We start from the raw sequence: 144,179 nt of genomic DNA, 5'->3' as shown, positions 1-144,179 counted from the left end.
TCCTCTATAGAGCAGCACTTTTTGATATTGATGTCCATCTATAATGTATTGAATTTGATCTAATCCCACCCAAAATTTTCATCCTATATAGAGCGTTCCCTTTCCTCCAGTGAGTTAATATTCTTCTCATAAGTACTACAAAATGTGAGTGAAATTTTACACAGAAAAAGAAAAAACACTTGAGTAAAGAGTAAAAATGAACTTAAACCTGCAGTTTCTTCTATAGAGCAGCACTATTTGATATTGATGTTTATCGGTAGTATATTTAATTTGACCTAAACTCACCCAAAATGTTAAAAATGATGTTTTTATTTACACATGTGCCTTTTGAAGGTTCATTTTGAAGATTCATAGTTTAATTCAACAAATTTTGACTAGGTTTACCCAAACGTTTGCGTGCTAATATTCCTTTAAGACTAAACACTTGAGTAAAGAGAAAAATGAACTTAAACCTGCAGTTTCTTCTACACAATGTGAGTGCAAAGGGAAAGAACTGTGTAACACACACACACACACACACACAATCTTCTATTCATTAAATCCACCGTTCAAGGCATAACTCATCTACAAGCACGGCCACTTGCTTCCCTGTTGACTCTCTTTAAGTACTGCTCTTTCGCTCCTACTCTGGCCGTATAATACGGGGTTAGATAATAATCCCCTACAGAGGCTTCCTCCGAGAGTCCTCTTCATCCTGATGCTACATGAAAGCGTGCAGATCTGCCTGGCCGAACGGAGAGAACGAGGCAGCGGAGGGGATGGAAATAAGGGCCTAATGAAAGAATCTGCCCGCTCTACAAAGCAGGTTTAGATAAGGAGCCGGAGCACCGGTGCAAAAACCGCAGGAGCGCCGAGAACAGAGAATTCCCATTTAGGCTAAGCCGCCTCTTTTCCCTGCAGTGTAGAGGGAATACACACACACATATATAATCTAATGAACGAGCAAAGGCAAAGTTCTATACGAACGCCCTTGGGGAAGTAGGTACACAAACTTAAACTTTCTCAAAAACGTATTGTTGAAGAGTCTTACTAATCAAACTCTAGCCCAATCTCATGATATGAACCCAAATGTAGCCCAATCGAATGATTTGAACTTGACCATAGGCCAATCAAGTGATCTGAACTTAAACATAGGCCAATCAAGTGAGCTGAACTTAAACATAGGCCAATCAAGTGATCTGAACTCAACTTTAGGCCAATCATATGTTCTGAATTGGACTTAAGCCCAATCAAATGATCTGAACTTGACCATAGGCTGATCAGATGATCTAAACTCGACTGTAGGCCAATCAAATGGTCTGATGTAGACTTTAGCCCAGTCAAATGATCTGAACTTGGCTGTTGTCCAATCAAATGATCTAAACCAGATTTTGGCCCAATAAAATAATCTTGTAATCGACTGTATTCCAATCAAATTATCTGAAATCTAATGTAGCAAATTCAAATGGTTTGAACCAAAGTATAGCCCAATTAGATGTTCTAAACTGGGCTTTAGTACAATCAAATGATCTGAACTCGAATGTAGCCCAATCCAATTATTTGAACTTGAACATAGGCCAATCAAGTGATCTGAAATCCACTTTAGGCCAATCAAACGATCTGAACCCGAATGTAAACTTGACCATAGGCTGATCAGATGATCTGAACTCCACTGTAGGCTAATCATCTAGACTATAGCCCAGTCAAATGATCTGAACTTGGCTGTTGTCCAATCAAATGATCTAAACTAGACTTTAGGCCAATCAAATGATCTGATCTAGACTTTAGACTTCCCGATTAAATGAACTGAAATCTAATGTAGCAAAATCAAATGGTTTGAACCAAAGTATAGCCCAATCAGATGTTCTAAACTGGGCTTTAGTCCAATCAAATGATCTGAACTCAAATGTAGCTTTTTCAAATGATCTGAACTCGACTGTAGCCCAATCCAATTACTTGAACTCAACTTTAGAAATCAGCTGTATCCTGATCAAACGATCTGAATTCGACTTCAGTTCCGATCAAATGATGTGAACTCGACCATAGGCTGATCAGATGATATGAACTAGACTTTAGCCCAATGTTTTTGCCGTCCTTCTGTCCCCGCCCTCCTCCGGCTCGTGGAGGTAGGCGGCCCGTCACGAACCCTGGAGATATCAGCCAATAGCGTTCGCTGGGGAGGTGACCCTGGCCCCGCCCCCAAACTTTCAATACCACCCCTTTCAAAACTCGAGCGCAAAACACTCAGTTGAGCAAAAACTGCTGCTGCAGGATGACTGTTAAAGTGGAAATGAACTAAGTGTTATTTTTTTATTAAAGCAGCAGTAAGACTGTAACTAAGTGTGTTGTAAAGCGCAGTGCTTCCGTGTTCACGTCCGTGTGTTTGTGCATCAGTCTCGGCCGGGCGCCTGATAGAGAGAAAACCCCGCACTGCACAAGCGCTGATATTAAACTATTGATCTGCCCTGCTACACACAGCTGTAAATAATGTGTGTGTGTGTGTGTGTGTGTGTGAGAGAGAGAGATTCTGTCGCTGTGGCCGTGAAAACAGCCATTAGCTTGTCCCTGTGTGTGTGTGTGTGTGTGTGTGTTTGGAATTAATGCGTGGTGTTGGTGGCTGAGGCAAAAATGGGAGTGATATTGATCGAAGGAAAGAAAGATAAAGAGTGGGGAAGACGAGAGAGAGAGAAATAGAGAGAGAGAAAGGGAGGCAGGGAGAGAGAGAAATGGAGAGAGAGAGCGAGAGAGAGAGAAAGAGAGAGAGAGACGGAGGGAGAGAAATAGAAATGGCAAATAAAAAGAGACAAAGATGAGAAATAGAGGAAAAGAGAGAGAGGAAGAGGGAGACAGAGAGATGAAGACAAGTAGAGAGCAAGAGAGAGAGAGAGAGAGAAATAAATTATTAAAGAGAGGGCAAGAAAGAGAAATAGAGAGACAGAGAGAAGGATAGAAAGAGAGGGAGAGAGAGGGAGAGAGAAAAGTAGAGAGAGAGATAGAGACGGAGGTAGAGAAAGAGAAAGGGTGAAAGACAAATAGGGCAAAAAGGAGAAATAGAGAGAAAGAGAGAGAGGGAGAGTGAGACAAGTGTGAGACAAGAGTGATGAAGACAAGTAGAGAGAGAGAGAGAGAGAAATACATTATTAGAGAGAGGGCAAGAAAGAGAAATAGAGAGACAGAGAGAAGGATAGAAAGAGAGGGAGAGAGAGAGAGAAAAAGAAAGGATTATAGACAAATAAAAAAGACAAAGAGGGCAAAAATGAGACATAGAGAGAAAGAGGGAGAAGGAGAGTGAGACAGAGACATGAAAATAAGTAGAGAGAGAGAGAAATAAATGATTAAAGAGAGGGCCAGAAAGTGATATAGAGAGAAAGAGAGAAGGATAGAAAGAGAGGGAGAGAGATAAGTAGAGAGCGAGAGAGAAAAAGAGAGAAAAACAGAGAGAGAGGTAGAGAAAGAGAAAGGGTGAAAGACAAATAAAAAGAGACAAAGAGGGCAAAAATGAGAAATAGACAAAAAGAGAGAGAGAGGGAGAGAGAGCGAGAGAGAGAGAAATAAATGATTAGAAAGAGGGCAAGAAGGAGAAATAGAGAGACAGAGAGAAGGATAGAAAGAGAGGGAGAGAGAAAAAAACTGTAATGAACTTAAAAATAGGATTCAATGAATAAAATAATGATACATTAATTAATAAATTGATACATTTATTTTACAAACGTAAAATTTGTAATTTGTCTCTTTATTGAGACAAATAACACTGTTATTTTGATTTCGTGTAAAGCAACTCATTGTTTTTTATTCTACACACATTGTAATATATATTAATATATATTTTCACAAATTACTGCTATTTCTAATCAGTAAAAAACTCATAACATGATGGGAAAAGATGTAGTGGGCGGGGCTAATCTGCTGTTTGATTGGCTAATAAATATCTATTCGATCTGAAATCTAAACCTTATAAACAACCCAAAATGTCCTAAATCTTAACTTTAATCTGAAACCTCAAGCTAATGCTAATTTTAATTTTAATTCAAAACCTAAAACTAATCCTAAATCTAGACCTTAACTTCAATCTGGAACCTAAACCTTATATTCAACCCAAAATCTTGACCTACTCCTAAATGTTAACTTTAACCTGAAACCTAAAGCTAATGCTAATTTTAATTTTAATCCAAAACCTAAACCTAATCCTAAAAATAGACCTTAACTTCAATCTGAAACCTAAACTTTATCCTAAACCTTATGTTTAACCCAAATTCTTGACCTACTCCTAAATGTTAACTTTAACCTGAAACCTAAAGCTAATGCTAATATTAATTTTAATCCAAAACCTAAATCTAATCGTAAATCTAGACCTTAACTTCAATCTGGAACCTAAACCTTAACCTAAACCTTAGATTCAACCCAAAATCTTGACCTACTCCTAAATGTTAACTTTAACCTGAAACCTAAAGCTAATGCTAATTTTAATTTTAATCCAAAACCTAAACCTAATCCTAAAAATAGACCTCAGCTTTAATATGAAATCTAAACCTTATTTTAACCCTTATATTCAACCCAAAATGTCCTAAATATTAACTTTAATCTGAAACCTCAAGCTAATGCTAATTTAATTGTAACCCAAAACCTAAACCTAATCCTAAAAATAGACCTTAACTTAAATCTAAAACCTAAACCTTATTTTAAACCTTATAATCAACCAAACATCTTGACCTACTCCTAAATCTTAACTTTAACCCGAAACCTCAAGCTAATGCTAATATTAATTTTAATCCAAAACCTAAACCTAATCCTAAAAATAGACTTTAACTTCATTCTGAAACCTAAACCTTATCCTAAACCTTATTTTTAACCCAAAATCTTGACCTACTCCTAAATCTTAACTTTTAACCCAATGCTATACTGTATTTACTTCTAAATAAAACTTAACCCTTTGATGTGTTACATGGGTCAAAAGTGACCCGGCTGAGTTTTAATTTTCGATATCTTTGCAATAAATTTATTTAATCATTTAATCAGTATTCAAGGCATTCCTCAATTAACTTGTTTTTGTACATCCTTATATTATTTTATCCTTTTTAACTTTTTTTAATAAAAGCCCTTTTTGTATCACTACCCCTCCTAATGCGCAACATGTGTCAAAAATGTCAAAAATTATTTTTCTATGTTAATTTATATATAACTGAGGGGTTCTATTATATTTCTTAGCAATAAATGAATTAAGTCATTCAGTATCCAGGGTATTCCTTAATCAACTTATTTTTAATCATAGTACATCCTTGTTTTATTTTTTCCTTTCTCACTTTTTGAAATAAAGCTCTTTTTGTATCACTAACCACTCAAAAACGACTCACATTCATTTTCTATATTTTTCTAAAGTTATGTTCAAACTATTGAAAGCAATTGGGTCTTGTTTGACCTGTCTGAGTAAAACTGATGTAGAAATACAAAAGCTTCTTGATAAATTAATAAAGGAAATTAAAAATGAAGATTTCTGCTAAAAAAAAAAAAAACTCAGTTATACATGAATTAGCAGGTAATTTTTGACCCATGTTGCGCATTACAGGGGTAGTGATACAAAAAGGGCTTTTATTCAAAAAGTAGGCAAGGTAAAAATTAAATAAGGATGTATGATGATCAAAAATATGTTAATTGAAGAATAGTTTAAATTCAGAATGACTGAATTAATTTATTGGCAAGATACATCATGGAAACCCTCAGCCATACATGAAGTTACATAGAAAATGAATGTTAACTTTTAGCGGTTTCTGAGGATGGTTACTCTGATGAACTTGTCCTGTGCAACAAAGGCAACAGAGGTCCTGATGAGTGCCAGTTTCACCATTGACAACTTCACAACTGATGCTCTTAAACACATTAAAACACATTTTTGTTTACTTAAAAATGTTTTTTCTTCATAGTTTGAATGACGTTAGTGTTAATCTACAATGCAGAACATTTTAAAATAATTTTAAAAAAGAGTATGATAAAGAATAGAGAGACGTAAAGAGAGAGAGAGAGAGAGACAGCAGGTTCTGCAGCTCAGATCAGAAGAGCTTTGCTTCTTGACCTTCCCGGCTGGATTTCCTGCGTTTTGACAGATTATTGGCAGCGTCATCATTTGCCGAAATGATGGGGTTGATGTATGAAATCGGGTGAGATGAAACAGAAAAGGTCAAGCACTGGATGACCTACTGAACGAAACTCTGTATCAGATCTGTATCAGAGGAAATTGATCAGATACGCCCTGATATCAGACGTCCTTATGACTCAAAGGTGACCCTGTTTAGTGTAATTGGATTGTAATTAATAGACGCTGCTCGTTAAAGTCATTATACTCGTTTGCTTGGCATGATAACATGATTGCTAGACAAGGCAGGAAGCCATGAGAGGCTGTGCATTATTGTGATTGTAGCATGCCGAAGGGTTGCAGAGAGGGGACGACCGGGCGGTCCTGATGAGTGCCGTTTTCATCATAACGTTTTTTATTTAACGTCTACAAAACCGCCGCCTTTTTTTGAACCTCTGTTGATGCAGCATTGCAGCGACTCGGTTCCTATACATCAGCTCACAGACGCAGCCTTGTGCTGATCGACATCACCCTTTGGAGTGAAACTTCAACCTAATGCTAATATTAATTTTAAACCAAATCCTAAATCCAGACCCTAACGTCAATCTGAAATCTAAACCTTATCCTAAACCTTATATTAAACTCACAATCTTCTAATTTGAACTTTAACCCAAAACCTAAGGCTAATGCTAATTTTAATTTTAATGCAAAAACATAACCTAATCCTAAATCTAGACCTTAACTTTGATCTGAAATCTAAATGCTAATTTTAATTTTAATTCAAAATTAAAGCGCAGCGACTCGGTTCTGAAACCTCAACCTAATGTTAATATTAATTTTAATCCAAAGCCAAAACCTATTCCTAAATCTAGACCCTAACTTTAATATGAAACCTAAACATTATCCTAAACCTTACATTCAAACCAAAATGTTTTAAATCTTAAGTTTTACCCGAAACCTCAAGCTAATGCTAATTTTATTTTAATGCAAAACCTAATCCTAAATCTAGACCTTAACTTCAATCTGAAACCTAAACCTTATCCTAAACCTAATATTAAACTAAAAATCTCTTAAATCTTAACTTTAACCCGACACCTAAAGCTAATGCTAATTTTAATTTTAATTCAAAATTAAACTGCAGCGACTCAGTTCCTATACATCAGCTCACAGACGCAGCCTTGTGCTGATCGACATCACCCTTTGGAGTGATGTGGGGAGAGAGAGCGCCATCTACCCACCCATAGGGAGCAAGGCCACTTGTGCTCTCTCAGAGCTCCAGTAGCTGATGGCAAGCTACATGAACAGGATTCAAACCAACAATCTCCTGATCATAGTGGCAATGCCTTAGTCTGCTGGACCACTCTGAGCCCCCTATGCAGAACATTTTATAAACAATGAATGCTAAACTTTTGACTGGTACTGGTAGCAGTGTAACAAATAATGACAAGGAACACCTGGAGAAGTAACAAGGGGGCGGGGTTACAAATGACAGCTAAACGTTCATATAAAGCAATTAAGAGTTCTGTGTGAATTTATTTACGTTCTTCCTAAATGTGTCTTAAGGCATCCAACGGCATGGGGATGCATCGCATCCAACAGCGATGCGATGCTCATTGCTATCTTACACCTCGTCAACAGTCTACAGTTGCAAGAAAAAGTATGTGAACCCTTTGGGATTACTTGGATTTCTGTATAAATTGGTCTTTAAATGTGTTCTGATCTTCATCTAAGTCACAACAATAGACAAACACAGTCTGCTTAAACTAATACCACACAAAAAAAAACATTATATATAGAAAGCCTAGCACTGTTACTACTCTCCCTAGGCGTGGTCGTCCTGTAAAGATGACTGCAAGAGCACAGTGCAGAATGATCAATGAGGCGAGGAAGAATCCTAGAGTGTCAGTTAAAGACTTACAGAAATCTCTGGCACATGCTCACATTTTTGTTGACAAATCTACAGTACGGAAAACATTAAACAAGAATGGAGTTTCTGGGAGGAAACCACAGAGGAAGCCACTGCAGTCAAAGTCAAAATTTTGCAGGAAAACGTGAGACCATCTGTTCACCAACTGAAGCTCAACAGAGGATGGGTGATGCAACAGGACAACGACCCAAAACATAGGTAACTCGAGGTAAATCAACAACCGAATGAATTCAACAGAAGAAAATACGCCTTCTGGAGAGTCCTGACCTCCTGAACCCAATTGAGATGCTGTAGCCTCAAGACCTCAAGAGAGCACATGATTCACACCAGATATCTCAACAATATTACTGAACTGAAACAGTTTAGTCAGGTGGAACGGTCTAAAATTCCTCCTGATTGTTGTGCAGGTCTGATCTGCAACTACAGGAAACGCTTGGTTTGAGGTTTTTGCTGCCAAAAGAGGATCAACCAGTTATTAAATCCAAAGCGTCACATACTTTTCCCCACCTCACTGTGAATGTTAACATGTTGTGTTCAATAAAACCATGCAAACATATCATTTTTGTGTGGTATCAGTTTAAGCAGACTGTGTTTGTCTATTGTTGTGACTTCAGATCAGATCAGAACACATTTCATGACCAGTTTATGCAGAAATCCAAGTAATCCCAAAGGGTTCACCTACTTTTTCTTGCAACTGTATTTTCAAATGAAGAATGTTTATGTACATTTCTGGAGAATTGCTTGGTGTATCTTGGAAATGGAAATCACAGGTGTGCCACCGACTGAATACAACCTAGACAGATGTCAACAGTCAGACATTCATTGCTATCTTGGCAGTGAATTTTCATTGCACAACACAGGTTGTGCGTATACCCTTGTTTGCTATGGAAACATGAACACAGTAGTTCACAAACCCATGGTGTGTCCCTTTTGCCAGCTATGCGAACTTTAAAATCGCCAATAGATCACTGGAACTTGGTCCTGTGTTTGATGGTTCATCATCCCAGATTCCTCTGAGTCCAGTAGAGAAGTGGATTGTTCTTCTGGACATGGAGAACATAAGGCTTCTCTTGTGCAAAGTAAAGTTGTAAGTAGTATTAGTTACAACTTTACTTTGCACTTTGCACATTTCGTAATGTTGTTGTTGCAGGAATGGATGTGTAGACAGTGGTGTGAAAAAGTGTCTTTTTTGCACTTTTGTTACTGTTCAAGGTGTCTGATCATTGAACACATTTTAATATTAATCAAAGACAACACAAGTTAAATGAAGGTTTTTATTAGTCAAGTCATCAAGTCAAGTCAAATCATTATCAACCGCTTTATCCATTAAGGGTCGCGGGGGGGTGCTGGAGCCTATCCCAGCAGGCATCGGGCAGAAGGCAGGATACACCCTGGACAGGCCGCCAATCCATCGCAGGGCAGACAGACACAGACAGACAAACAGACACATGCACTCACACACTCACACCTAGGGGGCAATTTGTATCTGACATCCAATCAGCCTAACATGCCGTCTTTGGACTGGGGGAGGAAACCGGAGCACCCGGAGGAAACCCACGCAGACACGGTGAGAACGTGCAAACTCCACACAGAAAGACCCGGGTCGCCCCAGCCGGGAATCAAACCCAGGCTGTCTTGCTGTGAGGCGGAAGTGCTACCCACTGCGCCACCGTGCCGCCCCAGGGTTTTTTTTTTTTTATTATTAAGGAAAAAATGCCTTAAGACGACTCATCCAAGAGGTCAAAAAAAAGGCCCCACAACAACATCCAAAGAACTGCAGGCCTCACTTGCCTCAGTTAAGGTCAGCGTTCATGACCCCACCATAAAAAGAGACTGATTGAAAATGATCTGTGTGGCAAAATGCCAAAATAAAAACCATTGTTGAGCAAAAACAACATTAAGGCTCGTCTCAATTTGGCTAGAACACATCTTGATGATCCCCAAGACTTCTGGGAAAATACTCTGTGGCCTGCCAAGTCTAAAGTTTAACTATTTGGATGGTGTGTGTCCCATTAATAAACAGAGCAGTAAAACATGGTGGTGGTAGTGTGATGGTCTGGGGCTGTTTTGCTGCTGCAGGACCTTCAGGATGACCTGCTGTGATAAATGGAACCATGAATTCTGCTGTCTAACAAAAAGTCCTGAAGAAGAATGTGTGGCCACCTGTTTGTGACCTCAAGCTGAAACAAACTTGGGTTCTGTAGCAGGACAATGACCCGAAACACACCATCAGGTTCACCTTTGAGTGGCTGAAGAAAACAAAGTGAGGACTTTGGAGAAGGTTCATGCTGGAAAATTCTCCAATGTGGCGGAATTACAACAATCCTGTAAAGAAGTATGGGACGAAATTGCAACTTACTGCAAATGTTTGACTGCAGTTGTTGCTGCTAGGGGTGGCTTTTTAGGGGTTTAGGGGGCAAACAATTTTTCACACAGGGCCAGGTAGTTTTGAATTTCTTTCTCATTTAATAAAAAAATACTTCTTTTTGTCTTTATTTATGTAGTCTGTAATTTCATTAGCTTTTTCCATACAGTCCCTACTTCTTCAGATTTGTGGTTGTACAGCTGTAGTACCTTTTTTTCCTCCCGTTTCATTATTTTAGATAATCTATCAAATTAAATAGTCTTGCCTCATTTATTTCTGTTTTAAAGGTAGCTGAGCCAGTGTTACGAACAGTAGGCCTTGATTTCCTCAGTCGTTATGCAATCGTACCTTCAGCATGCATCATTCTGACTGATTGAGAGCGGCAGTGGAAGGTAGCGTCAATCTACGGAAACTGGATGGGTAATTAATAATAATAACGCTCGCTAATTACGTAATTCCTTCACAGTAGTAGCTACTCTTTTGAATCCCAATGGAAACATTGCATGTTGCCTGTGTATACATGCTAATTGATTAACAAAGGGTTTCTGCTTTGAATAGAAGGTCCTTCATGGCGTATCCCCTTCCTGAGCTTTAGGTAAGGATATCTTTATGTTTCCTGTTTGTTGGTCTCCGTGTTTAAGGATTGTTTTGTCTGCTTTAATAGCCAATTGGATTCCTTTCCTCTCCACAGGCTGGTTATTGATTGGCTGTGCTTTCTGTCCTCCTAGGCAAGTTCTGTAATAGACTACAGAGGCTCGTAAATATTATTACTTACTGTCGGCATTGCCCACCACAAATGCAATCACCGGTTTAGATGACAAATAATAGCACCACCCAGCGAGCCTCGAGGCATCTGAGGTGAGCTTAAGGGTAGGGGATTTATTTGGGCGTAAGTTAGAATTGTTCTTGGCTTTTCCGAATGCCTGATTGCCTTGATTCTAATCAGATTTCTTGGCGGCGTTCAAACCAAAGAAGGAGAGGAATGCTTATAAGGAATCTCTGCAGCCATAAGCCATTGGAAAATGAGAGCGTGAGATTGTCTTTATAATTTTGAGGCCTTTTTTTATATGAAAGTATTTGCCCCCCCTCCAGACTCCTTTTCTTTTCTTTATTCTTTTTTTTGTCATACTTACTTTTTAATTTCAGACAAAGATAACCTGAATAAACTTAATAAAATGTATAAAATAAAATAAAAAGTAGTTTTTAAAGATTTCATTTGTGAAGCGAAAAATAAATCAATCCAAACCAACCAAACACAAGTCCTATATATATATATATATATATATATAAAAAATTGCCTTCTAAACCTAATAAACACCACCATGTTTGACTTGTGTTAGTTTTACGTCAGATGAAAAAAAAAAAAACACACACCTTTCAAAAAGTTTCACTTTTGTCACCCAAAGTCCTGAAGATCATCAAGATACAGTATTTTTTTGGCAAAAAGTGAGACCTTCAGTTCTTTAAATGTTGTTGTGGGTTCTTTTCCTACCTCCTGGATGAGTTGCCCATGCCTTTTTGATATAATTTTGGTTTGCTGGTCACTTTTCACTTATTTGTGAATAAGCCCTCTCACTGGAGTCCCAAAGCCTTAGAAATTACTTTGTAACCTTATCTAAACTGATAGATTAGTCAGTGACTTTGTTTTCTCATCTGTTCTTGAAATTCTTTAAATTGGGACATAATACATTGATTTTGAGATCTTTTTTCTGCTTCATGTTGTCTGACAGATTCTAATTAAGTGATTTCTTGATACAGGTCTGCTGGTAAAATTATACTGGGGCAAATACTGTTTTACACAAGGTCAGGTTGGTTTGAATAGCTCTTTCCCTTTATAAATAAAATCATAATTTAAAAAAAGTGCCGCATGCCCCGCCACCCCTCGGATCCGGTCAAGTGCATTTTAACTGGCGAATCGCAGCTGCATTAATATTTCACTCTGTGCAATAGTTGTAATAATTTTGATATTTTCTGAAAAAAAATGACTTTCTGAGAAAATGACTCATTTAATAAGATTCTTTTTTAGTCTTGGATATAGTCCAGGGCTAAATTTAGTGACCAGTCCAGCCCTGAGGCCCTAGGATGTGCGGTCATGCAAACTAATATGATTTGATTTAAGTGTAGCCTATTGTATGTTGTAGGTCCTCATACTGCAGGTAAGCAGTCAGGTCATTTGTCCTCAAAATGTCACAAAGCAAACAAACACACTCAAGCTGACTAATCTCTGTCAGTTTAAAACCTAACCTAAGCCCGATTTTACACATCCCACGTAATAAATCTACAATATATATAGAGGAAATATATATAAGTCCCAGAAGCTGCATGCCCCGCCACCCCTCGGATCCGGTCAAGTGCATTTTAACTGGCGAATCGCAGCTGCATTAATATTTCACTCTGCGAGGCATGAATATTTCAGTAATAAGTTGTAATATGTCAGGCGTGGCATGTACGTATCAAACATTAATGGCCCCCGGGCTCTCCCAGCCCAGCCGGAGAAGAGAGCCGCAGCCCACCGGCCCCCTCGCCTCGGCCCCCCCCCGTTTGATTGACGCTGGATATTCGGCTAGTGGATGTCAAAAGCCAACCATTCGGAAAACACGGCTCAGCGGAAGTGCATTTCTCTCTCCGTAACCCTCTTTTATTCTTTCTCCATCCCTTTCTTCCCCGCCTCTCGCTTCTTTCTGTGCATCTGTCAGGTTGTGAGAGGGGAGGTCAGCGGCGGAAATGTGCGCTCAGATCCAGTTCTTCGTAAAGTGGGCTAAATTACGACTGTGCTTTAGAGAGAGTGCAGCGAGAGCTAACCTCACACACTTCCACCTTCCACTACTGATGACACTTATAGTGTATATTTACTTTAGCAGTGTAGTTGTTGTTGTTCATTTGAAATTATCTCTTTTTTTATATCTATAGCTTCCTATAGATACCTCTCCCCTACTCGTACATTGAGCATTGGCTCACCACAGGGCTGTGTGCTGAGTCCCCTGCTGTACTGTCTCTACACCCATGACTGCAGACCAGCCCATAACAGCAACCTTATCATAAAATTTGCTGATGACACCACAGTGGTTGGACTTATCTCTAAGGGAGAAGAGGGAGTTTACAGACAGGAGGTCCTGAGGTTGGCAACCTGGTGCTTGGAGAATAACCTGACTCTGAACACCAGGAAAACCAAGGAAATCATTGTTGACTTCAGGAAGCACAGCACCGACCTAGCCCCCCTTTACATCAACGATGAGCATGTGGAGAGGGTCCACACCTTCCGGTTTCTCGGTGTCCTCATCTCTGCTGACCTCAACTGGAAAGAGCTGCACCATGGCTGACAGGGAGAGACTTCAGAGAGTAGTCAAGACAGCACAGAGGATTATTGGCTGCCCTCTTCCCTCCCTGATGGACATCTACACATCGCGCTGCCTCAGCAGAGCAAGGAACACGATTAAGGACAGCACCCATCCGAGCTTTGAGCTTTTTGATTTGTTGCCCTCAGGGAAACGCTACAGGTGCATCAAAGCGAGGACAAAGAGATTTAAAAACAGTTTTTACCCAAAAGCCATCACTTTACTGAACTCACACATGCACTGATTCTTTTTTTTTTTTGCACTCGTCACTTTATGCTTATATTATATGTATGTTTGCACTGGAAAAAAAAGGGAGTGGCTTTTAATCTCATTTTACATGTGTATAATGACAATAAAGGCATTCTATTCTATTCTATTCTAAAACAGATGATGATAACAGGTAAGTAAGGTCATTTAAAAATTGTCCTCAAATTGTCTTCAAATTCCTCAAGCTGAATGAGGTCATGACAGCCCAGCTGGCATTTCAACGTTAAATCAACACTGAATCAATGTTGGATTTACTGTTGATTTTGAAATATGACAACGTTGTTTCAATGTCATACATTCAACTTTTAACCCTTGTGTGGTGTTCATATTTTTGTTAACATTTTTTTGTTACTTTGTTATTTAATTCAGCAAAATTAAGCAATTTTACATTAAAAAATTACATTTACACATGCTTGCTTCACCTAAATTGCAAGCAATATAAACAGCTTACATGGTTAATATTTGCCCTTTACCTTTCTTATGTTACATTTCTTTCAAAAAGTGCTACTCTTTTTTTATTAGTTTTTTTATAAAATGTAAAAGAAAATGAATTAAACTCAAGATATGAGTAGACAATTTGTTTAGTTTCAAATTTACAAATGAAGCAATGTTTATTAGCCCTTGGCCAAACCTACTGTATGTGATATAAATGTGTGTGTGGGGGGTGGGGGGGGGGTGTACAGTGTGTGTTTATCGAAAATGTGTTTTGATATATGTTTTTCACAAAAAATGAGCCAATGCCAATGAGTTTGAGTTAGAAAAAATATATTTTTTGAATCATTTGATGAAAAATGAAAACGGGTCCCACAGACCCGAACACCACACAAGGGTTAATAAACCATATTTATTATTTATTGCATTTGGGATGCTCAAATTTGTATAGAAGAGGGAAAAAACTTATTTGCTATAGTTATAGCATTCAAAATGTACGTTTCAAATAATAATACTGTAAAAAAAAAAAAGCATTTGGTTAGCGCTGGCACTGGTAATACTGATTTTTTTTTTTTCTCAATAAATTATTGACCAAATTTAATATTTCATTGGTCCCCGTTGTTTAACTGTGTTCTCTTTATCTACTTTTAGGACCTGTGTGAACATTTATTCAGAAATACAGAAAATTCTAAAGGTTTCACAAATTGTCAAGGCACAAAAATGTTCCACATATGACTTAAGAGGGCTCAAAAACAATCATATTTAATAGTGAGACAGCTTTGTATTTGTGTTTCAAGGTCTCCTTCCACTAAAATCCAGATTTTCTTGTTCTTTGTGAAATACTGTAGGTCTCTCCGAGTTATTTATGATGCTGCACATGAAACTGTTATTTAGCCTCCATTGTCTGCAGTAGCTAAGAAAAGAAAATATTCCGAAAACGAGTCGATCAGGAAAAGTACACGGATCTACGCCAACTCGTGAATTAGTATTCATGGCCCCACCCACCTTAGCTCGCGACCGCCGCCAGATAGAGCTGAAGCCGGGCTGCAGGAGAGCCGACACTGTCTCTCGTCAGCTAAAGAGCTTAAACAGCTTCTGTTTACAGCAGCTAGTTATCGTTAGCTATCTTGTGTGTAAGTAATTATAGGTTTAAATCGGATCTCCGGTTGATTCTGCGTTTTACCGAGACCATAAATAAACACTAGGAAAGCACGGTTTGACAAGTGGATTGATAGCAAATGTTCTAAGAGACAAAATTTCGATGATGTTTATATTATGAGATATAATTGTCTCTTAAAATAAAGAATAAAAAAAAAGTGGAAAAAGTTTCTGATAAACTTTTGAACTTTTTGGCCTAAATGCAAAATGCTGTGTTTGTTGGAAAACTAACCCTGTACATCACCCTGAACACATATGAACACTACACCACTTTGAAACGTGGTGGCAGGAGCATCATGCTGTGGGGATGCTGTTGTTTTTGTCTTCAGCAGGGACAGAGTTGCAGCTGTAAATGCATAGAAAGGTGGCTCTACTAAGTATTGATGTAAAGAATCTAAATACTTTTTATCTGAATGAAATTTCGAAAACCATCATTTAAAATTACATTTAAGTATGCGGTTTTAAGGTAACAAAATGTGACAAAAAGTTTTTGTTTAACCCTATTGTTTTTGTTTTTGTTAAACCTATTTTTCAGAGATATGCTTAAGTGCAAGAAAATACACAAGAATCAAGAAAACATGTGACGGACATTTCAATGGATGCTGGGGTCTGAAAGGGTTAAATTATTTTTTTATATATATATATATATATTTAATCATTAAAAGAAAAAAGAAAAAACACATTAAATGAGAAGTGGTGTCTCCAAACTTTTGACTGGTACTGTATGGGAGAGATTCATTCATACATACAATAATGAAATAAAACACAAAAGACAAGGGACACACAATCACCCACAAAAATCAACACGCAACACGTCCTCATTGGTCCCCTTCTACATATTCCAGCTGTCAATCACAGAGATACCAGCGGCGCTCCATACGGGAAATAACTGTCATCAAATAATAACAGTCGGGAGGAAAAAAAAAAAAGTCCAATATTGATATTAAGAAGCTCCATTTGTGCACCCCCCCACCCCCACCCCACGGCTCCATTTATATTCATTGACACGGAGCCATTGGGTAATTGTAGCCTGAACACTGCGCCATTCGGGTGAAATGGTGCCCCATTAGAACAAGAAAACCATGCCACCGTCTCCGGCTCGGCCTATTGTGATGCAAATGACGGAATGGAAAAACCATTGGAATGGATTCTAAAGTGAATTTGTAATATTGTCTAATATCCCGCCGGGGTCCAGGCACTATTACCGGAGGATGGAGGGAACGAACGGAAGGAAGGAAGGGGTTTTTTTTAGGGGGAGGTGGGCGAGGGGTGGGGACGGATGGGTGGAGAAATTGAGCGTGACGTCTCCGATGATGCGCCTGGTTTGGAAACGTAACTGCCAATCAATCAGAAAGAAGCACTTAGGCAAATGAGGGCCTCGTGCATAATCATAAATATACCTGAATAAATCACAGTGCCTTTTGACTCTTTAAACAACAGTAGTGAAAGACGGCTTGACAAAGGGAAGGATTCTTTGAAGCGGAGATGTGCAAAAGAGTGCAATTGAAAAAAAAAGGATGACCAGTGAGTTTTTGGCTTTCTCGGTCACGTGACATGTGTTTTTAACATGGATATCCATGGAAACGTGTTATTACAATGTGTGGCAGTGGAGAAATAGCTATATTTTATTAAACGCAAGGAGACAAAACTCAGAGATGTGCGTCCGGACGGGACTAAATTTACCAGAGGACCACGGAGTTCAGCGAAAAACAGAAGATAATTGAGAGGACGTCTGAGAAAAACACATACATGGTCGTTCCGGACAGTAATAAAATCACAGAGGACCCCCATAAAAAAGAAAATTACCCCAGGACCCCCTGAGAAACTAATCGCGTCCGAATAGGGCTAAAGAAGAATCACTTTTGCTTGTTTCCTTTAACAGTTTAAAGAACCTTTGTATGAAGAAAACTTGTACTTGCACAAATGCTTTGTGGGGACCTTCGGAAATTAACAATAATTCTAAAATATTTCAAATTCTGTTTTATGCGAAAGCAAATGGGCATTTTCCCTAAGTCTGACATCCTGTTACTCCAAAATGGCACTGTAAAATCACTTTATACTTATATAATTAATAGTATGGAAAGGGTTCTTTAAGAATTTAATGGTGTCATTTGATAATAGTTTGATTTGCTGGCTTTATAGGACTCCAAAATCAGGTTCATGCAAAACCGAATAGACATTTTTCATGGGTTTAACTTTACATTACTTCAAATTGCTCCAAACTGCATTGTGGGGACCACTGCAAATTAACAATAATTCTAAAGTATGTCAAATTGTGATTTATGCCAAACCAAATGGGCATTTTTCCTAAGTTTGACCTCCTATTACTCCAAAACGCCGCAGTAATATCACTTTATAATTGGACAATGAATAATATGGAAAGGGTTCTTCAAGAATTTAAGATAGTCATTTGATAAAAGACTATTTTGCTGGCTTCATAGGACTTCAAAATCTGGTTCACGCAAAAAAAGAATAGACATTTTGCATAGGATTGACTTCCTGTTACTCAAAAACGCTACAGTAATATCACTTAAAACATATACCTTGAATACATGAAAATGAGATATTTAAGAATTTTGAGGTGTGACATGATAAGCTTAGATATTTATGCTTTATATACAACCAAATAGACACATTTCCTACATTTGCCATCCCATTAATTCAATTTTTACAATATTATTATTGAAACATATATAATGGATACTATTACTGTAGCGTCTAGTACTGTTCAATCAAAAAGGACATTTTTCGTGTTTGAGCAATGTGAGCAATTTTCTGGCAAGTCTGGAGGACTGAGCGCAGATGCATTCTGGAAACTGGAGTCTTTATCAGGAGAAATAGAAGGCAGAAGTTGGCAGGCAGACCGGCAGTGACAGATCTGAAAGTACTCCCCCCTCGAAGAGTCCGAAGCGGGCCTGAGCCGAGGACAACCACAACGACGACCTGTTGAAACAAGTCAAATCAGAACGCCGATGCATCATGTTATCTGGCAAGTCTGGAGGACTGAGCACAGGTGCATTCTGGGAACTGGAGTCTTTCTCAGGAGAACTAGAAGGCAGAACTTGGATGACCACGACAACGACCAACCAATGAACAGCAGAAGTGTGATCAATCTAGTAGCAAGGCGAACTGGAAAGCAGATGTGTCATGTGGTCTGACTGAGCGCAAATGCATTCTGGGAACTGGAGTCTTTCTCAGGAGAAATAGAAGGCAGAAGTTGGCAGGCAGACCGGCAGTGACAGATCTGAAAGTACTCCCCCCTCGAAGAGTCTGAAGTGGGCCTGAGCCGAGGACAACCACAACGACGACCTGTTGAAACAAGTCAAATCAGAACGCCGATGCGTCATGTTATCTGGCAAGTCTGGAGGACTGAGCACAGGTGCATTCTGGGAACTGGAGTCTTTCTCAGGAGAACTAGAAGGCAGAACTTGGATGACCCCGACAACGAACAACCAATGAACAGGAGGAGTGTGATCAATCTAGTAGCAGGGCGAACCGGAAAACAGATGTGTCATGTGGTCTAACTGAGCGCAAATGCATTCTGGGAACTGGAGTCTTTCTTAGGAGAACTGGAAGGCAGAACTTGGCAGGCAGACCAGCAGTGACAGATCTGACAGTACCTCCCCCCTCAAAGAGTCTGAAGTGGACCTGAGACGAGGACGACCCCAAAGATGACCTGTTGAAACAAGTGAAATCAGAACGCCAATGTGTCACGTGATCCGGCAAGTCTGGAGGACTGAGCACAGGTGCATTCTGGGAACTGGAGTCTTTCACAGGGGAACTAGAAGGCAGAACTTGGCAGGCAGACCAGACGTGACAGGTCTGACAGCTCTACTAAGCATTTATATGGGTGGGTGAATGCTTATACACATCACACCTCACAACTATAATTGCTTTTCCATGCTTTTTTAGTTGATATTTCAAATTAGTGCCCATTCAATCAGTATCGTATTATGTTATATTATGAGTGAGGAACCGAAGACTGGATCTGCATAGAGAGAGAGGCTTTAGGGCTTAAAGGGTTAAACTGAACTCGGAGTATCAAAGGAAAAACCGCGGGAGCAAAGAAAAAAAAAAAAAGACAAATCAGAGCAGAAAGATATGAGGTGTCTGAACTAAAGCATTCAAAGTCATATCACTCGCGCCGCCGCTGACGCTCGCGCCGTGTCTCGCTGCGAAAGCACGAGAGAGCCGAGCTGGAGGAGCGTTCCCAGGCTTTCTGACTTTCAGATCATACTGGATCAGAGGAGAGATTCAAACCGCACTCGCGTTCTCGCTGAACCCTGAGCTGCAACACCGTACGGCTGCCCTACTAACAGCCTGCCTCACTACAGCACAAGCAGAAACAAACTTAAAGAAGCTGCTTAAAGGAACTGATTGGTGGAAAATGTCATTTGCACACGTCTCCTCCCCCTTGTAGATGATTGACGGGTGTCGATTTGCTTCTATGGACTGAACGATTTCATTTCACTCCATTAATTAGCAGGTCTAATTCATCACGCACTGTTTGGCTGTTCTCCAGGACTGAGAACTCTCACGCGTCAGTCGTGAGACTCACACAGTAAACTCCAATCTCACGCCTCCGCATCGCACTCGCAATTTTACTTGCAACATTTTTAACGTTTCAGACGTATTTTCCGTCCAAAATCGCACCTTGTGTTCTCAGCTTAATTACTCAGGAATCCCTTCACACATAAACATAATCCATATAAGGTTAAAAAGGGCGGAGCTTACTCTTTCTAAAAATAGCGATGACATCCCAGTGCGGTAAAGCTAAATCTACAAGAAACCCATTGAGAAAAACACCTAAAAAAAGTAGTGAGATCTCCTTCCCCAAACAATATTATTTACCTTTAGTGCTTCAAACATATTTATATATGATATTTCAACCCAAATAATATCAGTAAACGGATGCTGTATCTCCATGTACTTTATCAAAGTAATAAGCCATGTAATTAACTATATATCATCAATATTCTTATGCTTTTAACTCATAAACACTCAAGTCTATACATTCAAAAATAAGTAAAAACAAATCAGGCGCTTGGTAAAATTTTGACCAAAACATGATCAGTTCCAGGAAAATATAACAATTCTGCTTCCTTTTACATTTTAAATGATTATATTTTTGAGCAGCCGTATGGCTTCTGGAGTAAAAGAGCTCACGGCTCATGAGGCTGTCTGATATAATTACTGTGTTATAAGACCTAATAAAAAAGGGGGGAACTGACAGAAACTAAGAGTTCAAAAGGGCTAATTTGTATCACAGTGAACATGTCCACACTGTGCCTTAAATTTACTCTCAGCTCTTTTTTGCTTGGAATGGCGCAGTGGATAACACCACTGCATGCCTTTGAGCTACCACATCATGTGGGAGACTGGGGGTTCAATTCCCAATCTGGGTGACCATACTGCTCTATACCAGTAATCCACCAGAGTCCATGGGCAAGACACATAATAACACTACATTGACACGTCTATGTAATATGAATTACCTTGTACAGGAAAAAAAGAGGCCACTTAAAAATGATGAGTTTCATTGATTTTAACAAATTGAAAACCTCTGGAATATAATCAAGAGGAAGATGGATGATCACAAACAATCAAACCAAGCTGAACTGCTTAAATTTTTGCACCAGGAGTAAAGGCATAAAGTTATTAAAAAGCAGTGTGTAAGACTGGTGGAGGAGAACATGATTTTAACGTGATTAAAAACCAGGGTTATTTCACCAAATATTGATTTTTGAACTCCTCAAACTGTATGAATATGAACTTTCTCATTTTCTGCAAATACATGCTCTAAATGATAATATTTTTTTATTTGGAATTTGGGAGAAATGTTGTCTGTAGTTTATAGAATAAAACAATAATGTTCAATTTGCTCAAACATAAACCTACAAATAGCAAAATCAGAGAAACTGATTCAGAAACAGACCAAAAGTGCAAACAAAACAAAAAGCTGAACAAAAGTGAAGACACCCCTCACATTTCTTTTCATGGGACAACAGAATAGCAATGAAACTTGGATATAACTTACAGTGGACCTTTTTTTTTTTTTTTTTTCGAGTGTATCTTGAGCTCTGTTCTCTGGATACATACTAAGCCAGTCCATCGCCTTTACCATTTTGGAGGTGTGTTTGGGGCTGTTATCAGGTTGGAAAACCTGAAGAGATGGCTCCCCAGTGTTGGCAACACCCATGCAGTCCCAGATCATGACGCTACCATCACCAAGCTTGACTTTAGGAAAAGGATAGTTGTCTTCTAGTGATGGGATTTACAGCTCTTTCTAGGGAGCCGGTTCTTCTGGCTCAGCTCACTAATACCTCTTTTCCACCAAAAAAGTGCTGGTGCCGGAGCCTGAGCCGGTTCCTGCGAACCTTCTAACCTTTTAAGAATCCGCCCGTGTTTCCACTGCTTCGAGGATTCACTCACTACATATGTGAATGTGGGCGTCAACAGAAGTCGATGGCCGATTTGAAAACAACATGGCGGAACCCGAGCTCCTTTTGAAACTTGTGCTGCTCTCCTCGGTGGACCACTGTTTTTTTTTTTTAATATAACAGCTTTAACAGCTTAATAACCAATAATTACACTTTATAACTGAACGAGATGTTTATCCAGAGCTCAGAAAAAAAGAGCACTCCTCTTCCCATTCCACTCTTCCTCAGTGTAGACACACCAATCATGTGCGGCAAAAAAAAGAAAAGAAAAGAAGAATCGGCTTACTCTCAGGAGCCGGCTCCCGTCGTTCATTTCAAAGAGCCGGATCTTAGAGCCGGATCGTTCGCGACCGACCAATCACTATTGTCTTCAGCAAATTATCGCTCAAACAATGAGGCTACAAAAAGTCTGTGGGATGCAAAGTCTGGCAGGCCTATATTTCGGGCAACTATGTCCTCATAACAGTTTCATGTCCTTTCAAAAATTATTCGATTTGATGACAGAGATACAAGATCCGTCCGCTGGCGAAATGATAAACTGACTGCCATCAGGACAATTTGGGAAAGGTGGGTGGAGGAGCTGCAAATGTGAGATGCCTTCATGTTGAGTTTTGTCTTTGGTTTTCAATCTATTATTTATTGCATATTCATTTTGTTATACATTTTCAATGCCTATTTGTACTTCCACTGCAGTTATCTTATGTATAATTCTATAAATACAGCTAAAGAATGTTGAATAAAAAATTTGGTGGTGAAAAGTGGTGTATGTGCTAATTTAAGAGCAGTTGAATTTGACAGGGAACAAAAGGGGCAGGAGGTGAACACGACAGGAGGGTTAAGAAAATCTTACAAAAAGTGAGTTTCAAACAGAGAGTTTCAAATGGACTTCTACTACTTTTTAGCCGCAGACAAGCCGCATATCTGCCCGTTGTCATCTTCAGGACGAAGGCGAGGATGAGGAGGGCAGAATTATGACAGGGCGAATCCCTCTTCGATCTAACATGCTTTAAAAGGATGTCTCGCAGCTGGTGACAAATGAGGACGGGCTCCAGAAGCAAGGCTTAAACGGCGCGGCGACAGAGGTTAGCGACGGAACATCTATCAAACGCTAGCTAAACGTTAGCCCGGTGACAGTGATGGAGAAGAGGAGCTGGGCTTTAGTCATGGGTGAGCGCCACACTCGGAGGAGACGGATAAAAACGCGTGAGGAAAGGGACTCGAGAAGAAAGATGGATGGATGGAGAGAGATGAGCAGCGAGAAAATTGGTATGAATATGAATTGCAATAAAGCACAATGAGACATTTTGAGATTTTCGGGTTTTTTTGAATAAAAAACGAAACTCGAGGACTTAGGAATGCGCCGGGGATAGAATCGGGGGCTGCTATGAGCTCCCGCCTAATGACACAGAAAAAGAAGGATGACAGGTTGAAGAAGAAGAGAGCGAGAGATGGAGAGATGTAGGGCGGGGGGGGGCGACACTCGAAACTCAAAGAGAAAGAGAAATGATTCAAACTGACTGCTGTCGTTCGACTGAACAGCGAATCTGAGACGCATTAACATAAAATTATAGGTTACAGAGCAGCCACTTATTCTTTATTCATTCCTACATCCTCCTGTACAGCGTTTATATAGATATTTATAGATCTATCATATTTAATTCATCCTCACATTCTTCTACACAATTTGATAAAGGCAGCGTCATTTAGTTCAAAAGTACTGGAACAAAAAAATAGGCCATATTCACACTGAGATCCATGCAATTCATGTTTAGTGTGACTTTAAGAGGAAACAGTGTCGCAAGAACAAAAGTTGTTGCTACAGTTTTTTTTTGTTGCCATCTGCATGGAAAGTGGTGCTTTTGTGAAAACAGTACCTTAAATTCAGTGTTTTTTCATTATTTTAAAATGTTCTGCACTGCAGATTAATACTAGACTCGTCCAAACTATGAAGAAAAACATATGGAATTATGTAAGAAACAAAACAAAGTGTTAAACAAACCAGACTATAGAATATGTTGTATATTACAGATTCTTCAAAAAGTAGCACCTCTTGTTTACCTCAGATGGCTTTCAGTTAACAGCTGTGCTGAACTAGTCAAGAGTTAATTAAATTAATGTATTTGAAAGAGCATCATCTAGGAAATGTCTAGGATTGATTATTCTTTTACCAGTCACACTATATTCAAACCCTTCAAATAGTTTTTGAGTTCATTTTGTGCCAAACGTTTCACATTAAAACAGTGATGTTTTTCTCAAATGTTGTGATTTGAGAAAACAGGAAAATCTATATCAAATTATACATTTTTAATTTACTTTGTTACTTAATTATTCTTTACAAGTATTTAAAAAAATATTTGCGCTTGGATTTTTTACCAGTCTGCTTTCGTTTTTGAGTTATTTAGTTAACATTTTCTCTGTTGCCGTTGCAGTGTTCATTCTTACATTACCACAAAAATATACTGCTGTTCTGCAATCAATTAAAAGCATACAAGACTTTAATTTAAATAAATAAATTTTATTTTATTTATTTTATTTAAAGTGAAGTATTAATTATTAGTTTATTATTTAGCTATTCTAAGAAAACAAAGTACGTTTTAGACCTGTGACTAAAGATCATATATACAGCTCTGAAAAAAAAAAAATAATAGAGCACTAAAAATGATAAGTTTCTTTGATTTTACCAAATTAAAAACTTCTGTAATATAATCAAGAGGAAGATGGATGATCACAAGCTGATCATCAAACCAAGCTGAACTGCTTGAATTTTTGCACCAGGAGTAAAGCAGCATAAAGTTATCCAAAAGCAGTGTGTAAGACTGGTGGAGGAGAACATGATGCCAAGATGCATGAAAACTGTGATTATAAACCAGGGTTATTCCACCAAATATTAATTGTTCTAAAATCTTTGCATCATTTTTGTTATTTCTCTAATATTACTAAACTTTTTTTGCATTCTTTTTTTGTGATGCTTTTCTAGACTTTCACTGCAGCTTCTTTCAGCTTCTGTTTTTTTGGGGGGTTTACTCCCTTCAGTCTCCTCTAGGCCAGTTTAAAACCTTCTACTTCTTGCTTCTGATGACCTCCTTGTGCTCTATTTGTGATTCTTGGGTACATAAATTTTAGTTATGTTTACTAGTATTTTAACATAATTTAGTAGAGAGAAAAACTAATATATTTAGGTAAGAAATTAGATTTTTTTTTAGTTGGTCCAATTTTTTTTCTTCTCCATACAAGAAAAATGGGCATCAAATAAGTAAGACTAAGAAAGACATCAGCAATAAAAGTTTCTAGGGCCCTTCTTTTTGGTAAAAAAAAAAAAAACTCAAAAAAGAGGGACAAAGGCTGTGATTGGACGAGTAAGAAGGAGGAGGAGGTGAGCTGGAGCTGGATGGAGGTCAGGAGAGGAGCTGAAGGAGAAGAAGATAGCATCTTTCTCTCTAAGAAAGCGTGGAAGGGTGGATGATTGAGAGACAGATAAAGATCAAACATTCACCCATCCCTGCAGAGATAAACAGGTCGTATTCAGCATTCACCTCTGCTCCCCTGAGTCGCACTCAAGAAAGTGGGCGGGGCCAGGTGAGAAAGATCTCAGAGAAAGGTCTCAGAAGAGACCCAGTACATAAAGTCAAAAAAATCAACGTACATTTAAATATATACATAATCTCATATAGTGTTGTCTTGGCATGTTCTCCTCCACCAGTCTTACACACTGCTTTTGGACAACTTTATGCCTTTACACTCCTGGTGCAAAAATTCAAGCAGTTCAGCTTGGTTTGATGATCAGCTTGTGTTCATCCATCTTCCTCTTGATTATATTCCAGAGGTTTTTAATTTGGTAAAATCAAAGAAACTCATCTTTTTAAGTGCTCTCTTTTTTCTTTTTCTTTTTTACATAACTGTATATTTTAATAGGACAACACTATAGAAAATTCAACACAGATCTGGTAGATGTTTGGTCATCTAGTGATCCTCAACCTTCCAGAAGATGATGCCCAATATATATTTCCAGCCCATTAATAGTTAGTTAGTAATAACTAATAATAATATATAGCCTTCTTTAAGGGATCTATATATATTTCAGCTTGATTTAGGGTGTGTTAGTGTGTCTTTGCTATCGTAACGACGGGAAAAGTACACCTTACAAATTCTTACCATGTTCAGAAGTGGTTTGAAATGTGATTACAATCGAAATTGTACAGATTATTCATCTCACTCTGGATGCACTAATCTTTTTTTTATTACATTAATTTTTGGTCTTCTTTTCTTTTTTTCCTTTGTGTTTTTCTCTTGTGTCTCTTGGTTAATATTGCTTTTATTGTTATGCCTCTAATATGCTCCTGTCAATAAGTTTTAAAATATTCAATTAAAAAACAGTCTGAGAACATCCAGAAAACTTTGCTTAGGTTTAACACTCTAAGGTGCGTCGCGATGTTTGTTGCTATCTTACACCCTGTCAACAGTCTATTTTCACGTTTTGCACACACGTCCTTGAAATAATGTTATTGAAGTTTAGGAATCTGGAAGTAAACTGTGTTCAGGTAAATTTCTGGCATGTTTCTATCTTTGCGGCGGGAAACACTGACTGGTGCGCCACTGACCGATTTAAACCCTGGCAACAGTCAACAGTCAGCCGTGCAATCATGACTGGATCACTGTGTGCACTGCGCACATTTTATTAGTTATATTTATTTTTTTTTTTTTCATTTTTTATTTATTTCTTTTGCTCATTCTTTCCTATTCACACTCTCAAATCCTACAGTTTTGGAAATAAAAAATGAAAAGAGAAAAGAACTGTGACTGAACATAAATGTATTGTATTTTACTTGTTTATTATTAAACTAAAATTTGCTTTAATATTTGTTAGAAGTCTAAATCAAAGCACTCGCAGTGTCTTGCACTGCCCGTCAATTATTCAAAACTTCAAAAAATGTGAAATACAGAGATCTATAAAGCTATAGGTTAGAGTTTGTTTCTTATCACCAGGGCACATTTAATTAAAAATGAAATATATTAATAAATATATTACATATATATAATACACATATAATACACAGGACATGCCCCTAATTAAAATTGTGTAAAGCACTTCTGACTGGTGTGCTATAGATCACTGAAATAGGGCTCTAAGAAAAACTGTAACATTCAGAAAATGTTATAATAAACAAAAATGGATAGCTGGGTTTAATCTCATTTATCAGTGTAGAGAGAGAGCGCAAGAGGCACAAAGAGAGAGTGAGAGAGAGAAAGATAGCATTAGAGGTAGAGAGCGAGAGAGTTTATGAGAGAGAGAGAGAGAGAGAGCGCAAGAGGCACAAAGAGAGAGTGAGAGAGAGAAAGATAGCATGAGAGGTAGAGAGCGAGAGAGTTTATAAGAGAGAGAGAGAGAGACTGCAAGAGAGAGTGAGAGAGAAAGACAGCATGACAAGTAGAGAGCGAGAGAGTTTATAAAAGAGAGAGAGAGAGAGAGAGAGACTGCAAGAGGCACAAAGAGAGAGTGAGAGAGAAAGACAGCATGACAAGTAGAGAGCGAGAGAGTTTATAAAAGAGAGAGAGAGATAGATAGATAGATAGATAGATAGATAGATAGATAGATAGATAGATAGATAGATAGATAGATAGATAGATAGTACCATTGAAACCATAAGTACATAGCCTCAGAAACAAAGATACATGCATAAAAAAACCCAACCCCACCAACCGATACCACCACTTTTATTTTGAAAGTGTGCAGAAATCTGCGCCCCCGCCATGAAAAGCACCCCCTCTCGGGAGTGCATTTCTAATTAAACTTAGCTTAAGCAATTACCTTCGGCATGCAGACTGCTTTAACAAACATTAGTGAAAGAATGGTGAAAGAATGTCCTTGGGAGCACAGTGAACTATTCCAGCGTGGTACCATGATAGGATGCAGCATCTGTGCAACAAGTCCAGTTGTGAAATTTGCTCACTACTAAATATTCCACAGTCAACTGTCAGTAATATTGACACTTGGCAGATATTGACAGGAGCATCAATAGTGCACAGAGGTCTCTAACGAGTGGTCTGTTCACAATCAAAAAATCACTTAAATAGAACCTGCTTGACAAAGCGAAGTAGACCAAAAGATACTCAAAAACTAGACATCATGCCAATTTCTGAAGAAATTCAGAAACGAATGAGAAAGAAAGTAATTGAGATCTATCCGTCTGGAAAAGGTTATAAAGCCATTTCTAAAATTCTAATTTCTAATTACACCAAGAGCACAGCAATGACTCATCTAAGAGGTCACAAAAGTCCCCACAACAACATCCAAAGAACTGCAAGCCTCACTTTCCTCAGTTACTGTCAGCAAAAAGAACATTAAGACTCGTCTCAATTTTGCAGGAAAACATCTTGACGATCCACAAGACTTTTGGGAAAATACTGTGCTCTGTGGACTGACGAGACAAAAGTTTTGTCCCATAATATCTCGCAAAACAACACCACATTTTGTGGTGCAGCTTCAGGACCTTCGGGATGACTTGATATGGAATCAGAAATTCCGCTTTTTACCAAAAAGTCCTGAAGGAGAATGCTTCACGAAAGCGATTTGCGACTTTTTCCTCTCACAGTTCGCAATTTCTACAAGAATCGGGTATCGAACAGCATTTGCGGAACTACAGAAAATCACAAAAAAATTAATAATTTTATAATAATAGTTAAATCCAAACAAAGGGGATTTTACAACCTGAACTTGTTACTCTACATTACATTTATTGTTGTTAGAAAAAAGTATGCATGCAATGTCTGAATTATGTACATATAAGACAAATACTAATCAGTTATCATCGAATATTTGAAAAATATAATAACAGATTTGGTTATTATTATTATTATTATTATTATTATTATTATTATTATTATTATTATTATTATTATTATTATTGGCATGCCAATTTACAATTTCTTCACCATTTTTAAAAAAGCTGAGTAGCCTTGGGTCCTGTATTATTTTTTTATACTGTAAGCACAGAAGTACAGGAAATATATAATAAAAAAAACATATAAATAAAATATATAATAAAATGTGTGTGAGTATAAAATATTACCTTAAAGATGGTATATATTGTCTATGATTTTCTTTTTTGTTTTGTTTTTTTGTTTGTTTGTTTGTTTGTTTGTTTGTTTGTTATGAGTTGTTTTGTGTCACTACATTTTGTAATGAACATATGTATATGTGTGTGTGTATATGTGTAAATATGTATGTATGTGTGTATGTAAATATGTATATTAGCTAGGTAAAAAAGGATAGGCAAAATAATCTAAAGCTTCAGCCTACACCTTTTCGTTTTTTATTGATTGTTTAAATGCAAGATACAGGATGTGATTTTTTTTTTCTCTTTTCTTTATTATCTGTTTTATATGTGTATATATATGTTTTGCTAAAAACGAAATAAACTAAACTAAACACTGTGATTTTAATCAGAACTAAATTTTGCTTTTTCCAACCAAATCATGTTTTGCATTTCGTTTGGTTGTACCCTTATTTCACAGAAATAATTCATAATTTATTCAAATCTGCACTGAAATCATATTATTAAACATATAATATAACTGCAGCGGGAATATATAAGTAGGAAAAAATACCAAGATCAAATGTATGTGACATTTAGTATACAATTGGCTTGTGCCGTGGCAAAGAATATTATACAAATTTTATTCTCTCTAGCATGTAGAGCATTGTAGTGACTTGATTGTTAAAAAGTAATTACAGCTCATATACATTAAATATACATTAAATGTATATGTGTGCTTGCGTTGTTAAATGATCGCAAAGGGGCTGATTGAATCGCATCTGGCAGATCTTGTCTGTGACCTAAAGCTAAAATGAACTTGTGTTTTGCAGCAGGACAATGACCCAAAACACACCAGAAAACCCACCTCTGACAAAGTGAGGACCTCTGACAAAGTGAGGACTTTGGAGTGGCCTAGTCAAAGTTCTGACCTGAATACTATTGAGATGCTATGGTATAATCCTTAAAAAGGAAGTTAATGCTGGAAAACCATCCATTTTTCTTCTTTTACAATAAAAAATAATTCATAAGATGCAATTTTTGTTTACTTGTGTTGTATATGATTACTATATTTGTTTGATTATCTTAAACATTTAAAAGTGACAAACATGCAAAAAATAAGACTTTATGAAGGGCTAAATGGGTATTGTCTGGCTTCACTCAGCAGTTCAGTTCAGAGTAAGATGCATGGATGGACATCAGATGCAAGTGCAACAGTGACCTCTGCTGGTGAGTATGCTGGTGAATATATTTTTTGTAAATTTTAACAGATCACAGCCCCCCTCTTTGTTGTAAACAAAAATATATAGAATAAGACTATAGTTGACTATGGTTTAATAGTGCAAATTAAAGAAATGCAACATATCTTACATTTACTTTCACTACTATTTGATTAAAGATGCTATAAACCCAATATATTTCATCTTATATCTGGTTAAATTAATTTGATTTAATATTAAACATCAATTTCTGCATTTTTAGGAAACATATAAGAAACAAATATTCAGAGCTACTAATAATGTAAGTGTACTTCCACTGACTGGCCACTTTATTGGAAATACCTATGTACTTATCCTGACTGGCCACTTTACTGGAAACACCTACTTAAATTTACTTTGTACTTCAACTCACTGGCCACTTTATTGGAAACACCTACCTACTTACCTTGTACGTTTACTCATTGGCCACGTTACTGGAAACACCACTCACTGGCCACTTTATTGGAAACACCTACCTTTTATCTTGTACTTCCACTCACTGGCCACTTTATTGGAAACATCTACCTACTTACCATGTACTTCAACTCACTGGCCACTTTATTGGAAACACCTACCTATTTATCTTGTACTTCAACTCACTGTCCACTTTATTGGAAACACCTACCTACTTACCTTGAACTTCCACTCACTGGCCACTTTATTGGAAACACCGACTTAAATTTACCTTGTACTTTCATTCACTGGCCACTTTATTGGAAACACCGACTTAAATTTACCTTGTACTTCCACTCACTGGCCACTTTATTGGAAACACCTACTTAAATTTACCTTGTACTTCCACTCACTGGCCACTTTATTGGAAACACCTACTTAAATTTACCTTGTACTTCTACCCATTGGCCACTTTATTGGAAACACCTACCTATTTACATTGTACTTCAACTCACTGTCCACTTTATTGGAAACACCTATCTATTTATCTTGTACTCGCTGGCCACTTTATTGGAAACACCTACCTACTTACCTTGAACTTCCACTCACTGGCCACTTTATTGGAAACACCGACTTAAATTTACCTTGTACTTTCATTCACTGGCCACTTTATTGGAAACACCTACTTAAATTTACCTTGTACTTTCATTCACTGGTCACTTTATTGGAAACACCTACCTATTTACCTTGTACTTCCACTCACTGGCCACTTTATTGGAAACACCTACTTAAATTTACCTTGTACTTCTACCCATTGGCCACTTTATTGGAAACACCTACCTATTTACATTGTACTTCCACTCACTGGCCACTTTATTGGAAACACCTACTTAAATTTACCTTGTACTTCCACTCACTGGCCACTTTATTGGAAACACCTACCTATTTACCTTGTACTTCCACCCACTGGCCACTTTACTGGAAACACCTTTGCATTTACATTGTACTTATCCTCACTGGCCACTTTATTAGAAACACCTATCTATTTATCTACCTTGTACTTCCACTTACTGGCCACTTTATTGGAAACACCTACCTATTTACCTTGTAATTCCACTCAATGGCCACTTTATTGGAAACACCTACCTCATCACTGGCCACTTTACTGGAAACACCTACCTATTTATCTTGTACTTCCACTCACTGGCCACTTTATTGGAAACCCCTACTTATTTAACTTGTACTTCCTTTTACCTACTTACTAACCTTATACTTCCACTCAGTGGCCACTTTATTGGAAACACCTACTTTAATTTACCTTGTACTTCCACTCACTGGCCACTTTATTGGAAACACCTACCTATTTCCTTTATACTTTCACCCACTGGCCACATTATTGGAAACACCTACTTGAATTTACCTTGTACTTCTACCCATTGGCCACTTTATTGGAAACACCTACCTATTTACATTGTACTTCCACTCACTGGCCACTTTATTGGAAGCACCTACTTAAATTTACCTTGTACTTCCACTCACTGGCCACTTTATTGGAAACACCTACCTATTTACCTTGTACTTTTACTCACTGGCCACTTTATTGGAAACACCTACCTCATCACTGGCCATTTTATTGGAAACACCTACCTATTTACCTTGTGCTTCCACTCACTGGCCACTTTATTGGAAACACCTACCTACCTATTTAGCTTGTGCTTCTACTCACTGGCCACTTTATTGGAAACACCTCCCTACCTACATACTTTGTATGTCCACTCACTGGCCACCTACATTTCTCAGTGTTTCCAGCAGGTGGGGTATAGTACCACTGATACCACCGGCTTTCTGTCCATCTGTTCCTTTGTTCTTATCTTCTGTCTTTCCTTTTTCTTCCTCTTTGTTCTGAACTCCTCCCTCCATCCATGTGGGCCGCAATTTACAGCTGTCAGTGAATAATTAAGTGATGAAGAGGAGGGCGGGGGAGGCACAGTGTCGTCTTACTTTAAATCGCTCGGCAAGAACACACACACACACACACACACACTAGTGTCTAGTATGACAGTAGACAACATTAGACCATTGGATCACCTGATACCTGACGGTCCTCAGGTGAATTCCATTCATCTACAGCCCCCCCTTCCACCACTGGCTGCCACCTGCAGAGCCACCAGCCCTGAACACGAGACTTCACTGACCTACAATTACCTGAAGCAATACCCCAGATACCCCCGAGCATGTGTTCCCTCACCCGAGTCCTCATAAAACCAACGTGTAGCCAACCTGTTTCCATTGACTTTCATTACCATATTTATTTCGCACTATTAGGCGCACCATATTAGACATCCCAAATTGCAAAAATATATTTCAGGAAGGTAACCCAGGATCTGGACTTGGACTATTACGAACTGTACAGCGGGCAAGACTTTTTTATTGCTTTTTTACTTTTACCAGACAGGGATATACTTTAGAGTCGTCTGAGCAGAAACGAGTTTTGTTGGGAGCCATGATGCTCCTTCTCTTACTATCTATGGCGTCACATCAACGTCAAAAGTCGGGGGCGCTGAAGAGAAAGAATATCGCTCTCATGCTTCATTTTTCTCTCTTTCTTGTATTTTTTTCCTCTCAAATTCACTGTGCTTCTCGCGCTTTATGTGAATTTCCTCAAGCGACTCTTTTTGCTTGAATAAGGATTTTGCGCTCGAGTGAAGAAAGGTGTGGTTTTTACAGTTTGGGGGCGAGGTCAGGTCACCTCCCTCAGCGAAGGCTATTGGCCGATATCTCCAGGGTTTGTGACTGACGGCTTACTGCCAACAGCCGGAGGAGGGCAAGAAAGAAGGACAGCAGGAAAGCTAGCCAGCTAGCTATGCTAAAATCCAAACAACCGCCGGAGAGCAGCTCGTTTCAGGTGCTAAAGTTTGGATTTTAGCGTAGCTAGCTAACTTTCCTGCTGTCCTTCTTTCTCCGACCTCCTCCAGCTGTTGGTAGTAGGCGGTCCATCACAAACCCTGGAGGTATTGGCCAATAGCATCCTCTGAGGGAGACGACCCTGACCCCGCCCCCAAACTGTCAAAAACACCCCTTTCAACACTATAGCACAAAAACCTCGAGCAAAAAGACATTGATGTGACGCCACAGAAATCACTTTGTAGCCTGTTTCAGCTTCATATAAATCAACCGTTTTTGGTTGTAGATCCTCTAAAAAAGATCTTGTTGGCTCACATATGCGTGTCCTTCATGTGTGGAGCAAATTCAGAAAGCTTTAGTGGTTTTATTCAGTGGTTTTATTAAGTTAGCTCTGGGCCACACCTCCAAACTAGCAAGACTCCAGCTCAAACTAGCTTTTTGAGGTCAATAACCTTAAAAAGGTTCACATACTTTTTCCTTCAGCACTACAATCTTTTTTTTATGGTTGTTATCAATGAAGACATTAACGATTCTAATCTCAGTCTCAATACTCTTGACTTGAATGAAGATCAGACCACATTTTTTGACATTTTATCTTGGAATTCTCCAATGGAGATCATTTTCACCCAGTCTCTTTCTTACTATTGAATCATTAACACTGATCTTAACTGAGGCGAGTGAGACCTGCAGTTCTTTAAATGTTGTTCTGGGTCTTTTGGGACCTCCTGGATGAGTTGTTCATGCCCTTTTGGAGTAATTTTGTTCGGTCGGCCGGTCACTCCTGGGAAGATTCACCAGTGTTTGATGTTTTCTTCATTAGTGAATAATAGTGAATCACTGTGGTCTGTTGGAGTCTCAAAGCTTTAGAAATGACTTTGTAACAATTAATTTCTTTTGCTTGTGGCATAATGTGTTGCCTTGTGCTTAATCACAGTTAATTAATGGAGGGGGGAAGGGGGGCCTCTGCTTTCATCATTATGTAAAGGAGAAACCAACACTGATTAGCTCTCCAGCTAGCATCTTTCCAACAGCCTCATAGCACTCGACACACCTGTTTTGAATGGAGCTTCATAACTGGGTTTTTCCTTCACACAATGGTAAGAGCAGATGTATGGACGCTTTTGATGTTTTGATGTTTTAAATTTAGTTATTTAAACCACAGACGCAGCTCTCCTGCTCTGGAAGGTTGTCGATATACAGTACGTTAGCTAGCTAGCTACCCATATGTTTTAAACAACGTTAAGACAGTTGAACTGTTGGGTTAGCGTAGCAGTAGCTGCTGTATTTTTCGCACTATAAGGAGCACCTAAAATATTTTAATATATGTATAATTATACCGGTCAGGTATTAAGGAGCAGTAAAGCCACTCAACTTAGGTCCTATAGTCTGCTGCTAACCCTGGCTAGCACTGCAGGAGCAGCATTAGCATTAGCTGCTAACCATGTTAGCCATTTGGCCTTTCAGAGGTAAGTATTATCGGCCTGTAGTCTGCTGCTAACCCTGGCTAGCACTGCTAGAGCAGCATTAGCATTAGCCACTAACCGTGCTAGCCATTTGGCCTTTCGGAGGTGAGTATTATTGGTCTGTATTCTGCTTCTAACCCTGGCTAGCACTGCTGGAGCAGCATTAGCATTAGCCGCTAACCATGCTAGCCATTTGGCCGTTCAGAGTTATGCATTATCGGCCTGTAGTCTGCTGCTAACTCTGGCTAGCACAGCTGGAGCAGCATTAGCATTACCTGCTAAGCGTGCTAGCCATTTGGCCATTCAGAGGTAAGCATTATCGGACTGTAGCCTGTGTATTTACTGTGTTAAAACAAGCAACGTGTGAAAAAACGCTAGCTAATATCGCCCTGGTTTACCAGAACACTCAGGGTTTCTCAGTGCAGCGCTGGCAGGTGGCAGTTAGGTGGCATTAGCAATTAGCTGCTAATGCTAATGCTCCAGCTTAATCTATGCATACTGTAAATAAAACAGAAGCACTTTACTCACCCAAATATCTGTGTATATTAACATCCAGTGCTCGTTTTAATTTGTCCGACTCGTCTGAAAATGTATTTTCAATATGCATGACACGCCCAACGTTTACGCTGAGCGTTTTCTACATGTTACTGTGAGCATGTGCTAAATGGCAAAACCTGAACAAGCTAGTTCATGCTTAACAGCGATAGCAGGTACAGATCCCTCCCTCAGAAGAAGTCTACTAGCTAACCCCGCTGTGTAACTCTTTCAACTTAACGTAACATTTATAGGGACAGTGCAGACCCAAGTGGAAATACAAAATTTGTATAATATGTCCCCAAAAATATATTGACCAGACACACACACACATCACGACACATATACACATATACACATATACACATCACGACAAAGCCCTCGTTAAGCAAACAAAATATTTAATGTTTATTTCCGCAATTAGTATGTGGTTTTACATACCGTATTTACAACATTAACACACGACAGACACCTTCAAATATTGAAATCATTACGAAATAAAAAAAAACGAAACGACAATAAAACGTATGTAAGCAGCCGTTAGCTAACTGGATGGAAGTACAGAGTGAGGATAAGGATGGAGGGAAGGGTGGAGGGATAAAAAGGAGGTTAAAATGAGGGTTTTTGCAACATTTTAAACATTTTTTCGGTGTGGAGACGGGGCTGGAAACCGTTCTTCTCGCATACACACACACACAAACGCACACACACAAACGTATACACACAAACGTATACACACACACTTCACATATGCTTGTGTTTTTACGTCAAGCAACCGCCGTTCTTTCTCCTGTTATTAACCATCTATTAATACTGTGATGATTAACAAAAAAATGTAGACGTCCAGAAAAAAAACGTATATATGTTAAATAAAGAGCGTAGAAGAGTGTAGCAGGTCCGGCCGTCTCTCCGGTCATAGCATCGGCTAACGCCGTTCCCGGCCAAAATTTGCAGCCATTTTTTTTTTACATGTGCAGTATTCAAGTATGGACAGAGACGTAGTCGTAGATAATGCTCGGCCGGGAAGCTCGCGGAAAACCCGGCACTGGAACCGGTACTCTGCTGCTGTGTGAGCACTTCTTGCGTTAACTGCAATATATATATCTATGTATATGTGGACTTTGGACCTGTTGGACGTGATTGTGAAGGTTTAGTCAGTGAAATCTTCATCCTCATCTTCATCTTCATCATCGTTTATGAGAGTATATAGTGCAAGTAACGAGTGCACGCTGGACGTAAGGCGCGCTCGATTTTTCCAAAAGCAGAAAAACAGAGGAAAAACATCGTAACTGGCAATGGATATTCCGATTTTTTGCTAAATTTTAACTTAAATTTTAAAAGGGTGGGAGACATAGCAAAATTGTATCCTTATCTTTATGTTAAAATTTTATTTTTACATTTTATTTTTCCTACAGTACAGTAAATAAAAAATACTGAAGTCATCCAGACTGTGCTGTTAATTGCTAACCTGGTTTCTGATTCTAGTAACTCTGACGAAGTTATCCTGTGCAACAGAGGGAACTCTTGGTCTTTCTTTTCCAGGGGAGGTGCTGATAAGAGCCAGTTTCATCGTTTTTTTAAATTGCTTTGAAATTGTTTTAATCGACTGACCTTTGTTTTCGTCTTAACCTCCTAGGACCTGGCGTCCGCATGTGTGGACATCGCATTTTGAGTGGTCTAGACCAGAACACTAAATTTTGCTCTACAAGGGCCTGGTGTCTTCTTATGAGGCCATTATGCCATTAAGAGTTTAACGTAGAGCTTACTACAGTATTCTGTGTTCTGTCGAAACATAATACTAACGTCCACATATGTGGACATCATTTTTATCTTAGAATCTACATCATGTAAAAAGATAATTCTTTGTTTTTACGCCAATCAGGTGCTAATTAGCCCAACAAATAGCGAAGAGAAAAAAAAAAAAAAAAAAAGCATGCCAAGCAAGAATTAGCGGAAGGAGTCTTAGGAGGTTAAAGTATTTTTTTTTCTTAGCAGAGTTGCTCTTTCCATAATATGAATTAGAACATTACTCAAATAGGACTAGTTTGGATGACTTTAGTATTCAACAACAATGCAGAACGTTTTTTAAAAAAATACCCATCATGGTATTACATTTTTTGCCTTATCCCCCATCCCTAGTGTTGTCCTGATTGGCCGGTTGCCATCCTGGCTTTAGCGAATAAGGAATTGCAGGAGATTTGAGATGCTTCCACAACTGTTTTTACAGTTTTAGCAGCACTTCAACCTCAGCAGCCTCAAAAATAGTAGTTCTTGCACAACGAAGTTTGCCTGCATAGCAAAAACCTGAACGACAAAACCAAGTACGGGTTTTGTCGCTATGGATACGTTCAAACGGCAGGTAATAGTGGCGAAAATCTAACATTTTTTCGAATCTAACTTTTATTTCAATGTGACCCATTATCTTAAATTCATATGACCAGTCTAGGCTGTGTAACTGCGCTTCACGTGAAGTTTCGGTTTCATCTTTGTCAGAATCTTAAGAGATCTGAGTTCTATTTCCTCATTATCCCATCAATCAAAACCTTGTTCACAACTGTCGTGCATTTTCCCGTCTCCTCGCAGCCTTTTTTCTTTCTCCATGACATAAAAAAAATATTGCATGATGTCCGATCTTTCCATCTGTGTCACATATGTGACGTAAAAAGATCGCATTTGGACGTAGCTCGACGTAGCTTGGTGTGTGTGGCTGTGAGGAAAGACAGGAAAATGGACAACAGCAGTGAGTGAGGGCTTCACGTCACTGAACGACAAGGTAACAGAGCTCTACAAGAAGAGATTCTAACAAGGATGAAACCGAAACTTCACGTGAAGCGACGCTGTTTCGTGCAGGTGGCCTTAGTTACACAGCAGTGCTAAGTGTTCAGACAAGTGTCAGATATACAGGGGTTGGACAATGAAACTGAAACATCTGTCATTTTAGTGTGGGAGGTTTCATGGCTAAATTGGAGCAGCCTGGTGGCCAATCTTCATTAATTGCACATTATTGCACCAGTAAGAGCAATAAGAGTGTGAAGGTTTAATTAGCAGGGTAAGAGCACAGTTTTACTGCTCAAAACATTGCAATGCACACAACATAACGTGTGACGTACCAGAGTACAAAAGAGGACAAATTGTTGGTGCACGTCTTGCTGGCGCACCTGTGACCAAGACAGCAAGTCTTTGTGATGTATCAAGAGCCACAGTATCCAGGGTAATGTCAGCATACCACCAAGATGGACGAACTACATCCAACAGGATTAACTGTGGATTCAAGAGGATGCTGTCTGAAAGGGATGTTGGGGTGCCAACCCGGATTGTATCCAAAAACCGTAAAACCACGGCTGATCAAATCCCAGCAGAATTCAATGTGCACCTCGACTCTCCTGTTTCCACCAGAACTGTCCGTCACCACAATAAATTATTATGGTCTAAAACAAGGTGTTTCAGTTTCATTGTCCAACCCCTGTAGATCACATTAAACAGATATATTGTATACTGCCTGAAAGAAAGAAAGAAATCTGGTTTGTTGAAAAAATCAGATTTGGGCCACTTTTTTTTTTACGTGCCCTAGCTACCGTTTTCGTCGTTGAGCATCAAATTGACGCATGCTGAGGCTAAATAACCTATTTTTATTTAATCACCTTTATTTTTGAGAGGAATTTAGAGGATCTGAAGTGTCCGGTTCAGAAAGACGAGCGGCGCCCCCTGTGGGGTTAAGCGTTAACTACAGTACTCAAATCCAGTGCCTTCAGGTTTACAGTATAAGGCCTCCTCATGCACAGAACCCACCGATCTGTGGGGAAAATTACACGAATATATATATGTATATATATATATATATATATATACATATATATATATATATATATATATCAGCACTTATTACCTGATTCATTCTACGCAACCGTTCATCACTCACTCAGGACATTTCTTACACATTTACACGATATGTTTTTTTGTTTATTTTGATATTTCGTTTTTTTTTTTTTTTTTTAGCAGATTTAATAATTATTATTATGCCTCGTCAGAACAGGGAGTGTGAGGTAAGGAACTTCCAAAAAATAAAAAAAATAAAAAGAAGCCTAAGCTTAAGATTACGATTAGAAAAGCCATGAATCTCTGTCTGTATCGTCAAAGCAGCATCTGTACAATAAAACATTGTTCAAATAAATTGTTAAATTATTAAAAAAAGGGGTTGTGGATTTTGTGGGGATGCACCGAAGCGAAAACCTTGCACAAAAAAAACTTGAAAACGTGCAGCCGTTTTTGTTCACGACCATTTTTTTTGTTCATTCCATTTATGCGTATTTAGATGACCTACTCGTTTTTTGTCGTCCTTTTCAAAAAAGGATCGATAATATAAATTTTCTATAAAGATTCTAAATAAATGAACGTCACGTCTATAAACACATTGTTAAAAAAAGACACATTGCAGCCATGTTTGCTATGCTTTATGATTTGTAACCATGATGCATTGTAAGAGGTCATTAAAACGTGAAAATGTATGTTTAGATTCAAATATTGGTAAAACTTTCCTATGAATCTTGTACAATTTCTGCAAAAAAATTATATCATCACCTAAAACATCATCAGATTTTCAGTCCAAAAAGTAGATAAAGAGAACCGAAATTAAACAAATAAGACAAAATACTATAATTGGTCATTTTTTTCTTATTCTATTCTTAGGAAACAGATCCAATATTACGTATTTTGGAGTGGAAAAATACGTGAAGCTTTAAAATTTTAGCATTTAGTTTGAAGGTAAAATCAGAGTCAGGTGTTTTTATTAATCAATGGGATGAGCTCAGGCGTGAGTAAGCACCTTGTTTGAGGTGGGTCATGCAGCAGGACAATGACCCTAAGCACACAAGTCGTTCTACTAAAGAGTGTTCTACCAAACGATTTTCCTCATTAAATAATTGACCAGCTCTTTTTTTTATTTTTTGTTTAACTGGGTTCTCTTTATCTACTTTTAGGTCATACAGCTCTGGAAAAAAAATAGAGAGCACTTAAAAATTTAAAACCTCTGGAATATAATCAAGAGGAAAATGGATGATCACAAGCTGATCATCAAACCAAACTGAACTGCTTAATTTTTTTTGCAGCAGGAGTATAAAGCATAAAGTTATCCAAAAGCAGTGTGTAAGACTGGTGGAGGAGAACATGATGCCAAGATGCACGGAAACTGTGATTAAAAACCAACCAGGGTTATTCCACCAAATATTGATTTCTGAACTCTGTAAATAAATGCTCTAAATGACTTAAATACTTTTATTTGGAATTTGGAAGAAATGTTGTCTGTAGTTTATAGAATAAAACAACAAAATGTTCATTTTACTCAAACATAAACCTATAAATAGCAAAATCAGAGAAACTGATTCAGAAACTGAGGTGGTCTCTTCATTTTTTTCTAGAGCTGTATTTATGCAGAAACTTTTAAGCACTTCTGACTTTTTAAAAATAATTTTCTCTCTAGTGGTTTATAATATCTGTTCATAAGAATATGGTACACACTAACTAAATTAAAATTAAAATGCATTTTTTAGCCTATCTTTATGAAGAAAATACTTTTATATTAAACTTTATATATTGTGAAGTATGTCACGATTAGTACTCGAGTAAGTATATGACAGTCATTATAAGGCATTATGTTTATATTTGCCAAATAGTGCATTATTAATACAGGATTCATAGGAAGTGTTACCAAAATATCATAGATTCATTATTAATAACAATTAATAAATTATAATACATTATAAATTACCATATATAATATTACCACTAATAATAATCCAGATACTGTAAGCATAATTCAAATAATTGAGTGTTTAAAGGTAATTATAGCATGAATATATTAATATGTGTCCAAAAAAAAAAGCCAAAACAGCAACTTTACAGTGGAGAGCTAAAACCTCCTTAACTTTCAATAGAAGTCAATGTAAAAATATTTAAATTTAGGCCATTTTGGAGAATTTCTATTGGTCCGTTCATAAGGAAATTTCGACACAGTGTAAGATACAGTTTGATTGTTCAAATTATGTAATAAACTAAAAATGGTCAAAATTAAGATACTTGTTTTTCATTGGACGGTAGCAATATTAATTGGCTACATTTTGACGTGTATAACACGTTATAAACCCTGCTTATGATGCATTAAGATTACTATACTACTATACAGTACTGCATACAAACATGGCTATAATGTGTGTGTTTTTTTAATATGCATTTTTATACATGTGTATAATTTGCATTATGAATGCATTATAATGTGTTATAAAGACGAAGGTGTTTATAGAGTCTTATAGACATGACATTCACAGACATAGAAATTGTTACTGAAAAAGTATGGAGCTTAAAAGCTGATATGAGTATTTGAATCTGCATTATGTTTATTTGAATTTGATTTACTTTCATATATAAATAAAACAAATAAAATGAAATGTTAAATGGTGTAATACATAAATTAATTACAAATTACAAATTACAAATTACGTGAAGCGATGCTGTTTTGCGCATGTGCTTCAGTATTAACGTTACACATAGCCAGGTCATTTCTTTCACTATAGCTACTGTATATCAGCAGCTACGATTAAACAATAACTGAAAAGGATGACACCGAAACTTCACTTGAAGCAATGCTGTTTTGCGTCTGTGCTTCAGTTACATAATTAAACATAGCCAGGCAGTTCTTTCAGTATAGCTACTGTATATCAGTAGCTACGATTAAACAATAACTGAAAAGTATGAAACCGAAACTTCACTTGAAGCGATGCTGTTTTGTGCCTGTGCTTTAATTACACAGTTAAAACATGGCCAGGCAGTTCTTTCAGTATAGCTACTGTATATCGGAAGCTACAATTAAGAAAACTAAACAAGGAATGAAACCGAAACTTCACGTGAAGCGATGCTGTTTTACGCCTGTGCTTCAGTTACACAGTTAAACATAGCCAGGTCGTTCTTTTTAGTATAGCTACTGTATATCAGTAGCTACGATTAAACAATAACTGAAAAGGATGAAACCGAAACTTCACGTGAAGCGATGCTGCTTTGGGCTTGTGCTTCCATTGCACAGTAAAACATGGCCAGGTCATTTCTTTCACTATAGCTTCTGCATATCAGTAGCTACGATTAAACAATAACTGAAAAGGATGAAACCGAAACTTCACGTGAAGCAATGCTGTTTTGCGCCTGTGCTTCAGTTACACAGTTAAACAGTAAAACATAGCCAGGCTGTTCTTTCATAATCACTACTGTATATCAGTAGCTACAATTTAAAAAATGGGCAAGAATGAAACCGAAACTTCACGTGAAGTGACGCTGTTTTGCGCATGTGCTTCAGTATTAACATTACACAGTTACACAGTAAAACATGGCCAGGCTGGCTAGCTTTTTTTTTTTATATCGCTACTGTATTTCCACAATTCCAAAAAACTAGTTTATCTAACAAGCTAAAAAAGAAAAAAATAAAACACTGGGCCAGGGTTAATAATGGGAATGTTTGGGAGGAAGGGGGGGGTGAAGGAAGATGTGGGGGGTGGGGTGAGCTCGAGATCACAATTATTGCATTAGTTTCAGTTATAAACGATAATAAATAGATTCAAACCAAAGATTCATTTGTTTTACTGTTTTTGTACAGACACCTGATGCTCAGCGGCATCGCAACAGCTTCCAGCTTTGAGAACGTTATTGTTATTATTTTTTTTTTATTATTATATGTTTAATCCAATTAAAGCTCCTTGAGAGGATGGAGGTGCGTCAACTCCCACAACTCCGTTCGTGATTGGTCGGAGAAAAGAGACAAAAACATCTTCGCTTTATCTCGAACGGATCCGATCCGAAACCTCTTCGCTATTTTTTTTTCTTTTTTTTTTTCTCCCGCCTGATTTTGGCTTTCAGCTTGCGTCTTCGTGTTGTTGGTTGGTTGGTTCGTTGGTTTGGTTGGTGTATCTGTCTGTCTGTCTGTCTGTCTGTCTGTCTGTCTGCCTGCTGACCTGTGTGTTTGTATTCCCTGTGTAGGCCCCGCTGTGCATGGCATGTAGTTAGTCTCCCCACTCTTTAGCGTAGCATTAGCATCGGCGGATCTCCCGGCTCTTATTTGAGCTTCTTCTCCGTACTCTTTACGTGGCCGTTCCGTTTGTGCTTGCCGTTGGGGATCCCGTTGTGACAGTGTCCGTTAGCCTTCTCCGCCGAGGCCCCGCCCCTCCCCACCCAGGCCCTGAGGAACCTGCCTATCCGGTACAGGACGTAGCCAACCAGCAGCAGGCCCACCGCCATCACAGCAGCCACGTCCAATAAGAAGTACTGGTAGGTGGGGACGCTGTAGACGGCCGAGCGCAGGTGCTCCGCCCCCTGGTGGCGCAGGATGTAGCTTATCCAGTAGACGGCGCGAGTGACGGGGTGCCCGGGCTGATCCTTGTGGATTTCCGACAGCTTCTGCGCTCTCTCTCGGTACCTGGGCGAGAGACAAGATAAAGATATCAAACATGAAACAATATTGAAAATGTGATATTTCATATAAAGAATAGCAATGCTGAGGTAAATGTATGATTAGAATTCCATTACTGAGGTAAATGTGTGATTAGAAAATCCCTCCTGAGGTAAATTTATGATTAGAACAGCACTACTAAGGTAAACTTGTGATTAGAACAGCACTGTTGAGGTAGATGTATGATTAGAAAAGTACCACTAGGGGAAATGTATGATTAGAACAGCAATGCTGAGGTAAATGTATGATTAGAAAACCACAGCTGAGGTAAATGTATGATTAGAAAAGCACTGCTGAAGTAAATGTGTGATTAGAACAGCACTGCTGAGGTAAATTTATGATTAGAACAGCACTTCTGAGGAAATTTATGAATAGAACAGCACTGCTGAGGTAAATGTGTATTTAAAATAACACTGCTAAGGTAAAAGTATAATTAGAACAGCACTGCTGAGGTAAATCCATGAGTAGAACAGCACTGGTGAGGTAAATGTATGACTGGAATAGCACCACTGGGGTAAATATGTTATTAATATTCCGTTACTGAGGTATATGTCTGATTAAAATTTCATTCCGGAGGTAAATGTATGATAAGAACAGCACTGCTGAAGTAAATGTGTGATTAGAATAGTACCGCTGAGGTAAATGTATGATTAGAACAGCACTCCTGAGGTCAGTGTATGATTGGAACAGCACCGTGAAGGTAAATATATGATTAGAACAGCACTTTTGAGGTAAATGTATGATTCGAATAGCACTGCTGAGTAAATATATGATTAGAACAGCACTGCTGAGGTAAATTCACGAAAAGAACAGCACTGCTGAAGTAAATGTGTGATTAGAATAGCACTGCTGAGGTAAATGTATGATTAGAACAGCACTCCTGGGGTAAATGTATGATTTGAACAGCACTGCTGAGGTAAATGTATGATTAGAACAGCACTCCTGGGGTAAATGTATGATTAGAACAGCACTGCTGAGGTAAATGTAAGCTACTTTCAGCTTCCGGCTTGAAGGTACTGTTCCAATTCTTAAAGGGAGGATTTCACCTCTTCCTCTTGTAGTGAACTCTGTTCTAAGGGGAAGATTTACACTCAAAAACAAGGGTTAGTGGTACAAAAGTGAAATGGGATTGGGCCCTATAGTGGGAGCCGTTTATCTGCAAGTGAACATTTCGACCACAAGGTGGGGACACCAAATCACAATCCCACATTTCTGAATGGTTCCAGCATGTATTTAAACCCAGTCTGGAATTCCATTCATATTAGTGTGGTTTATGTTGTGTAATCTGAACATGCACAACAGGTTTTGAATTGACTGAGATTTAACCCGATGCACATGGATAACAAAAAAAAGTGTTAAACAAACCAGAATATGTTTTATATTTTAGATTCTTCAATGTATGCACCTCTTGCCTAGATAGAGATAGCTAGCTTTGAACATCTTTAACAGCTTTACGAGGTAGAGCCACCTGGAATTTAGGCTTTCAGTTAACAGCTGTGCTATTTGAATAATGTTCTAATCCAGATTATGGCAAGAAACGCTCAACTAAGTAAAGAAACGAAATTACTATTTTGAGTTAAGTAAACATTTTTTGAGCACATATATACATTCAAACAGATATCTTTGAGTTGAATCAACTTATAATAACCGACTTTAGTTGGGCACCATTGGCAGCTTCTTTTCCATTGGCTTCTGGGACGATCCATTTGTGTCCAACAGTTTTTGACTAACACTCACCATCAGTGTTTAGTCACCCCCCCCCCCCCCCACAGGTCATGTCATGTATATATATATGCCAATTTTTCTTCGTCTACTTTATTAAAAATATTAAAATTATGCATTTCTTTGATTTTACCAAATTGAAAACCTCTGGAATATAATCAAGAGGAAGATGGATGATCACAAGCTGATCATCAAACCAAACTGAACTGCTTAAATTTTTGCACCAGGACTAAAGCAGCATAAAGTTATCCAAAAGCAGTGTGTAAGACTGGTGGAGGAGAACATGATGCCAAGATACATGAAAACTATGATTAAAAACCAGAGTTATTCCACCAAATATTGATTATTTCTGAACTATTAAAAACTTGAATATGAAGATGAACTTGCTTTATTTGCATTATTTGAGGTTTGAAAGCTCTGCATCTTTTTTTTTTTTGTTATTTCAGCCATTTCTCATTTTCTGTAAATAAATGCTCTAAAGGACTTAAATATTTTTATTTGGAATTTGGGAGAAATGTTGTCTGTAGTTTATAGAATAAAACAACAATGTTCATTTTACTCAAACATAAACCTATAAATAGCAAAATGAGAGAAACTGATTCAGAAACTGTAGTGGTCTGTATATGGCTGTATATTTCATATATTTTGTGTTCTGCTCAAGTTGGGCAGAAATAAATTAGTTATGTAATGCTTACTAAAACCAATTAAGTACTTGAGATAAATAATTTTGTAAATAAATATATAAGTTCTGGAAAACCTAAATTGTTTTATATTTATGTACATATATTTCTTGAATTCATTGTACTTAAAATTTCCATTACTTAATCTTAACATTTCTTAGGTAATCACTTGCAATGAAAGTTTTAAGTTTACTGAACTTTTAACAGTTTAACAGTCAAGAGCTTAAAGACTAAAAGAAAGTATCCTCAAGTGCAGAGGAAGTCGCAAAGACCATCGAAAAATGCTAGATGATTAAACTGGCATTCATCAGGACCGTCTCAGGAAAGGAAGACCGAGAGCCTCAGAAAGCGCTAAAAGTTAACAGCACCCCAGATAAGAACACCTAAATGCTTCTTCCTAGAGCTTAGATGGGGCCCAAAAAATCCAACCCACAAACTGTCATTATGAGCCCAAGCCCGACCCGACCCGTAAACTGTCTGTTTTAGGGCTGTTTGAATGAGCGAAATATGATCAGAATTATTATGGTAATTAACACTGTAACATAGAAGCATAGAACTATTATTTAATTTAAATTATTTTTAAGAACAGCTACACACAGTGCTGCAAGTCAAACGCGGACAAGCGGAGGAGTTCACGTGCGCCCAGAGCTACGTGATTATAACATTTTATTTTTAATTTTTCATTATAGTTTAATTTTATTTAGTTTTAATTTTTTCTCCTACAGTTCAGTTCAAGTTTTAATTGTTTTTTAATTGGAGTGGGCTTTCTGCAGTTTCTCAATGTTTTCTGTCGTATTTTGCGGCTAGCGCGAACGCTTTAAACGAGAACAAACGCCACGGACCACGAGGTGCCGCGCGCTGCCGCTGCTGTGCCGAAACTGAATCCCCGCTGAATCCGACTCCGCTTCGAGAACAGAATCGGCACAACACGGCCCGCTGTACAACTCTGCGAGTGAAAACATCGCTAATAAATAAATTTAACATGAAAATAAGGGGAATTCTATCAGTAATTTCAGTTCGTTTTAGTTCGTTTTATAAACACACAATACAGTTCCAGTTTTTCTTTTAATTATAGTTTTTATTAGATTCAGTTAACACAAATGTTTTTTCACTTTCAGTTTTCGTTATTTCGTTCGTTTTTGTAAACAATAATAATTGGTTACTTAGCAACATTGTGATTATCACACCAGAGCTTTAGTATAGTCAAGAACCACCCACTTCACTGCGCTGTCCGCCGTGGGTGGTAATACACGTTTCGGTGACAACCTAAACAGGTATGGGCACTCCCAAGCCATCCCCCCAGGGTATGACCAGTATACAGCATACTACTGTTCAATGACTTTTGGCACAAGAAATCCCATTTATATAACAGCTTTACTTTATTACTTTATGATTAAAATAGCAATACTGAGGTAAAAAAAATGATTAGAACAGCATTGATTGAGCATATGATTAGAATAGCACTGCTGAGGTAAATATAGGATTAGAATAGCACTGCTAAGGTACATTTATGATAGTATAGTATATTAATAAACTGACACACAGTACTTTTGAACTTTTCTATCAGTATCAGTATCAGTGCATTCTTGTGCAAATATTCCCTCAGTGACGACTTAACCTTCTCTTTAAACTTCGGTTACCTCAATTCCACAAATGTTAAAATGTAACCAGACGCCGTGTGTGTGTGTGTGTGTGTGTGTATTACCTGCTGTCAGTGATGACATTGACCATGGCAGTGTAAAGGTCCTCTTCGCTCATTCGTTTCCACTCCAGCATGATGCCCATGCCTTTGGCCTGGACGCGGGTCATGGTGTCGTAATGGTCCCCGAACAGGGGCACGCCCACCACCGGCACGCCGTGGTACATGGCTTCATAGATACTGTTCAGACCCCCGTGGCTCAGGAAGGCGCGTGTGTTTTTGTGTCCTGTGGCATATTAAAAAAAAAAAAAAAAAAAAAAAAAAAAAACAAGACAGAGGGAGATGTTTAGCTGAGTGGTCGCTCTACAGAGTTTATAAAAATAACGGCGTAATATTGGGTCCCATGACTTTTGGCATTGTCATATGTAAGGTATAAAAAAAGCTGCTTGTTTGCAGCCAGATGCCGCCGGTCACGATCACGACCCACCCACTTCACTGCACTGCACTGTCCACCGTGGGTAGTAATACACGTTTCTGTGACAACCTAAACAGGTATGGGCACTCCCAAACCTTCCCCCAGGGTAACACTTCATGACCAATATACAGTATACTACTGTTCCATGACTTTTGGCACAAGAAATCCCCTTTATATTACAGCTTTACTTTATTATTTTATGATTAAAATATCAATACTGAGGTAAAATAATGATTAGAACAGCACTGCTGAGGTAAATGTATGATTAAAATAGCATTGCTGAGGTAAATGTATGATTAAAATAGCATTGCTGAGGTAAATGTGAGATTAAAATAGCACTGCTAAGGTAAATATATGATTAGAATAGTAAGGTTGAGGTAAATGTATGATTAGAACAGCACTGCTGAGGTAAATGTGTGATTAGAATAGCACTGGTGAGGTGAATACATGTTTAGAATAGTACTGCTGAGGAAAATTTATGAGTAGAATAGTACTGCTGAGATTAATGTATGATTACAATAGCATTGCTGAGGTAAATATATGATTAAAATAGAAATGTTGAGGTAAATGTGTGATAAGAATAGCACTGCTGAGGTAAATGTATGATTAGAATAGCACTGCTAAGGTAAATATATGATTACAATAGCATTGGTGAGGTAAATGTATGATAAGAATAGTAATGTTGAGGTAAATGTGTGATTAGAATAGCACTGCTGAGGTAAATGTATGATTAGAACAGTACTGCTGAGATTAATGTATGATTACAATAGCATTGGTGAGGTAAATGGAAGATTAGAATATCACTGCTGAGGTAAATATATGATTAGAATAGTACTGCTGAGGTAAATATATGATTAGAATAGTATTGGTGAGGTAAATGTATGATTAGAATAGTAATGTTGAGGTAAATGTGTGATAAGAATAGCACTGCTGAGGTAAATATATGATTAGAATAGTACTGCTAAGGTAAATATATGATTACAATAGCATTGGTGAGGTAAATGTATGATTAGAATAGTAACGTTGAGGTAAATGTGTGATAAGAATAGCACTGCTGAGGTAAATGTATGATTAGAATAGCACTGCCATAGTAAATATATGATTAGAATAGTAAGGTTGAGGTAAATATATGATTAGAATAGTAATGTTGAGGTAAATATATGACTAGAATAGTATTGGTGAGTTAAATGTATGATTGGAATAGTAATGTTGAGGTAAATGTATGATTAGAACAGCACTGCTAAGGTAAATGTATGATTAGAATAGCACTGCTGGGGTAAATATATGATTAGAATAGTACTGCTGAGGTACATTTATGATTAGAATAGTACTGCAGAGGTAAATGCATGATTACAATAGCATTGGTGAGGTAAATGTATGATTGGAATAGTAATGTTGAGGTAAATGTATGATTAGAACAGCACTGCTAAGGTAAATGTATGATTAGAATAGCACTGCTGGGGTAAATATATGATTAGAATAGTACTGCTGAGGTACATTTATGATTAGAATAGTACTGCAGAGGTAAATGCATGATTACAATAGCATTGGTGAGGTAAATGTATGATTAGAATAGTAATGTTGAGGTAAATGTAAGATTAGAATAGCATTGCTGAGGTAAATGTGAGATTAAAATAGCACTGCTAAGGTACATTTATGATTAGAATAGCACTGCTAAGGTACATTTATGATTAGAATAGTAATGCTGAGGTAAATGTGTGATTAGAATAGCACTGCTAAGGTACATTTATGATTAGAATAGCAATGCTGAGGTAAATGTATGATTAGAATAGCACTGCTGAGGTAAATGCATCCCACTTGGGAGATGCAAAGTTTCAAGCCAACTGTGTACACAGCCTAAATACAGGTTTTCAGCAGGTACGGCTCAAAGACGGAGTGTAATCTGTGAAACTGGATTTGTTAGATGTTGTTTATTTGATCTTTTCTCAGCATTCGTTTGTCTTGTGTGGGAAAAACAGTCCTGGCCTGGTTCAATAACCTGTGAAAGCATCCTGTGAGGATACCTGGGTGTGTTTATTTGTTTTAGTTGATGATTAACCACTGAATAAAGTCGTGTGATGCAGTGGTGTCACCCTGAGTGCAGTCTGATATCTGCCATAGCTTTCTATTATACCCGTGTTTGAGTTCTCTGAGGTTTGCGACATGTCTCTCCTTTTGTAAGTAGTGGAAACGTGATGATTTCCAGATTTCTAACACATTTTATCTACATATTTCGCATAATTGATGATTACCTACTAGCTAGGTTTAGCCCTGTTACACAGTCCCACCAGCATTAGGAGGGTGAATGGTACTCTTCAGTCCTGAGTAGCATTGCAGAGGTAAATGTATGGTTAGAATAGCAATACTGAGGTAAATTTATGATTAGAATAGCCCTACTGAGGTAAATGTGTGATTAGAATAGAACTGCTGAGGTAAATGTATGATTAGAACAGCACGACTGAGGTAAATTTATGATTAGAAAAGCACCGCTGAGTTAAATGTGTGATTAGAATAGTACTGATAAGGTACATTCATGATAAGAATAGCATAACTGAGGTAAATGTACGATTAGGATAGCACTGCTGAGGTAAATTCATGATTCAAATAGCACTGATGAGGTAAATGTATGATTAGAACACCACTGCTAAGGTAAATGTATGATTAATATAGCACTGCTGAGCTAAAGGTATGATTATAATACCACTGCTGAGGTAGATTTGTGATTAGAATAGCACTACTGAGGTAAATGTAAGATTAGAATGGTATTGCTGAGGTAAATGTAAGATTAGAATAGCACTACTAAGGTATATTTATGGTTAGAAAAGCACTACTGAGGTAAATGTAGGATTAAAATAGCACTGCTGAGGTACATGTATGATTATAGTAGCACTGCTGAGGTACATTCTTGATTAGATTGCACTGCTAAGCTAAATTCATGATTAGAATAACACTTCGGCTTATTTTAAACTATGTTACACTAACGTGCCAGATGTCATGGGACAGCTCTGTGAGTGAGATTGAACACTGGCCAGCATGTTCATAACAAGGATATGGTCAGAGGGATTGCTGTGACAAACATTTAAACCAAACTAGCCACACGCTCTACAATAAAGAGTTACTATATTCACTGTACGGAACAGAAGCCTTATGTTCACCATGTCCAGGAGCTCCACCCACTTTTCTACTGGACTACTCTACTGGACCATCGCACAGTGGAAACACACAGTGTACTGTGGTCAGACCAATCAGTATTCCAGATCATTTTGGTCAGAAATGAACGCTGTGTGCTCCAGACAACAAACAAATAGGACTAAAAGGACCATCCAGACTGTTATCAGTTCAAAAGTGCAAAATTCCTGCTTCCACCTATTACAGCAAGTTGTCCAGACCCTGAAGCAGCAAAGCAGCCTCAGAACATCACACACACACTACCACCACCATGTTTTACTACGTTCAGTATGATGTTCTTTTTCTGAAATTATGTGCTAATAGTTTTACGCCAGATGTAACGGGACACACACCTTCCAAAAAAAAAAGTTCCACTTTTTGTCTCCAAAGTCCAAAAAATATTTACCCAAATTTCTGGAGATCATCAAGATGTTTGTTGGTAAATGTGAGACGGGTCGTTGTGTTTTTTTTTTTTTTTTGTTCAGCAGTGTTTTTATCTTGGAATTCTCCCATGGAGACCATTTTCACCCAGTCTCTTTATTCTTATTATTGAATCATTAACACTGATCTTAACTGAGGCTGTAAGTGAGACCTGCAGTCCTTTAAATGTCCTTCTTTTGTTTGGGACCTCCTGAATGAGTTGTTCATGCCCTTTTGGAGTCATTTTGTTCGGTCGGCCGGTCACTCCTGGGAAGGTTCACCAGTGTTCCATGTTTTTTTCTCCATTAGTGAATAATAGTGAATCACTGTGGTTCTCTGGATTCCCAAAGCTTTAGAAATGACTTTATAACCTTCTTTTCCCTTTTGCATGTCTTTCTGTTGGTTCTTACATTAGGCTAAAATGACCCTAAAGGTCTAACAATAAGATTGAATCTGCTACAGTGCTGGATGTCTAAGTGTGTGTGTGTGTGTGTGAGTGTGTATGGCCGCGAGGGACAGCGTAAAGTATGGTTCGTGTCATAGGTTTCCGCAGGCAGGATGTGACCCAGACTCTAATTAGCCATGAGCTAATTTGTCAGACTGTCCTATAGAACTGAACAATATATGGACTGTTCAGCGTTACTGCAATACTGGTCTTTGTAGTTCCGCCAACAATGTGTTTTACTGTGAGCACTACAATATAAAGTACCAGTCTAACGTTTGGACACACTTTCTCATTTAGTGTATTTCAATATTCCTTAATGCAATCGATTTTCTACGGTGCTGATTAACATTAAAAGACATGAAAACGATTAAGGTATATATATAGTAAGAAATCACGTTGTAAACGGTTAAAAAAAGTGCTCCATTGCATTTCATGCTTAGTGACCGCAACTCTAAAATGTTAGTAAATGCCCTGATTTTTTTTTATGTGTCGTTTGAACAAACTTCCAATTTAACTACTTAGAAACCTACAAAACAGTCAATCATCAGCAGTATAAAGAATAAAATAACATCGCTGTTTCTTAAATGAGCTGCTGGCGTACCTTCACTGCGTGAAAGTTTCGTTAGTATGGTTTAAATCGGATCTCCGGTTGATTTTGTGTTTTACCAAGACCTTAAATAAACACTAGGGAAGCACGGTTTGACAGGGTAGCACAACTGGACAGAACACTAGTCAAAGCGGGCGCCGTTCGCGTCAGATTTTATGATATAGAGCGGAATCTGGGGCTTCGATGTGGTGAATCTGCCCAAGAACCGAATCATCAAGTCTGACAGCAGGTAGGCGTTCTCTGCTGCAGTGCTGTTAGCCAATCAGAGGCGATATGTTTGCATGTACATGAATATTCATGAGCAAGAGTCGAAATCCTGTCTTTCTTCAGAGACCACTAATCCAGTGAACTAAAGCAGGGCTAAATAGAAACACCTGAGCACTTTTTTTTCCCACAAAAAACGTCCCACATGGTATTCATTTATACTAGAGACCACAACTAGACATTTTAAAATGAACAAAAAAAAAAACGATGGAATGAGACCTTTAAAAGTTTTCCATGATTGGTCTCCTTCTGTTGGACTTTAACTTCTTTTAAATGCTACTTTTAAAACATTTATTTAAAACATTTATTATTTATTTATACTTTTATAACATCTATTTGGGTTGGGAAAAGGCGCTATATTATAAGGCGCTATTTTAGCAGCCGTGTATCGTGCAGCTTGATTTAGGGTGTGTCAGAGTGTTTTTGCTGTCGTAACGACAGGAAAAGTATACCTCGTGCGTCTCAGAATACTCAAAAGGCATGTACTAATTCTCTTAATTAATCAGTTAATGAGTGAGTTTTGGGCGTAATCAGTGTGTCACTTGCCTCATATTACCTTTCTTTAAGAGCCAGGTGTGCTCTGACTTTGGCAGATTGCTATTTTAATGGCACAACGCTTCTGCGCTTCTCAGCAGAGGAAACTGACCTGCTCGGGTTTGTGCACTGCTGCTCTGTGTCGACAATTCACTGCCAAGATAGCCATGAACGTCTGACGGTTGACATTTGTCTAGGTTTTAGTAAGTCAGTGGCGCACCTGCATTTTCCTTTGCCAAGTTACACCAAGCGATACATCAGAAATTGACCTGAACACACCTCACTTCGAGACCACCACGCCCACTGGTGTAGATATATATTTAGAAGCACTGTTGCTATTTAAACAATGTGAAAATAGCTGTTTGCAGGTTGTAAGATAGCAATAAACATCGCACTCAAGGTCCAATCAGTGCATACCTGTAATCATTTACATATAGATATAGATGCATGCACAGTTTTGAGTTTTGCAGTTATCTGGGACCTACTTTCTAGTGGTCTCTCTCTCTCTCTCTCTCTCTTTCGCTCTCACACACACACACACACACTCAGCACATTGAGGGCACAGCTTTGTGTGTTGTAATACAACAGAGACATTGTCCAAAAAGAAAAAGAGGTGGAGACTAGAGAGGAAGTGTTGAGATTTGAGCACACACACAAACACACACACACACACACACACACACACACACACTAACACACACACACACACAAACACACACACACACACACACACAGCTGCTAAGTAAGCGATGACAAAGTCTATGTTCAGTAACAACGTCCAACCCTGTGTACAGTGAGAGAATACAGTGGAGGAGGGGACTCTGCCAACAGGGACAGAAGCCAGTGTGTGTGTGTGTGTGTGTGTGTGTGGTTTACCAGCTGCCTATTCCTGCCACTAAAAAAAAGTGATTACTTTCATTCTAAAAGTATTTTAAAATGAGATAATATCTCAAAATAGTGGGAAATCATCTCAAAATGATGCGACAGTTAAAAAAATAAAAATAATAATTTCAATTTTTTCCAGATATCTCGAAATGAAATCATATTTCAGAATACCAATAATGAGACAGTATCTCAATAAGATACAATTATGAGACAATGTCTCATAATAATCTTAGTATCTTAAAAGAATGAGATAAAATCTGAGACATAAAATGAGATAAAATAATGTCATAGTATCTGATGAAGCAACAACAAGCAATAGTGAGATAATGTCTCAAAATAAAGTTAGTATCTTAAAATAAATTAATGATATATTTAAAATAATGACACATTCTAAATTGAAGAGAAAATATCTCAAAATAAATAAAGATATTATCTTAAAATAGTGAGATAATGTCTCAAAATAAAGATAGTATCTTATAATAACGAGTTAATATCTCAAAATAAAGATGGTATCTTAAAATAATAGGATATCTTAAAATAACTTAGTGCCTAATATAATGTGATAATCTCTTACTTAGCACCTAAAATAATATCTTAAAATAATGAGATAATATCTCAAAATAATGACTTAGCACCTAAAATAATGAGATAATATTACAGAATAACCTCAAAATTACCTCAGAATAATGAGACAGTATCTCGAAATGATGAGACAACATGTCAAAATAATGATATTACCTTAAACTATTGAGATAATATCTCAAAATTACCTTAAATAATGCATTAATATCTCAGAATAATGACACAGCATCTCAAAAATTGGCTTGCACCACGGTGGTTGCTATGATGCTGCTAAGTGGTTGCTAGGTGTGGTTGTTAAGGTGTTGCTGTGGTACCTGTGGTGGATGCTATGCTGTTGCTAAGTGGTTGCTAAGGCGTTGCTATGATATCCAGGGTGGTCACTATGGTGTTGCTAAGCAGTTGCTAGGTGGTTGTTAGGGCATTGCTAAGGTATCCATGGTGGTTGCTATGGAGTTGCTAAGCAGTTGTTATGGTGTCTGTGGGGTTGCTAAGATGTCCAAAAGCAGTTGCTAGGAGGTTGCTAAGGTGTTGTTAGGTGGCTGCTGAGGTGTTGCTAAGTGTATAGATGTAAATAATGACTTAACACCTAAAATAATTGAGATAAAAATTCAGAATAATATTACTAAACATCTAAACATCTCAAAATAATGACTTATTATCTTATAATAATAAGATAGCACCACAATATAACGAGCAGGATTTTATATCAACTTTTGAAATATTGTCTCAAACTAATGACTTACCTAATAAGTCATTCTGGGGCATCCAGTCCACTAGTTTAGTGTTGTTTCCGAGGTTACGGGGTGGAACTCCGGAAAACCTGCAGGAAGAGAGACATAGTATTCAAAATCATGTGACCATAAATAAATAAGTATGGACTGATAACTATTAATCACACATATTTCTGTGATTAATCATGAATAATTACATTGCTCCTTCTTAACACAGAATCTTAAAAAGTAGATTTCAGTTCCTGCAGAAACAGCAAGTGTGATTGCAGTGTTGATTTGCAGCTGGTTGCTATGGTGTTGCTAAGCGGTTGCTAGGTGGTTGCTAAGGTGTTGCTAGTGCAGTCTCTGGATGTGCTGGGTGTCAAAATGTTTGACCAATAGCTGATTTATCCAATAGCTCCTCCGTACACTCGCAGTACTGGAGTCAATTTCTAGCCAAACCCAGGCCTGATTACTGCCACACCTGTTCTCAATCAAGAAATCATATAGACCAAATAATCCTTAAAAGCGAGACATTATGCCAAGATCCAACGAAATTCAGGAGAAATGAGAAAGAAAGTATTTGAGATCTTTCCGTCTGGAAAAGGTTATAAGCTTTGGGACTTCAGCGAACCACAGTTAGAGCTGTTATCAACAGATGGAAAAAACATGGAACAGTGGTGAACCTTCCCAGGAGTGACCGGCCGACCGGAATTACTCCAAAAGGGCATGAACAACTCATCCAGAAGGTCCTAAAAGAACCCCGGACAAGGCTTGACTTTCCTCAGTTAAGATCAGTGTTCATGACGCCACCATAAGAAAGAGACTGGGCAACAGTTACCTGCATGGCCAAGATAAAAACCACCTAATTTCAGAAAACGTTAACATCATACCGTCTTTAAAACATGGTGGTGGTAGTGTGTGATGCTCTGGAGCTGTTTTGCTGCTTCAGGACCTTCAGGAAGACTTGCTGTGATAAATAGAACCATGAATTCTGCAAAAGATCCTGAAGGAGAATATCCGACCATCTGTTCGTGACCTCAAGCTGAAATAAACTTGGGTTCTGCAGCAGGACAATGACCCAAAACACACCAGCAAAATCAAGTTCACCTCTGAATGGCTTTGTAGTGGCCTAGTCAAAGTAAAAACTGACCTGAATCCTGTTAAGATGCTGAGGCATGACCTTAAAAAGGCGGTTCATGCTGGAAAACCGTCCAGTGTGGTGGAATTACAATAATTCTGCAAAGAAGAGCGGAAAAAAATCCTTTACAGAGATGTGAAATACTTAATTACAGTTCAGGTTTAAGGAGCAAATACTTTTTTACACAGGGCTATGTAAGTTTGGATTTTTTTTTCTCCCTTAATAATAAAAACCTTGGTCCCACTTTACTATAAGTGTCCCTAAGTACTTTTTAGTGACATGGTAACAATCCATGTAACTACAATGTAACTACTGATGAAGTGTTCTTTGTTACAGATTACTTACAGAGGTACAGGTTATGTATTAAGGTTAATTTTTACTTGCATAAGTACATACGTGTACCAGGGTGTACTTACACATGTAATAGGGCAAGTGTACTTACTCACACGCAAGTACATTATGCAATAGTGTGTGTGATAAGTTGAGTATAAGTTGAGTTTTCCAACAGCTCTTGTCTGGTTTGTAATTAGGGCTGATTGGGGTTTTTTGAATATTAAAAATCATTACTCTGATGGGAATTCTCATGGGAAGACAGGCAAAATAATATGCTAGGTCCACATGAATTAAAAAAATGTATCTCTATATAAAAACACTTATAATGATAAACTATTAACTATTAAGAAGGAAGACAATCATCAGTTATCACACCTGATGAGGAACCCTCTTATTTTTATTACTTCAGCCCAAAAACCTACTAGTTCAGACCTAGCAGAATAGTTGTCTGTCTTTCCATGATAATATTAGATTTTTAGTACTGAAAACACTCAATTAGTTCAAAGAGCTGTTAAAGAAGTTTAGATTTAACTTATCACACACACTGTTACACATGTGTAAGTACACTCAACCTGTTACACATGTGTACTTACACAAGTACTTAGGGACACTTATTATAAAGTAGGGCCAAAACCTTTATTTAAAAATAAAGCGTACTTGTGTATTTTGAGTGTACTTGTGTCGTCTTTGATTAATATTTATCGTTAATATTTTATGTTAATATTTGTTTGACGATTTGAAACATTTAAGAGAGCAACAAACATGCAAAAAAAAAAAAGAAATCATCAAGAGGCAAACCCTTTTTCACACCACTGTACATATGTATGGAAAGACAACGAATCAGAGGGAGAGAGAGAGAGTGAGAGAGAGAGAGAGAGAAAGATTGTATAGTGTGGGCTATCGGTCAGCATGCATACATTTACAATCATATAAACAAAGCTTACATTCAGAGATGCTTCAGTCAAAAGGTTCAATTCAACAATTCAGACGAATGGAAAACCAGCGCTGACTGAAAACGGCGAGATCCTTTTAGTACAGCTGCTGCATGCGCACACACACACACACAGTTGTGTGTTGCTAAGTTGCTAAAATACGCTAAAATAATGTCATAACTTTTCATGATTAGAATAGCAATGCTGAGGTAAATTCATGATAAGAACAGCACTGTTAAGGAAAATGCATGATTATAACAACACTGCTGGGGTACATTTATGATTTAGAATAGCACTGCTTAGGTAAATTCATGATTATAAAAGCACTGCTGATGTAAATTTATGATTTAGAATAGCAAGTTGAGGTAAATGTATGATTTAGGATAGCACTGCTGAGGACAATTCATGATTAGAAAATAATTTCTGAGGTAAATTTATAATTAGAATAGCACTGCTGAGAATAATATTTGATTCAAATGACTAAAACAGCACTACTAAGTAAGTTAACTATTAGAATAGCATTTCTGAGGTAAATCTATGATATGAGTTGCACTACTGAGGTAAATCAATGATTAGAATAGCACTGCTAAGGTAAAATTATGATAAGAATAGCACTGCTGAGATAAATTCATGATTAGAATAGCACTTCTGAGGTAAAAATATGATTAGAATGGCACTAATGAGGTAAATTTATGAGTAGAACAGCATTTTTGAGGTAAATTCATTATTAAAATAGAACTGCTAAGGTAAATCCGTGATTAGGATAAAACTTTTGAGGTAAATTCATGATTAGAATAGCAAGTTGAGGTAAATTTATGATTTATGATTAGAATAGCGCTGCTAAGGAAAATCCATAATAAGAATAGCACTGCTGAGATAAAACCATGATTAGAATAGCACTGCTGAGATAAATCAATGATTAGAATAGCACTTCTAAGCAAAATACAAGATTAGAATAGCATTTCTGAGGTAAATATATGATTAGAATAGCACTGCTAAGGTAAATGCATGATTAGAACAGCACTGCCAAGGTAAATCCATGATTGGAATAGCACTACTGAGGTAAATTAATGATTAGAACAGCACTGCTGAGGTAAATTCATGAAAAGAATAGCACTTCTAAGCAAAATGCAAGATTAAAATAGCATTTCTGAGGTAAATATACGATTAGAATAACAATGCTGAGGTAAATCCATGATTCAACCAGCAATGTTAAGGTAAATTCATGATTAGAATAACAATGCTGAGCTAAATCCATGATTCAACCAGCAATGTTAAGGTAAATTCATGATTAGAATATAATTTCTGAGGTAAATTCATGATTAGAACAGCATTTTTGAGGTAAATTCATTATTAGAATAACAATGTTGAGGTAAACCCATGATGCAAACACCACTGCTGAGGTATGATTAGAATAGCACTGCTCAGGTTACATTTAGACTTGTCTAACCATGATGGTTCCTTACTTAGAACTAAGCTGTTTGTACACGGTTGTGTCTGTAAGTGTAAGAAATTGTGTGTTCCAGCATGAAACGTAGAACACACACAAGTGTGTGTGTGCACTCCGTGTGGCCGGAGCACAACTTAATGACGAACATTCTACAGTTACCAAGAGACCGGTCTTCAGTTACTGGGCGGAGGAGGGTGGGGGGTGGGGGGGAGGGGTGACAGGTAACACGGTCCTTTATATACATTATATTCTCATATTCTATTGATGTTGTCTTAATCTGACAAACATCTGTCAAAAGATCTGATGTTTTCTAAGCTGTGGGAACACTAAAGTCTGTTTAACTTCATAATTTTAAGATTTTCTATACTGTTCTGGAGGATGATTACAAGTCTCCCACACAAGTCCTCAATGTAGATAAAGAGACGCTGAAGCTCATCAGGCTGGAAAATGTTACAAAACCATCTCTTAGTTTACAAATGGAGTACAAATGGAGGAAGTTCTTTATTCTACTTACTGTAGGTAAATTAATTATTAGAATAGCACTGCTGAGGTAAATTCATGATTAAAATAACAATGCTGAGCTAAATCCATGATTCAAACAGCAATGTTGAGGTAAATTCAAGATTCAAACAGCAATGTTGAGGTAAATTCATGATTAGAATATCATTTCTGAGGTAAATTCATGATTAGAACAGCATTTCTGAGGTAAAGTCATTATTAGAATAACAATGTTGAGCTAAATCCATGATTCAAGCAGCAATGTTGAGGTAACATCATGATTAGAATATCATTTCTGAGGTAAATTCATGATAAGAATAGCACTGCTGAGAAAAAAAAATCATGATTAGAATAGCATTTCTTAGGTAAAAATATTATTAGGATAGCACTGCTGAGGTAAGTTCATGATTAGAATAGCAATGTTGAGGTAACTATATGATTAAAATAGGATTTCTGAGGTAAAATCATGATTAGCATAACAATGTTAAGGTAAATTTATGATTAGAACAGCACTGTTAAGGTAAATTCAAGATTAGAACAACACTGATGAGGTAAATTCCTAATTATAATAGAATTTCTGAGGAAAATTCATGATTAGAACAGCACTGCTTAGGTAAATTTATTATTAAAACAGCACTGCTGAGGTAAATCCATGATATGAATACCACTGGTGAGGTAAATTCATAATAAGTATAGCACTGCTAAGCAAATTTAAGATTAGAATAGCTTTTCTGAGGTAAATATATGATTAGAATGGCACTATTGAGGTAAATTCATTATTAGAATAGCATTTCTGAGGTAAATTCATGATTAGAATAACAATGCTGAGCTAAATCCATTATTCAAACAGCAATGTTGAGGTAAATTCATGATTAGAATAGCACTGCTGAGGTAAATTCATGATTAGAACAGCAGTTCCGAGGTAAAGTCATTATAAGAGTAACAATGTTGAGGTAAATCCATGATTCAAACGCCACTGCTGAGGTAAATCAATGATTAGAACAGCACTGCTGAGGTAAATGTATAATTAGAATAGCACTGCTGAGGTTACATTTAGACTTGTCTAACCATGATGGTTCCTTACTTAGAACTAAACTGTTTGTACATCGTTGTGTCTGTAAGTGTCAGAAATTCTGAGAAGTGTGTTCCAGAACACACACATAGAAGAAGTTGAGTTCTTGAAGCTCATCAGGCTGGAAAAGGTTACAAAACCATTTCTTAAGAGTTTGGACTCTTAGGTTGCAGAGTACAAATGGAGGAAATTCTTTATTCTACTTAGGTCAATTAATTATTAGAATAGCACTGCTGAGGTAAATTCATGATTAGAATAACAATGCTCAACTAAATCCATGATTCAAAACAGCAATGTTGAGGTAAATTCATGATTAGAATATCATTTCTGAGGTAAATTTATGATTAGTACAGCATTTCTGAGGTAAAGTCATTATCAGAGTAACAATGTTGAGGTAAATCCATGATTCAAACGCCACTGCTGAGGTAAATCAATGATTAGAACAGCACTTTTGAAAGTGTTGACAGAGAAACAACGTTTTTGACAGAGAAAAAGTTGAGTTGTTGAAGCTCATCAGGCTGGAAAAGGTTGCAAAACCATCTCTTAAGAATTTGGAATCTTAGTTTACAGAGTACAAATGAATTTAAAATGTATTTATTTCCTGATTTTACTTTTTTTTTTCAGTTTTGTACTATTGCTTTTAAACTTATTTTGATTTTATTATTATTACTATTATTATTTTTTATTATTGTTATTTTTTTGTTTCGTTTTTTTTTGTTTGTTTATTTATTTTATTTATTTTTTAACGCTATTATATAAAAGTTTTTTAAAGTATATTTTAACTTTTTTTGTTTTTTGTATTGATCTTATTGTCTTTTGATCTTAATTTCTTAACGATCAATTAAACCAAGATTTATCATATTTTTTCTATTTGTATATCTTTTATTTACTGTTATTTTTATAGTTATTATTTTCTATGTCATGTCAATCCCTATGTCATGTTTTTGTTAAGGCTCGACTACACTGAAAATGAGGGTTGTTGCCCTTTAAATGTACTTCCGAGTCAAAATAAAGGTTTAAAGTTGGAAGAAAGAAAAATAAAAAACACTTAATTCCAGCATAAGAACATAAGATCCCATCTGTGAAACATGGTGGTGGAAGTATCATGGTTTGGGCCTGTTTTGCTGATGGCACAGTAAATAAAGAAGAATAAGGTAAGAATGATTGAAGATACTGTATACGTGTTGTGATCTATCTCTCCCAGTCCTTTATAAGCTTTTATGAGTGTTAATAATGGGTTATAGCTGTGTGCACGTTGTAAATGTCAATGCGGTTATTCTGAAAGGAACACTGGGGACCGATGCATGTGATGCCACGTCCCCGAGGGCCACCTAACCACAGTGCCCTCATTAGAAAAGACACGGCAATTCTGCACAAACAACAACAACGACTCCTCCTCTGCATTCAGGCCACCTGACGGCTCCAGCCATCATCATCATCATCATCATCATCATCGCTAAGGTCCTTCACCAGGAGAAAAGGAAGAGAGGGACAGCAGGGACCCCCTAACGCCCCTACGCCCCGTCGCCCGGGCAACACCGCAACCAGACGGGAATCGAATCGGCTCCTGGCGGAGCGGAGTGGAGGTTTACGCCCTAGTCGATTGGCTACTCGTATGAAAGCATGAGACATCTGAGCAGGTCTGGTGACGAGGGAGAGGCCCGGTGCTCTGGGAATTGGTTAGAAGGAGCTTCGGAAGACAATGGAGAAAAATGAAAAGAAAAATACGCACAGGTGTTCTTTTAAAGCAGATACACTTTACTCCTTTTTCCCAGGAATCATTGAAGCTCACCATCAGAAAACCTGTAATTGTTTTACATTAGTTTTTTTTTTATTAGTTCTTTTTATTATTTTAATTTTTAATTTACTTTTATTTTTTTATTCAAAATTTTTTTTTAAGAATTATTTTATTTTATTCTCGTTCTTAGTTCTGTTATTCATTTTATCCTTTCCTATCATTCCTCACATTTTGCTTTATTTTTACTATTATTTTTTTTTACTTATTTTTTATTTATTTTATCATTTATTTGTTTACTTTTTACGTGTCAATTTGTTTTTTATAGTATTTTAGAATTTACTGTTTTACATAGGGGTGTTACGAGACACTAATATCACGAGAACGAGACGAGACAAGACGAGATTTAAAAATAAAATTTTAAAGAAAATGTGTACAGTTCTGATTTTTATTTTATTTAATTTATTTATCTCTTAGCTTCTATTGCTCTTCAGTGCTCTCTTGTTTCCTTTAGAACTTTTAACTATATATTTATTCCATTAATTGTTATTATGTACTTCTTTCGTAGAGTAATGTTTGCCAATAGTCTGTGTAACTGTTACACATCATACGTGTGTTGCTCTCACCAAGCCAAATTCCTTGTATGTGTAACATACTTGGCAAAATAAAGTGACTCTGATTCACTGCTGAGGTAAATATATGATTAGAGTGATTCGAACAGCACTACCTAGGTATATTAATCATTAGAATAGCAATGTTGAGGTAAATATATGTTTAGAATAGCACTGCTAAGGCAAATCCATGATTAGAATAGCAATGCTGAGGTGAATCCATGATTCAAGCACCACTGCTGAAGTTAATTGGTGATTAAAATAGCAATGCTGAGGTAAATTCATAATTAGAACAGCACTGCTGAGGTAAACCCAAGATTAGAACAGCACAGCTGAGGAAAATTCACGATTGGAATAGAATTACTGTTTTTTTAAGAATTACTATGATAAGACCCAGATAGCAAAAAGGATCTGGCCCGGATCTGGCACAATTCAAAACGGATCTGGCCCAGTGTCCTTTTGCACAGTGGGGAAGAGCACTGCTGAGGTAAATCCATTATTAGAACAGCACAAGGTAAATTCATGATTAGAATAGCAATGCTGAGGTAAATTAATGATAAGAATAGCACTGGTAAGGAAAATTCATGATTAGAATAGCATTTCTGAGGTAAACATATGATTAGAATAGCACTACTGAGCTACATTTAGACCTATAAATTATGTTTGAGGGCCGGCAGCTTCTAAGCTGTTTCTCTGCACACTACTGGGTTTATTTAAATGTTATTTGATTCCATACCTCATATGAATATTTTAGAAGCAAATTATTGACAAGAATAGCACTGCCAAGGAAAATGTATAATTAATAAAGCACTGCTGAGGTAAATTAATGATAAGAATAGCACTGCTAAGGAAAACGCATGATAAGAATAGCAATGCTCAGGTAAATTAATGATAAGAATAGCACTGCTAAAGAAAATTCACAATTAGAATAGCAATGCTGAGGTAAATTAATGATAAGAATAGCACTGCTAAGGAAAATTCATGATTAGAATAGCATTTAATCATGAGGTAAACTGTGTTTAATGAAATGTTATTTGATTTTATACCTCATATAAATATTGTAGAAGCACTAGAAGTAAATATTATTGGCTAAAAAAAAAGTTTCTTTAGCGTTTTCTATTTTTTATTTTTATTTTTTTGACAAATCAGCGCCAGTAATGATGACAAGAGACTTACCGCAGCCTGCAGAGTGAAAGTAAACTAGTGGATTATGTTTTTTTTTTAGACAAAAAAAGCAGGAAATATAAAGGTAAGCCTATACATTAGATGCAATTCACAGCAGTGCTATTCTTATCATTAATTTACCTCAGCATTGCAATTTGCGCCAATCAATGGTGTTCTAAGGTTTAATGTGTTTGAGAGCGTCAGTGGTAAAGTTGTGAAGAGGTACAGTTGTTATACAGTGAACAGCCCATAATATTTGAGTAATGTTCTAATCCATGTTATGTCAAGAACTACTTTAAGAGATGAAGTCAGTCAATCTAAAACATTTCAAGAACTTTGAAAGTATCTTCAAGTGCAATTGCAAAAACCATCGGAAAAGATATGATTGGTGAAACTGGCACTCATCAGGATGGCCCCAGAAAAGGAACAGCAAGAGTTCACTCTGTTGCACAGGACAAGTTTATCAGAGTTACCAGCTAAAATTTAACAGCACCCCCCATTAAAAGACACCTAAATGCTTCTTCACTGAGTTTTTTAGTTTGTTTAACACACACCCATAACCTTTAAAAGAAGAGTCCAAACAAACTGTGTCAAAATAAAAGTCACTATAGCAAAGAACAACAAGACCGTGTCAAAATAAAAGTCACAAACCAAACAGGCCATGTCAAAATAAAGCACAAAACATGCCAATATAAGAGTCATTCAACCCAACGAACAAACAGACCGTGTCAAAATAAAAGTGAGTCAGCCAAACCAACACCCCAGCAAATGTCAAAAGTATACAAAGTATTACATACTTTTCAAAGTCTCACAATTGACTCCTTTCTTTCACAGGTTGTTGATTCAGAAAAGTATCAAAAATGGATTAAAGCCTTAAAGAAACACTGATTTAGTTTTGTTCTATTTTAATCCTGCTATTTTGCACATCACTGTTTTTAAATCTGGACAGAACTAAGATACTAGAGTGTTATTTATCTTTTATATTAGCAGAAAGGTTTATTAAAACTAGGGGTGGGCGATATGGCCCTAAAATAATATCACAATATTTCATGGTATTTCATGGTAGCGATACTCTTGGCGATATCACAAAACACTGATTTAAAAAAACAATATTTCAAAAATTCACTACTGCAACAAAATGAAAATTCAATGTTATTAATGCATACGATATGATATGGCACACCCCTAATAACTGAGATAAAAAAAAATACAAGAATACTAATAATGTACTCAAAATATATCCAGGATTAAAGTAAGATAAATGATACTGGACAGATATAATCTGTCTCTAGTAGATATATAGTTGGAAATGTAAACAGTGTTATTTTTTTTTTGTGCAACAAAACACTAAAAAGTAGCTGATGTGATAATTAGGGGGTGGGTGCACTATATTTTAGGGTGTAATATTAAAAAATGTTGCCGATATCATTGCGTATGATACGATATGGCACACCCCTAATTAAAACAGTTTTTTTTATGTCTAGTGGAATAACCTGGAATGGAACAGAATCCAGTTAAGTTAAAGAAGAAATCTGGTGTGAAATGGACTTGGGACGCATACATTCTACCAGTGAAGTGTGAAGCTACTTTGAGCTTGTTAATGGTGTAAAAATAGTGATTTTTCACATGGACAACTCTATGCCCCTATCGCTAGCATTGTAAGCCTGTTGGGAGCATCGGTTAAAGTGCTGTATTTGGAAAATTATGGGGAGAACGAAGGTGGACTATTCTAGAAAAGTTTGTTCTCGTCATCATGTTTCATTATAGCTCAAGTCCATTTCACACCGGACTTCTCCTTTAAGTGCTATAAAATCCCCTTTTGGCGCACTCTGTAGCATGTGCCCTTCCGGAGAACCAATGATACACCGCCATTCTTTCCACCTACACCTTTCTTTACTCATCTTTACTCATCTTTACTCATCGTATTGTCTTGTGAACGTTTTAATACATCTGTAAAGCAGCTAAGCAGCATCGTAAACTGCTTATAAAGGTTTGTGTACCGGTACAAAGTTCACCACTTGAACCACTATAGCATGCATACCGGAATACAATATTAAATATTATATTTACTACGGCTTACACCTGCATTCACTAGGCAAATGGAGGTTGAATATATTTAGGGCCCTATCATACATCCTGTGCATGGCTTGTTAAGATGCTCATTGCTATCTTACACCCTGCTAACAGTCTATTTTCATGCCTTGCGTCATTTAAATAGCAACGGCGCATGCGAATATATCTATTGCTTGGCAATGGAAAACACAGGTGCGCCACTGATTAAACACAACCCAGACAAACACCAACAGTCCGACGTTCATTGCTATCTTGGCAGTGAATTGTCAACAAAGGCACATCCCCAATGTGCGAACCCTCTTGCTTGTTATACGCTCATGGACACGCAGCAGTGCACAAACCCATAGCGAGTGCCTGTTGGCAGCTTTGCAAACTTTTACATCAACAGTAAACAGATCTGCCAAACAATCTGCCAAAGTCAGAGTGCATCTGGCTCTTAAAGGGAATGTGAGAATTAAAAGGAAGTGACACGTTGATTGGTTTATTTTACATTACGGTGCGCGACAGTGGACAAATAGCTATTTTATTAAACGAGAGGTGACAAAACTCAGAGATGTGGATCCGGACGGGAATAAAATTACAGCAGGACCACTGAGTTCAGTGAAAAAGAGTAGATTATTCAGCCTGTAATTTTCTCAGGGGAAATCTGAGAAAAACATCTACATGGTGGTTCCGGACGGGAGTAAAATCACAAAGGACCCCCATAAAAGAGAAAATTACCCCAGGAACCCCTGAAAAAGTAATCCCATCCCATTTAATTAATGTTAAAATTAGAAACACCATCACTAAAGTTGGGTAGACACTGTATGACAAGTTTTGAAACCCTTCTTTAATTTTGACCGTGTAAAAAGCAGAAAAATGATTGGAAAATCAGGTGATTCTGATTTGGTAGGTAAAGTCCTACCAAAAAAAATTCCTGGAACATGTGAGCACCTAATTTAAACACACAAACACACAAACACCAACATCAGGTAAAAATTACACCCATAAAATATCTTACTCTCCGTCACTAACGTCGGATAAAAAAAAATCCCCGAACGCTTGACATAGATGGGAGGAGGAATCAACCATAACATTAATGACATCAATGAGCGCCATGAAGCTCCCCAAACTATGAAGTTCGAGCCACACATGGCATACTTTTCCCGTCGTTACGACAGCAAAGAGCTGGGTCGACCAAAATCCGTGGACAGTCTGGATCTACTGAACCACGGCCAGGTTCGTCTGCATTGTGAAAGCACTGTTATAGATGGTTCAGAATTTCAGACCAATTACAGGAAGTTGAGACAAAGTTGAGTCTCTAGACAAACCAGAGGACAAAAGCGAGCTGGTGTTGCGCTGAAATCCGACTCCCCTTGACGATGTATAGGCACGTCACGCGGTAGCGGCCACAAATGGACACAAATGCAGAGACTGGTGACTCCTACTGTATCTACTGTAACTGTAGATTAACCCTTATTTATAAACTGAAATAAAAGGAATCTGCGAAGAATCTTTTACACCAGAGACCAGAGATTGTAAAGACCAGAGGAGGGAGAAAGACTGTGGAGAGACAGCCTACTCATTTGAATAACCCCGCCCCTGAGGGCTGCCTCCACAGAGCTCACACAGTAGCTCACAGGCTGGTCCCACCCATATAGGTGTAACCCAGCCCTTTTACAATAACCACACCCTTTTTAAATAGAGTTGAATAACGTTTTTAAAAACAAATTCTGTGGGGATATAAAAATTTGACAATATAGGCAGAGGTTACACTAGCTGTTGCATTTAAATAAAGGAGGTAGAATTACAGTATATTAGAAAAAAAAACGTGATTGAAAGTTGTCTGTTTTGATATTGAAACCTATGGGGATGGGTGGGGTTACACAGCTTTCTGCAACCGAACAGCAGGGGGCGCCCGACCTGTGGTGGCTTCACTTTTAAGAGACGATGCTCTGTCCAGCTATACACAGTCTATGATTTACGCTCATAAAAAAGGGGAGTCGGATTCTGACTGAGAGGTAGAATTCAGCACAACACCTGGCAGAAAGGCAGCTTGCCGAACTGTAGAGAGAGACTGTGTAGAGAGACTCTGCCCACACAGCTGATGATGACGACAGGATGTAGTAGTTCTTTAAATTCTTTAGTCCGCTCACTAAACTCCAGTGTGAAACCGAAACTACCCAGAACAAATGTACAGAATACACTGTAACAAAGACATGAACCTTGTTTCAAACCTTGGACCTTGGAACCCAAAACTCAGTCTGGGTTCTTCTTGGACACTTTCAATGGACTGACCGCCCTGTCAGTTGTCCTCATCAGACTATGAGGAAGATCATGACGAATGCATCAATAAACGAATGAATAAATGAGCAGCACAAGGCCGGCCTCCTACCTCCAGATGACTCTCTGAGGTAGACGACTGAGGGCTCCTGCCAGCTTGTGGGCGATGTCATCCGAGAGGTACTTCACTCCAGCGCCGAACGAAACCACCACAAACCCATGCTCGTCCGTGTCCTTCACCCAGGCCTCAAAATCCTAAACGCAAAACATCACAATTCAGATTATGACAATTTATGACATAAAAATGAGGAAACCAAGTGATGAAGTGTTTTAGGTGTTATTTAGTCCCGGTCTTCCTGCAAACACCACCTAAAATGAGGTAATACCAGTATGAGGATATTGTTAAACAGTCAGTCCAATGGTCTAAAGTGCTGATACTATGATCGTGAAATCGCTAGTTCCAATCCCGGTCATGCAGCTTTCCGTCCATCAGCTGATGAACTTCAAACAGAGAATTAATCTTAACCAGAAATCACCTTGAACCCTTTTCTTTGTAACAAACACTCAGGGTTCCTCAAGTGTAGCTGCTAATGCTAACGCTCCAGCCTTAGTGGAAATCTGTAAATCTAAGCTTACTGTAAATAAACAGAAATCTGTGTAGATTAACATCCAGCGCTCGTCTGAATCGTTCGAATCGTCTAAAATATATATATATATATATATTTTTTTTTTTCACTAGAACCGTCACGCTGCCGCTGTTCCTTTGTTCTATGGGTGTTGCATCTCATAGTGCTGGTAAAGCTTTATATTCTGTCTTTAAGCTACTGCTTTGAGTGTTCACTATTTCGTTTTGATCTTTTATAATTCGTTAGATTATATTTCTTTTAGCATTTTGAGCTTAGTTTAGTTAGTTATTTTCCTATTTTATATCTATTTTTATTAAATGTTGTTATTAGCTTATTAGCTTCTAGCTTGTTGCTGCCTTCTTTGTTATTTAGCGTACAGAACTTCTCACTGGTCTTTTCATTGAATGTTGATTTATTAATTTAACAGCTGTATCTAACTATTTTAAGCCAGACAGACACTCTGTGATTTTTATTTATTTTTTAATCGGGTGCAGAGAGCTCATCCGCATGTTTGAATGGTTTGTCCTGTAGGAAAACGCATGTGATTTATATGCTGACACTGTTGTCCGACTGGCAGGCTGAGAGACTGCACGTCATGCAGCCCGTCAGCAGTAAAAGAAGTGCCAAATCCCTGCGAGCCGCGCACCTATTAATCCACCTGCGGAGCTTTAAACGCGCGGATGAGCTCGCGTCACCTTTCTCAGGCCGGGTCGGGCTCCAGAAAATAGTCTGTGATGTAGTCATCTGTTTTTTAATACTGTTTTTATTTTATATAAAGCTATGGTATGATAATCACCATATAGCTAATTAACCAAGTATTATTGTTAACGAAAAGGAAGGAAATAACGAAAACTGAAAGTGAAAGTTCTCTTTGACTGAAACTAATAAAAACGATAATTAAAATAAAAAAATAAAACTAGAACTGAAATTAAAGATTGAATACCCTCATTTTCTTTTTTTATACATGTGAAGCCAGCCACCGCTTCTTTTCGAGCTACTGCTGATGCAGCATTACCGAGCAGCATCACAGCACGCTCTGAGGAAACCACAGCAGCTCGGCTCCGGTACATCAGCTCACAGATGCCCTGTGCTGCAGACATCACCCTAGGCCGCTGGACCACTCGGCGCCCAGAATACCCTCATTTTCGTGTTTGTTAATTTATTTATAATTTATTTATATAAATGTGGTATATCATGATATATATATCGTGATATATGATTTTTACCATATCGCCCAGCACTACTAGTACCGCTTAAAATGCGCCTTTTAATCCAGTGCGCCTTATGTATAAAAATAGACCAGAAAATAGACGTTTATTGAAAATGCGCCTCATAGTGCGAAAAATACTGTATGAAAAGTTCTGTACTGTATACACAGCTCTCTCTCTCTCTCTCTCTCTCTCTTTCTTCGTGGCCCTGTTTCCACCTCAGCTGGTGACCTCTCTCCTCTCTCCCCGCTCTGACGACCTCGTTTACCCTCGAATGTCATGCCAGCAATTGAGCTCCTCCTCACGTCCCACACGAAGACAAAGGAACAATGGAGAGTGGAACTGGCCTTTTGATCCAGGATGGTTAACAACGTCCTCAAGAGCTGCCAGGGTCACTGTCAACTGTCTAAACTGCAGCGCCGCACAACGGCTTCCCCTTCGCTCTGATGAAAGAAACTCAACTCTTCACTCAAACACCGACAACCTTGTGCAAGAGTGTGAAGGTTCAATTTGCAGGGTAAGAGAACAGTTTTGCTGCTCAAAATATTGCAATGCACACAACATTATGGGTGACATACCAGAGTTCAAAAGAGGACAAATTGTCGGCGGACGTCTTGCCGGCGCATCTGTGACCCAGACAGCGAGTCTTTGTGATGTATCAAGAGCCACGGTATCCAGGGTAATGTCAGCATACCACCAAGAAGGACCAACCACATCCAACAGGATTAACTGTGGACGCTGTAAGAGGAAGCTGTCTGAAAGGGATGTTCGGGTGCTAGCCTGGATTGTATCCAAAAAACATAAAACCACGGCTGATCAAATCCCAGCAGAATTCAATGTGCACCTCAACTCTCCTGTTTCCACCAGAACTGTCAGTCGGGACAATAAATTATTGTGGTCTAAAACCAGGTGTTTCAGTTTCATTGTCCAACCCCTGTATGTCACTTGTAACATGTGACAAAAATTATACGGTACCAAAGATTGGACACACCTTTTCCTACATTAATTTTAAATGAATACTAATAAAGTCATCCAGACTATGAAGGAACACATAAGGGGAATCATGTAGTAACTTAAAAATTAAAAGTGTCAAACAAAAAAAAAAATACTCTGTGAAGAAGCGTTTAGGTGTTTTTTTTAGAATCTGGGGTTCTGTTAACTTTTAGCAATTTATGATGCTGGTAACTGTGTTGATCTTATCTTATGCAACGTAAGTAACTCTTGCTCATTCCTAGTAAGGGCCTGATGAGTGCCAGTTTCACCATTTCAACGTTTTTGATGGTCTTTGTGACTGCGTTTGAGTAGTGCTGGGCGGTATTACCAAAAATGCATATATTTTTTATCTTGCAAGATTCTGACAGTTTCAAGGTCTACCACTGTATTTTTTTTAGTATTTATTTATTTATTTATGCTTTTTTTTGCATGACTAGGCTTTTGTATAGGTTTGTGACTTACTGTACTGTTAGGAGTACATATAATATAAAACACTAAGGCTTTAAATTAAGGCTTTGATTACTACACAACCCGGATAGGTTGAGCTTACTCAAAATTGAGGAAATCGTTTGCTTTAAAAAGGTTAAGTAATGGGTAATGAATACTTAAGTAAGCATAACTTAAAACATCAAGTTATTACAACTAAAGGGGAAACTTGATTTATTTCTAAGGTAGTCCATGGGGAGTCATTATACACTGAAGGTGAGTGTTAGTCAGAATCTGTTGGACACACCCAGTATGCAAATAGATTGTAACAGAAGCCAATGGAAAAGAAGCTGTTAATGGTAACAGAACAAACTAATTTATTATAAGTTGGTTCAACTCAAAGATCTCTGTTTTAATGTAACGAACTAGTTGAAAAATAGTTGAGTAGTGTTTAGAAATATTAAATTTTATATAAAAACAGATTTAAATCATTTGAGTTCAAACAACGTATGGGTTTAGTGTATTGGGTTTACTTTGTCCCACAAAATTAAACAATATATGAAGAAACCAGACTTCATTAGAAGAAAAAACAGCTGAAGAATTTAAACAATAGATATGCCAACAACTTCCTTTACAAAACTAAATATTTTAAATAGTTCCATAAACACTATAAATGGACCTAAAATACACAAAATATAAGTATTCAAAAGAGATATTTTCTCAAAAGCTCTACTGCAAATGTAAGACACACGTTTAATATAATTATTTAATATTTTATTATAAAAGCCAGTAGAGGTATTACAGTATTTAAGGCTTTGAACTCTAGGCTGCTCAAAAATTTAATCATTTAAATGTAAAAGGAAGCAGAATTGTTATTTTTTCCTGGAACTGATCATGTTTTGGTCAAAATTTTACCAAGTGCCTGTTTTGTTTTTAAACTTATTTTTTAATGTATAGACTTTAAATATATTCACACCTAAGATATATTTAAAAAAAAAATGTTTATACTAGAGTGTATATGAGTATAATAAAGCAAAAGAATATTGATGATATTGAGTTCATTACATGGTTTATTAATTATTACTTTGATAATATACATGGAGAAACAGCATCAGGCGGAGTTATTTTTTCTTGATAATCAATAATCACACCTCTAGGATACATGTAGACTATTAAAAACCTGACACTCAGAGCAGCCTATGCCTTTCAGTATTTTAATCAGGACACACTTATATACAAAAATGTAAACTTTTTAGTCTAAATCAATAAAAAAAACGTTTAGTGCAAAATGACTACCTAGTAAAAATGTGCAAGTAAAATAAAAACTATATGAAGTAGTGCGCACACCATACCTAGCTTTAGTTTGAGTAAAGCAGGTAGTTTCCCACTTTTTCTGTGGACACTTTTGAGTCGTTTGCTGATATTATTTAGTTTGAAACATCATATAAATATGTTTGAAGCACTAAAGGTAAATAATATTGGTTGGGGAAGGAGATCTCACTACTTTTTTAGGTGTTTTTCTCAATGGGTTTCTTGTAGATTTGGCTTTATCGCACTGGGATGTCATCGCTATTTTTAGAAAGAGTAAGCTCTGCCCTTTCTAACCGTATATGGATTATTTTGATGTGTGAAGGGATTCCTGAATAATTAAGTTGAGAACACAAGGTGCGATTTTAGGCAGCGCTCCGCAGCGCCTCCTAGCGGTGTGGCGGTATGTGAAAAAGGCTTACTGCCCAGCACTATGTTTGATACTTTCAAAGTTCTTAAAATGTCTTTTTTTTTTTACTGAGTTGAGTTGAGATGTTCTTGCCATAATACAGCTGTGGAAAAAAAAAATAAGAGACCACTTAAAAAAAGGTTGAGTTTCTTTGATTTTACCTAATTAATAAAAAAACTCTAAAATATAATCAAGAGGAAGATGGATGATCACAAGCTGATCATCAAACCAAGCTGAACTGCTTGAATTTTTGCACCAGGAGTGTAAAGCACAAAGTTATCCAAAAGCAGTGTGTAAGACTGGTGGAGGAGAATGTTATGCCAAGATGCATGAAAACTGAAAACTGTGATTAAAAACCAGGGTTATTACACCAAATATTGATTTCTTAACTCATAAAATATGATATGAATATGAACTTCTTTTTTTTTTTTTTTTTTGCATTATTCGAGGTCTGAAAGCTCTGCATCTTTTTTTATTTTGTTGTTGTTGTTATTTCAGACATTTTTCCTTTTTTCTGCAAATAAATGCTCTAAAAGACTTAAATATTTTTATTTGGAATTTGGGAGAAATGTTGTCCGTAGCTTATAGAATAATTTTATTTATTTTTATTTTATTTTACTTAAATATAAACCTATAAATAGCAAAATCAGAGAAACTGATTCAGAAACTGAAGTGGTCTCTTCATTTTTTCTTCTTGTGGAAGGAAACAGCACAAGACTACGGTAAGCCTGGCTTTTCTCAGTATAAATACAGGTCTGACGATATTATGCAACCTCAGCTGAACCTATTAAAGACCTTTCAGCATGACTAGCGTTAGCATTGCTCAGTTTCAGTCAGAATGAAGTCAAAGTCAAAGTGGTTTTTATTGTCATTTCAGCTATATACAGAGTACACAGTGAAAAGAAACAACATTCCTCCAAGTGCACACTGTCTTGTTATTTATTATTCTTTGTCTGTATGGTGTTGTATTGTCTCTCTGCACTTTTGTACTGTTGCACTATTGTGCATGAGCTATTCATTAGGATAGGATATTATTATGGTGCTTGTGAAATGTACGGGATTCACTGTCACACAAGACTGAGGGTTTGTGTTAACATACTATTAGCATTTCGCAGTGAATAAGGCTTATCTAGTATTAGCCGTGCGCTAACAAACAAGTTAGCTAGCGTTATTGTGTAGTGTTGTGTACAATGCTGAGAGATTGCTCTGTTTTTACCTTTTAAAAGAGGGTCTCTGTTGCTAGATTCTGCTAGATTTTGGGTTATAGTATTAGCATTTGTAAAGGGCATTGCATGAGGCTAGTGCTAGTTTGTTTATTAGCATGTTAGCATTCCCAAAGAATCAGTAGAGGTTTTTGTTTTCGCGTTTACGTTGCTTTCTTGCTGTACGATGGATTGCTGGGGGTTTATGTTAATGTATTGATAGCATTTAGAAATAAATAGGGTCTAATATTATTAGCCATGTGCTAACAAACAAGTTACCATTGTTGTATAGTATTGATTTGGACAGAATGCTGCAATTTTCCATTTTAAAAAGGGCTTTGTGTTAACATATTAGCTTTGGGCGAGTTTGTGCTAAAAATGTTAGCATATTAGCCCTGGTTCAGGTTGACTGTGTCTTATTGGAGGTTTGAGCTAGCATGTTAGCATTCCCTGAGAATGGGTAGGAGGTTTGCGCTAGCGCAGTGCTGGAGAAATGCATGAGATTCATTTATTGTCACAAAAGACTGTGGATTTGTGTTAACATACTATTAGCATTTAGAAATGTATGAGGTCCACTAGTATTAGCCATGTGCTAACAAACAAGTTAGCTAGCATGGTTAAATAAGGCTTTGTAGGGCTTTATGTTACTGTATTATCATTCTTTTACACAATTTGGGCTACGCATGTTAACATTTTAGCTCTGTTTCATACTGAATTATTGGAGATATGTGCTAGCATGCATGAATCAGATCCACTAGTATTAGCCATGCGCTAACAAACAAGTTAGCTAGCATTGTTGAATAAGGTTTTGTAAGGCTTTCTGTTACTGTATTATCATTGTTTTACACAATGATACAATTTGGGCTACTCATGTTAGCATTTCAGCTCTGCTTGAGAGTGACTTATAGGAGGTTTGAGCTAGCATGTTAGCATTCCCTAAGAATCAGTAGGGGTTTTATGTTGTTGGGGGGTGCTGGAGAAATACATGGTATTAATTGTCACAAAAGACTATGGATTTGTGTTAACATACTATTAGCATTTAGAAATGTATGAGGTCCACTAGTATTAGCCATGTGCTAACAAACAAGTTAGCTAGCATTGTTAAATAAGGCTTTGTAGGGCTTTATGTTACTGTATTATTATTCTTTTCCACAATGTTACAATTTGGGCTACGCATGTTAGCATTTTAGCTCTATTTGAGACTGAATTATTGGAGATTTGTGCTAGCATGCATGAATCAGATCAACTAGTATTAGCCATGTGCTAACAAACAAGTAAGCTAGCATTGTTAAATAAGGTTTTGTAAGGCTTTACGTTACTGTATTTTCATTGTTTTACACAATGATACAATTTGGGCTACACGTGTTGGCATATTAGCCCTAGTTCAGAGTGACTTATTGGAGGTTTGAGCTAGCTTGCTAGCATTCCCTGAGAATGAGTAGGGTTTTTTTGTGCTAGCGCTGTGCTGGAGAAATGCATGAGATTCATTGTAACCAAAGACTGAGGGCTTTTGTTAACATACTATTAGCATTTAGAAATGTATAACATCAACTAGTATTAGCCATGTGCTAACAAACAAGTTAGCTAGCATTGTTAAAAAGATTTTGTAGGGCTTTCTGTTACTGTAATATCATTATTTTACACATTGTTACAATTTAGGCTACACATGTTAGCATTTTAGCTCTGTTTCAGACTGAATTATTGGACATATGTGCTAGCATGCATGAATCAGATCCACTAATATTAGCTATGTGCTAACAAACAAGTTAGCTAGCTTTATTAAATAAGGGTTTGTAAGGCTTTATGTTACTGTATTATAATTATATAAACACAATGTTACAATGTAGGATGTAAATGTTAGCATTTTAGCTTTGCTTGAAAATGAATTATTGGAGGTTTGAGCTAGCATGTTAGCATTCCCTGAGAATGATTAGGGGGCTTGCGCTAGCATGATGCTGTAGAAATGCATGGGATTCATTGTCACAAAAGACTGTGGATTTCTGTTAACATACTATTAGCATTTAGAAATGAGGTCCACTAGTATTAGCCATGTGCTAACAAACAAGTTAGCTAGCATTGTTAAATAAGGCTTCATAGGGCTTTTTGTTACTGTAATATAATTATTTTACACATTGTTACAATTTGAGCTAGAAATGTTAGCATTTTAGCTCTGTTTCAGACTGAATAATTTGATGTTTGAGCTAGCATGCTAACATTCCATGAGAATCAGTAGGGTTTTTTTGTTAGCGCAACTTCCTAGCTGAATGAAATATCATGAAATATAATTATTAAAATGCTTCAGAGATGTCATTTATTTTGCATTGTTGTGTGACTCAAAATCCCATCTATGCTTTAAATATATATATATATATATATATATATATATATATATATATATATATATATTCATAATAAATCTATACCATAAGGTAAGATATATAGATTTTAGTTGTGTCTCTGTTTTTTTTTTTTTTAAATCTCCGTAACACATTACCTCAACTGAAAAATCTGGAACATTCTACAACAGGAAGTGACATAAGCTGGTTCTTCTGAAGATCATGAAAAGAACAAAAGTCCCTCTTTTTTCTGTGTATTTTATCTTATTGTAACTGTGACACTCCTTCCTGTTACCTAAACTAATTCTTAGATCTTATTTGTTTATTTTTTATAATACAAACTTTGGGAAAACCACTAGAATGTGCTCAGTCTTTTTTTTAGATTTTGCTAATTCTATGCTAAAAACACATTCCTGTTACTTTCATTCCTGTTACTCAAAACATACAAAGTAACAGGACTGAGTGCCAGTAACAGGAGTGTTTTTTGTTTTGTCATAAAAATTAAGCATGTGTTATTAAATTAAATTTAAAATTAAGTTTAATTTGGAAGGGTTACAACAAACAATGGGCACCCATTCGGTGGAATGGACTGTTGGCTCATTGGGTTCATTTAGCCATTTAGCTATTTTTTAGCCATGTGCTAACAAAAGTTATCTAGCATTGTTGCTTACCGTTGTCCAGGTATCAACCTTAGCATCTTTAGCCCTGGTTCAGGGTGACTTATTGGAGGTTTGAGCTAGCGCTGTTGCATAGTGTTGTACAGGTATCAACCTTAGCATCTTTAGCCCTGGTTAAGAGTGACTTATTGGAGGTCTGAGCTAGCATTGTTGCATAGTGTTGCATAGGTATCAATGTTAGCATGTTTAGAGCTGGTTCAGAGTGACTTATTGGAGGTTTGAGCCAGCATTGTTGCATAGTGTTGTATAGGTATCAACGTTAGCATGTTTAGAGTTGGTTCAGAGTGACTTATTGGAGGTTTGAGCTAGCATTGTTTCATAGTGTTGTGTAGGTATCAATGTTAGCATCTTTTGCCCTGGTTCAGTGACTTTTTGGAGGTTTGAGCTAGCATTGTTGCATAGTGTTGTATAGGTATCAATGTTAGTATCTTTAGAGCTGGTTCAAAGTGACTTATTGGAGGTTTGAGCTAGCATTGTTGCATAGTGTTGTACAGGTATCAACATTAGCATCTTTTGCCCTGGTTCAGAGTGACTTCTTGGAGGTTTGAGCTAGCATTGTTGCATAGTGTTGTACAGGTATTGACGTTAGCATCTTTTGCCCTGGTTCAGAGTGACTTCTTGGAGGTTTGAGCTAGCATTGTTGCATAGTGTTGTACAGGTATCAACGTTAGCATCTTTTGCCCTGGTTCATAGTGACTTATTAGAGGTTTGAACTAGCATGGTAGCATTCCCTGAGAATCAGTAGGGGGTTTGTGTTAGCGCGCAGCTTCCTAGCTGTATGAGGGAGTCCAGCTGCATCAGAATGGTCTGCGCCGGCCTGGCACTGACAATCCGCCCGGCACACTGGCCTCACTGTCCTCCACATACATTCTACAATGGGCACATTTACTCACACACCCCGTGTCTACACACACACACCCGTCACATAATGGCGTCGATGGCACACAATGAGCTCCTTTGGGCGATTGGTATTCCAAAACTGCAAGCCTAGGCTAAGAACCCCCCACTCCTATTCCGTGCAGCGCTCTGTGCAAATCACTCACATTGATAAGGACGGCCTTTGTGATCCCGTAGGGCGTATTTAGCACGGAATAAGGCATACCGTCGGCATACTGTCGGAGAAGGATATATATAGCATTTGTGCTATATATATTTATATATATTATACGTACACTAAAGTAAACATACACTTAGGATATGAGTAATGAATTTTTTAACGGGTGTGGGATGGCTATTTGGCATTTCGGGGGTGGGCCCGAATCAAATGATGGCGAATCATGACGTTACTTGCTGACGTCCATGAACAGCATCAAAATGTAGAGGGGGCTGGGGGGCTTCAAAACAACCTCAAAACTTCACACAGACAATCCATTTACTGAAACGGCATTGAAATAAGGCTTGGCTTGTGGATGATGTCGTAATCGACAGTCATAACTTTTCTTGGTTTGTGTGGAAAGTTTGGGTTTGAGCCTTGTTTGAAAAGCACACCCTACTATTCAAACCTGCCGACTACGCCAAATTCTACATAGAATAGTCATACCTGTCATACATAAGGCCAATTCCTTTGTCCAGGGTGCGAATTATGGGGGTATGGAACCCCCATAATTGTATGGAACACAATACATGTTGACACTAAAAGAGACAATAAGATACAGGGACCTGTAGCCACTAGGCTGTCTTTTCCCAGAAGCCCTGAACAATGATGCACTACCAGAGACAATTCTAGGATCTAGAAGATCTAAGAGTTTTAGGGGTTCCGAACACCCAAGGGCACCTATTTCTAAAATTGGAATGGGACACGTCCCACCCATCCCCCCGATTCCTGCATCAAAGTTGTGCACTATTGAAGCAACTTCAGCCAATTTTCTACATGATATTCAATTTTTCTCTTAACAACATCTATAAAATTGGACATTATTGTTAGCCACTCTCTATGGGTCTGGCAGAAAATTAAATCTAAATATATTAAAGTTCACCATTTACTTCATTTTCTCCTTTTTGGTATAACTCAGAACTACTTGATTATAACGGCATGCTTTCTTTCCAATACCAAAAAGTAATTTTAAAAGGAATTTTTGTTGTTTTCCGCAGACAGAAAACAACCGATAAGGGTCAGGTTGGTTGGAGCTGACAGAAAGGCTACAGTAACTCTTGCAACACTTGTAGCACAATTGTGGACAGCAGAAATACATCTCAGAATAAACATGTGCCAAAGACCACTTTGGCATAACGAGACATTTGGACAATGTGCTAAATATGCTGAGAATATATATATTTAATAAACTAAATCAACTAAAAAGTCTAGCATACATTTTTCAATTACCTCAACTAAATATATAAAGTTCAGACAAACCCTAAATTATATTAATGATAAAAGAACTATTATAAATTATATGTTGAAGTGATTCAATAATTTAAGTTTAGCTAACATTTAAGACTTTTTAGGTCAATTTAATGAGCCATAAAGTTGTACTAACTTAAAAAAGGCCAGGAAATTAGTAGCTTAATGATTTTAAGTAGTAGTGACTCATATCCTTCTCATGCTTCAGATCTGAATCCTAAGTACTGTTATTTCTGACCCTTATTGCAAGGTTACCAAGAAATGCATGATTAGAAAAGAACCTCTACGTTAGGCAAGGATGGTAGTCTGTACCTGTGGCAGAGGGTTGGGGGGCTTGGTGAGGATCCCCCCTACGTAGACGACGTGCGGCAGGGTGGGCCTCGGGAACTCCAGGGCCATGTCCGTGCAAAGCATCCAGAGGCGACTGCCCTGCACCAGGTCGTGCATGGACACGGGTGGCTGCACGTCGTGCTTCCTCATGATGCGGTCATATTTGGGCAGCACGAGGAACTGCACTCCGAAGCGTGAGACCAGGTAGACGGCTGTGTTGACCAGACGCTGCGGCAGCGACATGCGGTCCGTGAGCAGCGAGTTGAACTCGGGCACATAAGAGAGCGGCGCCGGCGCACCCACCTCGGCCGGGTACCACAGGCCGGTGCTGAAGACGGCGTACTGCACGCCGAGGATGTGGGCGATGACAAAGCCGCACATCTCGTTAGGGTCTACCAGCAGAAGGTCAAAGCGTTCCCGCTTCAGCTGCTCCATGACTTCCAAGCTTCCCACCACGCTGTCGCAGTTCTGCGAGTAGTGGTCCAGGATGTCAAAAAGTTCCAGCGGCGTCAACTGTCCTGAGAAGATGTTGCGAACCTTGGACTGCAGGAAGTCGTCTGCTGAAGAGCTGTTAAAGATGCCCGGGTACCTCTGTAGCCTGTAGTGGTTGGATGGAGGCACCTCTCGACCTTCCGATACCAGGAAGACGGTGTCGTGTCCCTCAGCATGCAGGGCTGACGCAAGGGTCTTGAAGATGTATAGATGGCTTTCGAACATAATTGGAGGAACCACAACGATCTTAGCAGCCCACAGCGGACTCGGCGCGAAATACCACAGCAGCGAGACCAAGAGGGCAGGGACTCCATGGGACTTCATGGCTGGAGGGCGGAACAAGAAACAGAAAGTTAAAATCTGATCTTAGCCATCATCTGAATTAAATGCAGTTATTAACATTCTGAACACTTTATTGAAAGGCAGAATTCACACCGATGGACGTGGTGGTCTGGAAGTGAGGTGTGTTCAGGTAAATTTCTGGCGGGTTTCTAACTTGGTGGCGGTAAATACAGGTGCGCCACTGATCGATTAAAACCCTGACAACAGTCAACAGTCAGCCAAATGCCTTGCCCAGTGCCTTTAGCAATTAACTATAAAAAATATATATTTAAAAATCTGCACAGTAACTGTAAGTTATAATTAGTTTTATTTTTGTTCTGACATTGTTCTTGATTATAAGGATTGATATTTCTCTATGTGTACACATATACATATGGAAATAAAAAATTAAAAGAGACAAGCACTTTGACTGAACATACATTTATTTTTATTTCACTTCGCTATCATTAAACTGATTCTATTTTTCTATTAATTCTATTAATTTTATATTATTTATATTTTTAAAATCACGTCTCACACTGTCCGTCAGTTATATAAATAATACTTAAAAAAATGTGAAATACACAGATCTATAAAGCCATATGTTAGAGTTTGTTTCTTATCGCCTGTTCACATTTATTAAAATATAAAATATATTACTTCAATAACTAAAGTCTAGTCAGTGGAGCGAACACCGGAGCCTCGGTCTAAAACAAAAGGAAAAGGCTACAGGTATAAAACTCAGTTCAGTTAAATAAACTTAAGTTGAGTAAGGATCTGTAAATTTAACCAAAGCTCAGTGGTGGGGGGCTTCATACCTATCTACTAGTCCATACCTAAAGTGCAACGTAAAGGATCTAGGTGCAAATGCAATAAAATTGTTTTTTTGTTTTTTTTAGGGCTGTACAAGCAGTACAAGCAAATGGCATATTCCGCAGAATCGGTGCCATTTCTGTCCCCAGGAAATTTCATGTATAAATGTACACACAAAATAACTTTAAAATGCTTACTGCAAAAATAAGACTGGAATTAAAAACTACTTAGAACACTGAAAAAATAGCATTTGTTAACTGTCCCCACTCTCTAACTATGAACTTTACCATTAAATATAATTATTAAAATAGAGTAACACGAGTGAGATTCAGGAACAGGACTGAGTGCCAGTTACAGAATTGAGTTTCAGTAACAGGAGTGAGTGCCAGTAACAGGAATGAGTGCCAGTAACAGGAGTGAGTTCGAGTTATAGGACTGAGCACCAGTAGCAGGACTGAGAGCCAGTAACAAGATTAAGTGCTAGTAACAGGAATTTTTGCCAATAAAAGGACTAAGTGCTAGTAACAGGACTGAGTGCCAATAACAGGACTGAGTTTCAGTAACAGGACTGAGTGCTAGTAACAGGCCTGAGTGCTAGTAACAGGACTGAGTGCCAATAACAGGACTGAGTTTCAGTAACAGGACTGAGTGCTAGTAACAGGACTGAGTGCCAATAACAGGACTGAGTTTCAGTAACAGGACTGGGTGTCAGTAACAGGAGTAAGTTCCTGTAACAATATTGAGTGCCAGTAAAAAAGTGATTTTCAGGAACAGGAGTGATTGCCAGTAACAGGAGTAAGTTTCAGTAACAGGATTGATTGCCAGTAACAGGAGTGAGTTTCATTAACAAGAGTGAGTGCCAGTAACAGGAGTGAGTTCTAGTAACAGAAGTGAGTTTCAGTAACAGAAGTGAGTGCCAGTAACAAGAATGATTTACAGTAACAGGATGGAGTTATAGTAACAGGAGTGAGTGACAGTTACAGTACTGAGTGGCAGTAACAGGACTGAGAGCCAGTAACAGGAGTAAGTGCCAATAACAGGAGTGAGTTTCAGTAACAGCAGTGTGTATTGTCCCCTGGTTTATTGAATTATTAATGTGAATACTAGTCAGTATAAACTCTTTTTATTTAAATTCTGATTGGTTCATCTTTTATCCAATTGTTTAATAAATTGCATGATAATAATTTATCAAATTTGATCAATTTTAGGTTTGGGTCTACTTGAAAAGATAAAAATAGATTTACATATATATTTGCATGCATATATAGTGATTTTCTTTTATCATAAATATCAATTATTTTATCATGCAGTCAAACATTTCTTTAAAATAAAGACTTTCTCGAGAGAAAATAAAAGGAATTAGTGGACTTGCTGGAGATTCATCTCAGGAGACAGCTTGGGAATTCCCACACTCGTATACCTTATGAGGTTCTATCTTGTGAGAACAACCATGTAAGTTGAAGTTAAAGAGTGTAGAAAGAGTAACAGTTAACTGGAGCTGCCAGTTGCTAAACAGCAGCATTTCTTCTCAGTGGATGCCGTGTTGCAACAGGATGGTTTCTAAACCAGCCTATCAGATTCTAGAGGAAGTTACCAACAGCTGTACTTCTGCCTTTTCTTAATTACTTCCATAACAATGTGTCCTTGGCAACTTCCTCAGTTCCTCATTTACATTTCAGAGCCTTTAAAAAAAAGAATTCACTGTTGCAACCATTACATAAACAAAAAATGGGTTTAGGCCCCATTTACACCTGATCTTTTCACGTCATGCACCTCGGGTATCAGGATTATATATGGATAAAGCCAGAGTGTGTAAAAATGTAAGTGTAAACCCAAACAAAGATGATCTGAGACGCATTTAAAACAGCTTTAGCCTTTAGCTCAGCTTAATACTTAAGTCCCAGTTTCACCATTTCCACTAGTTGTTGTGTTTTTTACATGGATCTCCGGGGAAACACGCACCTAAATTGTAATTGCGGTGCACGGCAGTGGACAAATAGCTATTTTATTAAACTGAAGGTGATGAAACTCAGAGATGGAAGTCCAGAATGGACTAAAACTACCGGAGGACCACGGAGTTCAGCGAAAAACAGAAGATAATTCAGCCTGTAATTTTCTCAGAGGGCGTCTGAGAAAAAAACAAAAACAAATACATGGTCATTTCGGACGAGAATAAAATCACAGAGGACCCTCCATAAAAGAGAAAATTACCCCAGCAACCCCTGAGAAAATACACCTGTAACACAGGCATACCGAAACCAGGTCGCGACTCAGAACCGTCTACTTCTCTGAGACTGTTTGTGTCCAATCACTCAAACATCTACAGGAGGTAGTCTGAGACACACTCGAAATGGATACAAACAAGGGCGTAGGAGCGGACTTGATATTGGGGGGGGACACATTTGCCAATATGAACCCAAGCCCACTCTAAAAGTAAATTATTATTATAAGGTGATTTAACAACCTAAACATGTTACTCCACGTTACATTTACTGTTGTTAGAAAAAATTATGCATGCAATGTCTGAATAATATACATACGACAAAAATAATCAGTTATCACCTAATATTTAAAATAATATAACAGATTTGTTTATTATTATTATTATTATTATTATTATTATGTATTGGCATGTCAATTCTGTCGTATATTTACATTTTCTCCTGCGCTTTTTTTTTTTTTTTTTTACTGAGAGCTCTTCTTAAGATGGTGTCCTTTTATGTAAAAGAATGTAACTTTACGTTTCATAGAGATTTTTATAAACATCAGGACATGTGGTCTTACTGTGAACTACAAATGAACAGAAGTCACGTTACAGCAGTGTTTCTCAACCCTGTTCTTACATATTCTACTGCATATTAACACTGTTCTGCATATTCTAGAGCTTCCTCTGCTTTAAAGGCATTTAATAAAGTTAGTGGTGGTATGATGTGTCTAATACACTGCTGGATATACATAATGATTCATTTAGGCTCCATAGGGGGCTACATTTGCACACTGTCTTGTTATTTATTATTCTTTGTCTGTATTGTGTTGTATTGTCTGTCTGCACTTTTGTACTGTTGCACTATTGTTCTGTCTACACTGTGTTAATGTGCACCATGGTCCCTGGAGGAACGTTGTTTCGTTTCACTGTGTACTCTGTATATAGCTGAAATGACAATAAAAACCACTTTGACTTTGACTTTAAAGGATTTTAACAGGTAAACTCAGTAAATTACTGTTTATTAGCTGATCAGCTGGATCAGGTGGAAAAATTTTGGGGCAGTGATCGGGGTTAAGAAACTGCTTTAAACTACAAACACAAAGTACTGTACTAAATTCTGGCTATCCACTACATCTGGCTTCTAGTTAACTAGTTAGCTAAATGAATATTCGTTCATTATAGCTCACAGTAAGTCCTGTAATCCTAAATTAATTGAAATGAAGCAGTGATTAGCTGATCAGGTACAGGGCAAGTTGAACATTACATATATAGTTTTTTTTTTCTTTAACCCTGACTCCCAATCAAGCTAATTCTAAAGTTATTAATCACAGTGTGTTTAATCTGTGGGCTGATTCAGAGACGTGTATTTTTAACCAGCTAGCAGAAACATATCATCACAGTTGACGTGGTTAACCTACCGTTACCTTTCTTTTAGAAAAATCTCCGTATATCCATCTCTGTTTTAAAATCAGCTGAAGCTGCTGCGTCCCGATCCCGCTGCTAAATCTCACAGCGAGGGGGAGGGGCTTCCAAACAGCAAACTGCCTCTCCTTCGCGCGGCGCAAAACCAGCAAGCTGATTGGCTGTTTCTACTGAGAGGCGGGACTTAATACCTGAACCGGCTTCGTGATTGGTCCGGTCTGTCTCCTCATTAATAGTACACCTGATCTGAGCGAAAAGATGTCATTTTTGGGGTGGACAAATCCACCTGTTTCTAATATTGGGTGGGACATGTCCCACCCATCCCCCCCGGTTCCTACGCCTATGGATACAAATCTGATCACCCAATCCATGTAAGAAGGTGGTCTGAGACACGTTTAGAACAGACTCAAATCCGATCCATCAAACATCTACAGGAGGTGGTCTGAGACACACTCAAAACTAATACAAATATGATCACTTACAATACTTCAGAAGGTGGTCTAAGACACATTTAAAAAAGATACAAATCTGATCACTCAAACCATGTAAGCAGGTGGTCTGAGACACATTTAAAACAGATACAAATCCAATCTAATCACAAAAACATCTACAGGAGGTAGTCTGAGACACACTCAAAACAAATACAAATATGATCACTTACAATGCTTCAGAAAGTGGTCTAAGGCACATTTAAAACAGCTACAAATCTGATCACTCAAACCATGTAAGCAGGTGGTCTGAGACACATTTAAAACAGATACAAATCCAATCTAATCACTCAAACATGTACAGGAGATGTTCTGAGATGCACTCAAAACAAATACAAATATGATCACTTACAATGCTTCAGAAGGTGGTCTAAGACACATTTAAAACAGCTACAAATCTGATCACTCAAACCATGTAAGCAGGTGGTCTGAGACCAATTTTAAACAGAAACAAATCCCATCACTCAAACATCTTCAGGTGGTGTTCTGAGACGCATTTAAAGCAAATACAAGTCCAATTACTTAAACTACTTAAGGAGATGGTCTGAGACACATTTAAAACGGATCCAAATCCTATCCCTCAAACATCTACAGGAGGTGGTCTAAGACACATTTAAAACAGATACAAATCTGATCACTCAAACATCTTCAGGTGGTGGTCTGAGACACACTTAAATCAAGATACAAATCCAATCTAATCACTCAAACATCTACAGGAGGTGGTCTGAGACACATTTAAAACAGATACAAATCCAATCTAATCACTCAAACATCTACAGGAGGTGGTCTGAGACACATTTAAAACAGATACAAATCCAATCTAAACACTCAAACATCTACATGAGGTGGTCTGAGACACACTCAAAACAAATACAAATATGATGACTTACAATACTTCAGAAGGTGGTCTGAGACGCATTCAAAACAGCTACAAATTCGATCACTCAAACATCTACAGGTGGTGGTCTGAGACGCATTTAAAACAGATACAAATCCTATCACTCAAACATCTACAGGAGTTGGTCTGAGACACATTTAAAACAAGATAGAAATCAGAACACCCAAACATCTACAGGAGGTGGTCTGAGACGCATTCAAATCAAATACAAATCCCATCACTCAAACCATGTCAGTAAGTGGTCTGAGATGCATTTAAAACAGTCCAATCACTCAAACCATGTCTGAGACTCAAATCAAACAGATTCAAATCTAATTACTGAAACCACTTATATCTACAGTTGCAAGAAAAAGTATGTGAATCCTTTGGGATTTTAAATGTTCATTAAATGTGTTCTGATCTTCATCTAAGTCACAACAATAGACAAACACAGTCTGCTTATAAACTAATCCCACACAAAATATTATATGTTTGCATGGTTTTATTGAACACAACATGTCAACATTCACAGTGAGTAGGGGAGAACTATGTGAACCCCTATAGATTGCTTGATGTGAATCACGCCTCGCACAAAAGATCAAGCTCTCAGAAGACCTACGTTCAATAATTGTTGACTTGCATGAAGCTGGAAAGGGTTACAAAAGTATCTCTAAAAGCCTTGATGTTCATGTGTCCACGGTAAGACAGGCGGTTTACAAATGGAGAAAGTTCAGCACTGTTACTGCTACTCTCTCTAGTCGTGGTAAAGTCCTGTAAAGATGACTGCAAGAGCACAGCACAGAATGATCAATGAGGTGAGGAAGAATCCTCTGAGGAAGAGTGAAATCTCTGGCACATGCTAACATTTTTGTTGACAAATCTACAACAAGGAAAACATTAAACAAGAATGAAGTTCATGTGACAACACCATAGAGGAAGCCACTGCTGTCCAATAAAAAAAAAACATTGCTGCACGTTTGAAGTTTGCAATAAAAGAGCACCTGGATGTTCCACAGCACTACTGGCTAAATATACTGTGCACAGATTAAACCAAAATTGAGTTGTTTGGAAGGAACACACAACGCTATGTGTGGAGAAACAAAAAGACACAGCACACCATCATCAAAACCTCATCCCAACTGTGAAACATGGTGGAGGGAGCATCATGGTTTGGGGCTGCTTTGCTGCTTCAGAGCCTGGACGGATTGCCGTCATCAACGGAAAAATGAATTCCCAAGTTTACCAAGACATTTTGCAGGAAAACTCAAGACCATCTGTCCACCAACTGAAGCTCAACAGAGGATGGATGATGCAACAGGACAACGACCCAAAACATAAGAAGTAAATCAACAACAGAATGAATTCAAAAGAAGAAAATACATCTTCTGGAGATTTCTGACCTCAAGTAAGCGATTTACACCATATATCCCAAGAATATCTATCTATCTATCTATCTATCTATCTGTCTGTCTGTCTGTCTGTCTGTCTGTCTGTCCGTCCCTGAGCTTTACAGCACTCCTCAGTCTCACTCTTTAAATACGGAGCTCAGTGTACTCTAGCCTCAGGGTACCTGGGGGACTGTGGGCAGCAGGTGTGTATATTTGCTGTGTTTAGAAGCAGGTAATGGTGAGACAGCGAGAGACAGAGGGAAGGAAATCAAATTTCATCTTTTACAACATAATACCGGTTCTTCTTCTGCGGCTTCAACAGTTAACATTAAGCAACTAGCGCATTACCGCTAAATATTCTGCAACCTCCTGAAGCTTAACGGCTGATAAAGAATAAGCAGCTCATCTCCTTCTGCAGCGCTTTTCATTATAATAAATCCCTCTGGGTTTACCTCATTTCTGCCTCATCACCGTGAAAATCACTGTGCTTTCACTGTGCTCACTAGGGGTGTGATACTTCATATCGAACACGACAATATCACCAAAATTATTGCCGCAATAAATTTAAAAAAGCAATCTGTGTTTGTTTTGCCATTTACTGTACCAACCCAACCAAACCCTAAACACCCTATCAAAACCAACTCAACCAAACCAAGAGACAAATGCTCAACGTTCACAAATTTAAACCCAATCCAACCCATCCAAACCCAACACAACCCAACTTATGAAAATATCTCCAAGAGAAACTGAAAGAAAAATGTTTAGAAACTCATTTACTGATTCAAATCTAACCCCCCCCCCCCAAAAAAAAAAAAAAAAAAAAAAAAAAACCCATCCAAACGCAACTCAACCTATCAAAACCAACTCAAACAAACCAAGTGAGAAATGCGCTAAGTTCATAAATTTAAACCCCAACACAACTTAACCCATCCAAACCCAAACCACCCTACAAAAACCCAAAACCAACTCAACCAAACCAAAATAAAAATGCTCAATGTTCATAAATTTAAACCCAATCCAACCAAACACAACCCAACTTATGAAAAACAACTCAACCAAACCATTACAAAAATGTTCAAAAACTCATTTACTCATTCAAACCAAACCCAATTTATCTACATAACCCCCACTCTAAAAAAAAAACAAAACAAAAAAAAAACCCATCAAAACCCAACCCAACCTATCAAAACCAACTCAACCAAACAAAGTGAGAAATGCCCAAAGTTTACAAATTGATTGACTAATTTAACCTCAACCCAACCCAGTTCAACCCATCTAAACCCATCAATGTTCACAAATTTAAACCCAATACAACCCAACCAAACCCAACACAACCCAACTTAAGTAAAATAACTCAACCAAACCAAGAAAAAAGTGTTCAGAAAATTATTTACTGATTCAAATCTAATCCAATTTATCCAAACAACCCCTACAAAAAGAAAAAAAACAACCCAACTCAACCAAACCAAGTGAGTAATGCCCAAACTTTACAAACTGATTTACTGATTCAAACTCAACCCACCCCAGTTCAACCCATCCAAAGCAATCCTAACTTAACAAACCTAAACCAAACCAAGAGAAAAATGCTAAAAGTTCACAAACTCATTTACTGATTTAATCCTAAACCAACTTTCTAATCCTAACAAACCCAACCCAACTTGTCAAAACTCAAAACAAACCCAACCTATCAAAACAAACCAAGAGAAAAATGTTCACAACATTCTTGATCATCATTACTGTTTTAAACCTAACCCAACTTATCCAAACCACCTCAACCAAACCCGAACCCACCTAATCTATCAAAACAAACTCAAACAAACTAAGAGAAAATTGTTTAACATTCACCAATTAAAATACAACCCAACCAAACCAAACCCAACACAACCCAACTTTTGAAAAAAAAAACTCAACAAAACCATGAGAAAAATGTTCTGAAACTCATTTACTCATTCAAACCTAACCCAATTTATCCAAACACCCCCCATCCCCCCCCAAAAAAAAACAAAAAAAAACAAACAACCCATCAAAACCCAACTCAAACTATTAAACACAACTCAACCAAGAGAAAAATGCTCAATATTCAAAAATTTAAACCCAAAACACAACACAACCCATCCAAACCCAAACCACCCTAACAAAAGCCAAAACCAACTCGACTAAACCAAGTGAAAAATGCTCAATGTTCAAAAATTTAAAACCAATACAACCAAACCAAACCCAACACAACTCAACCATAAACTCATTTACTGATTCAAATCGCACCCAATTTATCCAAACAAATCCCCAAAATCCAAATCCAAACCCAACTCAAACTCAAACCAAGTGAGAAATTCCCATTTTTTTACAAACCCATTTACTGATTCAAACCAGAGCAAACCTATAGCTACAGGTGTGAACACACCCTGAATTAGCATTATGGAGAAACTACAGGACTATGATATCACCAACCATCGCTATTTTCTGCAGGCAGGAAAATATCACAAGATAAAGTGGCGTCGGCTTCACCTACCACCTAGTCTTAACTCCAGACGAGTCTCCAAACCCGTGCACCAGCTGCCGAGGCGGGACTTGTCCCAATTCTTCAGCTTTTTAAAGGACAGCTGTCAGGTTTCTGGTGCGCTCCTCGCACGCTTTGGCTCAGGTGGTTTCGGGTGTGCTATCACCATTACAACTTTTTCTTTTTCAGACCAGACCTGTTGACTGTTGCCTGGGCAACCCGGCCGGAGCGGAGCTCTACCCGGGCGACGTCACAGCTCGGGTTTCCAGAGCAGAGCTTGGGTTACGTGGTCTTCGTCCCTAAAAAAAGAGAGATGCGGCCCTTTCGCAAACTTCCTGAAGCTTTGAAGTGCTTTGAACAATGAAAACGTTAAGAGGCTAACGACCCCCGTTCACGTGCAAACCGTCACCTTCGCACGATTCAGGAGGGGGTCCATCATTATTCATGAGTGATTCTCGAAAGTCGCTGGCCTGTGCTAAACGCAGGCTCGATATTAAGTTACGTTAAACTTGATACTTTCATCCTACGAGAAAAAAGCGAGAAAAATCTACTTACGAAGAAACGTGTTTCCGTCAAATTGTGACGGCTGAATGCATAAAACCACATAAGCCACACGTGTGCAAATGCACAAGTGATATGATGTGTTAACAAAGAGGATGTTCTGGTACCTTCCTATCTAATTTCCTATATATATTTATTGATATATTGTTATATATTTTGGTGCTATTACAATCGTTACTTTACAGCAGAATTGCTTTTTATCAAACCTGTGAGTCCAACTTTGACTTTTCACAAATCGTACAATGAAAAAACCAACGCAAACACAGACATGTAGGCCAAAAAATCTAAGATTTAAGGCAAAAAAAATAGGATTACAGACATATTTTTAAAATACAAATTTAGATAATTTTTTTTTAAAGGAAATACACTGTCATGATGTGTGTTCATAAAGAGGAGGTTTGTTGTAATGACAGTTTCGCTCTGGTACCTTCCTATCTAATTTCCTATATATATATATTTACTGATATATTGCTATATATTTTGGTGCTATTACAAGCGTTAATTTACAGCAGAATTGCTTTTTATCAAACCTGTGAGTCCAACTTTGACTTTTCACAAATCGTACAATAAACAGACCAACACAAACACAGAAATGTGGGCAAAAAAATCAAAGATTTAAGGCAAAAAAATAGGATTACAGACATAAATTTAAAAATCTAAATTTAGATTTTAAAATAAAAAAAAGAATAAAAAGGAAATACACTGTCATGATGTGTGTTCATAAAGAGGATGTTTGTCGTAACCACAGTTTCACTCTGGTACCTTACTATATATTTTTTTCTATATATATTTATTGCTATATTGCTATATATTTTGGTGCTATTGCAAGCGTTAATTTACAGCAGAATTGCTTTTTATCAAACCTGTGAGTCCAACTTTGACTTTTCACAAATCGTACAATGAACAGACCAACACAAACACAGAAATGTGGGCAAAAAATCTAAGATTTAAGGCAAAAAATAGGATTACAGACATATTTTTAAAATACAAAATTAGATAAAAAAAATAAAAAGGAAATACACTGTCATGATGTGTGTTAACAAAAAGGATGTTTGTTGTAACCACAGTTTCGCTCTGGTACCTTCCTATCTATTTTCTTGTATATATTTATTGCTATATTGCTATATATTTTGGTGCTATTACAATTGTTAATTTACAGCAGAATTGCTTTTTATTAAACCTGCCCTGGTGAAAAAAATATATACTTAATAGTACTCAAAACATATAATAAATAATTATATTTAAGTATACTGTAAATATACTAACAGATTTATGTACTTAACTAAAATATATATTAAAAGTACATTAATAGTATGCTCTCGAAAGTCGAAAAGTGGGCAGAAAATAAGTGCAAAATTCTATGGGCTGTTTAACTAAAAGGATACTGCAACTGGATTAAAGGTTATGTGCAGGATGTGGCAGGTAACGTTAGCTAGGTAGCTAGCTTTGTTTACTGTATTTAAAATTCACGTGTTAGCCAGCTTGCTAACTTAGTGACTGTGGAAACATATTGTTGCACATCTGCAGTTACGTTCTGTTTTTACTGACTGTTAAGTGCATTTGTGTTTGGGTTATGGGTCAGGCGTGTGATTGGGAAGAAGAGCTCTGTGTGTGTGTGTGTGTGTGTGTCAGAGAGAGAAAGAGAGAGAGAAAGAGAGAGAGAGGCTCGTTGAGAGTGTGTTTAGCCTGAGTGCTAGCTCAGCGTGCTAGCTTCAGCTTTTGGTTATTTTGGCATGGTTGCGGCCACCAGCAACTGTCATTTTTCCAACGCTACTATACTATACAACAGTTCAGGGTTTCTCAACCGGTGGGCCGGTTTCTCTCAGATAAAGATAAAGTTAATAATAAAGTTAATTAATAATATATCTTTGTTAAATCATTTTTAGGGACCGAAAAAGTCTTAAAGTCTTATTTTTCATGTTTTGTTAAGGCTCTAATTGTTCTATTATTTTGTACATGACTGTTCCTGTATTTTTTTTTTATTATTTATTTTGTTATGTTGCACATTGCTGTTTTAATAGTGCACACTGCTGCTACCAAAAAAACCCACTAGATGTTGAAGGGTGTGATTGGAGATAACCACACCTTCACACTCTTATTCTTAAATGTTTTATACATTTATATATACAGTTATTATTTTTACTGTTCACATTATAATTCACTTAATAACCTTATGATCTCTGCTCTCTTTTTAACTGTCACTATGACAAGGCTTTGGAGGTTGTTTTTGCTTTTTCAGGAATCAGGAAGGTCAGAGTGTTTTCATCAACAATGAGAGCTGTGAGGAGAACGTGACCCTGAGTGGCAGAGAAGCTTCACTGCTATTCTGCTGTTCTGGGACCAGTGCATATGAACTAGGAGACAACAAGCTCTCTGAGTGAAGTGCTGGGAACCTCTCCTCAGATAGCCAGCGCATGCCTGTTCTACATGGCGTAAAGTCACACACAGGCCAGAAGATCTTTCCATCCTCTCTTTTCCTCCGTATCTTCTCACAGACTTTAGGACACTTAAGGACTGTCTGCTGTGTTCATGAAGGACACAGAGCTGAACAACATCGTGATAAGAACTTGTTGCTCAGACAGGCTGGAGCGGATCACGTCATTGGAACTGGACAACAAACTGTTTACTGGACTCTGCTGACGTAATCATATGATAAGTTCTGTCCAATCACATGTCATTTGCAAAATGTATAACTGCTTGGATGAAGTCTGAGGAGTTCTCTCTGTCCCTCGACTGGCTTTAGTTTCTTTCTCTTTCTTTCTCTCTCTCTCTCTCTTTCTCTCTCTTTCTCTCTCTCTCTGGGTTGCGAATGTGTTGATCTATCGAGATTGTATTCGTTGATGTACTTTTACTCTTTTCTAATATATATATCTATTATTTTTTGTTCCTTTTATATAAATCTGTAATGCTGAAACTATTTTTCAAGTAAACTTTAATATATTTTAAATTCTAAGCTCTGACTCATTGGTCATCATTTCATGTTCTGAGATTTCTCACATCCGAGTTTTATCTAAGTCATGCTGTGGTAAATTACCCTACAATGTCATTACATATATATCTTAATTACATTTTTAAATTTTTACCATTAGTGCCTAATGTGGTGTATTACAGATCACTTGTATCACTTTGCATCACTTATATCAAGCCCACCTTTTGAAATAAGATATTTTAAATTTGATGAATCAAACCAATGAATGACCATAGACTAATCTAAAACTGGCATAGGCCTCTCTGCTGTAAACAAAAAAGAAAAAAGAAAATCGAGAATCGAATCGAATCGTGACCCTAAAATAGGAAATAAAATCGAATCAAGAATTTAGAGAATCGTGACACCCCTAATATAAACTCATGAACTTGAAGAACTCACGAAGAACCCATTGGCTCATCTCAAATATCAGGGGCGGACACCTTCTGTCAACGATGTCATACTCCTGTGTACGGATGGAGCAGCATAAGGTTGTAAGATCACATGGGCGCATTAATCAGCGTGAGATTGCTGCCATAGCAACCGAGCCTCCCACGCTATAGAGAAAATGAAGGACGACAGACACTCATCTAATTGTTAACAGCTAATAAGACCAGGAATGGTCTGATGGTGAAGATTCACCTGTGCTCATGCTATATTTAATATACAATAAATATATACTGCTCTGGAAAAAAATAGGAGAGCACTTAAAAATGACGGGTTTCTTTGATTTTACTTTTAGCAGGTTCTGAGGCTGGTAACTCTGTTGAACTTGTCTTATGCAACGGAGGTAACACTTGCTTTTCCTGGGTTCTTTCCTAGGAAGGTCCTGATGAGTGCCAGTTTCACCATTTTAATATTTTTAATGGTCTTTGTGACTGCATTTGAGGATACTTTGAAAGTTCTTGAAATGTCAATTTTTTTCAATTTATGATTTTGAATTTTTGCACCAGGAGTAAAGGCATAAAGTTATTCAAAAGCAGTGTGTAAGACTGGTGGAGGAGAACATGATGCCAAGATGCACGAAAACTATGAAAAAAAACAGGATTATTACACCAAATATTGATTCCTGAACTCTTAAAACTTTATGAATATGAACTTGTTTTCTTTGCATTATTTGAGGTCTGAAAACATATTTTTTTTACTTCAGCCATTTCTAATTTTCTGCAAATAAATGCTCTAAATGACACATTTTTATGTGGAAATTGGGAAAAATGCTGTCCGTATTTTCTAGAATATAAAATAGAATATATATCATATATATGGTACGAGTGGTTCAGACACACCTGTGTTGCTGGAGTTTTTAAATACTGTGGCCTTGTTTTAGTTATGTCCAGGCGAGCTGTCGACTGTGCAGCATTGTGCAGCTTGATTTAGGGTGTGTCAGTGTGTCTTTGCTATCGTAACGACGGGAAAAGTACACCTTGCGTGGCTCTAAAAACTCAAAAGGCATGTACTAATTCTTTTTTTTTTAAATCATGAGTGTGTTTTGGGCATAACCTAGAATAAACCAATCAGCATGTCACTCACCTCACATTCCCTTTAAGAGCCAGGTGTGCTCAGACTTTGGCGGATTGCTATTTTAAAGGCTCAGCACTTCTGCGCTTTCCAGCAAAGAAAACTGAGCTGCTTGTTCACACTGTGAAACATGCGTGATCAGGTCAGTTTTACACTAACTGTATTGCTGTTTTATTTTGTATTCTGATTATTGTTGATGTAAATGTTGGGTTTGTGCACTGCTGCGCATCATGTGTTGCCAAGATAGCAATAAACGTCTTACTTTTGACGCCTGCCTATGTTTTCTTCAGTCAGTGGAGCACCTGTGTTTTCTGTTGCCAAGATACACCAAGCAAAAACCTAGAAATTTACCTGAATACACCTCATTTCCAGACCAATGGTGGAGATATATTCAGAAGCACTGTTGCTATTTAAACGATGCACACGCAGAGCATTTATAAATATCTAAAAATCTAAAATTAAATCAATAATCTAAAAATTAAAATAGTAAAACAATAAAAATATTACTAAAACTAGATTACATTTTGTTTGTTTTTTAAAGACTAAAACTAATAATAACCAAAAGACTAAAGCATTAGCATTAGCCGCTAACTGCTATTTTCCCATTCAGAGGTGAGTATTATCGGCCTGTAGCCTGCTGCTTACCAAGGCTAGCACTGCAGGAGCAGCATTAGCATTACCCGCTAAACACGCTTGCTATTTCCCTGTTCAGAGGTGAGTGTTATCGGCCTGTAGCCTGCTGCTAACCCCGGCTAGCCGAAGATGGTTACAAAATTCATGTGACATTTAAAAATCATGTTCCTAATTCCTTTGATTTTAAATATTATGGATTTATTATAAAAGCATACATGGGATTGAGTCCCACAACAATGCAAAAAAATTACATCTCTAAAAGATTTGAATAATTATATTTCATGGTAAAGTTTATAGTTAAAGAGTGGGGACAGGTAACAAATGTTTTTTTTTTTTTCAGTGTTCTGAGTAGTTTTTATTAATGTTTTAGTAATATTACTATAAATCTGTACTGTAGTAGAATAGTGTTTAATTTTAGAAACTTTAAAACATTTTAATGTTAGCATAATCTAAACGCAACAAAACATAAAGGCTATTATTTTAAAAATCTAAATTAATAAAACTATTATAAAAATATAAAATTCAATAAACTAAAACTAGACTAAAATGCTGTTTGTTTTTATCGACTAAAACTAATAATAACCAACAGACTAAACTGTGACTAAACCTATTAATGTTATACATTTTAGTCAAAAGACTAAGATAAAAAATACCATATTTTTCAAACTATAAGGTGCACTTAAAATACTTTAAAATTCACTTAAAAAGTCAGGTATTAAGGAGCAGTAAAGCCACTCCGCTGAAGTACAGCGTTATACAGGAGTTTCAGTTTAGTTAGTTAGCATTAGCATTAGCTGCTAACCTCTATTTTCCTGTTCAAAAGGGAAGTATTATCGCTCTGGCTAGCACTGCTGGAGCGGTTAGCCGCTAATGATAATGCTTTAGCCTTAGTTCTCGCTGTAAATAAAGGAAAGAGCTTTACTCTCCCAAATAAACCGTTTTCAGGAGAGAAATCTGTGTAAATTAACATCCAGCACTCATTTGACTTTAAAATAAAGTCTATTTTATTTATTTAGTTTTGTTTACTTAGCTTAGCTTAGCTTAGCTCAAACCCTGTTCTAATAACACTGTGGTCCTATTAATACCTGCTCTGCAAGTCCATGTGGGCTTGGTTTTCTCCTCGGGCTGCTTTGTTCAGTGATGCACAAATAACAGACCTCTCTGAACATCAGGAGAAGATAATGACTCTCATGAGCATCAGCACAGCTTGAGTACAGCTGTGCAATATGGCCATTCTTCTTCTTGTTACCATGATGAATTGCATCACGTTACACTGCAACAGGTTTTACACCAAACTGGGATATCTGATGAACCTATTCTGTGCAACAGAGGAAACTCTTGCTCTTACTTACTTAGGGAAGTCCTTAGAAGTTTCACCATAACGTTTTTGACAGTCTTTGCATCAAAAAAATATTTTTTTAAATATATATATATATATATATATATATATATATATATATATATATATATATATATATATAACGTTTTTTTTTTTTTTTTTAAATATGGTATTTTTAGTCTTAGTCTTTTGACTAAAATGTATAATAGGTTAAGTATATATAAATGTATATATATATATATATATATATATATATATATATATATATATATATATATATAATAACCAACAGACTAAACTGTAACTAAACCTATGATACATTTTAGTCTAAAACTGCCATATTTTTCAAAAGAAAAATAAATAAATAAATAAATAAATAAATATATACTAGTATTAGTATTATTACTATTATTATTATTATATTAGTATTATATATTTAGTCTTAGTCTTTTGACTAAAATGTATAATAGGTTTAATATATATACATGTAAATATATAAATAATAAAAAATACATATATATATAAATAAATAAATATATATATATATATATATATATATATATATTTTTTTTTTTTTTTTTACGTGAGTTCTGCATAATATGTCCCCTTTAATAAACATTTTCACAACTTAACTAATGGGCGACATGTACCAAACCATCAACAAACACGCACTGTATTCACTGAAACTGTAAAAAGGTGTTATCTCCTCAATCTCAAGTTTTTCAAAACCACAGACTTCCAAACCACAGATTATGTCCAGCCTTTGATCAGATTACATCACCAGTGAAGGGGCTCTATTAGAAGTAGTTTTTTTAGCCTACACCTGGAGTTAATCTCGGTCTAGATCTGCTGCTTCATTGTAGCAAATATTACTAGAACTACATGAACACGATGCCTCTTGGGAAATGAGCTTAATTCTCTTTTCACGCCAAACAATCGAGAAATCCCCCACCCTGTACTGCTCATTGACACCACATGATTTATGTAATGCAGATCATTTAAATTCCCAGAACCTCTCTCCAACACGATATCCTGAGAACATCGGAGGACCATACAGGCCGCTGTGATAACAATCGAGTTAAAGTGAAAGAGGCTTTAAGTAATCTGGACCTTGGGTTTTGAATAACAGGCAATAACAATAACCGGGGATGCTCTTTGTCTGGACAGCATTCGAAAACGTGAAAATGACCCAAGTCAGGCTAAATTAACAAGTACATGAATGTTAACTGTAGGCCTTTTCAAGTCGAGGGCACAGTCTCCATCTGTCGCCCAAGGCCGTGATCATGTTACATCTGTGAATTGGCCAGCAGTTTGGCAGTTGACGCAACGTACTACTGACCGAAGGAACTTTGCCCAGGGTCTGTGGAAGTGGTCTACAACCATGCCCCTAAAAACCTCAACCTCAATCAACCTCGCCTGATCATTTCCTTACAGCCTTTAAAATCTTTGGCTGTGTCCCAATGGCATAGGACAGTAAAATATTACAAGATACACTGATAATATAGACAAATTTCCACACAGATTATATGTTTTTCATCTCCTCTGAGCATATAGATGCTGAGACTGGTCAGAAACAGCGTTGCTGCTGGAGTTTTTAAACATTGTGTTTTAAACAACTACAGTCCTCCACTCTACTAACTCTTTTAGAGGCCACAGGAAGCTGCCCATAGGATGCTGCCCAAAGAAAACTACCCACAGGTTGCTGCCCAAACGATATTGGCCACAGAAAACTGTCTATAGGATGCTGCCCAGAGGACACTGGTCACAGGATGCTGCCAAAAAGATATTTACCACAGAATACTGCCCACAGGACGCTGCCCACAGGACATTGCCCAGAGGATGCTTCCCACAAGACACTGCCCACAGGATGATGCCCAAAATACATTGCCCAGAAGACGCTGCCCAAAGGATGCTGCCCACAGGACACTGCCCAAAAGATGCTGCCCACTGGAAATTGCCCAAAAGATGCTGCCCACAGGACACTGCCCACAGGACTCAGACGCTGACCTAGACAAGACGCTGCTCAAAACACATTGTCCAGAGGATGCTGCCTACAGAACATTGCAAAATCAAGTTTTTTGTGTGCATTATTGAGCCAACCACTACAAAATATTCATTAGATTTTCATATATTTTTTCACGGATGTAAAATATTTTTTTGAAACAAAAAATTGACCTTCAGTTTACAATGCATTGGTCTGTCCACATTCAAGCAAAAAGGAGGCGGGTTTTGCATGACTGAAATTAACTGCCTGGCTGCACTGCAAGGAAGAGTGCCAACTGAACAGAGTTTTCTAGAAGAACTTTGATCATAACCACATTTACACCTGTCATTAGGCACAGTGCCAACAGATTCATGTTTATCTCCTCTAAAGCGTCCTTCTCCTTTGGCAGTACTTCTCTACAGGCTGTGTGTGTGCATGCACGCCTGTGTCAGCAATAGGTGCAACTTAGCGTAGATGTGAAAGTCTTTACAAACTCTTTCTCCATTAAATGAAGATGTTGACAACAAATGATCAGAAAAAACTGTGCCTCAGAGAAGCTTGTCAGAAATCTTAAAACAACAGACAAGCCTGTATTTTTCAGCTATTAGCAGTCTGACATTCCAGAGTATTCAAAGATACGGAAAGATTTTAGGTCATGTCCAAAATCTAGGCATTCCAAAGTCTAAGGTTTACAAATTTTAGGCATCCCAAATTATAGACATCACAATGTCTAAATGTCCCAAAGTCTTGGCGTCCCAAAATCTAAGCTTTCCATAGTCTAGGCATCCCATTTTCTGTGCATTCCAAATTCTAAGTATCCCAAAGACTAAGCGTCCCATTTTCTAGGCATGCCAAAGACTAGGAGTCCTAAAGTCTAAACATCCCTAAGTCTAAGCTTTCCAAAGTCTAGTCATCCCACAGTCTAAGCTTTCCAAATTCTAGGCATCCCAAAGTCTAAGCTTTCCAAAGTCTAAGCTTCCCAAAGTCTAAGCATCCCAAAGTCTAAGCTTTCCAAAGTCTAGTCATCCCAAAGTCTAACCATTCCAAATTCTAAGTATCCCAAAGACTAAGCGTCCCATTTTCTAGGCATACCAAAGACTAGGAGTCCTAAAGTCTAAGCATCCTGAAGTCTACATGTCCCAAAGTCTAAGTGCCCAAATTCTAGACGTCCCAAAGTCTAAACATTCCAAAGTCTAAGGGTCCCAAAGTCTAGGTGTCCCCTATCTAGGCATCCCAAATTCTAGAAGTCCTAAAGTCTTATCATCCCAAAGTCTAGGGATCCCAAAGACTAGGCCTCCCAAAGTCTTAGTTTTCAAAAGACTAAGTGTCCCAAATTCTAAGCATCCGAAATTATAGGCATCCCAAAGTCTAGGTGTGCCAAAGTCTAAGCTATAGTCTAAACATCCCAAAGTCTATACGTCCCAAATTCTAGTCATCCCAAAGACTATGAGTGCCAAAGTCTAAGCATCCTAAATTTTTGGTGTCCCAAAGTCTAGGCATCCCATTTTTTGACACCATTAGTTGGTTTATATGGTTCGAAAACGTTTGTTTACTTTATTATTTACCCCCTCTGTTTGGTTTGTTTTCACGCAGGCACAAGCCTTAATGCCCCAAAATGGCTCCCAACAAAGAACAATGTCTTTTTTGATTGGTCAGAACTGCAGCATAGACAGGGTTTGTTCATAGCTGTCGTAATAAATTTTCTAGGTAATAAATCTTGTTTCACTGCACATGAACAGAATTTAGCTCAAACATGGTTTATAGTAATTCATACCCATTGAACATTTTCATATTCTGAATAAAGTTGTGGAGATAAAGTTTAGAGTAGAGTTAGGTTCTAAAAACACATCCCAAGCTTTGAGCATCCCAAGTAGCACTATTCAATCCATAATCAAATAATGGAGAAAGTATTCTACAACTGTTTCTACAAACCCTACCAAGACATGGCCATATTCCACCAAAACTGAAAGATCGAGCAAGGAGAGCACTGATCAGAAAAGCACCCAAGTGGCCCATGGTCACTCTGGATGAGCTACAGAGATCCACAGCTCAGGTAAAAGAATCTTTCCACAGGAAAACTTTTGGGTCTAAATGTGAAGCGCTATGTGTGGCAGAAAAGTAATGCTACTCATGACCCTAAACACACACTGTGAAACATGGTGGTGGCAGCCTCATCATGCTGTGGGGATGATTTATTTTGTTTTTAGCACTGACAGATTTGGGAAGCTGGTCAGAGTTGGTAGGAAGCTGGATGGAGCTAAATACAGGGCAATCCTGGAAGAAAACCTGTTGGAAGTTGCGAAAGACTTGAGACCTTGACCCAGACAATGACCCAGAACATTCAGCCAGAACTACAGAGCTACAGTGGAATGGTTTAGATCAAAGAATTTTCATGTGTTAGAATGGCCCAATCAAAGTCCTAAAGACCTAAATTTCCTTGAGCATCTGTGGCAAGAAAATTAAAACTGCTGTTTACAGACGCTCTCCATCCAATATGGCTGAACTTTAGTTGTTTTGTAAAGAAGAATGTGGTAAAAATCTCTCTAGAGTCTCTAGATGCACAAACCTGGTAGAGACAAACCCCAAAAGACTTGCAGATTTTTTTTTTTAAACCATGCATCATTTTTGTTCCACTTCAGAATTATAAAAGCTAAAGTATAAATCCTTTTGCAAGCCACTGTAACTGACGTAGTTTTAGGCCCACAGCAGCATCACGCCGCACTGAACTTGAGCTTCGCCGAAGCGAAGGCTGGTTTTGTGGGTCTCTGAAGGCGCTGATGGACAAGTGCTCTTCTTCGATTTCTCGGAAACAAAGGGAGCATTTCTTAGCCGAAGCTGAAGCATCCAAGATTCCTGCAAAATGGAACAAGGTTCACTGACCTTCCTTGGCTGCAGCTAACACTTTCGGGACACGTCTACTATCAGTCCCTGGGATCTCTTTCTGAGCCTGGCGATTGGCTGACAGGGGTGGTAACAGGTTTAGAGTAGTGACATCTGAAGAACTCTGCCCCCTCTCTTTTTTGCCTCAGGCTCTGAAAAAACAAGACCTGAGTCGGCTAATGAGAGGCTTTGCTGATTGGTGGGTAACTGATGAGGTGTGGCAGGTGTGGAGTGGGCCAAACAATGCACTACTGTATGCACTGTTGTTGTTGTTTTTGTTGCCCACCAGGACCCTAATCTAGATAAGTGCTCTAGATAACTGACCCTGGAGGCTCAACAGAAGGTCTATAGGTGGTGTCCACCATACCTTCAGCTCCTAACATGTCCCAACAAATAATTACTAGGTGCACAAAGATCTAGAGATCACAGGGCATCTCACAAAAACGATGATCTCACGATACTTCAAAACACATGATAATACACTCTAAAAAACAGAGGTACGATATGAGTACTTTTTTGTACTCGAAGGTACACTCTTTATAATTGTACCCTCAAAGGTACAATATTGGTCTTTACGGGTTCAGATTTGTTCCCTCTGAAGTACAAAGTCATTTCTAACAGCAATAAGTACAAATTTGTACCATTTAACCAGCCAAAGGGTACATTCAGTATTCTGCATCACTGTACTAATGAACAATATATATTTAAATTGCACATTTTTTATTTGAAAGCCAGACAATTTTGTATCATCAAGTTTTTGAGCCATATTTAGTTGATGATAATGTTTATAATCTTTATAATCTTTACTGCCACAAAAACCATGGGTACAAAAAAGGACTTTCACTGAAAGGTACTTTTTTGTGCCTCAATATAAGGTACAGCCCCAGCGACAAGCTTTGTACTCTTTTAAGTACAAATCTGTACTTATATTTCTTAGAGTGTAGGGCTGCAACTAATGAATATTTTGGTAGCCGACCAATATGATGATTATTTTTTCGATTAGTCGGTTAGTCAACGATTATTTCTACCATGTCCTCCCCCTTTCAAAAAATGAAACTGAAACTTAGTTCTGTTCAATCAATTATCCGAAAATAGACAAAGTATTCTACAACTGTTTCTACAAACCTTCCAAGACATGGCCATGGTCCACCCAAACTGTCAGATCAAGCAAGGAGAGCACTGGTCAGAAAAGCAGCCAAGAGGCCCATGGTCACTCTGGACGAGCTGCAGAGATCCACAGCTCCAGTTGAAAGAATCTGTCCATGGGACAGAAAAAAACTTTTTGGCCTAAATGCAAAGCCCTATGTGTGGCAGAAAAATAACACTGCTCATCACCCTAAACACACAAACTTATTGAGTAAATATGTATGTAGGTTTTGGGCATTTTTGGGGACAAATATTTAATTGTAGTTGATTGTAAACTGTGTAAGTGAGCCCTTTACCCATCATCCATTGCATTTCTGTTCCCAGAACTTTGGGTAGTGCCCTACTGTTACAAAAATTAACGATTAGCCGACAATGAAATTTGTAGTCGACAAATTTAAATAATCGGCATTATCGATTATATCGACTAATCGTCGCAGCCCTTCCTGATATATCGCAAGACAATTCTCTGCGATACTTTAGCGCATCTCCTAAATAATTAGCAAATACCAGGAATTTATGGTTTTATTTTTTGGTCGGTTTCACAGAATTATACAAACCAATACTCTTCATCGCAGATTTACCCTGTTCATTTAATTATAGCGCCACCATATGGAGTAATTAAGCATTCACTACAGTAATTCAACTTGGTACGATATGAGACGAAATGTTTAAATGTGTTTATTATTTCTTTTATTGTTGATTATTATTTTAATGGATTACAGCCAATAAAAAAAAACACAAATCAGTCTCTCAGAAAATTACTGATTTGTGTTTTTTTTTATTGGCTGTGATCCATTAAAATAATAATCAACAATAAAAGAAATAATAAACACATTTAAACATTTCGTCTCATATCGTACCAAGTTGAATTACTGTAGTAAATGCTTAATTACTCCATATGGTGGCGCTATAATTATCCAATGAGCAATTGGTACTTTTGGCAGTGTGGGCAGTTCTGTGCCAAATCCTGCTGGAACATGAAATCCGCATCTCCATAAAAGTTTTTTTTTCTTTTTTAGCTGTAAGCCATAATTAAAAAACAATTTAAAAAATAAAGGCTTAAAATAGATCTCTCTGTGTTTAATACACCTATATAATACATGAGTTCCACATTTTTTGAACTGAATTACTGAAATAAATCTAAATAAATATTTTTTTGAGATGCACCTGTATATCACGATTACAATATACTGTCCAACACTAACAATTACATCGTCAATGTATAGTCCCATATATGGACAAGACCTCAATATTTATATAATTTGATGACCAAATATATACAATTATTAATTATTCACAAGTTTGCGTAGTGAGTAAATCCTGTTGATGTGAATAAAGCAGGTTCAATCCATTGAAAAAAACTGTTAGAACACATGACCACATGAAGTAATCAGCTAAATATATTCTTTTATAAGGTCAAAGATTAATCTTTAAAGACTGATAAAAACTGGTTTGTCATTTACAGCTCTGGAAAAAAAAATAAGAGACCACTTCAGTTTCTGAATCAGTTTCTATGATTTTGCTATTTATAGGTTTGTATTTAAGTAAAATGAACATTTTTGTTTTATCCTATAAACTACGGACAACATTTCTCCCAAATTCCAAATAGAATATTAAAGTCATTTAGAGCATTTATGTGCAGAAAATGAGAAATGGCTGATTCATAAAGTTTTAAGAGTTCAAAAATAATCAATATTTGGTGGAATAACCCTGTTTTTTTAATCACAGTTTTTTTTTTCATGCACCTTGGCATCATGTTCTCCTCCTCCACCAGTCTTACACACTGCTTTTGGATAACTTTATGCTTTACACTACTGGTGCATAAAAAAATCAAGCAGTTCAGCTTGAAGGTTTGATGATCAGCTTGTGATCATCCATCTTCCTCTTGATTATTATATTCCAGAGGTTTTCAATTTGGTTAAATCGAAGAAACCCATATTTTTTAAGTGGTTTCTTATTTTTTTCCAGAGCTGTAGATCATCCACACTATGAAGGAACAGATAAGAAATCATAATAAGCATTTTGGTGGCTCTTATCTGGGGTGTCTTGGTCTTCCTTTCCTGGGCCTGCGGCAGTCCTGATGAGTGCCAGTTTTATCATTCAAAATTTTTGATGGTCTTTGGGACTGAACTTAAGAAGTTTTTTTTTTCAGATGAACTTAAAGTATTTTTTTCTTCACATAGTTGAGTAGTTCTTGCTTCTCATAACACGGATTAGAAGTTAACTCAAATATTATGGGCTGTTCACTGTATGCCTATAACTCTACCTCTTCAAACTTTACAACTGATGCTTTCAAACTGACATTAAGAGACAAGAAATTCTTAAAGTAATGAACTCTTGCTGAGTTCAGCACAGCTGTTACCTGAAAGCCTGAGTTCCAGGTGACTCTACCTCATAAAGCTGACTGAGAAAATGCTGCACAAGATGTGCAAAACTGTCTCTATCTAAGCAAGAGGTGCTACTTTAATAAATCTAAAATATACATAGTAAAACATATTCTGGTTTGTTTCACACTTTTTGTTCGCGAAATTAGTGCTGGACGATATGGCCAAAATTTATATCGCGATATATTCCTTAATTTCGGTCGATACGATATCATTTTGATATTGATATAAATACTTTGAAGGCCTCCAAAAAAACGCTGAAAATCCCTCCAATGGAAATCTGTATATCACTGTCAAAAAATTGAATTTAAGTCTTCGAAGCCTCCTCTCACAAAAACTATATTATTATACTTTAAAGATAAAAATGGTCAAAACAAATCAATACTCACATTACCAATATAAATAACTTTAAATTATAACAGAGGCTTCTTATTCTTTTGTAAACAAATTTAACAGATTAAAACAAAAGCGTTTGAACCAGGATAAAGAATGCAAGAAGCCTTCATATACATAAAAGGAGCATGACATCCCCGTCAAATCAACATACCTATAGGCTTTATTAACTATAAATAACTTAGTTACAACATAAGCTGCAAAAGTGCTTCAGCCAGAATAAGGAAAATATTGTATGTGGTGAAACTGCTTGATGTGGTGGAACCATAGACTGTGTATAGCTGGACAGATCACTGTCTCTCAAAAGTGAAGCCACCACAGGTCGGGCGCCCCCTGCTGTTCGGTTTCAGAAAGCTGTGTAACTCCACCCACCCCCATAGGTTTCAATGGCAAAACAGACAACTTTCAATCACGTTTTTTTCTTATATACTACTAATTCTACCTCCATTATTTAAATGCAACAGCTAGTGTAACCTCTGCTTATATTGTACAATTTTTATATCCCCACAGAATTCGTTTTTTTAAAACGTTATTCAGCTCTATTCAAAAAGGTGTGGTTATTGTAAAAGGGCTGGTTATGGGCGGGACCAATAACAGACCGTCAGCTCCGCTCGGCTCTGCAGCCTGTGACCTCGAGGCAGTCCTCAGGGGCGGGGTTATTCAAATGAGTAGGCTGTCTCTCCACAGTCTTTCTCCCTCCTCTGGTCTCTACTGCGCAGACTCTGGTATCAGGATCGCCAACATGGCAGAAGATTTTGGCTTCATTTTCATTGAATGAATGGGAACGGCGACACGGCGTCCATCTTTTTCACAGTCTCCGGGTGGAACAGATTAGATGTATTACCGCCGCTGGTCGGCTCCACGCTCCGGCACAACCTGCAGCAAACTGAAGTCTGAAGTTTGTCAGACCTTCGAAAGCCGAACCACTGAATTAGACCTGCCTCCCTCAACCCAAATCTCTTCGGCTTAATTACTTGTGTAAATGATACATATCAACATACCACAAAAATGATGTCACCATTATTGAAACATTTCTTATCGCGATAAATACAGATATCGAATTATTTTCCAGGCCTATGCTAAATAATTTAATATGTTTTTCCTCAACGTTTGGACAAGTTTAGCGTTAATCTACAAAATAAAGAATTTAAGGTGTGTCAAAACTTTTAACTGTTACTGTACCTCCAGTTTAACAACCGTTTTAATGTTTATGCCCTGTGCTGTTTTAACTGTATGTTTTTTTTTTTTGTCATAAAGCTAAAATACGGTTGAGGCAGGGCTTACAAACACACGTCTTCACGTTCATTAGCAAAAAAATTCAAAATTCTAACTCAAAAAGGTTTGTAAAACCATGCAAACACATATATCATTTTTTTTGTATGGTATCAGTTTAAGCAGACTGTGTTTGTCTATTGTTGTGACTTAGATGAAGATCAGAAACCATTTAATAATGACCAATTTACGCAGAAATCCAAGTAATCCCGAAGGGTTCACATACTTTTTCTTGCAGCTGTATCTAAACACTATTGTATTAGTGTAGGTTTTTAGTAGCAGCGTTTTACTACAATAAACAAATATTTATTAGCCTGTTTTCTTGGATCACTTTGGTAATGAAATTTAGTAGAGCGTTTTTAACATTTGCTAAACAATAATCCTAAAAGTAAATAAATAAATAAATAAATAACAGTAAAGTGGCCGTCCCCAAAAATGGACAATTACTTGATTACTTTATTAAATAAATTTCAGGTCAGTAGTTTGCAGGGCTTTAACCCCTTATGCTCTGTTTTAAAGAGTTTAAGAGGTTTAAAAATAACATTTAGTAGAACTTTTATTGAAATTGAATAGATACAATAGCCCCAAAAGAAAAAAAAAAAAAATATATATATATATATATACAGTAGTGTGAACAATTTATTCTGCTCTTGCATTTTTGTCACACTGATATTTGTCAGATCATCGAACAAACTTATATAAATATATTTTTTAATAATGTTTTCAATTATTATGGGAAAAAAAAAACTATTCAAACTAATCTAGCCCTGTGTGAAAAAGTGTTTGCCCTCCATAAATTAACTGTGATTAATCAAACCTTTCGGAAAGCTGAGTTTCATTTCACTACTAACCACACTAACCAGGCCTGATTACTGCCAGACCCGTAGCATCAAGAAATCACTTAAATAGAACCTGTCTGACAACAACATGAAGCAGATAAAAGATCTCAAATAGCAACACAATATGCACCAATCTGATAAAACTCAAAAACAGATGAGAAAACAAAGTCACAAATGGGGAAAACAAGCAACACTGGTAAAACTTCCCAGGAGTGACCGGTTGACCGAACAAAATTACTCCAAAAGGGCATGAACAACTCATCCAGGAGGTCACAGACAAAAGACCCCAGAACAACATTTAAAGAACTGCAGCTCTCTCTTACAACCTCAGTTAAGATCAGTGCTAATGATTCAATAATAAAAGAGAAAGAGACTTGGTGAAAATGGTCTCCATGGGAGAATTACATAATAAAAAACACTGCTGACCAAAAACAACACAGAGACCCGTCTCACATTTACCAACAAACATCATGATGATGATCTCCAGAACTTTAAGTAAATATTCTTTGGACTAAAGTGGAACTTTTTGGAAAGTGTGTTTCCTGTTTCATCTGGCGTAAAACTATTAACACATCATTTCAGAAAAATAACATCTTACTGAACGTAGTAAAACATGGTGGTGGTAGTATGTAGTGATGATCTGGGGCTGCTGGATAACTTGCTGTAATAAATAGATGGAAGCAGGAATTCTGTTGTTTACCAGACAATCCTGAAGGAGAATATCGCGTATATCAGTTTGTGACCTCAAGCTCAGGAGTACTTGGGTTCTGCAGCAGGACGATGACCCAAAGCACACAAACGACAAGTCCACCTCTGAAAGACTTAAAAAAAAAAACTAAATGAAGGTTTTGGAGGAGTGGTCTAGTTTAACGTCTGATTGAGATGCTTTGGATGATCTTAAACAGGAAGTGGAAAAAAAATTCCTCCACAGAGGGATTTTCACACAACGCTAGATTGGTTTGGATAGTTTTTTTTTACTTCTCTTTAATTAATAAAATGTATAAAAACATTTAAAAAGTGTTAAACATTTAAAAAGTGTAAAAAGAAAACAAAAGAAAACAAATTACTAGATTACTGATATGACTTGTGATCATTGAATTTCTACTATATTTACACCTAATTTACTCCTAAAAGTAAAAGGACAAAATAGTAGCACATTGCCTGGACCCATAAGAACTGCTATACTTACTTAATTACTGCATTTAATAACTAACAATTAAATATATTTTAGTTATATTTTAGAAATAAATTTTATATTAGTTCATTTCAGTACAAATTCTGTGTGGTAACTCACCAGGAAGTCACTAGTAACAAGGCTTTCACTACTTTAACCCCTCGTGCTCTGTGGCTTTTATTACTTCCTAAGAATTGCTAATCAGTAACTACATGCAAAGCCATGCAAACTGGCAAACTGAGTGTTTCCAAGTTAAAGCAAAAGAGGAAAGTCAGGAACCACAGGTGGATTATAAAATATGGGTTAATAAAGAACTGTAATAAAATAAATAGAAATTTGCTATTCAAAAGTTCTAAAAGAAAAGTGAATAAACAATAGTGTCGCATTTGATAATAAAACACCACCAAACACCAAATAACCGCAAATTTTAATCTAAGGACCTTGGCCTTGGCAACCCAATATTTACTATGTGGTCAGAGAAACATGATCAGAGGCATTCGTTTATGTTTTAGGGTTATTAATATAATAAACATACATTTATCATCATTTGTTTATTTTGTCACACTCAGGTCACCATCAGCCAGAAACCGCCAGTGGTTCCAAGGAAAAAACATAATATACAACAGCCCTATAAAAAGAGTGGAGTGCAATGTATGGACCCTTAATAATTGACTAGAATGCTAATTAAGGAACAATTAGAAATGTTTGATTAACAATGACAAATTTTATACACAACAGTCCTAGCAGAAAAAATAAATACATTTGGGAGCTCTGCTTGGACCCCTGAGAATTGCCATTTACTTGGTTACTGATTATTAAACCATTAGAAATCTATGGTTAACAACAGGGCTGGTTCCAGATGGGGGGACTGAGGCAGGCGTAAACACCCCATCCCCCCCACCCCCACCCCCCAACTCACAAAAACCAATTCTGCTGTGCAATGTGAAAATATGTATTTGCTTATCCCTTGAATCCCTTGAGGATTCTTCCTCACCTCATTGATCATTCTGCGCTGTGCTCTTGCAATCATCTTTACAGGACCTTACCACGCCTAGAGAGAGTAGCAGTAACAGTGCTGAACTTTCTCCGTTTGTAGTTTCTCCGTCTGTCTTACTACATGAACATGTGAACATCAAGGCTTTCCAGCTTCATTTAACCATTTAATGCACCTTTAAATTTTTTTTTCAAATTCAATTAAAATGTCTAAATTTAAAAATAAATAAATACATTTAAGTCACCGATTTAAACAAATGTTTCTAGGACTACATATTTAAAAAATAATAATAATAATAAAAAAAAAGACGATGAGCGGGCGAGGGGGAAACCAGAGGGTGAAGGACTGAGGGACTATTATTCCCTATGCAAAGAAATGCAAACGTCACTGAGCCTCTTGCATTTGAATACAGCCGTAGCAAGAAAGGCAAGAAAAAACAGTATGGAGTCGTACCACCCGAGTTTCTAATTTTTATTCCATTTTTTTTCCCTAATTTACAAGGCCAATTACCCAACCCACTCAAATTGTGCTCTCTCAGGGCTCCGGCAGCTGATGGCAAGTTGCATCACCGGGATTTGGACATTTTTAAATATGCAATAAGTCATTTTTTCTAAAGGTTCAGTATATCGTAAATGTTATTCAATTTAAAACACAATGTTGTTGGGGTGATTAAACTTCAATCAGTAGGATGCGTAAATCCAATATTTGGCTATAATATTTTAAATATTGTATATTATAATGAAATCATATAGTGACTTTCAACGGTTGTAAAGAGACAGTATATTTTATTGCAATTATTTTTTTTAGGATGTGATATATTTAAAAAAAAATACAAGTAAAACTATTAATTACTACTACTAATAATTATTATTAATTATACTACTAAATAATAACTTTAAATCTTTAACAGTGTTACTTACTGCACCTTTAAAAAAATTTTTTGCAAATACAATTTCAGAAATGTCTTCTAAATATTAAGAAATTAAATTAAATAAAATTAAAAATGTATAATGTATAAACCCATTATTTTTCTATTAAATTCTAAATAAATCAGTGGCCTGTTGAGATAATGATAATGTTTAAACTATTAACTTATAATTACTTATATTACCAAATAAAATATTGCACACATCATTGCACATTTAAACATTTTTTACATTACAATTCAAATGTCTAAATATAAAAATTAATTAATTGAATTAAATCTCTAAATTAAGTCTTAAAATAATAACTTTTATAACTTTTATAGGGCGGTCAACGGTAAATCGTTAATGCACGTAATTAATTTGAAATCAATAACGCGTTATTATTTTTAATGCAAGTTATTTGCACCACTGAGTTTGACCCTAAATTCGCCAAGCATCGTTGCTAGGTTACCTCCCTGTATGTGGCGGAGTAATACTGTACATGGAGAGCTTCGGTTACAGTGCATTACTGGCTCATAATGTCCCTCATAGAACGCCTCTCAGCCAATCACATTGCAGGGTCGGAACTAACTGTGGTATAATGCGTAATCACAGAATATTGTTGCGACACCACTACTTATAACTACTTATTGAACCTTTAACAATGTTACGTATTGCTCCTTTAAGTTTTATTATTATTATTATTATTATTATTATACTGTCTACACAGTGTAAGCGCTTCGTTTAGCATCGTTGCTTAGTGACCTACCTGTATGTGGCGGAGTAATACTGTACATGGAGAGCTTCAGTTACAGTGCATTACTGGCTGATAATGTCCCTCATAGAACGCCTCTCAGCCAATCACATTGCAGGGTTGGATTTAACTGTGGTATAATGTATAATCACAGAAAATATTGTTGCGACACCACTACTTATAACTACTTATTGAACCTTTAACAATGTTATGTATTGCTCCTTTAAGTTTATTATTATTATTATTATTATTATTATTATTATTATTATTATTATTATTATTATTATTATTATTATTATACTGTCTACACAATATAGATGTTTTTGTTTAATCCATTGCTCTATAAACAATAATGTATAAAAAGTTATGCATAAATTATTTATTTTACTATTATATTTTGAATAAATCAGTGGTATACATATTATCCAGCAGGCCTAAGGTTGCATATATAAACAACCCCCCCCCCCCCCCCCCCCTGCCTTCAATACAGGAAGTACAAACTTTAGACTTTAGAATACAAACAAGACAGAGCTATTAGTCCTCAAACCTGTCAAACAGGACTGATCTACTACACCTCCTCCCCCCGCCCATACACACACACACTCACAACACACACACACACACGCACACTCACACACACACACACACACACTCACACACACACACACACACACACACTCAGCTTTTAACACAGAAAGCCAAGCCAGCATGACTGTTAAAAATAGAACTGCTGTCATAGACTCTGCTGTTCTGAACTCACGTGGTGATGTACACACCTTGCTAACACACACACACACACACACACACACACACACATTAAAATCAACATGTCGTCTCATGTTTGCCTTGATCAAACCACATTAATGCCGTTCAGGACGCCCTGCTTACATGTAATTCAGTATTCAGTAATTCACTCATACAATTAATGTCTTTTCATGGCAGCGCCATGAAAAGGGAACACATGTTATTAATGCTTGAATAGACATTTATTAATGCAATATTTTAAAAAATAATAATAATCGCTGTAAAATTACCTTTTCTATCTTTAATTTTTATTTTTTAAATGTATCTTTCAATAAATCAAGCAGATGCCACCTTTTCTAATGACTCAAGCCATTTGTGTAATATTGACCTCAAAGCAATATTACAGCTAAACTACAACCTAGAAGCTTTCTTTTTCATCCTCATTTACACAACATTATAACATTGCATTACCTTACATAACATTATATAACCTGATTTTTGATTAAAAAAAGCAGAAATTGAATTATTTTGACAAGAGAATGGGAGAATCAGCCGATAACGCACTGTAACCGAACCTAGCGACGATGCAGCGCTTACAAGCCAAACAGCGCAGCTACAAACAGAGCAGAAATGGAACTATTTTAACTCTCGTTTAACTCGGGTTTTTATAAACAAACAGATCAGCATTTTCTCGTCCTCTTTAACTCAAAATCGCTCAAAAAACAACGATATTGGAACTGCATTTTAATCGCAATAATACACGAGGTTCGTGCTATAACGTGTAATATTGGCACTGCTGTGCTGATCTACGACCGTTGATCTACCAAATACAAATGTATAAATACTTATTAAACCTTAGACAAAGTTACATATTGCACCTTTAAACATTTTTTACATTTTAATTGAAATGTCTAAATATAAAAATAAATAAATACATTTAAGTCACTGGTTAAACAATTGTTTCTAGGACTACAAATTAAAAAATATATATATACTGTAAAAGCTTGCATCTGACGACGAACAAGGGCGATATTCTAGGTTGTAGCTAAACTACAACCTAGAAGCTTTCTTTTTCACCCTCATTTACACAACATTATAACATTGCATTACCTTACATAACATTATATAACCTGATTTAAAAAAAAAGCAGAAATTGAATTATTTTGACAAGAGAATGGGAGAAATTGAGCGGTGGTTTTCTGCTGGGTCCTAGTGCTTGATCTGTCTCTATTTAATATAGCGTGACTGGTTCTTAACCATAAAAACTGCAGGGGACCAAAACTGGCTTTTGAAAAAGTGCAGGAGACAAATGGATGCCTTAAGGTTAGCAGCTCATATGTGGAGCATCTTTTGCTGGAGTGGAGAAACAGGAAACAGCTGGTATGAAGTTCATGCTCAGGTCGAGGAGGTAAAAAAAAAAATGTCCAGGTGGTTTGCTTTTGCTGTTTTTTTTTTTTTGCAGCTATAGCTATTTTTTGCACAGCTGCACTGAGAGATGCAGTGTGGGTACGAGAGAGAAGCACGTAGCGCTAATGCTAATGCGTAAAAAAACAAAACGAGAGAAGCATGGATTCAGATTTGGCACGTTCACACAGAGTTAAAAAAATCAGCTCTGAGCCACATTGAGCAAAATTGAGTCACTCAGCATTGGGGAGAAACGTAAATAAAGCACTAGGGGTGGGCAATATTACATCGTATACAATATATTGTGACGCAGAAATATCATGATATTAAAAATCCAAATCGTGATAATAGCGCTGTTCTGTCTTAAAAGTAGTCTATTATTTACTGTGAATATTTTAGGTGTATTTATTGTATAATTGTTTTAGTTTGCAGTTTATATGCATGCTCTAAATATTCTGCAATATTATTTGCTGCATTATATAATTTTATGCTATATTATTTATTTTGCCACATTATGATTATTCTGTTATACTATTATACCATATACCTATTATACTATATATTATTATATATTCCTCATAGTTTATCGTTATCGCAAAAATACACTGAAATATCGTGATATTATTTTAGAGCCATATCGCCCACCCCTATAAAGCACAGTATCACCATATAGGGGTGGGCGATATGGCCCTAAAATAATAGAGAGTTTGAGGATCAGCTTGTGATCATCCATCTTCCTCTTGATTATTATTTTCCAGAGGTTTTTAATTTGGTAAAATCAAAGAAACTCATCATTTTTAAGCTGTTTCTTATTTTAAAGTTTCTCTCGGTTCATGAAGGTTCCTGACAAACGTCTCCACTGGTCTTTTAGATCGGTGTTAAAGCAAGACGGGGGTTGAATGTCAGCCTCCACCCTCCCACCCCCACTGGAAGGCCAAGTATCACCCTACCTCAATCCTGCTTAAATATTCATGAGGAAACACAAAATGGCCACAAAATGATGTAGGAGGCAAAAAACGCTGAGTTACACATGAGGCTTGATGTTGCAGTTCATGAGGCTTACGAGGTTTAAGAAGTTTAAGAACTTTATGAGGACTCCAACTCTCTAAAATGGGTACCTAATGAGTTTTTAAGTGTCTAATTTGACTTCTAGTCAGATTAGTATGGTTGTTTTAAACTAAAAATACTCACATTCATTTATTTACTAGTTTCTAAGTGTTTAAATTTACTTTTACTAATGATTTTTATTTTAAAACTAAAACTAAAAAAAAGCTAATAATTGCAGCCAAAACTCTATATACTTGTTCGTATATCCGTATATCCAACAAAATTACAAAATTAGACAAAGACAGCAACAGTTGTCTTAAGAAATTGGTATATTTTTAGCTAAAAGTGTTCATTTTCTAGAACTAGTTATCTAAAAATATAAAAAAATAACTGAGGTCCAATTTTTGACTTTCTCGAGCATACAGTTCCAATTCGTGTGCTGCAAGTACCTAAAACCATATTGTTGCTGTTTAATAAAAAACATTAAAAATCTCCAAGAAACAAAAAGCATTTTTAATGCTTAATTTTCAATGGAAGTCAATGTAAAACAAGTTTATTTAAGCAAATTTTGAAGAATTTCTCTTGGTCCATTCATCATATTTGCCCAAAATATGAGTATCATTTTAAACTTTAGCCACTTTTATTCAGCCTGCCACCTTTTTAGCTGATTTTAGTTTTTTATGATCTTTGGTATGTTTTTAGTTTTTGTTTTTTTGATTTTTTAGTCAACTTTGTTTTTAATCTTGGTTTGTTTTAGCTGTTTTTTTTTTTTTTCAAATTTCTTTTCTTTTATTGTTTTTAGTTATTGCTTATTTATATTTTACTCTTTTATGTGTTTAGTTTTATTTATTCAACTTTAGTTGCATTTTATTAGTTTTATTACCTTACATTTTTTCACCTATGATTTTATTATTCCTACTCTTAAATTCTTATTTTTACCTTATTTGTTTTAGATCTTTAGTTTTTTTTTTTTACTATTATCTTATATATCTTATTAAAATGCTGTTTTTTTATTATCTATTTATTCTCTATATTTTTTTTTGTCAATCCCTTCCCTATGTAATTTCTCGGCTACATTGTAAATGAGGGCCACCCTTAATGTACTTTGAGTTTAAATAAAGGTTGATTGATTGATCATTAATTTAATAAATAATTAACCTTTACAGAAGAGAGATAAAACCTTCATTTAAGGTCATTTTAAAGTATTTCCATTGGTCCATTCATCAACACATTTAGACACAGTGTAAGCAACAGTTTGTGTGTTTAAATTATGTAGTAAACTAAAAATCAACAAACATGTAGCTAAAAAAGACTATTTGTTTTAAGTGTTTACGTATGAATATATTTATAATCAGTGCTGTTGTAAGCATTTAACGTATTAAAAAACAAAACAATATAGACAACTAAAGAAAATTAGGTAATAATGCTATTTTAGTGCAAAACCAGTTCTAAAACATTATGGGGACCTGCCTCTCGGTCCTCACTTTGGTCCACTTTGTTAAACAGATAAAATCTCACAGAGTTCACAGTTATGGAAATGACCGGACCGAAAACAGTGCTTAAGCGAGTCAAAATTAGGAAAAACTCAAGGCCTGACAAACAAGTTTGAGGTTGACTGTCAACACAGGGACATGGAAGCAAAGCTCTAATACTAGCTTGATTAAAATACTGACTAAAATAACTTCTAACTTTTAACTTCTAACATTTTTTTTTACATTGTACATATTTAGGCTGAAGAAAGTTAAGAACTAGTTCATTGCTGTAACATGGGTTTTTCCCAGTTCTTTATTTTTTTTGTTTTGATGATTGCTACAAATGCTAAATGTACAGTTTTTTTAAAGCTTTAAAAGCACAATGTGCACTAATTTTACTCAATTACTGTTGTTTTAAACTTAAAAATACTAATATCTCAGTGTACAAATGAGCTCCAAAACTCCAAAAGAATATCACCTAACAGTTCCAATACACTTTAGTTTCTATTCTACTATGTACTATTCTGAAAGTATAAAATAAAAAAAAACTCCTCAAAGATTCTTTAAGATGTTTCCTAAGATGTTGTCTATCCAATTTTACTTCTACTTATAATGTTTTAGGTTTAAAATTAATACAAAAATAATTTAATCAGTATTTCAGTAGAAACTCAGAAAGGCTAATTTTCTACTTTTACTCAACTTATTATGGTTTAAAACTAAAATTATGGTCTAAAACTAGTTTTAAGTATAAAACTAGCTCCACAACAGAGAAATTGCTTGTTTTAAAACTAATAATAATAATCAGTATTTCAGTACAAGCACAAATAATCTCTAAAACATTTAAGTAGAATTCATATACTTTAGCGCATTCAGAAGCTTCAACAACTAAAAAAACAACTATGTAAAGAGTTTTAAGATGCTAGATTTTACTTCTAAAGTTAAAATCTAAAATTCTTCATTTCAATATCTATGGTAACTTTTATGCTTAACATAGCTACAATTTTAACAAATCAAACATTCTAATTGACTTGACTTGTTATTATTTAAAACAAATATTATTGTTTAAAAGTAGCATTTTAGCTTAAAATTAGCTCCACAAGAGAGGAATAGCTCACATATGTAGTACTAATTCACTTATTTAGGTTCTTATACTACCCATAAGTAGTACTAGTACTAAGACACTTAAGTTTATTAGCATACTGAATTAGTATATTTAATATATTTAGTTTTTAGTATGTTATAGTATGTTTTAGCTTGAATTACAACATGAACTAACGTGCAATAGCACTATTTAGGTGTAATAAGTGTTTTAGTACTAGAATTAATGTTTTGAAGCTCATTTTACACAGATAGCTGGTTTAATTTGTTTAACTTGAGTAAAAGCAAAATTAAACATCTAAAAACTCCCTAAGCATGAAGTTTGCCATCAAAGCCTATGTTTAGGGTTTTCTAAGCATTTAATTTTACTTTTACTCCTGATTTTATTTTAAAACTAAAACTAATAAAGCTAATAATTGGACCTAAATCTCTGTATATTTGGGTTATATGCAACAAATTACAACATTAGACAACAACAGTTGCCTTTAGAAATTGGTATATTTTTAGCTAAAAACTTAAATTTCTCTATGATGGAAAAAAAAAGTCAGGTCCCTAGACAAAAATTTTGATTCTTAAATAAAAAATTTGGGTCAAAATCAATGACTTTCTAGAGAATACAGACAATAAGACCATAGCATGGCTGTCCAATAAAAAAAAACAAGCATCTCCAATGGAAGTCAATGTAAAAAATAGTATATATAAGCTAATTTTAGAGACTTTCTATTGGTCCATTCATCATATTCTACTGAAATGCGAATGTAATTAGTTTAATTACAAAAAAATCATTGTGAGGTAAAAAATAAAATTAGACACATAATTAGAAACTTCTTAAGGGCAGAGTTTGCAATTGAAGCTTCTACTTCTATTTTTTTACTACTTTCAGTGTCTAATGCTATTTTTATACTAACTAAAGAGCATTAATACTCTTTTTGCCCTAAAACAAGATTTTGGATCAGTAGTTTAATGAAATTAAATCTTGGGTAAAAGTAGATTCAAACAAAGGGATATTTAATACCTGCACTACCAGTAACCTCAGTAGTTAATTAACGACACATTTCACACCCACATTTTTAGGTGTCTTGTTTTAATGTTTTAATTAACTTCTAATTAAGTACACATATACAGCTCTGTAAAAAAAAAGAGACCACTTAAGAGTGATGAGTTTCTTTGATTTTACTCAATTGAAAACCTCTGAAATCACAAGCCATCAAACCAAGCTGACCTGCTTGAATTTTTGCACCAGGAGTGTAAAGCATGACGTTATCTAAAATCAGTGTGTAAGCCTGGTGGAGGAGAACACGATGCCAAGATGCATGAATAAAAAATCTGTGATTAAAAACCAGGGTTATTCTATCAAATATTGATTTCTGAACTCTTAAAACTTTATGAATATGAGCTTTTCGTTTTCTTTGCATTATTTGAGGTCTGAAAGCTCTGCATCTTTTTGTGTGTGTGTGTGTGTGTGTGTTATTTCATACATTTCTCATTTTCGGCAAATAAATGCTCTAAATGACAATATTTTTATTTGGAATTTGGGAGAAATGTTGTCTGTAGTTTATAGAATAAAAAAGCAATGTTCATTTTACTTAAATATATACTTATAAATAGCAAAATCAGAGAAACTGATTCAGAAACTGAAGTGCTCTCTTAATTTTTTTTTTTGAGCTGTATATTTAGTGTAGTTTTGATCCGTTTCTGAATCTACTGGTGAAGAATTGAACCCTCCTGCTGACCTGCTATCAGGTGTCCTTCAGCCAGAACCGCCTCGGGTTAAAGTCTCAGCCTTACCTGGGCCAGGTGATCCTGGTGATCTTGGTGAAACAGGTGATCCTGATGAAACAGGTGATCTTGGTGAGGCAGGTAAGGCAGGTAAGAGTCTCGTCCTCGCGCTCCTGGCTCGTTTCGGATGTTACAGGTGTGTTAATCCGGGTATCTGCGGGCTCGGTGTGAACCTGAGCGCGAGCCGCGGAGCTGCGGGCGGCGGAGTGACCCTCCAGACTCACCCGAGCGGAGGAGCGAGGAGCGGAGGGGCGGGGCTTACAGACTCACCGCTTGGGGGGGCTGGCCGGTGGTACCGCCCGCTCGCGCTGTGATTGGCTAGTCGCGCCCCGGCTCTTGCGCTGCGCGTTCTGATTGGGTGGAACTGCATTCGGGAGTGAGGCGGCGGCGGCGGCAGCAGCAGGAGGAAGGGCGGGAGGGCGGGGTTAAAGAACGCAGGTGATTGCTAGGCAACCAGGTGGACGCTTTTGTTTTTTTTAGCGTCTTTTTACTATAAATATCTCGCGGTTATTCACGTATAGATTTACCTATAGAGACCTGTAGTCTTGGAACTACAGAACTACAGAGATACAGAGCAGAGAGAGACAGAGAGAGAGAGGTAGAAAAAGAGAGGTAGACAGAGAGGGAAAGAGAGAGAGAGAGACAGACAGAAAGGTACAGAGAGAGGTAGGGAGAGAGAGGTAGAGAGATAGAAATAAAAGGTGAAGACAGGAAAGGAAAGAAATGCATATAAAGGGAGAGAAACAGAGACATACAGAAAGAGACAGAGAGATGGAAAGAGAGAAACAAAGTTAGAGAAAGAGCCTAAGAGAAAATTGAAGAGAGAGAGAGAGATGCAGAGAGAAAGAAACAGAGTGAAAGGGAAAATAAAACAGGTAAAGAGAGAGAGGTAAAGAGACAGGTAGAAAGAGAGAGATAAAGAGAAAGAGAGGAAGAGAGAGGGATGAGAGAGGTAGAGAGAGAAGGGTAGAAAGAGAGAGAGGTAAATATCCAAAGCAAATATCCAAACAGTCAATTACAATGGTAATTAATGTGTAATTAACTTGAATTGTTTTGTGAATTGTTATATATGCATCAATGTTAACTGATAAAGTGTTTTTTTTTTCAATTAATCAATTAATTAACGCTTTGGCAACACTGTAATTTACTATAGTCATGCCAATAAAGCTTCTTCACATTGACAAAAATATGAGAGAGGTAGAAAGAGAGAGAGAGAGAGAGAGATAAAGAGAAAGAGATACAGAAATAGAGAAACCAAATACGTCAAATATGTCACAGCCTGAGAGACAGTGGGTAACACCTAAAAAAAAAAAAAAGACCTCTAAACTTCTGGGGACCCCATCCCAGAGAAAGTGATTATTATTATATAATTATAATTATTGATAAATGGTATAATTATTATAAGAAACATAATGATTCTTTTTGTTATAAATGTTATCATGTCTGTTATGTATGTTCATATCTTTGTTGTTGTTAATTGTTAAAATACTTTGGCAACACTGTAACTTGCAGTCATGCTAATAAAGCTACATTGAAATGAATTGAATTGAATTGATAGAGAGAGAAAGAGAAGTATAGAAACAGATTGAAAGAGGTAGAGAGAGGTAAAGAGAGAGATAGAGAAAGGTAAAGAGGTAGAAAAAGAGGTAGAGAAACAGGTTGAAAGAGGTAAAGAAAGTTAAAGAGGGGGAGAGAGGTAAAGAGAGAGGTAGATAAACAGGTTGAAAGAGGTAGAGAGAGAGAGAGGTAGAGAAGCAGGTTGAAAGAGGTAAAGAAAGGTAAAGAGGGGGAGAGAGGTAGAGAAACAGGTTGAAAGAACTAGAGAGAGGTAAAGAGAGGTAGAGTGGTAGAGAAAGGTAAAGAGGTAGAGAGAGGTAGAGAAACAGGTTGAAAGAGGTGGAGAGAGGTAGAGAAACAGGTTGAAAGAGGTAAAGAAAGGTAAAGAGGGGGAGAGAGGTAAAGAGAGAGGTAGATAAACAGGTTGAAAGAGGTAGATAGAGAGAGAGAGGTAGAGAAACAGGTTGAAAGAGGTAAAGAAAGGTAAAGAGGGTGAGAGAGAGGTAGAGAAACAGGTTGAAAGAACTAGAGAGAGGTAAAGAGAGGAAGAGTGGTAGAGAAAGGTAAAGAGGTAGAGAGAGGTAGAGAAACAGGTTGAAAGAGGTGGAGAGAGAGATAGAGAAACAGGTTGAAAGAGGTAAAGAAAGGTAAAGAGGGGGAGAGAGGTAGAGAAACAGGTTGAAAGAGGTAAAGAAAGGTAAAGAGAGGGAGAGAGAGGTAAAGAGGTAGAGAGAAACTTAGAGAGAGAGAGAGAGAGAGAGAGAGAGAGAGGTAAAGAGAGAGGTAGAGAGAGAGGTAAAGAGCGGTAAAGAGAAATAGAAAGAGAGAGGTAGAGAGAGGTAAGGAGCGGTAAAGAGAAATAGAAAGAGAGAGGTAGAGAGAGTGAGATAGAGAGATGTAAAGAGAGAGAGGTAAGGAGTGTGAGAGAGGTAAAGAGAGAGGGGTAAAGAGAGAGAGGTAGAGAGAGATGTAGAGAGGTGAGAGGTAGAGAGAGCAAGAGAGGTAAAGAGAGAGAGGTAAAGAGATAAAGAGGTAGAGAGAGAGAGGTAAAGAGAGGTAAAGACAGATAGATCAAGAGAGAGAGAGGTAGAGAGAGCAAGAGAAGTAAAGAGAGGTAAAGAGAGAGGTAGAGAGAGAAAGAGATAAAGAGAGAAAAGTAGAAAGAGAGAGAGGTAGAGAGAGAGAAAAGAGAGAGAGAGAGAGATGAGGATTGTGTTTGAATCATTGATGATTCTCTCCTGTTGGAGGGTTTCATGTTGCTAATGCTCAGTTCTGGATGAAGAACCAGAACCGTGTCTCTACTGGAGTTTAAGTCGAGATACTGAAGGTAAAATTTTCCTGCAGTAACTACAGCTCACCTCCTTTAGACCTCCACTACAATAAAAGTCCTCAAAACTGAAAAAAAAAAACTTTTTATCATATTAATACGGTTGGACTGTAGATCCAACAGATCAACTAGGCCTGATTTCTGCCAGAGAATCCAAAAATCCCTTAAACAGAACCTTTCTGACAACATGAAGCAGATAAAAGATCATTTATCAGTTTAGAAAAGGTTAAAAAGTCATTTCTAAAGCTTTGCGACTCCAGAGAACCACAGTGATTCACTATTATTCACTAATTGAGAAAAACATGGAACACTGGTGAACCTTCCCAGGAGTGACCGGCCGACCGTACAAAATTACTCCAAAAGGGCATGAACAACTCATCCAGGAGGTCCCAAACAGAAGAACCCAGAACAACATTTAAAGAACTGCAGATTTCAGAAATTTTAGAACATCATACTGAATGTAGTAAAACATGGTGGTGGTAGTATGTAGTGATGATCTGGTGCTGCTGGATAACTTGCTGTAATATATGGAAGCAGGAATTCTGCTGTTTATCAGAAAATCCTGAAGGAGAATCATCAGTCCAGCCATCAGTTCGTGACCTCAAGCTCAGGTGTACTTGGGTTCTGCAGCAGGACAATGACCCAAAACACACAAACAAGTCAAACACCTCTGAATGGGTTAAAAAAAAATTAATTAAGGTTTTTCACACAAAATTATCATTTATAAAGTGATTTCTATATTTAGTCAGGTTATTTTGGTCTAATATTAAAGTTTGTTTGATTAATTGGAAAAATATCAGTAGGATATTTGTGTGTGGTTGTGTGTGTGTGTGTGTGTGGTTGTGTGTGAGTGTGTGTGTGTGGTTGTGTGTGTGGTTGTGTGTGAGTGTGTGTGTGTGGTTGTGTGTGTGTGTGTGTTGACTCTGCAGACTTTGTCCTATCATCAGCAGGAATGTCCATGTGACCTTAATCAATCATAAACCACACTAATAAAATCTGCAGTTATTACACACACACACACACATTCCCCCAACACACTAACACACACACACACACACACACACACTTCCCCAACACACTGACACACACACACACAAACACACACACATTCCCCCAACACACTGACACACACACACACACACACATCCCAAACACACACACACACACACACACACACACAAACACACACACACATACACACACACACACTTCCCAAACAAACACACACACACACACACACACACATTCCCCCAACACACTGACACACACACACACACTTCCCAAACAAACACACACACACACACACACACACATTCCCCCAACACACACATACACTTACACACAAACACACACACACTCCCCCAACACACACACAAACATTCCCCCAACACACAAACACACTTCCCAAACACACTCACACACACATTACCCCAAAACACACACACACACACACAGACACACACACACACACACACACACACAAGTAAGTGTTTACAGTTTTTATTGGTTGTTTTGACGCTGCCGTCGACTCAAATTCACATTTTTCGAAACAGTTAACACTGAGACCTAAACAGTGACACAGTGTTCAAAATTACACATTTTGTTTGCAAAAGGCCAAACCAGTGTCAAAACCTTTAAAATATGCAACAAAAGCAAATTTAGCCTTCAAACAACTCACATTTGACACAAGTGTATGAACACCTCCAATCAATCATTACACATTGGGCAACAAAATACAAAATACAGCACTCATGTGTGAATCAGTGACCATTGCTTGTCATTGTAGTCTATATGTGACTGTATGTAGTCAAATTTACCCTCTAGCAAAAAAAATGCATCCAGAATCAGATATGCTTTGATGCAAATTTTATTAATAAAATGCTTAATTTTTTTAGACTGTGGCTGACAAATGAAATATTCCAACTGAAAATACATGGAAATAAAAATAAAATCCATTACTGTGTAAGAAATTATGAAAAAACACAGAATTTTACAGTAAACAACGAAAAACTATAGTAGGTCTATACTATAAGAGTATAAGCGATAGCCACAAGTGATACTCTTCTGTCATTGCATTGAGCAAGGGCATCTGTTCATAGGGTCGGTGATTATATACCTTCCATCTCCATGCACTAAAGAATTCCTCTATGGGATTTAAAAACGGAGAGTATGGAGGAAGAAATTGTACCATCATCCGACAGTGCACTGCAAACCACTCATTCACAATACGAGAGTGGTGGAACGCCACATTGTCCCAGATAATCACGAACCGTGGCATGCCAGGCCTCAACAGGCCTCGCTCCTGAGGTGGGATCAGGATGTCATAAAGGGCATTCAGGAATGCTATGAGACGCTCAGTGTTGTATGGGCCAATGGTAGGAATATGGCACAGGACGCCATCATTGGAGATGGCAGCACACATAGTTATATTGGCACCCCTCTGCCCTGGAACAGTAATAGTGGCCCTATTCCCAATGAGGTTCCTTCCTCGTCTCCTTACTTTACAAAGATTGAAGCCGGCTTCGTCGACATAAATGAAGATATGATGTGCCCCCTCAGCTTCAAGCTCCATTATTCGCTAAATAATACAAAGGCAAAATTACAATTATGTCAAAGTGACTCCAGTTCACTCTACAGTAACTGCATAATATAACAAGGATTACGAGGATAGTACTGTTGTGTTTCCTTACCTCCACATATTGGCATCTGGCCTCCTTCACAGCTTCAGAGTTCCTCTGAAAAGGAACTCTATAGAGCTGTTTCATGGCCATATGATTCCTTCGGAGGACGCGGTCAATTGTGGCCTCACTCACAGTATGGATGTTCCTAAATACTCCCTGATCAGCAATCACTGCTGCCTTGATTTCACGCAGCCTAATGGCATTATTTGCCAGAACCATGTTGACAACGGCTGCCTCCTGTTCAGCATTAAAAATTCTCCCTCTACCACCACCGACTGGTAGTCTTTCGATTCTATAAAGAATACATGAAATGTGGACAAAATTACACGAAGTAATGTATATCACTGCAGATACTGTATTTCTGTATATACTGTATAGCAACATTACCTGTTCTCCTGTTGAAAAACTCTAACAATGGATGCAACAGTGTTTCTGTTGAGAACAGGTTGGACTCTCTGTCCAGCTTCTCTCAATGAAAGGCCATGATTTACATGATCAATCACAGTTGCCCGAATTTCATCGGTAACTTGAGCCCTTCCAGCTATACCTCTACCTCGCACACGGACTCCTCTTCCTCTGACCCCTCTACCTCTTACTCTCACTCTTCCTCTCATCTGCATTAGACCTCCTCGATCCATGCTTGCAAAGAACAACACAGGCCTGCAGACTGATTGCAAATTTAAATATTCTGTGAAGAAGTGTCAACCAGGTGCTTTCAGTGATGTAATAATGATCAGGGAGTGTCTAAGAGTTTGGAGCTTATGGTTTCTGTTCTGTAACCAAAGTTAAACTCCTGAAGTTTGGACTTCTTGAATGACATCTGCGTTAACTGTTTTGCAAAAGGGTGTGAAAACTGTGTTAATCCAATGAGAATGGGTTAACACATTTACAAGAGGTGTCTTCTGCTCTGCTGAGATGGTGATGATGAAGACTGAGAGGTTCCCAGTTTCTTCAAACAGGTCAAAGCAATCAATAAAAACTGTAAGTTTAGGAGCAGCAGGTGTGCGGAAGGCTGGGTCAGGTGACCGTGTGTGTGTGTGTGTGTGTGTGTGTGTGTGTGTGAACCGGAAGTTAAGAGTGGGAATGAGGGAAGGTTAATTGGGGTAAAGGTGGTGTACTGCTGCTGCTGCTGCTGCACCTTAGGGAAGGGCGTAGAGATATCAAAGGGCACTGGCACCCCGCCCTGAAGACACACACACACACACACACACACACACACATAAAACATACACACACACACACAGGGTTTTTTTGACCAGGAAACTTACTGGACTTTATAACATTAAGTCACAATAGTAGATTAAAGTATACTAAACATTATTGTGCTATAGTGCACGAAAGTGTTCTTGTAGCCATATATATATATATATATATATATATATATATATATATATATATATATATATATATATATCTGTATATTTAAAGAGTGCTAAAATGAACAACTTGTTTTGTACTTATCACAAAATAGTACAAAAGTCTTACTTAAATTGTGATAAGTGTATTTAACTGTACTAAAATTGAACTATTTTAAATATACTTAAGTAACATTTAAACATTTAAATATACTACTTCATGTATGATACAGTTGCAAAGGTATTGCTAAGTGGTTGCTAAGGTGTCGCTATGATATCTGTGGTGGTTGCTATGGTGTTGCCAGGTGGTTGCTAAGGTATCTGTGGTGGTTACAATGGTGTTGGTAGGTGGTTGCTAAGGCGTTGCTATGGTGTCTGTGGTGGTTGCTATGGTGTTGCTAAGCAGTTGTTAGGTGGTTTCTAAGCAGTTGCTACATGGTTGCTAAGGTGTTGCTATGGTGTCTGTGATGGTTGCTATGATGTTGCTAGTTAGTTGCTAGTTAGTTGCAAAGGTGTTGCTATGGTATCTGTGGTGATTACTATGGTGTTGCTAATGTGTTGCTAGGTGGTTGCTAAGGCATTGCTATGGTATCCATGATGGTTGCTATGGTGTTGCTTAGCAGTTGCTAGATATTAATCAGTATATTTAAAGAGTGCTAAAATTAACAACTTGTTTTGTACTTATCAAAAAATAGTACAAAAGTATTACTTAAATTGTGATTTAAGTGTATTTAACTGTTCTAAAATTGAACTATTTTAAATATACTTAAGTAACATTTAAACATTTAAATATACTTCTTCATGTATGTAACTCCATATTTTAAAATATGCTTACAGTACAATTATTTATAATACATTTAATTATTAGAGCATTACAACTGTATCACTGTTTTATTATACACCAGGTATATTAGAAAAAAATGTACTAAGAATTGATGTTAAATATATGTGAGTACAAATATACATGCTTCTTGTTCCGGTCTTTTGTAAGTAGCACACTTCTAGTATGTACTTCGTTGGGTATAAAAAATATATTTGAATATACTGTATTACAATGTTTAGCGGGTTACAAATTTACTTTATATTTTTTATTTGATATTTAAATGTGTTATTTACAGTAACACTGTAAATAATATACTATAATTTACTTATATTTATATGTTCCTTATTATAATTACATAGCATTGAAATACATTTTAACTGTTAAAATACATATTAATGTAATACCCAAATTATATATATATTGTATATATAATTTAATTTACTTTCTAAAAAGTTAAGTGAACTACTGTAACAGTTGTTTTAAACACACTTTGCTAAAAATGTACAAAAGTATATTTGCAAATAAGTATTTTCGAGGTATATTGAATATTTACGTTAAACTAAAAGTGTACTTCATAGCGGTCTATTTTTTTTAAATACACTATATTGTACTCGAGTATGATCAAAGTTTACTTTCAAACATTATATATATATATATATATATTTTATATATATATTTTTTATATATTTTTACTTATTTAACATATTTTTTTATACTTAAATACATTTAAGTATATATTTGTTAGTATATTTACAGCATACTTAGACATTTCTCAATATGTTTTAACTGCAATTAAGTATATATTTTGTATACCAGGGTTAATAAACAGATTAATAATTCTGGGATGACTAAAGAAGGTACTTTAATGGTGTGTGTGTGTGTGTGTGTGTGTGTGTGTGTGTGTGTTTCTGGCAGACTGCAACTGTACAGCTGAGTATCAGTTAAGACACTTGAGACTGATATCAATACTTAATCACCAACTGAAACCGAGAAAGTGAGAGAGAGAGAAAGAGAGAGAGAGAGAGAGAGAGAGAGAGAGAGAGAGAGAGAGGTTGATGTAGTCTGATGTAGAGTTTGGGTAAGTTGGGTAAGAGGGAGGGAAATAGAAAAAAAGGAAGGAAAAGGAAGATAAAAGTGTGGTCACATCATAAATCTAAAACTAGGAAAGTGCTTTTCCTAAAGAAAACACAGGAAGTTTGCACAGCTAAAATGGCTCTTACCAATCACTATGGTTGTTGCTATGATGTTGCTAGGCGCTTGCTATGGTGTCTGTGGTGGTTGCTAAGGTGTTGCTATGGTATCCATGGTGGTTGCTTAGGTGTTGCTAGTTGGTTGCTAAGGCGTTGCTATGGTACCTGTGGTGATTACTATGGTGTTGCTAAGGTGTTGCCAAGACGTTGCTATGGTATCCATAGTGGTTGCAATGATGTTGCTAAGCAGTTGGTAGGGCGTTGCTAAGGTGTTATTAGGTTGTTGCTAAGGTGTTGCTATGGTATCTATGGTGATTGCTATGGTGTTGCTAGGTGGTTGCTAAGGCGTTGCTATGGTACCTGTGGTGATTACTATGGTGTTGCTAAGGTGTTGCTAAGGCATTGCTATGGTATCCATAGTGGTTGCAATGATGTTGCTAAGCAGTTGGTAGGTGGTTGCTAAGGTGTTGCTATGGTATCCATGGTGGTTGCTATGGTGTTGCTAGATGGTTGCTAAGGCGTTGCTATGGTATCCATAGTGGTTGCAATGATGTTGCTAAGCAGTTGGTAGGCGGTTGCTAAGGTGTTACTAGGTGGTTGCTAAGGCATTGCTATGGTATCCATGGTGGTTGCTATGGTGTCTGTGGTGGTTGTTAAGGTGTTGCTAAGCAGTTGTTAGGTGGTTGCTAAGGTGTTACTTACACTGTTTTTCTCTGCACTGGAGATCTAGCCTAATAGTGTTTCGTTTTACTGTACAACCCTGTATCAGTAGAATGACAATAAATTGAATTCAATTGCTATGGTGTCTGGTGTTGGTTAAGGTGTTGCTATGGTATTTGTGGTGGTTGCTATGGTATTTGTGGTGGTTACAGTGGTGTTGCTAAGGTGTTGGTAGGTGTTGCTAAGCATTGCTATGTTGTCTGTGGTGGTTGATATGGTGTTGCTATGCAGTTGTTAGGTGGTTGCTAAGCAGTTGCTAGGTGGTTGCTAAGATGTTGCTTTGGTGCCTATGATGGTTGCTATGATGTTGCTAGTTGGTTGCTAAGGTGTTGCTAGGTGGTTGCTAAGGTGTTGCTAGATGGTTGCTAAGGCATTGCTATGCTATATGTGGTGGTTACAGTGGTGTTGCTAAGGTGCTGGTAGGTGGTTGCTTAGGCATTGCTATGTTGTCTGTGGTGGTTACCATGGTGTTGCTAAGCAGTTGCTAGGTGTTTGCTAAGGTGTTGCTAGGTGGTTGCTAAGGTGTTGCTATGGTATTTGTGGTGGTTACAATGGTGTTGCTAAGGTGTTGCTAGGTGGTTACTGAGGTGTTGCCATGGTATCTGTGGTAATTACTATGGTGTTGCTAAGGTGTTGCTAGGTGGTTGCTAAGGCGTTGCTATGGTATCTGTGGTGATTACAATGGTGTTGCTAAGCAGTTGCTAGGTGGTTGCTAAGATGTTGCTTTGGTGCCTATGGTGGTTGCTATGATGTTGCTAGTTGGTTGCTAAGGTGTTGCTAGGTGGTTGCTAAGGTGTTGCTAGATGGTTGCTAAGGCATTGCTATGCTATATGTGGTGGTTACAGTGGTGTTGCTAAGGTGCTGGTAGGTGGTTGCTTAGGCATTGCTATGTTGTCTGTGGTGGTTACCATGGTGTTGCTAAGCAGTTGCTAGGTGTTTGCTAAGGTGTTGCTAGGTGGTTGCTAAGGTGTTGCTATGGTATTTGTGGGGCTTACAATGGTGTTGCTAAGATGTTGCTAGGTGGTTACTGAGGTGTTGCCATGGTATCTGTGGTAATTACTATGGTGTTGCTAAGGTGTTGCTAGGTGGTTGCTAAGGCGTTGCTATGGTATCTGTGGTGATTACAATGGTGTTGCTAAGCAGTTGTTAGGTGGTTGCTAGGTGGTTGCTAAGGCATTGCTATGGTATCTGTGGTGATTACTATGGTGCTGCTAAGCAGTTGCTAGGTGGTTGCTAAGGCGCTGCTATGGTATCCATGGTGGTTGCTCTGGTGTTGCTAAGGTGCTGCTAGGTGGTTGCTAAGGCGTTGCTATAGTATCCATGGTGGTTGCTATGGTGTTGCTAAGCAGTTGCTAGGTGGTTGCTAAGCAATGCGCAACCATAATTATTTAGTTAAGAACTACTCAACAAAGTAAAGAAGAAAATGACTGATCCGAAAAACTCAAATCTCAAGAGCATTGAAAGTATCCCAAAGTGCAGTCGATGCAAAAACCATCAAATATATTATGGTGAATGGTGAAACTGGCACTCATCAGGACCACCCCAGGAAGGAAAGAGCAAGAGGAAGAGTTCCCTTTGTTGCACAGGATAAGTTCATCAGATAAGAGCTACCGAAATGCTTTTTCAGAGAGTTTTTTTGCTTGTTTAACACTTTTTTTATGTACAAGTTTTACTACATTATTTTCTGCACTGACTTTAAACTTGATAATAGAACACAGTGGATCAACACCAGCAGATGACTTGTCTCTCCAAACCATCACTGATTGGTGGAAACTTCACACTAGACCTCAAGCAGCTCGAACTGTGTGTCTCTCCACTCTTCCTCCAGACTCTGCTCCCTTGATTTGTAAATGAAATGTAAAATGTACTGATGATCAGTGATGGTTTGGAGAGTCATGTCTGTCATCTGCTTGTGTTGATCCACTGTGTTCTATTATCATGCTTCTTCCCTCTGCTGACAACTTTTATAGGGATAAGGATTTCATTTTCCAGCAGGACTTGGCACACTGCCCACACTGCCAAAAAATACCAATTGGCCTTATTCAAATATTATATTCAAATTTTCTAAAACACTGATTTTTGCGTTTTTATCTCAAACACATACAGTACCAGTCAAAAGTATGGACACACCTCTTCTTCTCATTTAATGTGTTTCCTTTCTTTTTATTATGATATTTTACATTGTAATCAATACTCTATAAAAGCTACACAGGGACACGTGTTGAATTCTTTAATATTCTGTAAATAAAAACTGTTAAACAAGCCAGATTATGTTTTACATTTTAGATTTTTCAAAGTATCAGACTTACTGTACTGTAAACACACTTTTTAAAAAGAAGAACTAAGATCAGTTAAAAGCTGCAACAGGGACATCTAGTGGTGAAACCTAGAAACTGCAGCATGAGTAGAAGTGCAAGGTAAGTAGGTAGGTGTTTCCAATAAAGTGGCCACTGAGTGGAAAGACAAGGTAAATAAGTAGGTTGGTGTTTCCAATAAAGTGGCCAGTGAGTGGAAGTACAAGGTAAGTAGGTAGGTGTTTCCAATAAAGTGGCCAGTGAGTGGAAAGACAAGGTAAATAAGTAGGTAGGTGTTTCCAACAAAGTGGCCGGTGTGTGTAAGTACAAGGTAAGTAGGTAAGCAGGTGTTTCCAATAAAGTGGCCAGTGAGTGGAAGTACAAGGTAAATTTAAGTAGGTGTTTCCAATAAAGTGGCCACTGAGTGGAAGCACAAGGTAGGTAAATAGGTAGGTGTTTCCAATAAAGTGGCCAGTGAGTGGAAAGACAAGGTAAATAAGGAGGTAGGTGTTTCCAATAAAGTGGCCAGTGAGTGGAAGTACAAAGTAAATAGGTAGGTAGGTGTTTCCAATAAAGCGGCCAGTGAGTGGAAGCACAAGGTAAGTAGGCAGGTAGGTGTTTCCAATAAAGTGGACAGTGAGTGTAAGTACAAGGTAAGTAGGTAGGTGTTTCCAATAAAGTGGCCAGTGAGTGGAAAGACAAGGTAAATAAGGAGGTAGGTGTTTCCAATAAAGTGGCCAGTGAGTGGAAGCACAAGGTAAGTAGGCAGGTAGGTGTTTCCAATAAAGTGGCCAGTGAGTGGAAGCACAAGGTAAGTAGGCAGGTAGGTGTTTCCAATAAAGTGGCCAGTGAGTGGAAGCACAAGGTAAGTAGGCAGGTAGGTGTTTCCAATAAAGTGGCCAGTGAGTGGAAGTATAAGGTAAGTAGGTAGGTGTTTCCAATAAAGTGGACAGTGAGTGTAAGTACAAGGTAAGTAGGTAGGTGTTTCCAATAAAGTGGCCAGTGAGTGGAAGCACAAGGTAAGTAGGTAGGTGTTTCCAATAAAGTGGCCAGTGAGTGGAAGTACATGGTAAATAGGTAGGTGTTTCCAATAAAGTGGCCAGTGAGTGGAAGCACAAGGTAAGTAAGTAGGTAGATGTTTCCAATAAAGTGGCCAGTGAGTGGAAGCACAAGGTAAGTAGGTAGGTGTTTCCAATAAAGTGGCCAGTGAGTGGAAGCACAAGGTAAGTAAGCAGGTAGGTGTTTACAATAAAGTGGCCAGTGAGTGGAAGTACATAGTAAATAGGTAGGTGTTTCCAATAAAGTGGCCAGTGAGTGGATGTACTTGCAATATTCCACCACAAGGTGGAGACATTTCCTTACTTATTAGACCTACATTAAGTACTTGTAAAGTTTTGTAGTTCTTTATGTAGACTATTATCTATAAACTTTGAGTCCAAAATATCCAAAAACATATATATTTTTTTAATTTTTGGCAGGGGTGCCAAATTTGGCACAACACCTGTTTTTCACTCTCTTTCACCACTCTAGCGAATTTAGTGCCCATGGGGGTGCACTTTTTGTTAAAGGTGCCAAATTTGACGCAACACCTGTGTTTCACACTTCTGCAGCGCATTAGTGTATTTAGTGCCCATGTCGAGTGCACTTTTTGGCAGGATTGCCAAATGTGGCACAACACCTGTTTTTCACGTTAAAAGTAAAAAACAGGTGTTGTGCCAAATTTGGCACCTCTGCCAAAAAGTGCACGTCCATGGACTCTAAATACACTAATGGGTTTCAGAAATGTTAAAATTAGGTGTTGTGCCAAATTTGGTACCCCTGCCAAAAAGTGCACATTCATGGACTCTAAATACACTAATGGGGTGCAGAAATGTGAAAAATAGTTGTGCCAAATTTGGCACCCCTACCAAAAAGTACACCCCCATGGGCACTAAATATGCTAGGGTGGTGTAAGAGAGTAAAAATTAGGTGTTGTGCAAAATTTGGCACCCCTGCCAAAAAGTGCACCTCCATGGACACTAAATACACTAATTGGAAACAAAAATGTTTAAAATAGTTGTTGTGCTAATTTTCTCACCCCTACCAAAAAGTGCACCCCATGGGCACTAAATACACTAATTGGGAAAAATAGTTGTTGTGCCAAATGTGGCACCCCTGGCAAAAAGTGCACCCCCATGGACACTAAAGACACTAACTGTGGGAACAGAAATGTGAAAAATAGTTGTTTGCCAAAGTTGGTACCCTTGCCAAAAGGTGAACTTCCATGAGCGCTAAATGTACTAGGGTGGTGCAAGAAATTGAAAATTAGGTGTTGGCAAAAAGTGCACCCCATGGGACTAAATATGCCACTGTGGTGCAGAGTGTAAAACAACAGGTGTTGTGCCAAATTTGGTACCCCTGGCAAAAAGTGCACCCCCATGGGCACTTAATACGCTAATTGGGAACAGTTGAAGTACTAACCTAACTAATTTGAAACTGAAAAAAATAATAATAACAATCAACTATTAAAAAACAAGATATTGCTTTTCAATTTTGTTTAGTGCAAAATAACTGCTTAGTAAAAATGTGCAAGTAAAATAAAAACTATATAAAGTAGTGCGCACACCATACCTAGCTTTAGTTTGAGTAAAGCAGGTAGTTTCACACTTTTTCTGTGGACACTTTTGAGTCGTTTACTGATATTATTTGGTTTGAAACATCATAGAAATATGTTTGAAGCACTAAAGGTAAATAATATTGGTTGGGGAAGGAGATCTCACTACTTTTTTAGGTGTTTTTCTCAATGGGTTTCTTGTAGATTTAGCTTTACCGCACTGGGATGTCATCGCTATTGTTAGAAAGAGTAAGCTCTGCCCTTTCTAACCGTATATGGATTATGTTTATGTGTGAAGGGATTCCTGATTAATTAAGATGAGAACACAAGGTGCGATTTTGGACGCAAAATTCGTCCATAGGGTTCTAAGGGATAAGCTGAGATAAAGGCTAAAGCTGTTTCCATGTGGGTCAGCCAGACGTGACTCTTCCTGTATCATTTTTCTCCAGTTTCTAAGAGTCTTTTGAAGGTGTAGGAAACAGAAATCACCGCTCTCTGGCTTAATTTATAATTTCTCTAAAGAAAAGACTTTTACTTTTAATAGTTACAGAGTTCTCTGTGTTTCTACTACTACTAAGGTTTTGGAAATTACCATTTTCGTATTTGTTTCTAAAAAGTTCAGTTTATTTCCATTGCTACATATCACCTGTAAGTTAGTTACTAAAGACTTACCGTATTTTTCGGACTATAAGGCGCACCGTATTATAAGACGCACTATCAAAGAACGCCTATTTTCTGCTATTTTTCCATACATAGGGCGCATCGCATTATAAGGCGCGTTAAGTGACACTAGAAAGGGTGCCTATATCAAAGTGAACAGGGGTGGCGCCATGTTTTCCTTCCCCCACCGGGGGTGGTCGCTTGCCGGTGGAGCGTCTCAGTATATATAAATCTAGCTCTTTCAAAGTCAAACGAGTGCTGGATATTAATCTACACAGATTCCTCTCCTGAAAACTGTTTATTTGGGTGAGTAACGTGCTTCAGTTTATTTACAGTAAGCTTAGATTTCCAGATGTCCACTAAGGCTTGCTGCACCAGCGTTAGCATAGCTATCCGCTAGCACGCTAGCTAGTCACCTAAACTAGTAAAGTTAACCCAAACTTAAACGACAGCGTTACACTGAGTAATCCTGCGTGTTCTGGTAAGACAGTGAGATATTAGCTAGCGATTCGTCCCCCGTAGCTTGTTTTAACACTGTAAACAAGCAGATTACAGGCTGATAAAACTCACCTCTGAGAGAGTTAGCGCTTAGCATCTAGCTAATGCTAGCCAGGCAAAGCAGCACAGACTTACAGGCTGATAACTCACCTCTGAACGGTGAACGCTTAGCGATTAGCATCTAACTCTAATAATACTGCTCCAGCAGTATTGAAAGTGCTAAATTTAGAAAATACTGATCTCTGAACAGTGAAAAAGCTAGCTAGCTAAGCGGTTAGCATCTAGCTAATGCTATTGCTGCTCTGCACGGAGTGTGTGTTTACTGCTCCTTACACCTGACGGGTAAAATTTAGATAATACTGATCTCTGAACAGTGAATAAGCTAGCTAATGCTATTTGCTGCTCCAGCCTCGGAGCTGCACGGCTCTGGACTCTGTATAGCACTGAAACTCTGTATAACGCTGCACGGAGTGTGTGTTTACTGCTCCTTACAACCTGACGAGTAAAATTTAGATAATACTGATCTCTGAACAGTGAATAAGCTAGCTAGCTTAGCGGTTAGCATCTAGCTAATGCTATTGCTGCTCAGCCTCGGAGCTGCACGGCTCTGGACTCTGTATAGCACTGAAACTCTCTATAACGCTGCACGGAGTGTGTGTTTACTGCTCCTTACAACCTGACGAGTAAAATCCATACAAAAGGCGCACCGTATTATAAGACGCACTGTCAATTTTTGTGAAAATTAAAAGTTTTTAATTATACACTCACCTCAGGAGTTCTATTCTAATCACACATTTACCTCACCAGTACTGTTCTAATCATGAATTTACCTCAGCAGTGCTATTCTAATTGTACATTTACGTCAGCAGTACTATTCTAATCATACACCCTAAACAGGATGTGCCTGGAAGAAACCGCTGCGCCATTTACGGCGGAACTGAAACTTTAAAAATCTCAACTTAGCACTTGAAAGTAACTGCTTCGCTTTTTTAAGGTGGAAAGGAAAAGATAGGAACTGTCAGAGTGTGTTGGTGTATTTAGGGGAGTTTAAACCAGTACTAGTCAGTATAAAATCATCGGTTTGTGTTCACTGTTCACTTTTGTGCTTCAAAGCTTGGCCGATGTATGTTTACCGTGGTGCTGTAAAGCTTTTAAGGTTGTAGAGAGCCTCTTTGCACCTCTGAATATCTTCTAATCACACATTTACCTCGGCAGTACTATTCTAATCATGCATTTACCTCAGCATTGTTATTCAGATCATACATTTTCCTTAGCATTACTATTCTAATCATTAATTTACCTCAGCAGTGCTATTCTAATCATGCATTTACCTTAGCTGTGCTTTTCTAATCATACATTTACCCCAGCATTGCTATTCTAATCATATGTTTACCTCAGCGGTGCTATTCTAATCATACATTTACCTTATACTATTCTAATCATTCATTTATGTCAACAGTGCTATTTTAGATAAACATTTACCTCAGCAGTGCTATTCTAACCATACATTTACCCCAGCAATGTTATTCTAATCACATTTACCTCAGCAGTGATATTCTAATCCTACATTTACCTTAACAATACTATTCAAATCAAACATTTACCTCAGCATTGCTATCCTAATCAAAAATATATCTTAGCAGAGCATTCATTAAGCTCAGCAGTGCTATTCTAATCATACATTTACCTTATACTATTCTAATCATTCATTTATGTCAACAGTGCTATTTTAGTTAAACATTTACCTCAGCAGTGCTATTCTAATCATACATTTACCTCAGCAATGCTATTCTCATCACATTTACCTCAGCAATACTATTCTAACTATACATTTACCCCAGCAATGCTATTCTAATCACATTTACCTCAGCAGTGATATTCTAATCCTACATTTACCTTAACAATACTATTCAAATCAAACATTTACCTCAGCATTGCTATCCTAATCAAAAATATATCTTAGCAGAGCATTCATTAAGCTCAGCAGTACTATTCTAATCATATATTTACCTCAGCAATACTATTATTTTCATGAATTTACCTAATCAGTGCTGTTTTAATCATACAGTTACCTCAGTATTATTATTCTAATCATTAATTTACCTTAGCAGTGCTATTTCTAATATATCTTTTCAACACAACTTCTCTATAAGTATCGACTCTCTCTCTCTCTCACCGACAAAGGTTGCTAGGAACCTGGGTGTTCTGGTTGATGACCAGCTTCTCTTCACGCACCATGTGGCCTCAGTTGCTCGGTCCTGCCGCTTTGCGCTCTATAACATCCGAAAAATTAGACCGTTCTTGACGCAACAGGCCACCCAACTCCTGGTGCAAGCGGTCGTCATCTCACGCCTCGACTACTGCAATGCCCTGCTAACTGGCCTCCCGGCCTGTGTAGTAAAACCACTCCAGATGATCCAGAACGCAGCAGCACGTCTGGTCTTCAACCAGCCAAAACGGGCACATGTCACTCCGCTGCTCATTGAGCTCCATTGGCTACCAGTTGATGCTCGCATCAAATTCAAAGCTCTTACAATCGCCTATAAGGTGATGACAGTACAGGCTCCTTCCTACCTGCACTCGCTCCTGAAGGCTTATGCTACCTCCCGGCCGCTGCGCTCCTCCAATGAACGTCGCCTCGCTTTGCTAAACAAACATTCACACAAAGCAATCCAGACTGTTCTCATACAGAGTTCCCCAATGGTGGAACAAACTACCTTCCACTACCAGATCAGGAGAATCTCTCGCTATCTTTAAGAAACTCCTGAAGACAGAGCTCTTCAAAGAGCACTTACTCTCTTAAACACCTCTAACACACTAACTACTTCTAACCTTATTTCCTTCTTCCCCTCCTTCACTCCTCTATCCTATTATTCCCCTTTGACCTCCTTTTATCCCTATCCAAAGATGTTTTACCTTTAAACTTATTTTACATTGTACTTGACTATTGTAAGTCGCTTTGGACAAAAGCGTCTGCCAAATGTAATGTAATGTAATGTAATGTAATGTAATGTAATGTAATATATAGTCCTCAGCAGTGCTATTCTAATCATACCTTTACCTCAGCAATACTATTCTAGTAACACATGTAGCTAGCTAGCTACCTTAGAAGTGCAATTTGGGCTTGCTGCTTAAAACATTACATTACATATATATATATATATATATATATATATATGTATATATATATTATATGACATTATATATGTATTTTTGCCCACATTTCTTCGGTTGCCAAATATTCGGTGCAAAACAACTCTTTTTGTACAATACAGAACTTGTTTTGCTTGGAGCTTAGAGTGCAGCAGATGAGCTGCACTGAAATAAACTTTCCTTTCAGTGTATTATAATTAGTTACACACACACACACAAACACACACACACAAACACACACACACACACACACACACACACACACACACACACACACACAACATATGAGTGCTAACTATCATCACATTCCACCCAATGCTCATTCGTGCCTGAGTCACATCATGGTCACTGAAAAGTTGATTTAATTAAAGATTCATTCCCTCTCTCTCTCTCTCTCTCTCTCTCTCTCTCTCGCTCTCTGCTTTTTGTCTCTCGCTCTCTCTTTCTCTGTGAGCAGGTGCACAAGGACAGATCTCTCATCCGTGAGAAAGTGGCCACCCTGAGACATCCCATCATGCACCTCTTTGCACTCTTTTGTTCTGCTCTCACGGTTGCTAAAGCAGGACTTGTTCTAGCTTTCCGTACTCCTGCTTTTCTTCAGAGTTCGGTTTATGGGTATGCTTTTAAAAGGACAGTGGCTTGAAAAAGTAATCATACCCCTTGAATTGTTCCACATTTTCTTATGTTGCACCCATAAACTGATAGACCAGGCCTCAGTGGTTTGTTAGAGAACACTAGTGAACAAATAGCATCACGAAGACCACGAAAACCAAGTTTTGGCACAGATTTTCAATGGGATTTAGGACAGGACATATTAACAAATCTCATACCACGTCCACACAGCACTTCCACCACCATGTTTCACAGTGGGGATGGTGTGTCAAGGGTGATGAGCAGTGCTTTGCTTTAGGCCAAGAAGTTTAAATTTGGCCTCATCTGACCTCAATCTGTCCTGTGGACAATTCTTCCACCTGAGTTGTTGATTTCTACACCTTCTCCAGAGTGACCATGGGCCTCATGGCTGCTGCTGGTCTAAACACGTCACCAATGGACTCTAGAGCAGTGGAGATGTGTTCTCTGAAGTGACAAATCCAAATCCAAATCTATTTACAAATTTTGGCCCCTAAGTCTAATAACTTGGTTGTGTCATCCTTGCCAACAACAACTGCAATCAAGCTTTACTGATAACTGGCAACGAGTCTTTCACATCTCTGTGGAGAAAATTTTGTTCCACTCTTCTTTACAGCATAAAAGTCCTGTTTAAGATCATCCAGAGCATCTCAATCTTAAGACTTTAACTAGACCACTCCAAAACCTTTGTTTATTTTTTTGTTTCAGTCATTCAGATGTGAACTTGTTTGTGTGTGTTGGATCATTGTCCTGCTGCAGAACCCAAGTACACCTGAAATCATGTGTTTGTTTTACGCCAAATGTAACGGGACACACACCTTCCAAAAAGTTCCACTTTTGTCTCGTCAGTCCAAAGAATGTTTACCCAAAGTCTTGGGGATCTCCTATGGAGACCATTTTCACTTTTTCTTATTATTGAATCATTAACGCTGATCTTAACTGAGGCGAGTGAGACCTGCAGTTCTTTAAATGTTGTTCTGGGTTCTTTTGTTTGTGACCTCCTGGATGAGTTGTTCATGCCCTTTTGGAGTAATTTCGGTCAGCCAGCCACTCCTGGGAAGGTTCACCAGTGTTCCATGTTTTCTCCATGAGTGAATAACAGCTCTCACTGTGGTTTTCTGGAGTCCCAAAACTTTAGAAATGGCTTAATAACCTTTTCCAGACTGACAGATCTTACTTTCTCATTGGTTCCTGAATTTATTTGGATTTTGGCATGATGATTGGCTTTTGAGTATCTTTTGTTCTATTTCACTTTGTCAGGCAGATTCTATTGTCCTACTTAAGTGATTTCTTGATTGAGAATATGTTTTAAGGGGCAAACACTTTTTTACACTTTTTAATTTTTTTTTTTTACAAAATGTAGATTCCTTTCATAACAAAAATCTTTATTTAAAAGACTGTGTTTTGTGTTTTCTTGGGTTGTTATTGACTAATGTTTATATCTTTGCTGTCCAATAAATATATATATATATATATATATATCCAAAACAACAACTTTACAGGAAAGAGAAAAAACCTTTTAAACTTTCAATGGAATTCAATGTAAAAAAGGTTTATTTCAGGTCATTTTGACGAGTTTCTATTGGTCCGTTCATCGAGAAATTTTGGCACAGCATGAGGGACAGATTGTCTGTTCAAATTATGTAGTAAACTAAAAATCGACAAAAATGGAGATAAGTGTTTTTCATTGGACAGCGACGATATTTATTTGATTGGCTGAAACAAACAGACACTTTTTCATACCACTGTACATATCTGGCATGTACGTAAACCCACAAACTGTGTCTGCTTGTCTATTTCTGTGTACGGCTAAATACTTTCGTTTTTGTGTTTCTGTGGTGTTTCACGTCTCTTTTCTACGGAAACACAAACTCAGTGCAACTCAAGTCTTCCTCTTTTCTGTACACACTTGCCTACATACAAAGCAGAAACGAGGTTTTGTGTGTGTGTGTTTGTGTGTGTGTGTGTGTGTTCAGAAAGAGTGAAAAAGAAGACCGTGAAGGCTGAGGGACCTCGCTCTACCCTACGTCTCAGGCCCCGTCTTGCATTTTTAATGTGATTTTAAATAATGCAGAAGAGCCCATGGCCAGAACATATCCTGACTGTTCTCAGTGTGTGTATGTGTGTGTGTGTACTTTTTTTTTTCAGTCTCTCTGTGAGTGTCTCCAGGTCCCGTGTCACAAGTCCACACAGTTCATATATAATTTGTTCCCCGTAAACATTCCCGAGCGTGAGAACCTCTCAGAACGGGTGGCTGATTGGTGGAACGTTGGCTAAATACCGTTGGTGATGAAGGTCCTGGTTGTAACCAGTCGAACATGGAAACCCTTTTTACCTCCTGAACGGGTTTGTTGTGGTCTGAAGAAGCAGGGATGGCAACAAGAGGACTCGCAGTGTTCTGGGACCAGAGGAAGAGTAGCTGGGTGGAAGACCTTCTAGTAGCTACATGACTTTACAAGGCTGAATTTAAGTGTGATTTCCAGTTGCGGCGAATCAAGGGGTGGGTTTCCCGAAAGCTAAGAACTTCGTAACGCTAAAAACTTTGTTAACTCGTACTTAAGAGTGTTTGCCAAACCCGTGCTTAACTAAAGTACTACGTAAACTCACTCGCAGATTAACGAGTAACCCGACCCAGTCGTTAATGGGAAAGAACTACTTTAAGGGGATTCTGCTTGCAGTTCAACACTTTAAACACCAGGGAGAAAAAATATTTCTGCGGTTAAATTATATGCCGAGTGGTCCAGCGGTGGTCTAAAGCGCTGCCACTATGTGCGGGAGGTTGCAGGTTCGAACCCCCGCTCATGCAGCTTTGCCATCAATCTGCCGGCGCTCAGAGGGAGCACAATTGACCCTGCTCCCTCCGGGTGGGTAGATGGCACTCTCTCCCCACATCAGTCTTAGGGTGAAGTCTGCAGCACAGGGCGTCTGTGAGCTGATGTATCAGAACCGAGTCACTGCGCTTTCGTCCAAGCGACTCGAAAAGCTCGAAAAGAAGCGGTGGCTGACTTCACATGTATCGGAGGAGGCATGTGTTCGTCTTCACCCTCCTGGTGTGTTGGGGCATTACTAGGGATAGGGATAATTAGGAGTCCTAATGAGTGGGTTGGGTAATTGGCCATGTAAATTGGGGAGAAAATGGGAAAAATATGAAATAAAATTATATAAAAAAAAAAAAAACTATATATATATATATATATATATATATATATATATATATATATATATATATATATATATATATTATATTATATTATATTATAATGCTATCTTTGTCTGTAGCTCGTAGTCTACCTGGGCATATTGGAATTGACCAATCGAACCCACAAATAAATCATAAAAAAATAAAAATATTAATGCTACAATCTATTTTAAAAAATTGTTTATTTATTTATACATATACATCTTTAGGAGTATTTTATCAATGCCAAAGTACATCCCTTTTGTAAATTAAATTTTAGAATATGTAAACCTGTACGTTTTTTAGGGCATAATAGTGAATAAATACTGCATATTTGGCAGTGTTAAATCGATGTTCAAAGACGTTCTTTTAAACCAGTTGGTTAATTTTCACTTTGCGAAGCTCTTTGGGAAACACTCGTTACGTTAGTTCGT

At 37.4% G+C, this 144,179-nt stretch overlaps 2 protein-coding genes across 2 annotated transcripts; both read right to left on the bottom strand.

Annotated features, from left to right (window-relative positions):
• Nucleotides 1–35,938: 35,938 nt before the first annotated feature.
• ugt8 (UDP glycosyltransferase 8) lies at nucleotides 35,939–121,316 on the bottom strand. Its single transcript, XM_022681786.2, has 6 exons — nucleotides 121,096–121,316; nucleotides 81,280–82,115; nucleotides 69,554–69,696; nucleotides 56,204–56,280; nucleotides 48,147–48,366; nucleotides 35,939–44,006 (listed from the first exon to the last, which is right to left on the bottom strand). Exons 2-6 carry the CDS (start codon nucleotides 82,111–82,113, stop codon nucleotides 43,646–43,648), a joined length of 1,635 nt encoding a protein of 544 aa, XP_022537507.1. The 5' UTR covers nucleotides 82,114–82,115; nucleotides 121,096–121,316; the 3' UTR covers nucleotides 35,939–43,645.
• Nucleotides 121,317–125,996: 4,680 nt separating this feature from the next.
• LOC125787619 (uncharacterized) lies at nucleotides 125,997–127,073 on the bottom strand. The gene is made up of 2 exons (XM_049472064.1): nucleotides 126,661–127,073; nucleotides 125,997–126,548 (listed from the first exon to the last, which is right to left on the bottom strand). The coding sequence occupies exons 1-2, from the start codon at nucleotides 127,033–127,035 to the stop codon at nucleotides 125,997–125,999; spliced, it is 927 nt and encodes a 308-aa protein (XP_049328021.1). The 5' UTR covers nucleotides 127,036–127,073.
• Nucleotides 127,074–144,179: the final 17,106 nt, after the last annotated feature.

Source organism: Astyanax mexicanus, chromosome 25, assembly GCF_023375975.1.
Source record: "Astyanax mexicanus isolate ESR-SI-001 chromosome 25, AstMex3_surface, whole genome shotgun sequence".
NCBI classification, from domain to species: Eukaryota; Metazoa; Chordata; class Actinopteri; order Characiformes; family Acestrorhamphidae; genus Astyanax; species Astyanax mexicanus.
This window is presented reverse-complemented; position numbering and strand designations above follow the sequence as displayed.

Bases quoted from the DNA above. Each gene is read 5' to 3' on its own strand.
- ugt8 (XM_022681786.2), bottom strand. From the start codon at position 82,113: ATGAAGTCCCATGGAGTCCCTGCCCTCTTGGTCTCGCTGCTGTGGTAT. The intron at 69,697-81,279 runs GTACAGACTACC...TTTTGCGTTTAG, and splicing joins CCCCCAACCCTCTGCCACAG to GATTTTGAGGCCTGGGTGAA. The intron at 44,007-48,146 runs GTAATACACACA...TCTCTCGCCCAG, and splicing joins AATGTCATCACTGACAGCAG to GTACCGAGAGAGAGCGCAGA.
- LOC125787619 (XM_049472064.1), bottom strand. From the start codon at position 127,035: ATGTTGCTATACAGTATATACAGAAATACAGTATCTGCAGTGATATAC. The intron at 126,549-126,660 runs GTAAGGAAACAC...TGTATTATTTAG, and splicing joins CCAGATGCCAATATGTGGAG to CGAATAATGGAGCTTGAAGC.